Source organism: Triturus cristatus, chromosome 12 (assembly GCF_964204655.1).
Source record: "Triturus cristatus chromosome 12, aTriCri1.1, whole genome shotgun sequence".
NCBI classification, from domain to species: Eukaryota; Metazoa; Chordata; class Amphibia; order Caudata; family Salamandridae; genus Triturus; species Triturus cristatus.
Window position 1 is genome coordinate 110,307,852 of NC_140595.1, and position 109,542 is coordinate 110,417,393.

Consider the following 109,542-nt stretch of genomic DNA (forward strand, 5'->3'; position numbering starts at 1 on the left):
CCACCAATGAGCGTTGTGAAGAAATTGCCACCTTCTTCACTAATAAAGTCTCGAAAATTGATCAATCCTTCATCCAAACCTCTAACCCTCCTTCCCTCTTAACCTGCCGCCCCACTATAACCACCCCTGATCATTTAGAAAGAGTTCTTACCAAGGACAATCAGGTCTGCCTCCAGCTAAAAAACAATGCGCATTGGTCCGACTTTGAGCTAATGTCAGAAAATGAGGTTTTCAGTATAATTTCTAACCTAAAACCTTCCTCCCACACTATGGACCCCATCCCATCCACAATCATAAAATAACTTAACCACACCATTTCCCCTTTCTGGACAAAAATCATCAATGCCTCTCTCACCTCAGGCTGTGTCCCAGACTCCCTTCAACTTGGACAAATCACGCCCATTCTCAAAAAACCAGGGGCAGACCCTAATGATCTCAACAACCTCAGACCTATCTCCAACCTCCCATTCCTTGCAAAAACATTGGAGAAATGCGTTCTCCACCAACTCAACAAACACATTGATGAGTTCAACCTCCTCGACACCTTTCAATCAGGATTCAGGAAAGGCTGTAGCACGGAAACAGCTATGCTCAACGTCTCTGACGATATTCACAAGCCTTTAGATGAAGGTGATGCCTGCCTACTCATCCTTATTGACCTATCTGCGGCATTCGACACAGTAAATCATCCAGCGCTTCTGGAGACCTTGTCAAAGCGCTCCAGCATCAATGGCACAGTACTAAAATGGTTCACCTCCTTCCTTCAACACCGCTCGCAACAAATTAAAATCAACTCCTGTCTCTCGAAGCCAACAAAAGTCACACTTGGGGTCCCACAAGGCTCGATCCTCTCCCCGGCACACTTCAATCTTTTCATGGAGCCCCTCACAATCATCTTGAAAAAAGCTGGAGTGAATTACCACCTTTACGCTGATGACACCCAAATCTATTTCAAAATCAAGTCTCCCGGCGACATCCAACTCCTCAATGCCACTCTAACCGAGATCCAAACTTGGTTCAACGCTAACCACTTAAAGCTCAACCCAGATAAAACAGAACTAATTCTATTCTCTCCAAAAAGCAACCATCGTCCAATCCCAGAGTGGCTCAAGAATCTGGTCACCCTAAACTGCCCCATCGTCCTATCCGACTCAGTTAAGTCTCTAGGCATCACCCTTGACAAGAACTTATCTTTGGAGGCCCACATTAAAAACTGCAAAAAGTGCTCTTTTCTCTCTAAAACAGCTCAAGAAATTGAAACCTTTTCTTCCCCATGATGACCTCAAGACTGTTGTCCAATCCATAGTTCTCTCTAAAATCGACTACGGGAACGCCATCCTAACAGGGACTCCAAAAGCTCACCTATCCCCTCTAAGGGCAGTGTTGAACATGGCCGCTCGACTCGTATCTGGAGTAAAAAGATTTGATCACATCACTCCAGCGCTCAACTGCCTTAACTGGCTTCCCATGGAAGGGAGGTGTATTTACAAACTGGCCTGCATCACACACAAAACCCTTCACTCTCCGGCCCCTAACTACCTGAACAACAAACTGGTAAGAGCAGGTCAATCCAGAATGCTGAGAAGCTACAACTCACTCCTTCTTATTCCTCCGAAATTGAAAAAGAAAACCGCACAATACCGATCGTTCTTTGGCAACGCTCCCAGGATGTGGAACGCTCTCCCTAGAGTCCTCAGATGCAACCCCTCCTTCTCCTGTTTCAAAAGGGACCTGCAAATCCATCTCCTTAACAAATACTTTCCTGACCAACGTCAACTAACCTAGACTTCAATATCCAAGTTTACTCCTCTCGCTTGACATTCAAGGATAGTTGGTGACCGGACTGTGTTAACCACCTTATCTTCCATGCTGTATTTTTTTCTATCCCAGGTTTTGCTTCCTTACTACCTGCCTACTATGTAATGCAATTTCAGTCTGTTTTTCTTTACAGTATGTATGTAAAGCGCTCTGATACCTACGGGTCAAGCTAGCGCTATATAAAACATTTAAAATAAAAAATAAAAAAACAGTAAATCCACCTCCAATTGACTGCCCCTTAAATGCCAGTGCTCGCCCCCAGGAATTTCATTCTGCCAAAATGAATACCCTAATCCAAGGATGTCCTTGGCAGCTGTTTTTCCCCAGGATGCCTACAATATGCCATTTATAGGCACTATGATACCAGGGCCACCATAACACATGGAAAGGAACCTCTAATGCAAGGCTGTCTATAATATACCAATGATGTTAGGTTTATGCCAGCAAGGCCCACACTATTCACACGAGGGCTTACATTATGCAAGGGTCACTCATGCCAGGAATGGGCATCACCGTGCCTCTCAGAGACCGCCGGTGTACGCCATGGGATAACGTGGATGGGCATATATATCAGGGAAGAGACAGCCATCCACCAAACAGGACACAGTCTGCCAAGGATTTGAGTGTGACTTAGACACAGCACAAAGTAGGCCCATGCTTGCACCTACACACATGAATAGCAATATTTACACAGATGTACCCAAATGCATGCGTACACGCAGACTCAAAATTCATTTACCGGTTTCCTCTGCTTCTTTCATAAAGCTCCATTACAAAATAATGGGGTAACCCCAATAATCGGCATAAGACCTGGGAACAATGCGAAATAAAAAAATTGGTCCGTGATTGAATTTTGGAAAATCAAGTTACAATTTATCATATGTCTGTCGCCATATCAGTCAACCACTAGTAATCAATACAATTTGGAATGCAACTATATATCCTGGAGGGGCGCTAGAGGGCGCGCACGCAGTATGGCCGCACTCGAGTGAGGCTCCTGCTGCCTGGCCTAAATATCCTACAATTATCCTCTGTAACCGATCGCCTGCCGGACCGCGACCAGAGGTACAGGTAGAGGCTGTCCCCCCGCGGCTCCGATCGAAGTTTGGGAGCCGCGAGACTCTCGGGGACTGAGAAAGAGGCACCGCAAGTTTCGCCGGGACAAAGGCTGCTGCGTGGTGGTGGTGGTGGCGGCGGCCGGGATCCAGCACTACGCGATCCCGGTGCTGACCGCGAGGCGGGTAGGCCCCGGCCTGTCCCTTGCAGTCGCGGCGATCTCTGGAGCTGGGAGCTAGGAGGCGGCCTGTAAGAAGGAGGCGACGAAGGACGGAGGGGCTCCGGACTAGTCCTGGGTCCTGTGCTTGATGGTCTGACTGTGCTGAGGGCCGGAGGGGTCTCCCTGAGTGGCGTGGGGGGTGAGTCGCCCCCCCCCCCCATCCTGGATTGACCGCGCTGATTGGGGTGGAATTGGATGGTATCCCCCCCCCCCTCCCCCGACGCTGTACCTGTGCTTTGGCTGCTTCGCCGCCGGAGGTGCATCAGACCCCTCGCTGCCTACGAGTCTGGGCCCCCTGGCAGGTTGGTGGCCCTTCCTGCTGGACAACGCTGCGTCAGCGCCCTGGGACCTGGTGGAGGTGGAGTTGGGCCGCGACTTCGGCGGGACTGGTGGCTGAAGCAAGATGCGTTGCGGCGCCCTGGTGCTGCACTGACCAGGACTCCGCCGCTGCTGGGGCCCCCCTGGGGATTGCTCCTGAACACCCCCCACGCAGCTCCTTGCTTCTGTTGGGGGAGCCCCCTGCTGTTAGCCTGCTGTAATTCCTGGCGTGGGGGTGAATCGTCGTGGGACTGCCTCCTTTTTGAGTGTTGGCGGCCGAGGTCCGCATCGGAGCGCTGACCGGTTCTGCCCCTGTGAGGGTGTGGACAGACAAGAAGCTCCCTTCCTGGATTGCTCCTGCGCTGCTGGGTGGGTCCGTCGCCTGCTTCGGTGCCGACGGGGGCTGAACTGCCCGTTGTGAGCCCCGGTTCCTGACTTGCCTGAGACGGGGGCGACCTTGGCTCTTCTGGGTTGTGGGGCGGCCCCCTACCACGAGCCCACGATGGGCAAGCATGATAATAAACAGTCGAAGCTGTCCTTTACTGCCCCGGTTGTAAAGGCTGGGCTGCGGAGTGCGCAAGATGCTGGTGGCGCACAGGCCCCCCCGGTGCCCGTCGTGGACACGGCCTCACCGCCAATGGATATGCAACAGATGATGCGGGAGATGAGGCAGGGCTTCGCCACTGTTGTGGATAAGGTGGACCGTCTCTCTTCGCGTATGGATGCGTTCGCACAGAAAATCGATGCCCATGAAGAGCGTCTCACGGAGGCCGAGCGGCGGATCTCGGGGAACGAGGATGCGACTGCTTCCCACTCCACGCAGTTAACGAAAATGGACAGTGTCCTGCGGATTATAGCTGCAAAGAATGAGGAGTTAGAGGCCCGCAGCCGGCGTAATAATATTCGCGTAGTAGGTGTGCCAGAGTCCACCAATACAGGGCGCATGGAGGAATACGTGGAAAGGATTCTCATCGCCTCCATTGGCTCGGAAGCCTTCTCTAAACAGTTTATCGTGGAGAGGGCGCACCGCTCACTCGGACCACGACCGCGTCCGCGTGCCCCACCTAGGCCCATCATCGCGCGACTCCTAAACTACCGCGACCGAGATGCTGCGCTGCGGGCTGCGCGTTTGAACCAGAACCTATCATGCGAAGGTGTCAGCTTTACCGTCTTCCCAGACTTCACGCCTGTTGTTCAGGAACAGCGTCGTAAATTCGTTGAAGTTAAGAAAAAGTTGCGAGCTCTCCAAATTGACTATGCGTTGCTTTATCCGGCGAAGCTGCGGGTCACCCATCAAGCGAAACAGCATTTCTTCATGAACCCGCAACAGGTGGAGGACTTTTTGAAATCCCTGCGGAGAGTGCGACACGAACGGCCTGACGAGGAGGATGTGGCCCAAGAGAACGAACATTGACTGCTAGCCTGTGGGTCACCGGGATCATTCCCTTACATCAATGGGCGGCTCCTCTGTGTTTTCCCTGGTTGCCCGCCGCTACAGGCCCTCTTGATGGGCGGCGTCAAGACTGAGCGAGCTGCCCTGGTCGTGTGCTGGTCGGGGATCGGTAATGTATGCCAGGCACCACCCTTCTCCCTCCCTCTGTGACTATGGTGGGATATGGGCAGTAATGGGTGGATCTGTGTGCCCTTTGGATGACCCCCGTAGGGTGTACCCCATTGACTTCAATGACTGAGTTGCTCCTGTTGAGCCTTTTGATGGTACTGACGGGTGGGGGGGGGGGGTAGACATTTCTGGCGAGTTGGGGTTGCTTCAGTGGGTGGGGGGTGGGGTGAGGGGACTCGGGGCTTTGTGGAATTCCTTAACCCTGGAGCGTTGTGGGACTGGTTTCTGGGCGATAGGGTGGGGTCCCAGTTCGAGGCTCTGTGGGATTAGGGGCTTCGCTTCTCCCCATGGCTCGGTACTAAAGCTTGGGGCGGGGGTTATGCTGGTGCAGGCAGCCTGGGTGGGTGGGAGTCCGGGGATATTTCTTAATGGTGTTGTTCTGTTTGGTACAGCTGTGTTCAGGATGTTGTCATTCATGAAAATGTCTCAAGCTCTTGCTGGGCGGTTGCGGAAATGCCCCCCGGCGGGACGGGGAGTGTGCACACTTGTTGTAGGTGGATATTGCCCTGGCCTGGCCGTTGTTGTAGACTGTGAAATGATGGTGGTTCGTCGAGCGGTGTGTAGAGTGGATGGCGCGCGCGGCGGAGGTGGGTTGACTGAGAGAGGCCCCTTTACCGTTGCATTGCCTGCCTGTTCTGTGCTGACCTGGCTATGGGGGACGCTGATTTAAATGTACTCACGTGGAATGTCAGAGGCCTGGGGGACCCTAGAAAACGTAGACACATCCTGTCCTACTTAGATCGCCACGCCATACACATTGCGTTTCTTCAGGAGACCCACTTCCGGGCGCGGGCGGCCCCTACCTTTGCTAATAGATGGGCGAAGTACTCTGCCTTCTCTTCTTACTCCTCATACTCTCGAGGTGTAGTCATATTAGTTAAAAGGAATGTCCCCTTCGTTCTAGCGGGTACGAAAAGCGATGCCCAGGGCCGATACTGCCTGATGTGGGGTAGACTAGGACACAGAATGGTTACTTTGGCCTGCTGCTACGGTCCCAACGTGGATGACCCTGCCTCCTTCATTGACCTCGGTGCGGATATAATCGGTGTGGGTACGCAGCACCTCATATGGGGGGGAGATTTCAATGTCACGCTTGCCCCGACGTTGGACAGGTCTCACCCAGCCTCGCATCATTATACGCGGGCCCGGGAGGCACGTCTGGAAATCATGGCGGAGCACAGGCTGATTGACGCATGGAGGCACCTCCATGCGGATGGCCATGAGGGTACTCACTTCACGGCGCAGGCGCGTTCCTGGGCCAGGCTCGATTATGTCCTCCTGACCCCACACTTTCATACGGCACTGGTTGGAGCGAGACACCTTCCGAGAACCTTCTCGGACCACGCGCCGGTACGGGTCACATTGAGGGCGGCAGAGCTCGGCCCCCCTCTGGCGGCCTGGCGGCTGCAGCCCACGATGCTCCTTGACACCCTTTTTCAAGAGGAGCTACGGGAGGAATGCTTGGCTTTCTTTAAGCGTAACAAGGACTCAGTGCAGGACGTTGAGACCATTTGGGATGCTTTCAAAGTGACCCTGCGGGGTCTGTGCATTGCCAAGGGGTCAGGGGTCCTGAAGAGTATTATGGCGCGCCTGCGCACCTTGGAGGCTGATCTTAAGACGCTGGAGACGTCGCTGGCGGGCGGCCCTGATGATGCCACGTTGGCGAGTATTCGGGAAAAAATCTCGGAGTATACTGCGGAGGCCGGCCGGGAGGCAAACTTTCGAGGCAAGTACTGGGTTGCCCGGAGTTACGGTGAGGGGGAGAGGCCAGGGAAAGCCTTGGCTGCGACAATGAGGCTAGCACGACCGCCTAATACGATCATGGAGATTGTCGGGGCGGACGGCGCACGTTACAGTGATACCGCACATATCCTCAACGCGTTTGTGGCCCACTATAGTGTGCTGTATGCGTCAACTAGGGTTGGAGAGCTCCAACTACATGATTACCTCGAAGATGTGTCCCTGGGATGGCTTGGCGACACGCAAAGGGAGTTTCTGAGCTCCCCCTTTGAGCTGGACGAGGTGAGGGAGGCCATTATGCAGATGAGGTCGGGCAAGACTGCCGGACTAGACGGGATACCCATTGAATTTTACAAAACTTATATTGACTTTATGGCCCCGGTATTGAGAGAAGTCTACGAGGATGCGTTGGAGGTGGGTCATCTCCCCCCTTGATGCGCATGGCCCTCATCACATCGCTCCTCAAACCGGGGAAGGAGGCCAGTGACTGCGACTCCTACCGGCCTCTCTCCCTCCTTAATTGTGATGTGAAAATTTTAGCCAAGCTCATCGCCAATCGCATCAATCTGTTACTCCCCAACTTGATACTGCCCGACCAGGCCGGTTTTGTGCCAGGTAGGGCTACGTCCCATAATCTGCGTACCTTCTTCTCAATCCTTCACTCTGTACATGACGATTTGCCCATGGCCGCCGTGTTCCTAGACGCCACGAAAGCCTTTGACTCCCTCGAATGGGATTATCTGTTCCAAGTCCTTGGGCGCATGGGATTCCCGACCGTATTCATCTCGTGGATTAAGTTATTGTATACCGCCCCTATGGCCAAAGTGTTAGTGAATGGTAGGATGTCTCCTGCCTTCCCTATTACCAGGGGCACCAGACAGGGTTGCCCCCTTTCGCCCCTGCTATTTGCTTTGGCCATGGAGCCTCTGGCGGCCAAACTGCGGCAACATCATCGCGACAAAGCGTTGAGATGCTTCCAGAGGCAGATACTAATATCCATGTATGCCGATGATATCACCCTCTACGTGCGGGACCCGAAAGAAAATCTTAACCCGATCCTCAGGGAATTCGTTCGGTTTGGCATGATTTCCGGTATCCAGATCAACTGGAGCAAGTCTTGTTTATTTCCCCTGACGGCCTCCACTGGGCGATTCGTGCCTGATTTCCCCCTTACCTGGTGTGAGGGGGACTTTAAATACCTGGGCATCCGTGTTGAAAAAAACAGAGACGAACTCATGCGGGCTAACTATGGGACGGCACTGTCCCGCATTACGGATTCCATCACTCGGTGGATTACTTTACCTCTTTCAATGGCTGGCAGGTCCTCATTGATTAAGATGGTAATCTTGCCGCAGCTGCTGTACCTTTTTTTGAATATTCCCTTTTATCCTGGTGCCTTTTTCTTTCGACAACTCCGCTCGGAGCTTATCAGATTAGTCTGGGGCGGTAGGGCACCTCGACTCCAGTGGGACATCCTGATCAAGCCATTTGATCAGGGAGGTTTCGGCATTCCCAACTTTGAGCTCTATTATCAGGCAGCCCAGGCGCACTATGCCTACTTTTGGATGCGGCAGCCTCGATATATGCCGCAGCTAGCGGCTGAACACTGGCTGGCACACCCTATTCCCATAGAAGGCGCGTTGTACATCCCAGTGACAGGCAGAGATAAGACGCCCACAACATTGATCAGTACGGTGACCGCGTGGACTAGACTGGCTGCCACCCTAGGCCTGGACATGGTGTACGCACCGCTCCTGCCTCTGGTTTACCACCCAAGCATGCCCCTGTTGCAGGAGACAGGCTTCCGGAAATTACTTCACGCTATCCACGTGAAGACGTGGGGTGACCTGTACCACAACGGCACATTCCGGTCCATGGAGCATATGTATGCCAACATCCAGCCTACTCCCCTCGATGTTTTTCTATACCTCCGCCTTCGGCAGGGGCTGAGGGCTCTCATGCCCTGCTTCCCCCAGGAGCCCCCGCATCTGGCTCCGCTGCATCGTATACTGAGTGATGACTCTCCAGCTAAGCTCGTCTCTAAAATATACCGATTGGTCCACTCCTCCACACAGGCGCCACAGTTGGCGGCCAGGGAGAAATGGGACCATGAGCTGCAGGCCCCGTTGACAGATAAACAGTGGCAATTCTGCTTGATGCAGACTGGCCGCGTCTCCTCTAGTAGCCGCCTTAGGATTATACATTACAAATACCTTCATAGGCTCTATTACACGCCGGCCAGACTTCACAGATATCAGCTTCGTGAGGATGATAGATGCGACAGATGCCGGGCTCCAGGTGCGGACTTTCTTCACCTGGCGTGGACGTGCGATGCAGTTCACCGCTATTGGTGCCAGGTGTTTGAGGCGCTCTCAAAGATGATCAACACAGTATTGTTGCCCTCCCCTCTCCTGGCCCTGTTGGGTTACGTAGAGCCTATACAAGCGGCGCACCGCAAATTCATCGCGCTTGCCTTTCTGCTGGCGAAGAGGAGAGTGGCGTGTCGCTGGGGCAGAGGCAGAGCCCCAAAATTCAAGGACTGGGTGCGAGATCTTGTTTACTGTCAAGATCAGATCCGTACGTACTCTGAGCTTATGCCGCCTACGGCGCGGCCCGCTGATATATGGGCCCCTCTACAATGTTATCTACTTGCTGGAACGACGTCCCCGGATGGCTGTCAGGCTGCTGAGTGAACTTGTGCTAGGGTACTATATAGCCTGGAGGGTAGCTGCCCGAGGTTGTTTCCGGAGTGGGCTGGTACTGGTTGCTCTTGGGGTGTGGGTCTCCATTCGGCCTGGCGTGGGAGTGTGTGAATGGGGGGAGTATGGAATGAGAGATCCTCCTCCCCCCCCCCCCCCAGAGGGGTCGGTCCCCCCCTGCAAAGGCCTCTTTGGGTCCGATTTATAGATACTGCTTTACACTGGGTTTGTGTTGCTGTCCAGGTCTCCCCTGCAGGGACTGTGTTATTTATGCCTCCGTCCAGCCTTCTATGTATCGCCTATGTTGATATATATACGAAATGTCGCTCCTTGAAATACAGCTGTATGTTCTTTTTTATTTTTTTTATTTTTGTCTTAAAATTTCAAAATAAAATTTGGGAAAAGAAATTGAAAAAAAAAAAAAAAACTATATATCCTGGAAGCGGAAAAGGAATAGTTCAAGACATACAATGAATATGAAACAAAAGATGCGCCAAACACTTTTAGTTCAGTATATTCATTTTATATACATAAGTTTACTCAAAGTTGATTGAAAACGTAAATTATTTGTCATTAAGATAATTGAAGGGTTTCTTAAGAAGGGGGTGGAGGAGGGGTGTGCTCGTGATGGATAAGGAGAAGTGGAAGTCACTAAGTTCAGAATTTACACACTTTTCAATATTTTGATAACGAACTGGTAAAGAGACCAGTACAAAGCGGCCCGTCCTAAGTAAATTATTTACAACATTTTTTATAGTTTTTTGTAGGTGCATAAATGCATCATCAGACAGTAGGGATGAAACGCAGTACAGGCCCTGGGTGGATGGGGAGCGTCGACGTTTCGACCCGACTAGTGCGTAGAGGGTGACTTAAACCTCCGCTTGCGAGTCTTCTTCAGGACGAAAGGGAGTAACCTAGTCCTGGTGCCAGGCAGGCATCCCAGGATGTCAATAATAATTGACAGTCAGGGGGTGTTTCCAGGTCAGTTAGATCCCCTGGAGTGAGGTGAATTACGCTGTCGAGGACCAAGCCTTTTGAAGTCCTCACCGGTATTAAAAATGGTCAGTTTATTATCCAAAGGATTCCACCCTGCACAGAACAGTGACCTCCCTGCATAGAACAGTGACCACCCTGCACCGATCAGTCACCATGACCACCCTGCACTGATCATTCACCACCCCACACAGGACAGTGACCACCCTGCACAGAACAGTGACCTCCCTGCACAGAACAGTGACCACCCTGCACAGAACAGTGACCTCCCTGAACAGAACAGTGACCACGCTGCGCAGAACAGTGACCTCCCCGCACAGAACAGTGACCACCCAGCACAGAACAGTGACCACCCTGCACAGAACAGTGATATTTCTGCACAGAACAGTGACCACCCTTCACAGAACAGTGACCACCCTGCACTACCCTGCACATAACAGTGACCTCTCTGTACAGAACAGTGACCACCCTGCACAGATCAGTCACCACCCTGCACAGAACAGCGACCACCCTGCACAGAACAGTGACCTCCCTCCACAAAGCAGTGATCACCCTGCACAGAACAGTAATGTCCCTGCACAGGACAGCGACCACCCTGCACAGAACAGTGACCTCCCTCCACAAAGCAGTGATCACCCTGCACAGAACAGTAATGTCCCTGCACAGGACAGCGACCACCCTGCACAGAACAGTGACCATCCTACCCAGAACAGTGACCACCCTGCACAGAACAGTGACCACCCTGCACAGAACAGTGACCACTACTAATCATAGTGGCACCCCACCAGATCTGACTCAAACCATACCTGTCCCTACAAGAGGCTGTCTTTTTACAATCACTCTCGGTGCCCTGAAGTATCTAAAGTTAAAGTGTGGCGCTTTACAAAACCCAGAAATATGTATACAGATAAATGCTATGCACGGCATGTGCTTTCTTAATAGGCTGGTGCTATACAAAGCCTGCATAACTACAAACACCAGACTTAGAGCACCACAGTGGAGTTTAACTGTTCTTACTTGCTGGAGTAAATGTCCCCCTTCAATAATTGTAGGAAAAAATCTGGCAGTATGGAACATGGAATACGTGTAGGTCGGCTCCCTTTCGGCATGCACCTGGATGTTTTAAAACCCACAAATCTCTTCTGATCAGGGCTGGACTGGCTGCAGCAGTAACTGGGTATTTCCCCGGTAAGCTGGAGGGGTGGGGACCGGTTTTGTGGCCGTGGGTGCCAGTTTTGGTGCAATATCGGCCCCCTGTAACAAAAGCCTCTTACTAGCACCCCCCCTCCCCGCTCCCAGGGCCGGTCGAGCAGCAATCTGCCAGGGCTGGTTGCTGTTCCCAGTACAGCCCTGCCGCTGATGTCCTGAGCGTGCACCAGAGCCCGGAAGCGTGCAGAGGGAACCTCTGGCAGAGTCAGTGATCTGTTTAGGCACGAGCGTCGAGCCGGGACTCTGGGAGATTGTAAAGTGCTTGAGAGCCCTGCACTAGTGTTCTGGTGCTTCTGCTTTCTCCAGTTCTCCAAGCAGGGCCCGGGTGATGTTCCCGATCCACCTCCCCTAACCAGTTCCGACACTGCTCTTATGCTGGTCCCCAGCATGGGAGCAGCGCTGGGATTGTTTGGATCTCACCGCTAATGCTGGTACTAGGGGCCTGTGCTGTCTATCCACCCGGCTGTATAACAGCTCGGACTCGAGAAGTTTAAACTGCGCATGCCAGGCTGGCCGATGCAAGACATCGAGCCAAAGTGACATGCGCAGTTAACTGGTGTAGCCAGGCGCACTCCTTCATGCTCCCAGTCTGCAACGCAGCAATGGCCCCGCCCAACAATGCCCTGACACTCCGCTCCGGCGGCTGGCAGAGCAGAAAACATAATGGTAATAAAATCACTTTATTGCAATGTTATTAGTCAATTTTGATGTGCCCACTGGGGGGGGGGACACTCCTCTGCTCAAATGAAGAAGCTGCCCTTGCCTAGTTCTCATTTTTTCAAAAGCCCACGATACCCAAAGCCAGTAATCGTGCCATGGTTTACAATGTTTTTTCACTGTGTACCAAAAATGCATCACTTAACAAAAAAAAATATATTGAAAAGATATTTGGGGTTAATGAAAACTTGAAATGAAATATATTTTTATTTCATTTATTCAGGAATCTGAGTTTAGGCTTAGGGGGCATTTGTACCATCTGAAATTCAGATTACCTATACCACCAGGTGATTTGTGATTTTGTGGATGCTGACTTATGATAGGAAGTCCAACACAGATACATTCAAAAGATAAAAGCCAATGTCCCACCATCCTGCCCTCCCACACCTCTATTACTTAAATGGTAGCTGAATCATATACTGCCCAGAACATGAAAGGTGCAGAATGCAGCATTGGAAAGCACAAGAAAGAAGCCTGGAGTTAGGTTGATTTTTGGCATGTGGGCAGCTGCAGTATTTGGGCCTGGTTAAGCTCCCGCCTAAATGATTGCGGTCTGTATCTATACTGCCTAGGGTGGAAACCTGTGGCCAAAACATAGGTAGCCTGTACCGGCATTTCGCTTCCAGTTGCTTTCCTAATTTTGCAAATGAACAGCATCCAGTTCATCACCTTGGGCACCCCAAACGTATAGAAAACATATACATGTGTGATGCTTCCCTGCTCAGGATCAATGAAGCAAAGCTGCGGGTCAAGTCTCTGAAGGGGTATGTTCCTGTGTGAGGAAGTGTGAAGGAAAGTAATATGTGTTGTGAAAAGAAATGAACAAAGTTCATGTTCAGAATAATCTCCTGGCTAGCCTGTCATGGTGGGGAAGGTCTAGCACCTAAGGATGAGTACCTTAGGATGTTAAAAAAAATCTAGCTGACGTGTTTTCTCACAGGCCACGGGTGATGCATGTGATCAAAAATACAAGTAGCCAAAACCAGCATTCCATTTGCTTTCCAAATTTCCAAAATGCTCTGCACCCAGTTTATTGCCCGTGGACTCTCTGTAACAATGCGTGGTACCCAGTGGCAGCCGACACCATGAAGTGGTAAGGTGGTGGGGGGGGGGGCGCGTTGGAGCCCGAAGGGGGTGTTAATAATAACAACCACAAAAAACACCTACCTGTAGCTGGCTGCAACCTTCCACGTCGCACCTCGAACCTTCCTGGTCCCAGCAGGTACTGGGGCAGCATTAGGCTCCCTGTGCAATCCCCGCGTTGCTCTCATGCTATGAGAGCAGCGTGGGGATTGGCCTGAGCAGGCTGAAAAGACACTCCACTCAGACCAGGGAGTCTGTGCCGTCTCTCCAGTCTGGCTGTTCAATGCAACGGGCCGGGGAAACCTAAGTGTGCACGCGTGTTAGGCCGGCCTGAGACGGCCGGCGAAACACACATGCACACTTAGAAGTGCACATAGCACTCCTCCTCCCCCCTCCCATGCCCCGTCCCTGCGCCTCTCTGCACATGCTGGCTCAGAGCTTGCAAATGAAAAATAAAACTATTATAGATAATCATTTTATTTTCACCTGCTGGCTGTGAGCCAGTGGGGCAATGCTCCCCCGGCATTGCGGGGGAGCTGCCCCTGGTGGTACCCCCACACTTAGGATACCAAAAGGAGCTGTTTCTCTCTGGATCTCCCCTCCCTTCTCTCTATTTTACCTACTGCATATAGGCATGTGCCAATTAGCAGGATCGAAAAATAAAAGTATCATTCTTTGGAGAAATTTAGCACAAATATGTCATCTCTATTTCCCTTCTCCTCATCACCCTCCACCGAATAGTCCTTCCTCTTTCCTTATCGTCTGTCAAACAGACCTTCCTCACTTCCTCTTTTGCAAGACTGGTTTCAAGACTGGTGTCTTTTCACCTTCTTACTGGGTGTTTCGTAGATCTTCTCAGTCGCTGGTAAGAGTCTGTCATGTAGGCTGGAAGATTTCTTCCACTGACATTGGAGGGCTTGCAACAGATTCTGGACAGCACATCAAATTGTGTGTGGCATCTATCTTCATTTCATTTTATTGCTTTATTCGAGGTAAAAAACTCATAAAAGCATGAAACATTTATAACATATTTACAATCTCTTATAAAATCTTTAAAATAATAAAGCATCATGACATCAATAATATTAAAATTCATCAATAGAAACTAAAAATCATGTGGCATCTATCAGTTTTGCATCTTAATCAATCAATCAATCAATCAATCAGTGCTTGTTAAGCATGGCTACTCACCCGTGAGGTTTTCAAGGCGCTGGGGGGTTGGGGGGGGGGGGTCGGTCAGGGGGATTGCAGGTCCGACTGGGCACAGGGGTTCATTCGAAGACACGCTATCCATCCTCCACAGGTTCCACTGCCTTGGTTGAGGATTCTAACTGGGGAATGTATGATAAATTTTAAATAGGTACTGTTTGTTCTGATTGCTTGAATGAAGGACACACATTCACATGTGTTATATTACTTTTAGAGATGCATTAAACAAGTTGCCAAGGATGCCCAGCGATATTGTATACGACAAGGGGTTGCATTGAGGATGTTACATAGAATTTGAAACTAGAAGTTCTACCACACTATGGGTCTACAGGAAATCTACACATTAGGTAATGCATTTACAAAAAGCATATGCGGGATACACCAATCCTGAGAGCTAAAAGTGGGTATATGAGAAGGGCACGGTCAAAAAGTGTCCGTCCAAGCCCTTTGCAAAAACTGGACTCACCGATACCCGGTCATGTGAAATTAAAACATTTGCAACTTGACTACGAGTGCTTCACTATTGTTGTGAACCTGGGTATTCTTTTTTTGGGATGCAATAAATATCGCCAAATATGAGTTTCCCTGCGAAAATGAGCATAACATTCAGATTTTGGTACTTTCCACACCAGTATCCAAGTGTCTCGCTTTTTCCTGGTCCTTTTTCACCCACTACTTTTGTACAGGTTTCATTTTATCAATAAACAATGACACCTGTGAAAACGGGGCTTGCAAGGGCATTAGAATTCAATGAGACACTTGTAATCAAATCCTTGGATATAACAATACCCTATGTGAAGTGGCGGCTCCTCCGCTAAGCCGGACGTGCGACGCCCCCCTACTATTGCAGCAGTGAAAAAAAGAAAAAGGACATTATAATAACAAGATGTTATTATCATTTTCTTTTTCTTTCTGGAGTCGGGCGGGGCTGGCTCCCTGACGCCAGAGCAGGGGAGGAGTGGTTTGCACTCCTCTAAGTGCGCATGACAGTTTGGCCAGCCCTCTAGGGCCGGTCAAACTGTCATGCGCACTTGGCATGTTCCCCATTGGGCAGTGTTGCACAGCCCTGTGGAGAACATGCCCAACCTCCCCAGGCACTGCCTGAGCATCCAAACAGGATGCTCAGGCCAATCACGAGCTTCTCCTGCAGCGAGCGTCGTGATTGGCTGGGAGAGCCCAGAAGCCTGAGTACTCCTGGTGCTTCCAGCAGAGTAGGAGAGGTGTGCGGCGGTGGGAGAGACGTGTGGCAAAGAAGGCACGTTTTTTTTTTGTTTAATCCCCACGCCCAACCACCCCCGTTCTGAGCGAGCCGCCACTGCCTATGTGGTGTTTTGTCAAATTCAATGCTGTGTCAAGGAGTCCTAGAAAGATGGTTATTGTAGACTGGTATAAGAGCCAGAAAGTGAAAACATGGCAGGACAGCGAATGGAGTCAGGGGTGCACTCACCAAGGAGTAAAATGGGATATTAAGGTGCAGGATACAACACTACTGCATTGTGAAGGAGCAGAGTACTGCGCGGCAGCTTTTCTCTTTCAGGGTGCCAGGGTCTATTTCTGACTGACTAGTAAAGTGTGGGCCTGAAATTAAGTTAGAAACGATGCTGATTATGCGCTGGTAGAGGGCGAGGAGGAGAAAACAGCTGTCTGAGTTGAATAAGCAGATGGTGCAAGTAGCTTGTAGCTGGTACCACATGCATCGAGGTGCACTCGTTCGCGACCCACAAAACGACTAATATAAAGAAAACCCCAGCCCCATGCCCCTTCCCCGGCTAAGCACCTCAGACACAACTGTGCCCCACACTCAACCACACAAATGCCCTTTGTTTCCTGCCCTCAGCAGTCTTTGCATACAGGCACCAAGAGAATGACAATGCAGTGTGGGGACACACAACTATGTATGTCGAATTCTTGTCACTCCCTCTAAGGGCTCACCCTTTACCCACTTTCATGGTATTAATAAGCACTGACAAAGCCAGCAGCTCTTTTGCTATGGGTTTTTTAAAACATTTTTGTGGGAGCTGCCAGGCCCTTACTAATACTAATGTAAAACAAGTACAAAATATTTTTTTTGTCTCAAAAAGCATGCATTGTCATAATTAACCCTGCGCGGATAGGAACAGAATGCAACACTCACTGAATTTAGCGAATGGCTGAATTGGGCTGGCCCATTGCTCTATGCTATATGTTGTAGTGGGCTGAAGAAAATATTGTGAATGACACAACTCCAGATCAATGGATGAAAAAGGCTGGCTGAAAGCACCTTTAAGTATCAATATTATATATATTTTCACTACCCCAGACCAACAAAGTAGGCAATAAAAGTAGAAAATAAATTGCCATCTAACTGGGCATCCGGAGTACAAGCATAATAAATAACCAGTACTTAAAGTCAATATAAAAAATTAAATACATTTAAAAAGTCCACTTTGAGCTTGCTTTGCAACTGAAGAGAAAGGAACTATTTTAGGTAGATGTGAGCTATGTGCACAGGCTTGATGCAGTCACTCAGAGTAAAGGGGGCTGATGGGTAGAACGGGGGGACTCATTGCTCCAAGTAGTATGTTGTCGTGGGGAGAGGCAAAATGTGAATGACAATTAACAGACCAATGGATGAAGCCTGCAGGCCAAATGTCTCTCTTTCTGTAGGTTTTATATGTGGTTTAAAAAAAATGATTTCCTGATAAGATAAGGAAAACTGTCTCATAGGCAAGATCTACCCCCCCCCCCCAAAAAAAAAGCTGGCTGATGACCCACCACATTCCTTGCTGAGCCTCTTAATTTGCTGACGTTGCAGCACCTCTCGCTGTCAGGAACGGCCCGCGCAGGTAAGAGTGGTGAGGCTGGGCTGGGGGATCCGACAGACGACCATGAGGGAAATTAAATAAATAATTAATTTTCCTTCGTCTATCGAAATTCCCCCCCCCCCGCACCACTGCCCTGCCGCTCTTACCTGCATCGACCTCTGCTTCTCGCTGTCACCCCTTCTGTTCACAATATAGTGCCTGTCAATCTGATAATGGCTAAGCCCTGTGGGTCAGGACCCCGAGCAGGGCTTCACTTGTACAGCTGGAAGTGCCGGGTCCCACAGGTTTGGTCAGAAGCCCGCAGCCTCCTCTTCGAAAATCTGGGGTGCTGAATACCAAGGCTGAGTAGTCTTTATTCCACCTCGTCTCTTTTGACCACCCTTCCCTGCCCTGACTATGGCAGGTTCCTTTTCATTCCAGCTTTCCCCTTTGTCACCATTGTTTCATCTTTCTCTTCATCCTCTTTCTTTCCTTATTTTGTGTTCAGCAGCGGCCCGTGCAGGTGAAAGCGGTGAGGCGGTGGGTCCAGGTGATTATTTCGACAGACGACACAGTTTCAACACTAATCCTTTATGGGTTCCGGAGCGGCGTGCTATTTGCCAGAAAAGCGCTTCAACACCCATCAGGGGTAATAAGTGCTATATGAATGCAAACCTTTCTTCCCCTTCTATCCCTCCGCTATCCTTCTCACTCCAAATAACTGTCTAATATCCACCACTCAAATTGCTCGTCAGGGGTAGTAAGCGCTATATAAATGCAATTACAATACAATACAATACAGAGGAATAATTAATTATTTATTTAATTTCCCCTCGTGGTCGTCTGTCAAATTCCCTCCCCCCCCTAAAAAATAAGCCCTACTGCTCTTACCTGCTCGGGCCGCTCCTGCACATTCTGGCTCTCGGCCAAAGTCTGATGTGGAAAACTAAGTGCCTGCTTCAAAAATGAGTGCTGGTGCCCACCACCTGAAACCATCGGCTCAAATTAAGCGCTGAATTCGGACTTCAACTACAGACAGCCAGGGGCAGTAGTGACTACTCTGGCCTGGGTTTTGCTTCCCTGGGACTCCGTGGTCGTGAGGATCAGGTAGGACCAGAGGGTAAACAACGCCCTAACAACCATGTTAAATGCGGCTGCCCTGGCGCCCGCAGGGTGCCCTAGAAGGGCGGGCCTCTAGTGCCAGCAAGGCACCAGCCCACCCCCCTTCTTCTAAGTATGGAGACCCCTTGGGGAGGAGTCCCCCTACTCTGACAGCCAGGGGCTGCGGTGCACAGGGCGCGTCATTTCCAGGGCGCGAGGAACGGGGGGTATATAGGCCCCCCCACCCTCTGTCCTTCCTCTTTTGCGCCCTAGACACGCCGTCTCCCACCCTACCGCTTACCCGGCGTGGAAGCAGCGGGGAGGCATAGAATGTTGTAATGTTGTTCTTTTTCATTGCAGGCGGAGTTACAGGGCGATCTGGAAGCAAATGGGTACCGAAGGGTACCTCTGTGCGGCACCATAGGGGGTGCCAGAGCCCAGGAGCCTCATGGGAGGTTCCTGGAAAACCGTGTCGGCGCCCCGTTAGTCCTTCGGGCGGTTGTGGGCCTGAACAACCGGGGGCTTGCCTTGCTACGCTCCGCCCTGAAAGGGGCGTGAGTAATAAGGGACTGTGATCCGGGAAGAGGATCACCGAAGGGGCAGCACAGATGGGGTTCGCCCCAGTACTGCTTGGCTCATCAGGCAGGCAGGCGGCCCAGATGGGTGCCAGCCCTTGGATCGCCAGTAAGATAACCCACCATATTCCATAACGGTGTATGTAATAAACCTGCAGCAGTTTTTTACCCAAACAAAATTTGTGTGGTGTGTTTTATTTATGCGTAGACCATGCGTGCTATTGTGGGGGGGGGGAGGGGGGGGGGAGTGTTGCCTCCTGCTGGTGCTATTTCTGTAAACAAGAGGTTTGTGAAGGGGCTGCCTGTGGTACAACGGGGCAACCCGGCGATATCTTAGTGAGTGTCAAAGAGCACGGCATGTCACGTGTTCTGCCTCCTGGCATTGGAATCCATGTCAGGACCCCCATGCCTAGTGATCAAGTGTTGAAGATTTTCAGGGATTGTCCCGGTTTTTACCATCTATCCCGGTTAATTGCAGTCAATTTAGCATGTATCACAGTTTTTGTAGAGGGCTAAATCAAGTGAACACAACGGGGGCACGTTCCCATGTATTCCGGCGCAGAATTAGTTAACAGCCACTAGCAGAAAGTAATTACGTTACTATGTGTAAAAAATTGCAATTAATTCCTCATAGTGCCTCACTGGCTGAATTTTCTATGTTGGTGAACGCTGTCAATCATTTATTTCTTGGTCCCTTGGTCTTGTCAAAATGTTAGTCCTACTTCTATGTTTGTGCAAAGTTCTGGTTTTGGGTTTTAAAATCTGGTCACCCTACTCATAACTTATTCACCTCTTGTGTGTCATTTAGGTAACGACTTTATGGCTGTGAGGTACAAACTTTATTGCATAGTGAGGTGAATGTATTTTGAGGTCACCCTTAGCGTCGGTGTTTTGCGCGGCGTCGCCCTCTCTGAGGTAAAATGCCGTGACGCAGATTCAGAGGGAGCTCTCATCATCCTGCTCTTAAATCGCTCTTCACTGCGAGATCCCGTTGCATCGTACCTCACGCCTCCTGTAAATGGTTTATTTAAAGGGCGTGAGGAGAGCGGGGGCTGAAAGATGAGCCCTCACTGAAACAAAAGCTCAACAAGAATAAAATGGCGGCGCGCCAAGGCCCCACAGCCACAAGCACCCCAGCAATCCGGGACATTGCTTTTTATAACCAGCTGCCAGTTGTCCCCCGAGAGCCCAAATATGGCACTGTCACTGAAAGTGGCAGTTGGCGTCCTCCATTGCCAGAGAGTGAACAATGGATGGGTGGGGGCCCAGAGAGGGGGGGGGGGGCTGGACTGGCCCACAATGGGCAGGTGCACCAGGTCAGCTGATGAGGGGGTATAAGTGACCGGCTGCCAAGGGATCCGATCGAGGCTGAAGGCTGAGCGAGCGCTATCTGCTGTTCTCTCCAGCCCAGGAGGAGGGTAGGGCTGACGCCTCCACAGGGATCCTGCCACAGCGCGCAGCGACAACCCACGCAGGGCCTGGTCATTGTCCCCACCAGTGAGCGATCCAATCCGCAAGCACCTTGCAGTGACTCGTGAGCCAAGCACCCAGCTAACCCAGCAACCCTCCAGCCCAGCGACCTTACCACCGAGCGCCAACCCAAGACCCAACCATGGAGGCCATCAAGAAGAAGATGCAGATGTTGAAGCTGGACAAGGAGAACGCGCTGGACCGGGCTGAGCAGGCCGAGGCGGAGCAGAAGGGCGTGGAGGAGAAGAGCAAGCAGGTGGGAAGCGGGGAGGAGGCAAGGACAGGCTGTGTGTGAGGGGACCAAGAAAGGCCAACCGAGAACAGGAACAGAAAGGGGCAAGGGAGGCCGGATTTAAGGAGAGACCATGGAATCTAGGTGTGAGAGGGCAAGGGAGACCACACACAAGTGTAAGACAAATGCAAAAAGAACAGATGATGGACGGAATGTTAAATTAATCAAACATTCACCCCCCAGTCACAGATCTGGGTTAAATCCATCGTTTTTTTGCATGCCATTCCAGTTTAGACCTGGCCAGCTGCAAATCAGTCTTGACCCTGTGCCTCATGGGAACAGTCTAGCCCGAGCTGCCAGGCCAGGTCCTCTCTGGACCAGAAACAAGTTTCCTGGGACCCGTTTCGGGGTAACACCCCTCATCAGCCAGGCTAGCTTGAATCTGGTGGCTATATGGGGGTACATTAGAGGTTAGCAGAGGCTGAAGGTCATTGAAGGTCGTACATGAGATGGTGGGCTTAGTGAGGGATCACAGGATGCCAGAAACAAGGAGCAAGGAATAAGTAGCAGAGGCAGGCAAGAGAACGAGGGAGGCCAGAGGGAGGCAGGCATAAGAGGTAAGAGGACAGGGGGAGGGAAGGCAAGAGGTGAGTAGAGGGCAAGGAGAGGCCAGGCTTGAAAGACCAAGAGTCCAAGGGTGTGGGAGATGAAGAGAAGTAATGTGAGGCAGAAGCTAAGAGGCAAGAGAACAAGACAAGGATTAAGTAATGGGAAAGGGAGAGACACGAGGGTGGAAAATCTGAAGAACAAGTCACATGTCATTACTGAGTAAAGAGATTAGGGGGTGTGAGAAGAGGGTAACCTAATGGGAGGCAAGGGCGGGGGTGCTAGAGGTGACGTCTGGGAGACGAAGGGCACGACGGGAGAAGAGGGTAAGAAAGGATGGGGTTGAAGGAAGGTAACTGATGTGGCAAGCCTCAGGAGGAGAAGAAAGTCCCAGGTGGGGACCCAGGGCGCGTGCTGCGAGGTGAGGATGTGGTGGTAAGAGGCAATGAGAGGGGGGCAAGGGCTGAGGTGAAGGAGGGGCGGAGAGGGGCAGGACTCGAGGGGCAAACAGAGTACTGAAGTCGGGACCGAGAAGAAAAGAGGTGAGGCCAGGACGGAAAGGGACAGAGGGGCAAAGATGTCAGGTAAGGAAGGGAGGGAGAGTGGCAGGGACTGAGGGGACAAGATGTCAAGTGATGAAGGGACGGGAGGGGGGGAGAAAGGGCCGGAGACTAGGTCAGGAGTGACGGAGAATGTCAAAGAACAAGCGGGGGAGAGGAAAGGTGAGGTGAGGAATGAATGGAGAGAGACGGGGCCCAAACGGGCAAGGAGTGACTTGTGGAAAGGACACAGAGAGGAACGACAGAGTGTGCAAGAGATGAAGAAAGGTCAGCGGGGGCAGGGCTCGAGGTGAGAAGGGACGAGGAAAGCCTAAAAGGGTGCATGGCATGAAGGGGCAAGAGATACAAGGGCACGAGAGGAAGACGCAATGCCAAACGGAAGGCAGGTAGTGTGAGCAACGAGGAGAGAAGGAAGGGTTAAGGGTACGTGCCCTCGCCCTCTGGATCCCTCTTGCACAGACAGCTGAGTCTAATTACCCTAATGTGGGATTTCATTTCGTGGGCTTGTTGGGAAACCTGATGGATCAGAGCAAATCCTCTTATTAGAGCTGCGCGCGTGCCTTGGCGGCACCCTGTGGTAAGGCGTGGAAGGCCGCGCTGACCTTGATGGGGTGTGCTTCCCAGAGGGCATTAGACACCATTCATCTTTCACAATGTACAGCCTAGGCCTTGGGGAGGGCACCTTGAACAGCAAAGCCATCCTTTTACCCACAACATGAAGCTCAAATCTTAGCGGACAGAGTCATCCCTCAGAAAGTACAAAAGAATGAAAGACAGCCAAGCTATCAGTCGGAGTATTCAACACAGATGATAAACAGCGTAGATGTACATCAGGTTGTGCAACATTTGCACAAACCAGCAGCACTAATTCTCCCACATTTACTCCAGCCTTAGCCCAAGGAGTGGTAGCAGTACCTCAAAATCTACACACCGGATATTGGGCCATTGCAGCTATACATCTGAACATCAGCGGAGATGCACCTCAGAACATAAAATGAAGGCCTCAGATAACAGAGTTACTGCTTGAATAGGAAATTCGGGGTTATCAAAGCTGAGTTACCCCTCAATTCAAAACATCATAAAGCATGCACCTTGGACAGATGAGATCTTCATCATAACATAAAATCCTGGCTCGGGATAACAGAGCCATCGCTCACAGATTAAAACTAAGACCGTAGCACAATTTTTCAGAACTGATGATGGAACTAACCTCCCAAGCTTTAGGCAGGTGAGCAATCCACCAGAGCGTATAACGCGACACCAGACACCACAGGTAACCCTCAATGTGAAAAAAGCAACACTTTACAGCAGGGCTATCTCTAAGAACATACAAACCAAGCTTGAGACACCGAATGGATTGGAAAGGTAACATAGATTATACAGAGTCACACCTCAGTGAGCCCATCTGTCAGGTGGCACCTCAGAGATCGGAGACGGAGGAGCCGACAGACAGGGCGGAGTACGAAACATTGCAAGGGTGTCACCCGAGAGCTGGCCATCAGGTGTTGTGGCCCTGTGAGCACCGCCTGGGTCCTATCAGAGAACAGATAATGGAGTACATGTCTTCAGACCTCTCCCACTCCCAGATAGGAACCTTAGAAAGGCCTTATCAGAGACCAGTTCTTGAACTATATACCCCAGGACCCCACCGGGGTTCCATCGGAGAGAAGGTCATGAAGTGCGAGCTATTGGAACCCCCCACGCCCCAAATAGGTACTATCGGTGAGCAGATCATGTAGCCCAGACCATCTTAACTTTACTTTCTACTGAGAGGCCCTTAATTTATGTCATGTTATTTTATTGAAGGGATGATTCTAAATTGTCAGGAATTTTCAAAGTGACATATTTCTTGCTCTGATGGTTTTCTGCCACCGTATGTTTTTCACCTTCAGATTTTTGCCGCTTGGATTTTCATTTTTCTTTGGTTTTTTTTTGCTGGTTGGATGTTTTCATTCACCTCTCTTTTATTTACTGTAGTGTTGCTCTTTTTTGCCTGTGTATCTTGCTGTTGGGAGGCGTCCTTTTCTTTTTCTATTAAACTGGTGGGGTTCCCCCTTTTCTCTGGTATTTTGCAGAAGGGGGGTGTTCCTTTATCCTGGTATTTTGCTATTTGAAATTCTTTGGCCTTCTGATAATTTGCTGATAGTATAACCTCTTTTGCTTTGGTATTTTGTCGGTGAGGTTTTCTCCTTCAATTGCTCTGTTTTGTTTGAGATAGACCTGCAGCACAAGACCTATGGATAGTAGGTGCTTTACAAATGGCATGATTGAATACTATCCTAAGTTCCTTTAGATATTTGGTGGTAGCTTGTTCGACATTTTCTGATATTTTACAGGTGGAATAAATACCTCCTGTTTTTTCTGTGGACGATATTTTTGTTGTTGATATCCTAACGCACATCCTGTTGCTTTGTATATTTTGTTGTAAGAATCATCTTCTTACCACTTTCTGTTTTGTCAGATGTCCTATTCATTCTGTATATCTTGCTAGTGCCATGTCTATTTTTCTTTGGTATTTTGTTAGTGAGGTGGTCTCCTTTTTACTCTGTCTTTTACTAGTGGACTGGCCTCCTTTCCCATTGGTATATTGTTAGTAGGGTGATTGTATTAGCAGAGTACTTTGTCTTTGTTTCCTCGCGGTGTATTGCTTGTTAGGTGTTCTCCTTTCTCTTTTGTCTTTTCATGGTGGAGGGTCTTCCTTACCTGTGGAATTTGCTGGTGAGATGTCCTCCTGCACTCTGGTATTTTGCTAGGGGCTTTCCACAACAAACCACTCTGTTGTGTCTCTGTTTTTTGATGGTTAACTGTTGTTGTTATCTTTTTCCTCAGGTAATTTACTGGTTGGATGTTCTCACTGTCCTACGTTTTCTTGATGTGATGTCCTTCAAACTCCACCTATGCTATTTTGCTAGTACCATGTGCTTATTTGACCTGGTATTGTCCTGCTGGGATGTTCTCATTTCCTATTGTATTATGCTGGTGACATATGCACAAAGTACTTTTCAGGTGGTATGTCCTTCCATCCTCTGGAATATTGCTGATGGAATGTGCTCCTTTTCTCTTTGAATTGATATTAGTGTTTCTTCCTTTCTTCGGTATTTTGCTGGTCGGATGCCCTCTCTGATCTTAGTGTTTTTCAGGTGAGAGGACCTCCCCTCATCTTTGCATTTTGCTATTGGTGTGGCTCTTCTACTGTCTCTATGTTGTTGTTGTAAGCCTTTCATTCATCTGGCAAACTGCTGGTGAGATGTCTTTTATCCCTCTGATTGTTCTGCAGTGGTATGTCGCCCTTCCACTGCCTCTCTTTCGTCTGTTTTTTTTCTTAAAGTATATACCCAGTTTCAACTGTATTTTTCTTCTAGTTGAGCTGCATTCTTTCTATTTGCAGTTTTTTTCTGGTAAGAGGTTTTTTTGTCCACTCTGTATTTGCTGGAGGAAAGTCTTACTTTCCTTTGAGCATTTCTCTGGTACGCTGTAATCCTTCCTTCTGATATTTTAATGTGCCATCCTCTTTCCTAGGACTACTTTAGTGGTTAGAAGTCACCCCTATCTTTCCTAGGACTACTTTAGTGTTTAGAAGTCACCCCTATATTTCCTAGGACTACTTTAGTGGTTAGAAGTCTCCCCTATCTTTCCTAGGACTACTTTAGTGTTTAGAAGTCACCCCTATCCTCTGGTGCTTTGCACATACAATATCCTCATTTCCTGTTGGGCACTTTGATTGAGGGGCTTCCTTATTTTCTCCGCTGTTTTCCAGGTGGAATCTATTCCTGCCTGTAGTATTTTGCTGCTGGTCATCTTTCCATGTTATTTGCTGCCCCCATCTTCACCCTCTTCTCTGTCACTTGTGTTTGCAGCTGGAGGATGAGTTGGCGTCTATGCAGAAGAAGTTGAAGGGGACGGAGGATGAGCTGGACAAGTATTCGGAGGCTCTGAAGGATGCCCAGGAGAAGCTGGAGGTGGCAGAGAAGAAGGCAGCTGATGTACGTACTCTGCGTAAGCTCACATCCAGACTTCCCTCACCAAGAAACACCACCATGCATGCTCATTGTGATGGTGTCCATCGACGGGCGGACCCTGCTCATAGCCATGTGCTTTCAGGCTGAATCTGTATCAGTCATTCCACTCCCTCAAACCTGTCTACCTTGAGCCGAGTCACAATAATGTGCAAACATTCCACCTAGCAGTAGCAGGCTCCTCCCATTTCACTCATGGCAGAGCACATTCATCATGTCCACCACAGTGTGCAAACATATCTCCCTCTGAAAACCGTGTACATTCATCTCACTCACCACAGTGTGCACACATTTCTCCTTCTGAAAGCCATCTACATTCACCCTCCTCACTGAAGCATGTACACATTCCTTATCCGCCCATCAGGGTGTATGCATCTTACTCACAGTCATGTACAAACATTTGTAATGTTCACACATGTTTATTTGTCCTACGTAAAGGACTGTGCACACACTTTTTCTACTCAAAGGAGTGTGCATTCATCCTACTCAGAGTAGTTAGCAGACTTCCTTCCCCCTCACAACAGTGTACATTCATCTCACTCACCTCACAGTGTGCACACATTCCTTCTACTCAACGTGTTATAGATTCTTTCAGCTTCAGAGTACAACCATTGCTCCTGCTCATACTCACAGCCCTGCACCCTCCTCCTCCCCACAGCAGTGTACTACAGTTCCTCCTCACAACAATGTACCCCATCCTGCTAACTGCACTGTCTACACACCACTCCTACTCACAGCCCTGCACCCTCCTCCTCCCCACAGCAGTGTACTACAGTTCCTCCTCACAACAATGTACCTCCATCCTGCTAACTGCACTGTCTACACACCACTCCTACTCAAAGCAATGTACAGTCCTCCTACTGAGGTCTGTGGTCATCCTACGCTCAGGTGTGAGCATTCCCTCAACCCCCAGCAGTGCGCCAACCTCCCTCCTTCTCAGAGGAGTTTGCTGGCACCCTGCTCACAGCAGAGTTCAGTCACCCCCTCAAAGAAGCGGGCGTCCACTTTCTCCTCTCCACAGCAGTGTACAAACATTCCTCCTACTCACCGCAGTCTACATTCATCGCGCCCACTGGACATGGCCACATTCCTCCCACTCAAAGCTGCTTGTGTCAGCAGAAGAGCACCACTTACAGATTCCAGTTCCCTTGCACCTGGTTTCCACTCCTTTGTTTCTCTCGCCTTTTCCATTGCATTTTTATCACCTTACCAAGTACATCTAAGAATCAATTAACGACTACAGATTAACCTTTCTACAGTGGCGCTTCAAGCATTTCTAAAGATTAGTGCTATGCAACCAATGTATCTGCCCTTCCTATGTTTGTCCCCCTTCTCTCCTATTAATAACAATGATTGTCAAAGCCAATAGGTGCGGAATTGGCGGCCAACATTTAGCTTTGCCAATATTTATATGTCGTAAAACTGCTCAAGTGGACAACTTTATATGTATAAGTGCGCACGAGCGAGAACAGATCGCGTCACTCAAAGAGAGCTAGGCCAAAGGCTGAGGTGAGTTGACCCTGTGACCCCTGCTGTATGCTGTGCTGGGCGGAACACAAAATGTGAACAACAGACTGATCTAAAACTGGATGATGAGAGCTGACTGAAATCCGTTGTAAGTATGTATATTATATATATTTAATTAAAATCTAATACCCATATCTAAAAATAACGACCTGGCAGGATTGGCTGAAGATCTTATCCTCAGGGAACAGACAGATATAGGCGGCCTACAACTTAATGTCATGGGGACATTCTCTTATTGTCATGGCTAAATTAAAATGATAGCATCGTGGAACCGTGATACCGCTACGGCTGTAGCGATGATAACACCATGGAACCCTGTGGAAACTGCTATGACCAGTGACATCCGTGTTTATATACTATGGTGAATCAAGCTGCATTATCTGGGGACCTGCTGCTGGTGGGTTGGTCTTAGAGCCTCATTAGACCCAGATACAGATTATAGACCTGTGAAACCTACAGATACTGCTATGGCCAGGCCAACCGTTTTGCTTTACGGAGCCCACATACATTGTTGTGCTTCAATAAATAAATAAATAAATAAAGACCACAGCACCATGGAACCATACAAAAGTATATAATGCTTTGGGTAGCGAGCACACAGACCTGTGCAACAGCTAGATACACTTGTCGCTTGGAAGAGATTTGAGCCCAGTGGGAGCAGAAGACACTGCTAAATCTAGTTATAGACTGTACTGGAATAGGTATTACCATGCATAGAGATGCAGCCCCCTGACAGTGCTATGCATAAAATGACTTTGTAGTTCTGCGGATCAGGTAGATGCTCCTATAGCTAGATCCAGACTGGAACAGATAGTGACAGGAACTTAACAAGCATTTGCAATGCAATAGGTCTCGCATTTATGCGAGTTTGAGCTATTGGCATTGTAAATTACAATGCATTTTATTTATGTTTTGGTTTTTAAAACATAAATAAAAGGCATTGTCATTTACAATGCTAATAGCTTTAACTCTCACAAAATCAAGACCTATTGCATTGCAAATGCTTGTTGAAATACTGTGTGTATGTATGCTGGTGTGACTGTTAGTGCGAATGTGTAGTGGGGTTATGTGGAAGTGGCAAGCTTGCAAGTCTTGGGGGACTGACGATACCATCAGTCCTGGCTTTATCACTATCACTTTCCAAAGTGATCTGTTTAAAATTGCTTCTAATACATTATATTACACAAAAAAAGCTAACGTCTGATATTTACTTTATTTCCTGGCAATAGCCGTTTTGTTCTAATCGTTTAAAAAGGGTCACTTCTTCTGTTACAAAAAATGCATTCAAAGTCACATAACCACAACAAAACATGGAAATGTAACACATACTCAAACGGAAATCCTGGTAGCTATAGAAATGGTTCTTTAATGTCATCGTTTAGGAAGACTAGAGGCCATTCGGAGACACCCAGGCGGCCTTTAACATACGAAGAGCGAGTGTCACCCAGGGTGAGACCCAGCATCTCTCTTCTCCAATCCCTCCTACAGCTGCGGCACAGTGAAGGGGTAGTGCGTGCGAGCCGCCGCCTGTCGGTGACCTGTGCCAGGCCAGAGGAGACCCGCGCAGCAGCGAGGATGCCCGGGAGTGGGAGGTGAGCTTTCTCTGGCCGCGGGAAGCGTGCAACCTTGTAAGACGCCCATTGCTGTTTCTGACTAGCTAGTGGTCGTTACTTCTAGGATCAGTGTGGTTGTTACTTCTAGGATCAGTGTGCAGGAAACAGAAAGCCCGCGGGAAGCGCGCACCCTTGTAAGATGCCATTGCTCTATCTGACTAGCTAGTGGTCATTACTTCTAGGATCAGTGTGGTCGTTACTTCTAGGATTAGTGTGCAGGAAACGGAAAGCACCGGCTAAGCCGTGCATAGGCTTGCGAAAGCCACATGCGCGCGTTGTGCCTCACAGAATGCCAGAAACGCTGAGAGCAAAATAGATGGCCGTGCGGAGCAGGAGTCAGGGAGGGACAGGAGATGTGCACGCGTACACATGACCCGTACGCATGCACATCTCCTGTCCGTACGCATGCACCTCTCCTGACTCCCTTCGCAAGAAGAACCGACGACAATAGATCTCGCCAAGGCGAGCAGCGCATGCACTGCGTCGCTAGGCGAGACCTAAAAAGGGAGTATATCTTTTGGAACCCACATTGACACACCACAATATTTATGCATGTGCCCCTTTTGGCTTTACCAAATCCATGTATAACAGAGGTACAACTTTATAGATTTAACCATGTATCCTTATCCTCTTCAACCACTGTATTTTCAGTAGCATTGTCTTAATCAGAGGTTATCATACCTCTGGTTCCTTTCAAGCACCCCTAAAAAGGCCTGCTACTTCCTGCACACTGGGGATTTCAGAGTTTTTGCACAACATCCTTTTGTGCATGGCAACACATACAACACACAGGATCTCAGTGTCGATTGGGTTCTTAAAATAATAGAGAAATCTGCGCTCACGGATTTACTACTTCACATGGGTATGCATCTCCGACTTTAGGAATCCACAAAAGTTCCCAATAGTGCCCCTAGAAACCCCAAATAGTCCTAAAGTCTGTTTGTGAATTCCTTTTCAGCATGCGTGAATATACATATTTATATAGGCATATGCAAAGGTGACTAAGGTAGTGCAAATGCACTTGCAAACCTTTTGTATTTATTTTCTTCCACACAGACAATATTGTTCCCCAATGCAAAATGCCTTTCCCTAAACACCTACTAATTTGGGAGGAGCTCCATTCTCACAGGAAAGCACATTTACATTTATTGTAGAGAGAACTAAATCTCTGATTCTTTCTAAGAGGTGGAATAGGTAAAAAGAAAATGCTTGAGGACACTCACATTTTTGTCATCACCATCCATAAACATCCAGAGCATTTCCATCCATCAACCCCTCACTCACACTCTTAAGTAAATAACTCACAGAAAATCTTTGAGTGAGTGAATCTTCTAGGAGTTTAAGAAAACAGCTTTTGCGAATTGAAAAAGAGGTTTTACACTTGTAAAAAGGCTATTTGCCCGTGTGACCTAAATCGGCCATGAGTATCTTCCCTTGCTATGCCTCCGCTTCTCCACTTCGCTCTTTAATCTGTAAAGGAAACACCTCTACATTATACACCTAAACCCACATCCTATTGTATAGTAAAGCTCGCAGACTTGCAGACAGCATGCATTCTCTTGGTCGCAAACAGCTGCCCTTCCATACATTTCTCTCAAGAGTCACCATCTTCACTGTCACCATAATCCAGAGCCAGATGTACTAAGCATTATAACAGTCGCAAATGCTCCAATTTGGCGTTTGCGACCCTTAAAATGCTTTTTTTCTATGTTTTAATTTCATGTTAGGAGTCAGAAAAAAAATTCAGACTCCTAAAATGGGATTACAAATGGATAAAGATTTGTTATCTAGAAGGGGAGAGTTGAATGCGTGGATTTCTTCCAAATTCTAAATAAGTATTATATGTATCAATGTTTTCCAACCAAAATCGAGTAGGAAAAACATTGATTGACATTTTACTGACACCTCAAGCAGACAGTTGTCCAAGGGTTCACTGCATTGTTTAAACAACATTTAAAAAAAAAGAAAATATATATATTTATAATATAGGCCAGTTTTTAATAAGGACAATGGGCTTCTTTTAAAAAACGTGCTTTATTTAAAAGCAATCACATATATGATGGTCTGCTGGCCGCAGCCAGCCACCGTCCCTGTGATGGCCTCCAATCATAGTGAGTCGCAATTCGTGAGCTACCTCACTAATGTTCATGAGATAGATCAAACTGCAATCCACTACAATTCTATTTTTTTGCGAACCAACTGCAATTGGGAATTTTAAAAACCAACCTATTATTACAAAAGGCTGATTCTTAAAATTCTTTACTGGTCTCAAAAATACTTGTCGCAAATTGTGACCAGCATTTTGCAGCTAGTAAATTGTATATCTGGCCCCTAGTTCTTTGGGCAAGAACTAGGCTGTCTTTTCATAATCTGAATTTGTTTCCGCCATTTCTGACAGAGAGTGGGAATATGATGAAGGAAAGAGACTAATAAACAATGCATATATATGTTTTTAGCAGGGATAAGGACATCCACACACCGGGACGGTCATAGGTGCTGTTTGCTGTGCAGCACCTTCAATTTCTGGGCGGCACAACAGTTTTAGGACGCAGTAACTGTTCAAGCTGAGCCCTCTGAGGATTGACCTCCCCACCCCAAAGCACTGAGCCCAAAACGCAGAGATATGTTGCGTCATTGTCTCCTCTGTGTACATGGGGCTTTCATGCAGGGCCGGACTGGCCATAGTGGGCACCGGATGTTTCCCCAGTGGGCTGCCAGGGTGGGGTCCGTTTTAGTTACCAGGGGCCGGTTTTATCGGCCCTCTGTAACAAAAGCAGCTGCAGTGTTTTCTACACACACCCCCTACCAACCCCCCCACCCCCCTCACCCCCGCGGATGGTCCTACTCAATTGCCAGGGACGGTTTGCGTTCCCAGTCTGGCCCTGCTTCCAAGATGGTGGCAGGAGAGGCCTGATGCTGTGTGTGTTTGATCTTCATAACTGCAGCACTTGGACCCAATGTAGCACAGACCACTAATACAGCACAGAAGGAGCGTCAAAATGAAGTAACTAATCATCGAAACCGGCACCGGAGAGTGTTACTCAAGCAACTGCCAAGCTTGGGGTGATTCTGGGACCAAGGTTAAGGAGAAGAGAGTAGGGGCAGCAGCATTAGTACAAGGCTGGTGACATCGCTCCCCTCTCCCACCAGCCGCGTGATCGCAGTCTTTGCACTGAGTACCAGGGAGAATGCGAAGAGACGTGTGGCTAAGACAGGGCATGAGGTGGGTCAGATTGGGTGGAGAGGGACCACTCGAGAGGTGGTGATGCCAGGGGCGTAACACAGGCCACCGCAGCCCCCGCGGTGTGGCGGGGCCCCAGAGCTGCAGGGGCCCCCTCAGCACCGTACTCAGGCCTGAGAGCTCCATATTAAATACGGAGTGGAGGCCCTTTCATGTACATTGAAGGGGGGCCCCCTCAACTTTCGTTACGCCAGTGGGTGATGCAGGAGATAAAATCAGAGCAGGGGGAGCGCAAACACGTTGACAAGTGTGTTGTCACCCCACCGACTCACCGGGTTTGAATGCCAAGACCTTGGCATAAGATGTTCCAGCTTCTTCGGTCAGGGTTCTGGATGCCCTCTGCACCCCAGTTAAAAAAGGGATGCTCACACGATGATCCACAGATTCAGTAATGAAGTGATAATAGGGGTAGAGGAGGGATTACAGTCTACCCCACATGGATTTCACAGGTTGGCTGGCAAAGGTCCTGCAGCCACACCGTTGGAAGAAGGTACACTTTTGGTCGAACTGACAAATTCTGGTGCCTGCTCCATTTCTTCGCTCTTAACCTCTGAGTAGGTTAAAGGCTGCATGAAATTTTCATGTCAAGGAAAGTCAGTTCTTTCTTGCTCTGAAGGCAGGGCTGAACTTGCCGTAGCGGGCACCGGACGTTTCCCCGGTGGGCCGCCAGGGTGGAGGCTGTTTTTGTACCCCTGGGGAGCCGATTTTATTACCGGAAGCTGTAATTGCAGCATTGCTCCAATATCGGCCCCCTGTAACAAAAGCAGCTGCAGTGTTGCAGTGTTTTCCACACGCACCCACCCTCCTCCCAGCGGCCGATCCGACTCAATTTCCTAGGGCCGGTTTGCGTTCCCAATCCGGCCTCCTGGCTGAGAGGCAACCGTGATCAGGGTACCTGGCCTGGAACCTGACTCCCCAACATCCAAGTCTTCGGATGTGCCCATTCGAGGTGGCAACTGGGAATAGTGACAGCGTTTCTATTATTATTTGACAGAAAAGAATGGGAACCATGCACCCATCATCCATTGTGTAAACTGTGTCTCTCAGCAGCCGTATGGATGAGGTTACTCTGAAAGGCTTCCTGGCAACAGGACAGGTGGCTGGAGGCCTTAAAGTGCATATTTCACGTTCCAAGCTCAGCGCCCGCAGATATTGTTTAACACAACAGCAGATTGGACGTCCTTCACAACACCCTTGCAAAATCTCGGGATTTGATCAGCTAATCATTTTATGAGCCTACATCCATAACAATCACGAATCTGATGTGGCTTAGAGGCATGCTACCCTTGATGACTGTGTAACTACAGGGGCACACTTCCCCGCACTCCTGAGAGGCTGAGTGGTAACCCGAAATCGGGTACCACGGCCCTGCCCAACCTAGGAGTAATTCAAATTTATATACTCTTCTCATGCGATTGACTGTGTTTGCATGTGTTTTCTGACAGTGACAGTGTGTTGACACCGGGACAAACATCCCATACACGTCCTGATGAAAGCCTGGGACCTTGTAGGCCATAGATAGGGGCTGAAACATGTTGACGGCTAAGTGAGGGTCTTAGGACCATAATATCCTAATGATCCCTCTAAAACTTTTTTAACCTATACCCATCGTGATTGCACATAGAGGGATACCTTTGATCAAAGTGAGTTATTTTTATCTTTAAAGTACCCAACCTGGCTTTTAGGGGCTGGGGTGGACCCGATGATGAAGCATGCCACTATAGAGAGGGTGAGGGTCATATATAAAGAAAATAATTATTTTCTTTATCTCTTTGTTCTTTCTGCCTAAAAAAACAGAATCTAATGCCTTTTAGTGGTGGTGGAATACCTTGTTATGTTTAGGATATGAATTCATAAACATGAGCTACAAATATTGATCTAATCAAACAGGAATTAGCCTCTGGATGGTGCCTTTAATCTATGTAAACCCGCTCTACTGGGGAGTCTCTTACCTCACAAGCTTTATATGTTCCAGAGCTGGAACGCATAGTGCGGCCAACCTGTGACTCAAGAACAAGCTCCGAGTGCTTGTGATTCCTTCGCTGGTGGGACTGGACAACAATACTGCCAGTGGTTGTATGCCAAAATATTATACACAAAAATATTATGTGACAAACATTTTGTCCTAAACATCTTTTTAAAAGTTATTGTCCTATTGGGTGTAGATTTTCTATTATGAATTATTATGGGACAATAAATATTTAGGACACAATATTTATGTCAAGTGGAAATTCAGACTGCAATATCATGGTACCACACCCATTTCCGTTCTCCATCTTTTTCACCAATTGAAAAATAATCTCCCTACTATTCTGATCTGGGATAATGCAGTCATTGCAGGATAATGCAGTCATTGCAGGATAATGCAGTCATTGCAGGATAATGCAGTCATTGCAGGATAATGCTGTCATTGCAGGATAAGGCAGTAATTGCAGGATAATGCAGTCATTGCAGGATAATGCAGTCATTGCAGGATAATGCAGTCATTACAGGATAATGCAGTCATTGCAGGATAATGCAGTCATTGCAGGATAATGCAGTCATTGCAGGATAATGCAGTCATTACAGGATAATGCAGTCATTGCAGGATAATGCAGTCATTGCAGGAGAATGCAGTATTTGCAGGATAATGCAGTCATTGCAGGATAATGCAGTCATTGCAGGATAATGCAGTAATTGCAGGATAATGCAGTCATTGCAGGATAATGCAGTCATTGCAGGATAATGCAGTAATTGCAGGATAATGCAGTCATTGCAGGATAATGCAGTCATTGCAGGATAATGCAGTCATTGCAGGATAATGCAGTCATTACAGGATAATGCAGTCATTGCAGGATAATGCAGTCATTGCAGGATAATGCAGTCATTGCAGGATAATGCAGTCATTGCAGGATATTGCAGTCATTACAGGATAATGCAGTAATTGCAGGATAATGCAGTCATTGCAGGATAATGCAGTCATTGCAGGATAATGCAGTTATTGCAGGATAATGCAGATAATGCAGTCATTGCAGGATAATGCAGTCATTGCAGGATAATGCAGTCATTGCAGGATAATGCAGTCATTGCAGGATAATGCAGTCATTGCAGGATAATGCAGTCATTGCAGGATAATGCAGTCATTGCAGGATAATGCAGTCATTGCAGGATAATGCAGTAATTGCAGGATAATGCAGTCATTGCAGGATAATGCAGTATTTGCAGGATAATGCAGTCATTGCAGGATAATGCAGTCATTGCAGGATAATGCAGTTATTACAGGATAATGCAGTCATTGCAGGATAATGCAGTCATTACAGGATAATGCAGTCATTGCAGGATAATGCAGTCATTGCAGGATAATACAGTATTTGCAGGATAATGCAGTCATTGCAGGATAATGCAGTCATTGCAGGATAATGCAGTCATTGCAGGATAATGCAGTTATTGCAGGATAATGCAGATAATGCAGTCATTGCAGGATAATGCAGTAATTGCAGGATAATGCAGTCATTGCAGGATAATGCAGTCATTGCAGGATAATGCAGTCATTGCAGGATAATGCAGTAATTGCAGGATAATGCAGTCATTGCAGGATAATGCAGTCATTACAGGATAATGCAGTCATTGCAGGATAATGCAGTCATTGCAGGATAATGCAGTATTTGCAGGATAATGCAGTCATTGCAGGATAATGCAGTCATTGCAGGATAATGCAGTCATTACAGGATAATGCAGTCATTGCAGGATAATGCAGTCATTACAGGATAATGCAGTCATTGCAGGATAATGCAGTCATTGCAGGATAATGCAGTAATTGCAGGATAATGCAGTCATTGCAGGATAATGCAGTCATTGCAGGATAATGCAGTATTTGCAGGACAATGCAGTCATTGCAGGATAATGCAGTCATTGCAGGATAATGCAGTCATTGCAGGATAATGCAGTAATTGCAGGATAATGCAGTCATTGCAGGATAATGCAGTCATTGCAGGATAATGCAGTAATTGCAGGATAATGCAGTCATTGCAGGATAATGCAGTAATTGCAGGGTAAGGCAGTAATTGCAGGATAATGCAGTCATTGCAGGATAATGCAGTCATTACAGGATAATGCAGTCATTGCAGGATAATGCAGTCATTGCAGGATAATGCAGTCATTGCAGGATAATGCAGTAATTGCAGGATAATGCAGTAATTGCAGGGTAAGGCAGTAATTGCAGGATAATGCAGTCATTGCAGGATAATGCAGTCATTACAGGATAATGCAGTCATTGCAGGATAATGCAGTAATTGCAGGGTAAGGCAGTAATTGCAGGATAATGCAGTCATTGCAGGATAATGCAGTCATTACAGGATAATGCAGTCATTGCAGGATAATGCAGTCATTACAGGATAATGCAGTCATTGCAGGATAATGCAGTAATTGCAGGATAATGCAGTAATTGCAGGATAATGCAGTCATTGCAGGATAATGCAGTCATTGCAGGATAATGCAGTAATTGCAGGATAATGCAGAAATTCCAGGATAATGCAGTAATTGCAGGATAATGCAGTAAATGCAGGATAATGCAGTAATTGCAGGATAATGCAGTCATTGCAGGATAATGCAGTTATTGCAGGATAATGCAGTCATTGCAGGATAATGCAGTCATTGCAGGATAATGCAGTCATTGCAGGATAATGCAGTCATTGCAGGATAATGCAGTAATTGCAGGATAATGCAGTCATTACAGGATAATGCAGTCATTGCAGGATAATGCAGTCATTGCAGGATAATGCAGTCATTGCAGGATAATGCAGTCATTGCAGGATAATGCAGTCATTGCAGGATAATGCAGTCATTACAGGATAATGCAGTCATTGCAGGATAATGCAGTCATTGCAGGATAATGCAGTCATTGCAGGATAATGCAGTCATTGCAGGATAATGCAGTCATTGCAGGATAATGCAGTAATTGCAGGATAATGCAGTCATTACAGGATAATGCAGTCATTGCAGTATAATGCAGTCATTGCAGGATAATGCAGTAATTGCAGGATAATGCAGTCATTGCAGGATAGTGCAGTCATTGCAGGATAATGCAGTCATTACAGGATAATGCAGTCATTGCAGGATAATGCAGTCATTGCAGTGATGCAGCCATTCTGGTACGAATGTACATTTGCTACTCACATATACATGCATCCTCACATTCCATCTCTTGAATTCAAAATTAGCAATATAACGTTCTAAACACATAAATTGTTGCTTCATCATATCTACTTGTGGCAAAGACTGAGACTTGTAATTTCACACCTTCCTTATCAAAGACGCTGCTTACCATGTCCTACAACATATAGTGCACGACAAACCAGCAAACCAATCCCTTTTATCTCTACAAATACCTACGGGGTTTGTCGTATGAACCTCATTGATTCCAAGCACCAAATTACTTTCAGCTCATTCTTCTTCAACCTTTACCAGATAGTAAACTACACTGGATGCACCTTTTCCAAAGTCGTGTCATCACCCAGAGTAAGACTCCTTTTTAGCACATTTCATACGTACAAGTTTTGTGTAAAACTTGTGTGCGCATTGCAGTCGAGACACAGTAAGAACTGAGCACCTTAAACCTAGAAACATTGAGTACAATGTTTGCCCGAACTCAACCGTTTACTATTTATTGTTTACCACTATTTATTGAACAAGCAAATATTCTTGGCTGTGGCACTCTTCGCCCCTGTCTGTAGGAAAGTTAACCAAAATTGTGTCAACGTGCCTTTCATGATTGCTACAAGCCAAAAAATGTTATGTCTTTTTTTTATAAAAATAATACCAAATATTCATGAATTGGGACTTTTTGATTAAATATACTATAGTATAATTTTATATAATAAAGTATAATTTAATATAATATAGTATAATATAATATATTATAATATAATATATTATAATATAATATAGTATAATTTAATATAAAATAATATAGTAAAATGTAATATAATATAGTATAATTTAATATAATATGATATAATATCATCTCAATAACTGCTTGTTTCTATATAACACTTCATACAAGACTTAAAAGTGTCTTGAATAACAGATGTTACTTTTACCCAATTTATGGTTCTCAATATACTAACTTGAAAAGATGGAAGCCGAGTCTGCCTTTGCCGGGATTCAGACTTGTGACCGTCATATCACCACATGGGCCAGCAGTGAGCGTTCCTCTCACCAATCTATAGTCAGCTATACAACTTCCCCCATTAGCATTATGAACATTTTGCCATGTGTTGGAGGGGATGACAAGCAGCCAAACGCGGTTCCCACAGTCTTTCATGACCTATGAGTGAAGGGACTTCCATACAGGGGATAGAACATGTGATGGTTGTAACACTTCCAGTATTCCCAAGTCTCTCCAGTGAAGCCCAAACTAATACATTTGCCAGATGTGACAAACTGATAGGGTGGGTTTATTGAAGGGGAGGGTTTGAATACTGAAATGCACACTGTACTGACTGATACCCAATTCCCCATTTCTTAGTTAGCGCCAGGATGCCCGCTGGGTTACAGTGCGCTTTATAAATGAAAATACATACATACATACAGTTCACTCTCAGGGTCAGACTTGTAATTGGCTGGATTTTTCCGCCCACCGGAGTTACCGGCAGTCCCAGTATTGGTACCTCCAAAGATGGGGAAATACCAGCCCATTTCCTGGGCCTCTCACAATGAGGGTTACAATGTCCAGGTTTTTCACATCTGCATGTAAAGATCTTGAGTGTATTCGTCAGACTGGAGACCAAATGCACAAGCGGTTGGTGAGACTTATTATGGCTATTACCTAATCTCCTTTCCTTTTCTCTCCTTGGTCAATGTCAGCAGAGAGAGGCTAGTTCACAAAATTGTTAATCAGAACCTATGGGTTCACTACCTCCCATAGGTACAGATTTATGACTTGTTGTATTCTCTAGAGTTTTGCACAGCACACTAGCAAACCTTCGCTAGGTGCAGCTTGCCAGGAGTAATTTTAGAAAAGTTCAGAAAATTCCATTCACATTTTTATTTTTACATGAGGGAAAAAAGTATGATGTGGAAATGCACTTGCAAACTTCTTTTTACTTCTTCACTGGGAAAATATTTAGCCTCATCGAGAGGCTAGTTACCCTATTCCTGCACCGGTTTTTGGAGGTGTTTTAGTTCCCTACCAGCCCTGAAAGGGGATTAATTCCAGACCTTGTTAGGAGTAAATTTCTGACTGTTTCCAAGATGTCAAGGCACAGAGATGAATTTGTGAATCGAGCCAATAATATTTAACTTTTTCAGGCACACCTCAAGCTCATTTAAATCCTCACCTGCCACATCAGCATCATTCAAATCAGGAATATTTTCAATAATCTAATCCTACACAATGCGGAGGAAAGGTAGATGCTGCCCAATTCCTGGTTGAAAGAGGGGAGACATAGTTCAGTTAAAGCTGTAGTTGTTCAATAGAGACGCTATATAATGGGCATGTGTGTGCGGACACGCAAGTAGTCTCAGTGCTGTCCGAGCGCTCTAGTTATTTTTCAATATTTTTAATTGCACTGTGCCTAAAGTTCTTTTTCTGCTATCCTCATATTAGTGCCTGAGGAGGTAGTTTCATAGATTTGTTCCTGGCTCTGAGTGTTCTACCACTAATTCTGTATAGGGGCATTGCATAAAAATACATAGATATAGTCTTATAGGGAGACTCCATAGTATTCTTTGTAAATTGTGTAAGCTGCTTTTGGGGTGAATTGGACTACCTTGATTACAGCGCCTTGACGCCTTCGGGAATTTGTCGTGCTCTATAAATCTTGGTCAAATCACATCAAACCAAATGTAAATCAAAGGGCTTAATCCTTTCAATATAATATAGTCCTTAGACCCTCGCCGGATAAGCGGGGCGGAAATCTCCCCTTCACCAGCCCCATTTTAACACAAACTACCATACACTTAGTAGAAGGAAAGTTGGCAGTTTACCACGCTGCATTTCAAAAACGGATCTCACACATTCCCTCGTATCACCCAAAATTGTTAGTTTGGGGTGTCAGAGGAGCACAGGTCTGCACCCCTGCTCTTCTAATACCTGAAATACGGTTTGCAGTACCCTAGATAAAAAGCATTGCCATTTATTTATATAGCGCGTTGTACTTTAATGCAGGTTTCTACGTGTTTCAGGTGTCCACAGTAGTTATTACCCACTAAAGTTGGGACATAGTTTATCGACCTCTGAAGGATGAAAGGCTGACTGAATCCTGGCCAAGGTTCGAACCAAGGATTAGGGGGACTTTTTAACGCTTGCCTGCTGCCCCATACAGCAGGGTTACCCTTCTGATTTGTATGCATTAGTTCTGATATTCTGCTGAATAGCTGGGAAGTGGGGGAGTGCTGTAAATTAGTGGGTGACTTATGAAACAATTGTTCCAAATTGTGTACATTGAGTGTGGATTTTTCATACTGGAATGAGAAATCTTTTACATTTCACACTTTTACAGTTGCACAACATTTCACATATTTACACTTTTGAGGCTCTATGAGATTATGGGGCATATGTATCAACATCTCCATTTGCGATTCTCAAATAGCGATTTTTAAAGAATCGCTATTTGAGATTTGCAAAACGGGATGTATTTAAAAAATCGCAAAACTTTTGCGATTTCTTAAAATTCCTTAATTGCGATTAGCAAATTGCGAAATCGCAATTAAGGAATACCTTCCCATTCATTTCTATGGGCCAGGAGACCCATAGGAATGAATGGGAAGTAATTCTCAAATAGCGATTCGCAATTTGCTAATCGCAATTTGAGAATAATTTCAAAGGTGCAAGGGTGTCATGATGACACCCTGATGCACCCCTGAAATGAGCATGTGTGTGCATATGGCGCACATACATGCCCTAAGGGCATGTATGTGCGCCACGTGGCACTTTGTAAAATTCCAAAAAGTGCATTTTTAACAGAAATCGCAAATTACCACCAACTCGAAGTTGGAGGTAATTTGCGATTTCTTAAGGATAATTCGCAATGCTTTGGTGCGTGTTACATATCATTTAAGAAATCGCAATTTGCGATTTCTTAAATGTTTACGCAAAATTAAGAAATCGCTAAATTAGCGATTCCTTAAATTTGCGATGAGAATTTGCCTCATACATCCCGTTTTGCGAATTTTTAATCGCAAACGCTGTTTTTTGCGAATCGCAGCGTTTGCGATTAAAAATTCGGTTGATACATATGCCCCTATGTGAATTGCAGAGAATAACACGTTGTCAGTGAAGTGCAGGAGCCAGGATTGGAGACCAGGTACCCGGTCCAAACGTTGGCAGCTCAGCCACTAGGCCACATCTTTTCCTAAGTTTTCCAGGATTACTCCTTGAATGCTGTGACTGTGCTATCTGGACTTTCCTTTAATAATGCAGGAAGAACAGGGATAAAGCAACACAAGACACCAGCTACCATCTTCAGATGCCCCATATATGGAATTAAATGCTCACCTTGTCGGGTGCCTTCATTTCTACCACCAAATACTGCTTCCATAGTGCGCTTAGAAGAACACACGCTGAAAGACAACCATTTCTTCATCCTGTGTCCATGGTTCAGGTGAGCGCCTTCAACCAGGCCTTCTCTAGGGCATCTTTCTGTGATCGTCCCACCGACTGTTGTGGTGGAGCTGCACAGACCTTCCTCTGAGCAATCCACCAGCTGAAATACCTACACTATAGAGATGTCGTGGCAGAGGTAATTCTGCCAGTGGATTCTTAGCTTGTAGAGAATCCGCCATCAGAAGATGTATTACTTCTGCTGCCTATTGGTTAGTTTTACACTACACAAATACCACATCTCTGTGCACTTCATTCACAACTGCAGGATTTTCCATTACTACTGAAATCTAAATCAGAGTGGTTGTTTTTCTGCCGCGCCCCTAGTTTGCACACGGGAAGTGCCTAACTTCAGCAACCTGGGTGTCACAGTTTGCTGCAGTTACTCATTGGGCCGCAAGCGCGAATGCCCATTGTGAATCGACCCCGCAGAGTCTACCAAGCCCATAGGTAAGTTAAGGAGTCAGCAGTGACAGCTCACTCCCTTGTAGGTAAGAGAAAAGTTAGCCTGCCTGTGGTTCTCCCTTTTGGGACCACAAGACAGGGCCGTCTGGCCAAATGCAGGGATGGAGGACTGCTGTCCATTGCAGCCTGTATCACTGCATTTACAGCCAATCAAAGAGCACCGCAAATTGTGATCTGCCGAATTTATCATTCACATATTATAAATAAATAAATGTGTAGATTTACATAGCACGGCTTATCATCCGTGAGGGTTTCCAGGCGCTGTCCATGGGTACGGGGAGATTGGCTGATTTGCCCAAAATCACAGGATATTGAGCCTATGATGAGACTCAAACCCGGATCTCCAGCTTTCGAATAGGCAGCTCTGGCCGCTGCGCCACATCCTCTCTCCTTCATATAATCATTAGGCAGGTCATTTTGCGACCAACCACCCACATGAATGTTACAATTTGTGATGTGATCCATTGGTACATAGGTCACATCGCAGATTGCATTCCCACTAGGGAAAGCAAGCTTTATTTACAATTATGTAATCCCTGTACAATTGGCAGTCTCTTATAACCGGCGCTTGCAATGCATCTAGTCGCCAATTAGAAAGAAATGATGCCAGAACTCGACTATTATAAGTTAGTTCGATCGAACTCTGATGTCACAATGCCTAATGTCAGAGCCAGCAGCTGAGCTGAGATGGCAGGTCCAAGTCACGGAGCATAACTGAAGCAACTGTTTAAAGCAACGAAAACAGAATGTTGCTTTTCTTTCATCTGCTCTATTTTGATAGCTGATAATGACAAGCAGACAGGATCGGTTTATTTGTATGCACTCCTTGGATAGGATTAATTTGTATTGGTCTGGTTCTAATATCTGTTTGCAACAAATATCTGAAAGATTGTTTATGTGTTTTACGTGGTTTGTGGGAAAGGTAATGATGTGAACAAGTATTATGTTGGATAAAGTACCCACTGACGTACATGATAAGGATACTGCAAGTCACCTCGGAGTTCCATAACCTTTAAAGGGACTCTTCGGCCTCGTTCCTCTATAAGGTTATGGAACTAGTCGTGACTTTCAATATCCTTATAATGTATGGCAGGGGATACTTTATCCTTTATGTCGCTAACGCTGCAATTCTTACCATTCACCCAGGACATCATCTGAAATCAGCTCTCCAAAAGATTTGGTCGGTCTCTGTAAAGGGTGAATGTATAGTACACAGTTTGGGTCCTCTTCTGGGGGAGGGGAGACTTTACCATGATACATGGGCACCACCTGGGCTGGACTGGCCGTAGTGGGCATCTGGCCTTTTCCCGGTGGGCTGGAAGAGTGGGGGAGCGGGGGGGGGGGCCGGTATTGCAGCAGTGCTGCAATATTGGGCCCCTGTAACAAAAACAGCAGCAGTGCTCCTCACTAGCACCCCGCAGCAGGCCGGTCCAAAAGAATTACCAGGGCTGGCTTTTGTTCTCAGTTCGGCCCTGGGCACCACAGGGCAATAAAGCAGAGATGCTGACTGGCTTACAAGGCGAATGTCCAGGACTGACAACAAGATGCCTTTTAATGCTGCACCTTTAGTCGGAGGCTCATGCACACGCCCTCTTTCCAGCGTGGCACAGCAGGCCTCCCTCTTTCTACAGTCAGGCATGAGTCACATATGCTATTCTGTATCTCACCACAAAACCACTTCCCCTCTCGAAACACACCACGTAGCAAGCACACTGCTGCCGAATTGGTCCTTAAAAACCAGGGGAAGGAGCTCCTCCAGTGAACGTGATCTTGGGGAACCTGCTTTGACGCTTACCGTGACAGGTCACGTCTCCCCAGTCAGGGGCGTAGCTATCGATAGTGCAGCAAGTGGAGTGACACCAGAACCCAGATGTGTGGTGAGCCTTCTGGGACAGAATTAAGGTTGCATTGAATTAAGGTTGTATTGCACTGCTGGACTGTGGCAAGGGAGGCTCATTTCCCTTGTTTGCGTGAGGGCCCTTTGCACCCTTGCCACACCACTGCCATCAATTAGATTAATCAGACGGCTCCATGTCACTGGGACACAACTTTGCCAGTTGTGGACCATCTATTTACAAATCCTTATGTTCAGGTGTTTTTGTTCAATTTGATTCATTAAACTGAAAAAAAGACTACATTTACCACAATGCAATGACTTGATAAATTCAAGCCAAGCACTGGAAACAATTTGTCTATGGGACAGAGTCTACTGTTTGTGGGGTGTGCAGATTTCACAATAGCCCACAAGCGTGTTTAGTCATATTTGATTCGAACTGACTGATACACAAGTACCTCACTTACAATGGACATGTAATGTCCTGGATAAATGGTAAAAATGACTATGGCATTGGATATATATAGATAAAGCCACCAGCCCTACTTCCCAACGGCAGCGATCTCAAGCCCCCATCCGTGTGTGAGAAGCCCATACAGTCAAGTTTGTTCCTCTGACCTCTGGATTGGGCAATCATGATATTATTACAGGACTATAAATCTCAGGGTGCAAAGCAAAAACATGGCCAAGATGAGCTACTTACAAATAGAACTGAGAACAGCGCTCTGAAGCGAATAACGGGCCTGATGTATTATTCCCATTTACAAACCAAGGATTCGCAATTTGCACCACACAGACTGGTTTGAGAAAGGGAATGCACTAATAGGTCATATCAGAAATGATACATTTGCTGGGGTTGCAAAAAGGCTTACCAAATGCATATTAATTAAGTAGGTAACAATTTGCTATGGTCTGTGATTGCGTGTAAATGCAGGGATGCGGGCTGCAAAGGACAGCAGACCCCCATCTCTGCTCCGCATTCCCAAACTGGACTTTTTTTGAAAGCAGCCCTTGTTCATTAAAGGGGCCGGTGCTGCCTTACTGCTTTAAAAATACAAAGTTTCCCTTTGAGGCCACTCTCAGTATAGCCAAAGGGGAAGGTGAGCAACGAAGAGGTGTTGACATCTGATCAAAAGTACGAGAACACAGTTGTGGTCACAAACCATTGATACCTCTCTGAGCACAGAGGTTGTGGAATGGTGATTTCACGCCCCTTCCCGGAAAGCTCTATAATGATTTGGTGAAAACGTCAAAGTCCAGAGACAGTAATGGCTCTGAAGTCGCAAATACAAATTAACAAAGAAAGACATTCTCCCCACTAATGCCAAGTAATTTAGAAAACAGATCATAAAAGTTGAGAATTGATCCAAGGTGCTCCGAATTATCAAATGCTGCACTGTTACCATTGAGAAACCAAGCACCCCTAGCTCAGCACCACTGCATCTAATATTGGCAACTTATTCTACCACAAGATTACACACATTAACAAAGGAATCAACTTAGAACACAACCCAGCCTATTGCTGGAAATTTCAAAAAGAAGCATTACGAAGTGATCCTCTTTCAAAAACACCTGACACCCGATACATAGTTTGGTTTATTACTTAGAACAAATACTCTTTTTGAATGCAGAGAACCCAATCCCAGTATTCTAATAAAACACTGCACTGAAGGCATCGTCCTAATAAACCTGAAAACAATTAACTCAGCCCATGAAGATAGAATTGTTCTACCTGCACTTACATTTGGTGAAATAACCTAGAAGTAGGCGAGCTAACAACTTAATAGGGACAGCCGAGCCTGGACTGAGCCAAGGGTCTGGCTCGGGTCTTAGAGCTGGTTCACGAGCCGAACCCTGAAAATGTTTGCTATGTAAACCATATAAGATACATCACGTAAAATATGATACGCCTTTATTGTGAACCATTAGTGAACTAAGAGGCAAGACATTTGTCATGTTAACACTGTACATGGCCCTGATTATTATAGACCACAATTACAGTCTACTAAATTAAACACAATAGGTTTTGAACAACTGCTATTCAGAACTCACATATTTAAAAGTACTTTATTATGCAATAATGAAGCAAAAGGAGTTTTGTTGAAATAAACTATTTGCCTAAGATCATACAATTTAAGTGGTCAGCTGTGATTTATCTTGGTTTTCTGGTGTAGCTTTGTATAAATCAGCCACTTAATATGTATCTAATTGTATTTTTTTTATGTAAACAATTTGTTTTGCCCTCTTTGTGCATTTTCTGCAGTTTTTATATTGCGCATAATTGACCTGAGGATATTGGAGCACTTTACCTGGGCACTGATTACATTACACAAAGTCACATTCATTTGTTAAAGGCATGGGGAGATTACGTGATTTGCCCAGAATCACAGGATGCTGAGCCAACGCCGAAACCCAAACGTGGTTCCCTAGTTCCAAAGTCAGCAACACTGGCTGTAATGCCACATCCTGTGTAGAGGTGGGGTGTCAAGCAGAAGCCACTTGAAAGCTTGATTCGTTATTGGCTCGAGGTTCCAACAGGACCTCGAGCTGAGCTTGAGCCAGGCTCCAGGCTTGAGCTTTCAGCGGCTCGCCCATCTCTACAATCACCCCATTACTCAAGAAAATGAACCTATAGCTGGTTTAGATTTTAGAATTTAATGTCTGTGTCCAAAATCACCTTTCTCACCAAAGTAACAATAATCACTGTGAAAGTGCTCTTGATGCAACGCCAATTGCACATGTCCAACAATTGCCTTTTGAAGACCTTACAATCAGAATTCTGGCCCAAATGCCGAATGGAAACTGTGACTCTCCAAATTTTGAGTGACATTCTTCACGTAGTGTACAATGTTGACATTTGCCATTTGGTTCTACTGGATATGTCAGCAGCATTTGACATCATTGACAAGAAAACACTGCCCTCCGTGTCTTCCAATTCAGTAGCAATTAAGGGACAGGTTCTAAACTGGCTTACTTCTTTCCTCTATTGCGATCCCAGTTCAACAAGTTATCGTAATCATGGTAAACGATTGTTCATGCCTATTGTTCTGTCGTGGCTATCACCATTGAAAACTATTTCTGTTCTTGTAAAATGTTCCTAGATGCAGCTAAAGCCACATTATATAAATAGATTGATACATTTGTAAAAAAATAAATTGTTCTCCACAACTCTTGGCCTCAAAAGATCTTCCATCTGTACACCTGAAAGAACCTGGCAACTCACAAAAAACGGATTTCCCTAATTCAACTAAGAAATCAAAAGCAAAGGGTACAAATTAGCTATTCTTCCCACAGAGGGCTATTTCTTTAACTTCCTAACAAAATTGGCTAAACACAGTTCTGTTTACCTTACTGCTCATGTGTGATGCTTAGCTTAATGTTCTAATAATGTTACTCTCAAACTCTATCCTAAATCTGTCTTGTTGAATACCCCTCTTGTGCTCTTGCCTATGTCCTGCTGATTCAGTTCTGGTTTCTTGTTCATCACATTACAATGGACTAACTTACCATGACACCTTTCTATGTTTATCACGCCCTGATCTTCTCGCTCTGTATGACTTTGTGACATATTAAATGCTCACTCCGAGCTCTCTATTAAATTTCGATTGCATGCCTTAACTGACCTGCATCTGAAAATGCTCACATTAGTGCATTTAGCCAATACATTGATGCCCTTCTCTAGCCCACCTTGCCATTGTTAATGTTTAATTCTAAATATGTTTTATAATGAGGATTTTTCATAGGTTGGAGAGAAACCACTTTCTATGAATACCTATACTTATTTACATATGACGTGGATAGGTGTTAATCTATGCTTAAGTAGTAGTTATACAATTCTCCGTTATGTTATATTTCTAGCTTCATGTACATCTTTGTTGACATGTTGAGCCCTACTCTGAAAATATTTACTCTGTATGTTCATGTTACAATTCCAAGTGTTGCAGTCAATGCTTCTTTTACGTCCTACGGCACTCTGAAACCCGTGGGGTACAGTCCATGCTGTAGAACAATTAGATAAAAAAATATATACCTTGCGTTCACTTGGAGTGCAATAATAATGATGGCACTGGAACACCAGTTTTAAATGAGACTACATTGACAGGCTACTTTCCAGAAACCATTGACTACTTCAGGACCTCCAAAAAAGGCCTCACATGTGAAACAGGGATTAATTTGGGGATCACAGCGTGGGACAGGGAATGAGGTCTGTTAAATGTGCTCAAATGCAAAATATGCATGAATGTTGTGAAGAGCAGGATCACTAAAAGTTTCGTCACCAAACTTCGCCCCCTCTACATCACAGTTAGATTTTGTATAGACAACATAATATTTTAAACAATCTGCACAGAATTCATGGGGATGACCTAAACCCTATTGATGGTGTTTGGGTGATGATACAAAAAGTTACTAGGGTTGCCATTTGACCTGCATTTTACCGGCATTTCTGCTATTTTAAGCTATGGGCAGTGCAATCTCTATAAAAATCTGCCAAACTATGGTTTACCCTTTTAACAGATAAAACTGCAACTAGAAGCAGAAATTACTACGTGGGTATTTGAGAAATTTCAATTTAGAAACAAAATGAATGTAATTTCCTCATTAAGCTGCACAGCAGTAAAGTTTTAAGCGGGCAAAGTTAAATTAAGCTATATATTGTAAAATAATGAGCCTCCTGCCTTAATCGGAAGTGTTGGCTTGTATGCAAGAAATGGCAGGACTAATAAGTTTCACGCACAATAGAGCATAATTTCTCGAAAGGATAAAGGGTGAAGTATATCAAATGGACAATTCTACTTCAAACCCGGAGTGTCACTTTTTCACAATGTGCCCTGAGAGCTGCGAACCTCAAAGCAAACTGCACAAGGTATTTGGCCAGTAGAGGGCGCGTGCTTTTGTAGTCCTCCTTTTCGGTCTATTTTCAAAGGCAACGTCTGACAAGGAGACACCATTTTGAGACTATTGATTGGTAGAACGCGTGGGCCGTATTCAACACGAGGCTTGAAACGCATACTGGAATGTACGTACTCGCAGAAGAAAGACTTCTTAGCCTAGGTTTGCCCAGCTCAATAGACATTACGACTAAAGTGAGTCTAGTTGACAACGGAGGACGTTGTAGTCTTTCCTTCTGGCGTGTTAGGGCGTTGTTGGGTCTGACCTCACTTCCGGTCGTAACAGGGCGGTGCAGGCCGGAAGCAGGGAGCGGGAGAGCGAGAGGGAAGCGGTGCTCTAGAGAGAGAGAGAGAGAGAGAGAGGGTGAGGCCGAGGCCGGGCGGAGAAAAAGCGGGACAGAGCTCGAGGACTTGGCCATGGCGGGAGTAACCAGTATCGAGGCGGTAAAGCGCAAAATCCAAGTGCTGCAGCAGCAAGCCGATGAGGCAGAGGAGAGGGCCGAACGACTGCAGCGGGAGACCGAGGAGGAGCGACGGGCCCGCGAACAGGTGAGACCCGGGGGATTGAACATGGCACTGCAAGGGAAGCGGGGAAGTCGAGTAGGAGTTGTCAAAGCGCTGCCAGGTAAAAGTCGGTGGGAATGACAAGGGCGACCCGAGAGGGAGCACAATATGAACTGATTTGGGGGCTGATGGAGGTTGGAGCTGCGGGTACAGGGCAAGAGAGACAGGGGTGTGGCTGCATGCAGATGGAACTAGGGAACGGTGACGAGATTTACAAATCTTGGGGGCCAGGATTGCATGCGAGAGTCAGTGGATTAATTTAACTGCGTGAATGAAGGGAATCGAAAAGATCGAAGGCGGGCTGTCACGGTACAGGCAGGCGACAGATGTGGAGTGGCCGTGTCACATTCGAGAGGGAACGCAGGCATTAGGTGGGGTGTGCCCGACTAACCGGAAATTAGTTGAACCCAGCGGACCGGACCGTGGGAAAAGAGATTTTAAAATCCTGAAGAACTGCATATGATGATAGATGCAACCACGAAGAGGTGCGATTTTATCTGTGCAGTATTAATTTGTCATGGTTAAGGAGAGGGAGGGGTCATGCTTTCACAGGGCCTTTGGAAAGAGGTGACCTGTGAGGATCTGGCATCTAGGTGGGGAAGCAGAGTAGATATGTTAAGACCCGGCAGTGCTAGGGCGCGGCCAGGCTGGTGAGACACGAGTCTCTGCCCTTCCTGTCTAAGCTTCCGCTACCTCCCGCGTTACTGCAGAGGTCTGAGCTCGACCAGAGCGTAAAGGGAGGAAGGAGCATGGTTATACATCGTAACCTCCGTGGGTGGCATCATAACTGCACATGGAGCCACGTTAAGGGTGGCGATGGGTTGCAGCATACCAGCCGGATTCGTGGAAGGTGGTGTCCGGTACATTTGGATGGGTTTTACGGTTACCATTCATTGCTGCAAGCACCATGTAAACGGCCTTTGCCGCACTCCAGGCTGCAGCAGCATTATTGGGATTACGTGCCACAGGCGTTTGTCATGTGGAAAACTATGCTGGTTAACCGGCGCAGCAGCCTCCCTAATGGAGGCAGTCACCAGCAGACGATGTTAGTAACCACTGCGCAGCAGAGTGGCATGTCTGTCAGTGTTGGATGTATGGGTTGTTGCAGTCTAGTACAACAGTAAGCAGCCGATGTGTATTATACTGGTGTAAGGCAGGAAGGGGTGTGGCAGTGGAAGAAGGCTGCACAAAGCGTGGGGTGGTCTGAAGACTGGTGCATTGGGTGTAATAGCTGGTACTTCGTGTGAAGTGACTGTTTCCTTGTACGACAGCCAGCCAAACGACTGACCTACAGCATACTTGGATAGAGATCCGGTGTATAGCCGAAGAAGCAGCTAAGGAGAGGGCTTTTACCCCTCGCAGTAGGGTACCAGACTCAACAGGTGCTTAGGGTGTGTGATTCATTGTGCGTTCCTTCGAATCTGCTGGGATTTATTTGAACGTTTATTAAAGAGCTTGTTGGTGGTGGCAATTAAGGGACAGCATTGGAATCTGTTAGAACAGCTGGAGAGTAAAGTTGTATTTTATGAATGGATAACAGGATGGACGATCATATTTCCACTGAGGGTCGAGTCAGTGACCCGTGGACGTCTGTTATAAGCGTATATTGTTTGTTTCATCGTATTTTGGGTGGAGCCATAACGGAAACACCTTTGATTTCGAACCCTGTGGTCAAAGATCAGCCAGATAACATTTAAAAGAAAAGGAACTGAAACTTTCCTCAAACGTTTGACGTGAGACATGTCTCAGCATCTATTAGGGTATTGCTGGTGTCGCTGTAAGGAGCCTCATTAAACTTTCTGAACTTCCAGCATGTGCAGATGTTGCCAGCCACTGCCCCGTTTTTTAAAATATTGATTCACTGGTCTATATTGCAAAGGTCGTGCTCTGAAAAAATTAAGTATGTCTTGATAATCGTCAGAGGATTCAATGGTTTGAAGGAGTAACGATTCGTGGCCACTGAAAGGAACGTTGAGTCCAGCCCCCGGCCACATAAACTGCAGTTATAAGCAAAAGTAAGGCTTCTTTCTACCTGGACATGCCAATTTGATTGTAGTTTAGCCGGAAGCCTTTTCTATGGACAAGTAGGTAACTAGATAGACTTCGGGTTAACTAGAGACTAGTCTGACCCCTGTGAGCCACAGTGTTGTTAAACATGTACTAAAATACACGCCTTGAAGCTAGGACGTGGTGTGTATTACATTGTTTATTGCAGCACCTTCTGTGTCCCATTCGCTCATAAAGATGACCTGCCTGGTCATTACCGACATGTAAAGAAAGCCCTTTTGGCTGGTTATCAATAGTGGCACAGAAAGGTGAGTTATGTCTCGCCAAATGTTACATATAAGCAGGGGGTGTCTTGCGAGTCATGCCGATGTAACCAGTTTTAGAGGAAACGCACATAACATGGTGGGGGCAGAATTAATGAAAGAATGCACTTGTATTATAGTGGGAACGTTTGGGAAAAGGTGCGCATCTTTATTAAAGTCGCTGGGTTGTGGAACCGGAGCTTTTATATATTTGATCAGACTTAAGCGCAGAGAGCAAGACAGTGGACTGAAAATGGAGAGGGTGCAAGAGAAAGGAACACGGCGTCAGAGAAAGTGTGGGCGGAAAAAGAAGCTGCAAGGGTGATCTTACACTTCCGTCGCTAAGATGTTGGACGAGAGAGGAACGAATTAGAATGAAGATTGCACATATTTGGTATTCGACAGCGCCCTAGAAAAACAATGCCTCGCCCCATTTTCTTTCGTTCTTATTAACCACGGAGAAGGCGAGCATATGGAGATAACTGGCTCCATGCCCCTCCGACAGAGTTGAATGAAGCCAGGCCAGGGCTGCTGTCATGGTATTCATGGGTACAAGATAAATTACCGTAGTACCCCTGGCAGAAGCTTAAAAAGAAATTGTGGGCGCGCTTCTGAGTCAGTGAGTGTTTTAGTGGCTAGTAAGCTACTATATTCCTTCCTGTACGGTCAATCTATCTGCTTCGAGACGTGCACATAATAACCCTTTCTCCCCATCAGTCCTTTGTCGACTTATTACAGCTAATCTGCTTTTAATTGAGTTTTACGAGGCTTATGCAGCACGATTAAAAAGAAATGAATACCAGCGTTCCCTTCCAACCCACATGCCGCCTGCCCCGGCCGCTCGACTCCGCTTACTCTACTAGGACACTGTTGCTTGTTTTCTACGAGACAAAGTAGCGGGGCGTTGTGTCGTATAAGAGCCTTCCACTTAGTCGCTGAGAGCTACATAGTACAGAGGGAGGACAGCCCGGGGTTTATCTGTGGCCTCTGGACCAGCATCCGGTGGGTGGTGACCCATAGCAGTGGCGTAGCTGGCCGCATCAGCTGTGTAAATGCGGCAATGCATGTCTAATTGAATCAATAAGGTAAACGGAGTAGGTTTGAGCTTTTGAAGAGCTCTTTATAAATTTGCACAAGGCTTAGGGGCCCCAGTGCACTAATTGAGGGGGCCTTGATATAACAAAGGAGCACTTGCCGCCCCCCCCCCCTTCTGTCTTCCTGACGTCATGAAGTAAGACCGTAGATACGTTCAGATCAAATAAACCGTGGGGCCAATCTTTGAATAGCCTCGTGTGGGGCCGGGCAGACATCACGTTAGGATGCGTAGTTTTCATTCCCTATGATTTCCTGTGTTCATGCAACCGCCATTAATCTATTTCGTATGGTGAATTGTTAATGTATTGAAATTGGACGTGGTCAGAACATGGATATATTATAGATTGACTGGTAGTAACATCGTTTCAGGTGTTTTTTCCATCTTCAGTGTTGTCTTGGGGTTTCTATGTTATGTCGGATGCATGAGTGACAGTGGTGGATGCCACTGAGGGATACATATATTGTTTTTGGCTAGCCTATCGAAGGGCCATGATTATCATTAATGTATAGATTAAGAATATAAAGGTTGTTGAAGTCTGGTTGATGGTGAAGGATCCTTTCAGTTGAGTCTGGACAGTTCGTTTTATGCTGCAGTCGGCTGCTCCATGACCTACTGGGTCCTTGCTCCATGGGGTCGCTGTTAGTTGTTGGCACGGTAAAATCTTCGGGCATTTCCTGAAGTGTATCTGTACTCTTGTGGGTGGTTTCAGAGCCCTGATGGGGCTCCGTAATCCAGAGTATTAGCTCCATGTCTTGTCGTTTGTACTATTAGCAGATGATTTGAGTTGGCTGATTGAAAATTCCTAGTTGTAATGTTCAGTAAGGTTTGCTTTTTCATATGTGCTAGGCCACTGATTCAGCAAACCTTATTGTGCTCGTTGGTTTGTCTTCTCCTGTGATGTGTTGTACAAGTCTTATGATGTCATTTTTTCTCTCAATGCGAAGGAAAGCATTGTCGCCTAGTTCTGCACATGTATTTATCCTTTGCGAATTTTTTGGGGGGGCACATTTTTATAAATTGCAATACAATAGTGTGAACACAGATCATGTCACACAAGTTGGTCCATTTTGATGCAGAAGTAGCTTTTTGTCGAATGATGTTAGTTGGAGGTACTTCTGAACTGCTGTCAAACTTTAAAGCAAAATTAAAGTTGGTATCATCAGATTGGTTCGTGGGAAAGAAGTGCAAACGCATCAAACAGAATATAGTTTGCACGATGAGCAGCCTCAACAGAATTTAGACAACGCTCCAACCTTCCCACTAAAACTTACTTTTGGAGTTCTTAATGTTGGTGAATTCAATAAAATATTTAACAATTTGTGTTTGTTCGACTATAGTTTCCGTATTTTTGTGTATTCTGTGATTCAAATCATCAAGATTGCTTGGACCGAAGTCCCCGGATTCTAATGATTCAGTGGGGGTCCCTGGATTCTAGTAATGAATAAGGGGGTCCACAGAAGTCAAAAAGTCAAGAACCACTTGCTTAGAGCGTTACAAGACCTCCCATCCCATTCAACCCCCGCTCTAATGAATACCTTGGTGAGTATAATCATACCATCCATCCCACTCACAATTTGGTTGAGGGAACACAATCTTTTAGTAGAGAGTCTGTGTTAAGTGTTTCACAACCACAAACTCGTGTCAGCTCAAAGTACCAACAGGCCAAATGAGTATTATGTGCAATATAAATATCCAGTACCATGGCATATTCACTACTAATCCTTTTGGGTTCCGGAGTAGTGTGGTACTCACCGGAAAAGCGCTTTGACGCCTTGCATGAGCTAGTAAGCGCTATATAAATGCAATTGCAATACAATATAGAATTACAGTGAGAAAACTATGTTTTTCACCTTGGGGATGTAAGCGACATCAAGTAGATAACTAGTGCACAAACTGAGTTGTATATGGCATTACTTGAAACGGAGGTGAAAAAATATCTGTTATTCACATGGGGTGTTAAATCCTGTCCTCCACTTTGGGTTTTAAGACTGTCGGGGGTCTTGCTTTGACATGACTGAGAGTGATACTTAGGTGGGTGAGATTTTTTTTATATGTGTGTGTGTGTATATATGTATATATATATAATATATATATATATATATATATATATAATATTTTTCCCTGTTGTCTTTAACTTCCATTTCAGTAATTGACTTTAGGCATGGTATATTTGAAATTGCCTCACAGTTGCTTGTTGGCCCAGGCCCGGTCAGGGATTTCAGTTATTTCCTGCGTCAATTGTTTGGGGAATAACTTGTTGAGACTGCATGTTGATGGCAATTGTAGTCCTAAGAAAATGACTTATTCTACAAAACAGGGCAGGTTTTTCTTGTGTGGCTTATGGACGTTACTGTCTTTGCTGATTAATATTTTATTTGAACTCCTTTGTTCAAGATCCAAAGACGCAATTCATCTGTTTTGCTGTAAAGCCAACTAGTGGACTGTGCAGTGAAGAAAATACCTGATTTGCTTTTCGTGAATAATGCATGCATTAGATACTTAAATGTGAAAAAGTGTGATGATTGAATGTGCTTTTCGGGGATTGAGTACCTTTTGCAATCCAGTGGAAGCACTACCTAGGAGGCATAAGATACAGCCAATAACATGAAGGTGAGAGTTGATAAACTTCTCAAGGATGATCTGAGATGTGATTAACAATGCCTCAAACCAGTGGCCCTAAGGAAATCGGTGTAGACCAGCGGTTTACAGGGGCCTGGTCTAAAGTCCATTCATCGCGTTTTTAACACAAAGGGTTGACTTTGCCATAGCAAAAAGGGGCATAGTGTTATGTAAGAATAAGAATCAAGGGGTTGTCCAAATAAAAAAAGTCCCAAGTTGAAAAAGTGAAGGTTAGAAGGAAGGCCGCTGCTCACTTATGCCTATAAGCTAACAAATAAAAACGAATTTCAAATTTAGATCTGAGCGGAAATAAATCCTAGATTTAGAAGGAAAAAAATGGTGTTTCGGCACTATTAACATAGATTTAATCTTCCACAAACCTTGCGCACAACCAAGAATGTCTTTATGTATACACAAATCTAGGACATCTGCTTTAAGTCTTGGGAGCAGTGTGAGGTTCCACGGTGTTGAGCCCTGGCCCTGTTTGCAATCTTCCAAGAATGTATTTAGTCGTCCCATGGGAAGTTCACAAGTTCTGGGTAGGAGTGTACCTTGTAATAGTGTATGCATTAAGCCTAGTCTTTAAGAGGTAGCTAACCAAGCTAAATCTTGGGGTATGGTTTCAGTCTGAAGGCAGTGTTTCTTCATACATGATGTTTTTGAGTGATGTATCTTCCACCAAAAGCGCCAAGAAGTAGAGCAGCTCTGAGGTTACTAGTGGCAAAAACCTCAAGATCCGGTCACTGTTGTATTTTCGCGTAGTATAAAACTAGGGAGGTTTTTTGTTGGTGGGTGTTTTTTTTTGGGGGGGGGTGAAGTTGGGTGTGACAAGATTCCTTTAGAATTTTAGGAACATGTCTCATATGCTATGGGGCTTTCATCCAATTCTCTTCATCCAGTGGTCCGTTCACTTTTCTCCCGCCCACTGCATCATAGAACATAGGACTGTAGGCACGGCCATTGGCTAAGCAAAGCCCGTTGACAAACACATCTACACATATAGTAGTACCCTTAAGTGCCAGTGACTGCTATGATGTGTACTTTTTCAGGCAAAAAATCCTCCTCTCCCCACCTCCACTAATAAAGATGCGCACAAGCCATGCCAAGTAGACAAAGTGAAAGGTTGGCAGCAAATTATTAGACCTTTTGGCCTTGCCAGTGCTTGTGTATACTTATCTTGGCTCTAATGTGAGCAAGCATTGAATTTCAGTTTCCTCTTATTTGAAGCATTGCGAGCCGAGAGATTGACACCAAGCTCTGTACATAGTTAGTGTTTGCCCGGCTTATTGCTGGACATATTGTTCCTTATTCCCACGGGCCCGGTATATTTGCAGCTCCTCTTTCCTGAACATCTGGTTATTCTTGAATTTCCTCTTCACTTGCCATTGGGTGAATTTCCCTTGCATGTGGGATTCCACAAATTTCAGTGAGGGGTCACGAAGTCTGCTGCCCCTCCCTCAGTTGAACTGCCCGGGAGTGAGTCCCTATGAACACGCAGAAGCTGTTCCTGGGCAGTGAGAGGCGAATTCCAGAGCCCCTTCTCCGCAGTCGCCCCCTGGTGTAACGTTGACGGAATGTGCTGGGGGCGTGCGCGCACCCGCGCCGTCCCAACCCGCAGACCGGAAGGGCTCGTTTGTGGTCACACTCCAAGCCCTGGAAACGCCTGGCCTCAGACAAGCTGCTGCTCAGGTTCCGTCTGTCCTCGGTGGAGATGAGCCCGCTGTAGGCAAAGAATAACGCAATATTCTGCTATGATGACTTGAGGTGGTAGTAGCGAAATGAGTCTTTCAGTGCCCACCACAGGCACGTCACTGAAGGCTGTGGGTGGTACTATGTGTAGTGTTTTACGAATCTCACCTACCTTGGAGAGGCGTGGCCTATCCGGGGGTTGCTACACCCCCCCCTCTGAATATCCTTGACTTGTGCCCTGGCCGCTCCCTGGTGGGCCTCGAGACGTTCCTTTGGTGTCTGGATTGTCTTCATTGCTTCTGCGTGGTGACCCTCGACCCTGTACTGCGGTATCTGGGGCTGGTCTTGGCTTAACCACCCGCAGCTTCTAGGGCTCCCCATAGACCCCGCAGCGAGGTGTGTGGTGCCTTTGCCACACCTTCCGTGATAGTTAATCCTGGGGCTTCTCTTTCAGCTCTCCTCGGTGGACCACCCTGACCCCCCCCCCCCCCCCCCCTTCCCAATTGGTGTGGTAGTATTAACGATAGGATCAATTCCTCCCACAATTCTGCTTTACCAAAGCTACACACTTCAAGCAGCGAGTGGTGCCATCGCCAAACCTGGCTTAACACGCCACAAGTCTGTCCCCTCCTACAACTCATACGCACATCCGTCAATTAATCACAACCATCCTAAAGCGCGTCATATCTTGCAAAGGTTGGGAAAGCGCTATATGGACGAAAAGGTAATGGAGCAAAAATCTTGCGTAGGCTGAAACTAATTTTACTTTAACGTTAACCTATACAACGATAAACAAAACAGACATTTAACAATACTCGAACTATAGAAGGCTAAAAAGAACCACACACGGACAATCGATAACATCTCAGAACTTGTCGAAAAGGGCACTAGGAGTAAAAGTGCTACAGTGTGTTACAAACGGCAGAAGGCGCTACACGCATCCTGAAAATCTAACCATAGCGCAAGGCTGTCTTACACAAGCCTTCTGTGTTTACCTGCAGTGAGGCATGTATGTTTGTTTGGTCCTATACTTAAGGGAGGTCTGACATGCCCAGGATAAACACAGAGAAAAATCGGCGTACTCTCTCCTCCACACAGTGCTGCTGTTCACTCTGTCCCGATTGTTCTACTGTGATCGGTGGCCAAAATTCTGGAGCAGCGCTGTACTTCCTGCAGCGAGTATAGCGTTCAGAACTTTCCAGCGGATACTGGCTCCCGGCATGGATGTGTAACTGAAGTGGCCGGCATGCTGTTTCTGGCTCGGGAAGCACGGAGGATTCCACCCACGCTGCACGTCCTAAAACAAACAGGCCTGTGTCTTACTGGGGGAGGGAGGGCAGGCAGGCACCCTCCCCGGCCCTTGGTGTAAGAGGGAAAGACTGCCCCTTGCCTCATGTAGGGCCGAAGAACTAGAAGGCATCAAAGAGACGTCTGTGGTGCGAGGGCCGCGGATTTAGGTGCAACTAATTGAAATGTGAAAGTGCCATTCCAGTAACCGCGCCAGGAGAAACTGTTGGCAGACTAGATAAGAGCTTTTAGGTGAAGTTTTGCAAGCGGGCACGCCTCACCCTTCCAGTTTGCCCGCGGCATTCCCTCGTGATTACATCATTGTACCACAGCAGTCCAAACTTGGAGGCGGTTGCCATGGGGATGGTTACACCATGCCACCGACTGTCGCCTGTCCTGTGGCATTCGTTGTCATGGGCACAGTGGGTTGTTGAAGGAATTTTGGCGCCAAGGCAGCCATTGTGCTCAAGATGTTCTGCACAAGGAGTATTGGCGTTAACGTGACCACCCGGGCCGAACTGCAAACCAGAATCCGCCCAGGAAAAACTGTTGCTACCAGTCCACGAGCGTGCGGGCATTAAGCGGTGGCAGGCGCCCTGCTCTGAAGACCGCCTCACAGTTTGCAGCCTCCCGGGAGCTGCCAGCCAGTATGGCAGTATTGCTAGGCCTGGTCCAAAGTGGATGAAACTTGTAACACGTCGCTGTTATTTATGTAGGATCCCAGAGGGGTCGTACTCCCAACAGACATGTTGCGGCCCGGTAGATACCATTGTTGGAGCCCCATTACTTCCTGTGGTCGTTTCCTTAAGGATGCCCAGAGGAAGTTGCCACCCTGGAGCCATTTCCTGAGGGCAGAGGTCTTCAAACTGGGGGCGGCCCCCCTGGGTGGGGTGGGCTTAAGTGGTATCTGAGTGGGCGCCAGTCTTTGGCCAAGAGAAGCTTCGTGTTTTGTGTTAAAAGCATGAGCGGCAGTAGGCCACCTTGTAACGGGCCGTCACTAACCACTTTTGTCATTTATTTCCTGACTGGGAGTATGTGTCAAAATGGGTAACAGAGCATAACTGCAATGTTTATATATGTTCAGACATATTTGAACATTGCCAGTTTACCAGAATAACCGCTAAAACATTGGGGGGGGGGGGGGCAGCAGCATTAAGAAGTTTGAAGACCACTGCCTTGGAGACACTAGAGGAAGAGCCGACGCTTGTTGTTTCCTTGGGGTCACCTGTGGATTCTCTCGAGCAGCGCATGCTCTCTTACAACCCAGCAGCGGTTGCCCCGTTGCCTTGCTGGCCCACAGTTACAAGTTAGTCTAGAGACGCACGTGCTTCTGGGTTGTCAATGATAAACTGAGTGACAGGAGAGTGTTGGGTGCACTCTCACACCCCTTGCGCCTTTGTTAACATTAACGTTCTGCGTTTTGTAATAGGCAGCGTTCTGGGACGGCGCTACAAGTATGTGGCAAAGTCGCTGCAGTGGTGTCACAACCCACAGCTCTGCCAGAGCGACAGGAGGAGTTCTGCCAACTGATCAAGTCAATGTTTTATAAAGTACCTCAAGGTTAGCTATGGAAAAGGAGTTTTACCGACGTAATGTGTCCCTATTAGCAAATATTGGTAGTTTTCTTTTCAATGAAGCATTGAATTTCACCCCTTGGGCATCTCGGAAGAATCGCTTTTGTTTTACCATTGAAAGCCCGCGCTGAACAAGCATTGGCACACCTGCAATGTCTTTAATGTAGTTTTTTATTTTGCGAACATACAATAAACACTAACGCAAAGTAAACTATGCCATCATCTAACAGTGACGTATACGTATTTGCCCCCAAAAAGGAAGTACTAAAAAAATGCAGAAATTAAAAACCTGATCTAAAACCATTAATCGAGCCACCGTCACTGGTCCTAAAGTCGATACTTTTAGGCGGATGCGAACAAGGAAGTCACTCGAGTGAATACTGTCAAGGGCTGAGGAAGCTAGGGTTTATGATGTAGTGAGCGGAAGTATAATGTGAATGAACTCCGCAGGTCAATGAATGAAGATGCCAGGCTGAAATGTATCCGTGTAGTGTGTATGTATATAATATTATATTGTGATTTTTGAAAAACGGGAGGATTGTGGGATAGCCGCACCTAAATGCACCCGCCTTTAAGAGACTTTGGAGCAGTCGTGGGCTGGGCGAAGTTCATTCCTTTGCACTAATTGCCTCCATCCTGCATATATTCATGTGCAGGCCTGTCTGAGAGTTTCCTAACTCCGGGTGGCGTCACAGTTTGTTTTTCTCAGCAGAGATAACATTCTTTTGTCTGTTGCAGCTTAATCTGTGGAATTTAGCTTTTGCCCGTGAAGTGTCCAGTCACAGCATTCTGATACAGAAGAGAGGGAAAAGGGTCCCTGTAAAACTGATTAGCAAGCAGACCCCTGGTTTAGATTAAGAACATAGTAATAGCTTTACCAGCTTTTGTAGTTGTCGTCTGCTTCAACAGTAATGGCAGCCGAGGACAAATCCATGCATGGTACATGATGGAATACCAGCCGGCAAGCTAAAAGAGTTTATTCTTAACAGGTACATTTAGGTTGTGTGTATCCATCCCCCTGCTCTGCATCGCTAGTCAACGTTGCCCGTCACGATTGACTTTCATGTGGTTGTATTTTTGTTTTTCAAATTAAGAACCATTGATTACCTCTAATGCAGTATTCACCGCAGTCAGCCAAACCTAGCTCGTAAAACAAACCATGTGTACTAACACAGCGGTGAGACGATAAATAGACATTCTACAGCAGCAAACCACCCCCAGGCCATAGGCAAAACAAAATACTAATGACATCATACCAGATAGTCAAACTGACAATGCATGATAGTTTAAAACCATAAAACTCAACCATAAATGTACACGGGGAGCTGAAGTTGACTGACTGCAGAAATCACTCCATCCTCCATGAAACCGCACGAGAGAAGAGTAGGTCTCATGACAACGTATTCAGAATACGACAGCAATTCAGCTGAGGAAGAACCCGTGCAGTACACCTGTGTGCCTTGCTGCTGTCTCCTCTTTGTCTAAGGAGGAGTGGTGTGCGGCTGAAAATGTTGCACTTCCCAAGGTATTCAATTTGAAGTATTTTGGGTCAGTTTGATTTCTCCTACCTACTGTGTGTGTTATTTTCATCGTACAGACACCCAGCTCTCCGAATGCCAGCAATAATTCAGACTATAGAACACTTTCCGTTGGTTACATGTGGCATACATTCACAACTAGTCGGTTTTTGTCAGTGGTTTATATCTCTTACTTATACGTTTTTTTTGTTGTTAGTAATTTTGTAGCAGGCTCTGGAGATTCATCTGGCGGTTTCTTACCTGTTAATACTGTTTATGTACTTGTTGTCTATGGAGATGATTGCCTCCCTCGGGCTATTTGTGTTGTAAATCATGTTGGCATACTTGCAATGCTTATTTTCTCTGGTGACTTAGGCATCCTGTTGAGTATTTGCCTGCACACTGCCAGTCTACAGTTTTCCTAAGTTTACTTCATGCATTACATGTATGAATATACAAAAGTTAAAAAGCATTGGCATTGTTTTAAAGGAATGTTGTATGGTAATGCGAAGCATTACAAGTAGACAGCATAGGGATGGATATGTTTGCATGGACCCAAAGAACTGCCGAAGAATATTGGTGTACGTGAAAAAGCCAGATGAAATTTGCACTCTGTAGCCAGGTCTAACAATTCATGTAGGTCAACGACTGCCCTCCTCTAAGGTTTGCTGCTGCCAATTATCTAGTTATCTAAAGCACTTTTAAAGCATTACAATGTCATGGCTGTGCCCCTGAAAGTACACACCAATGCAGGTAGATAAATGAAATGATCACCGCTGTTTGAAGGGCAATCACTTTCTGTGGCAGCACACCGCTTCTGCCCAATCAAAACATGTACTCCTGGCTCCCAACATGTGGGTGGAGCCAAAGCCTCTCTAAGTGATGCTCACATAATTGTCTGGCAACAGCTGTGCTGTCAAACCCGATCATAAAAGGAACAGATTGCAGTTTTTTTGGTCTTATTCTTTTGAAACCATTGCATGTAGGAGCATACAAGATGTGTTATAGCCCATGAGTTTAAAATCTTAAAGTTCGGACCTTGGGCAGCAGGACCCATTAGACCAGGTCATACATGTTTTTTTCACAAATTGAGAAGATTTTAACACCGCATATGTTCAAGCTGGTGGTGTTTGCTTTTAGGGGTTCAGTCATGAATTTTCTCTACTTCCAGTCTGTTTGGGCGTCGCATGTACTTTGATATAGAAAAATCCATCCCTCTTTTGTTATTTCATTGAATTGTAACTTCTCCTTCACAGGCTGAGGCAGAGGTGGCTTCCTTGAACCGTCGCATCCAGTTGGTGGAGGAGGAATTGGATCGAGCTCAGGAACGCCTAGCGACTGCTCTTCAGAAGCTCGAGGAAGCAGAGAAAGTTGCTGACGAGAGTGAAAGGTATGCATGCATTTTTTTTTTTTTCCCCAGGTGCAATCGGTGACCGAGGCTTCCTTTGGGATGGTTCGCTAATTGAAATGTGAGTTGTGTTCTCTGTCGCTACGGTAATGTTTTTTTGGTGTATAAAAAATACAAAATTTCTCAAACCATGTAGCTTGGACAAGGGCAACCCGATTAAACACATTAAAAATATATATATATATAAATGTATATTTGTCCCGAAGTGTGTGAGCAGCTATAAAGCTTTATTCAAAGTGCATGCTTCCTTTTTTTCCAGCTCTCCCTAGATGCATGATTCTTTGTATAGAACTCTTTGCAGACTCATCTAATTGTAGATAATTTGAAAAGCAGTGGTTATGGGTTACGAAATTGCTAAAAGGTGTTGGTTGGAAACCTGTGAAATTAGTTCAGTAGAAAGAATTGACCTTATCTTGAATTTGTGAGGAGAGTGAATCTTGTTTTTAGTTCAAAAACTAGAACCATATATCCTTCTTCCTACATCATGCATTTGAGCAAGTTAAGTGAGTATTTGTTGCTCAGGTCTTTCATTCTTCTTCCAAATTTAAATCGCAGCAAACGTTTATACGGGTGGTTCTCTAACCATCACTTACCTATAGCACCCAACAAGGGTGATCACATCACAGCTGCATTCCTGTGCTTGTTCTGTCATTAGCTGTTGTCCAGGGTACCAAGAAAGTGTTTCCAAAACGAAGTTGAAGGGGTGGGAGTTTCTTTGGCACTAGGTTTCCCATCTGTTCTGAACTGTTGGAAATCTTAACCTGCAAGCGTCGGTGTCCAGCGTTGCAGCCTTCAAAAATGTTGTGGGCTACCATGGTAGGTTAAGTGACTATCCCAGTAATCCAAAGACCAGTATAACGTTTGAACTGGTACATTTTACAATACGTCCGTTAGAATAGCCCTCAATCCACCACTTCCCTGCATTCATCCTTGTTATGGACATCATGAAATCTAGAAGGAAGGGACCTTTAATCCAGGTTTCGCTTCCCAAATCTTTATTCAGAAGAGATGTTCATCCATAAAATTAACATAAATTTGATAAAACATTTCATACAGTTAAAATAATATTCAAAGAGCATAGGTATGATCCAGCTTTCGTTAACAGTCCACTATTACGTAATTCAGATTTTGTCTTAATTCACGCAATAATCCAATGAGAAATTTTTGATTTCGGGTTTTCAAAATGGTTTATACTATTTCCATTAACCAGTGTGTTTAGATTTTCTTGTCCTGCAGCTTTAGTACAGCTCATAAATTGCAATACAGTAGAAACCAGGCCATTTTTTGTTTTGTTATGAGATGAAACCACATGCAGAAACAAAGCACTGCTGTGACAAACTTTTCAACCACTAAAATACCTTAGTCTAGTTTTGATGATGCGTGAGGTTTAGGTATAGGTGAAGGTGGTGAATGAAGCTTGGGCGCATCCAGTGCATTTTCATATGGAAGCACGGTCCCTTCCCAGGCGTTGGCCTCCTGACACCTCGGGGATTGATGTCTGTCCTGTTTTCATCTCTAGCGTTTTTATGAGTTCCCCCATGAATTGGGGCTTTTTGTCCTGCGCTCCCTTTGTGCAGTTTATTACTTTCAAGACCAACCAACACTTTTGTTGTCTGAAATCTGGCACAGCAACCCAGGGTGCGCCACAGATTAGTATTCAGGCCGTATCCCTTGGGGTTCTCTGGTGGTTAGCTGCAGTCTTCTCACTTCTTTACATCTTAAAGACTGCTCGTGAGGCGGTAAGCAGAAGTGCATGGCTGTGTGTGATTGGCAGTAGTTTGACCCACCTACAAATGATTTGTATTGTAGGCTGTGCTGATGGAGTGATCTGGAGCACTTTTGATAGATCAGACCGTGGAAGCTCTACTCTGTTCGGATTTTAGGGCGAAGTGTAATCCCACTGCATTTGATCAATTAGCTATTGCAACTTCATTCCTTCACTTGGTGGATGACTTGCAAGAGTGGGCAGTTCTTGGGATTCTACGCTGTATTTTTCTATTCTGCAGGTTGCGGTTTGTCGTCTGCTGTGATTCAGTATCTGGGAATTGGTTTGGTTTAGTTTATGGGGCTCAAAAACCTACCAAATGACTCCGTCATGCCGTGATTTTTTTTCTCTTTTCAAAGTAACCTCTCTGTTCACTTGTGTTCCTTTCCCACACAGAGGGATGAAAGTCATTGAGAATCGCGCTCTGAAGGATGAAGAGAAGATGGAACTGCAGGAGATCCAATTAAAGGAAGCTAAGCACATTGCTGAAGAGGCAGACCGGAAGTACGAGGAAGTGAGTCACTGAGGCCAGGAAAGGCTTCCTTTCATGACCTTGATAACCGTCAGTCGTGCTCTCCAGACTTGTCAGTGTGTGACTTACCTTGTTGCCTGTGTCTGCTTTACACTCATAAAGTTGTGTTCAGGAGTTATGACTGTTCTGTCTGGTTATGTGCAGTCTGATGCTGCACTCCACAGATGTTTTTATTTACCATTTGTAAAGTGCCTGGTTACACCCAACGGTGTGTCCCCGCGCTAGGATTAAGCTCCCTGAAAGAGAGCGCGCGAAGGAGAACTATACCTAGGCTAAAGAGAGCAAGAGCACTGAAAAAGGTACCTAGATGTACCCTATGTTAAGGGTAAAACAGTCCAGTTTTTGTCCCTTGCGAAAGGACCTTACAATAGGTTAATCTCTCATATCCCGCTTCTGGGGAATACACTGAGCAGCTACCTGGAATTAAAGTGCAGTTGATTATTCTCCTTGAAACTGTTACTTTGTTTGTGCACATTGTATTTGGTGCCTGGCTTTTCCAGTTCCATGTTTTTTAATCTCTATGCATTTATTCTAATTTATATTTCTAACCTTTTGGCATGTAAACACTAATCTTTAAAAAGGTAACTTCGGTTTAAGCACCTCATGAGGGTACAGATAATGCAGCGGGTGCCATTCCTCTTTACCTCCTATTACTGTTCATTGTCTGTCTTTTAGATTGTTAGCAGTTTCACACAGCTCGCTCGACTTCTCATTGCAAGTCTCCAGCTTGTGCTATTCGCTCACATGCCTCTTAATGTCTTAGCATTTTCATTTGTTTTCTGACACCTCCCTGACTAATGAACTAGGGTCTCACTTCTCCCAATATCTGGTCCATTCATGTTTTTATCTTCTTGTTCTCCTTTCTCGTATGTTTTTGTGACTTTTTTTTTATGCACTCACTTTCAGACCACGCTTTTACTGCGGTCTCTCCTAGAACGTACTCTTATTGTTTTATTTTTGGTAGGTTGCTCGTAAATTGGTCATAATTGAAGGGGATCTTGAACGCACAGAGGAGCGAGCTGAGATCTCAGAGTCGTGAGTATTGCATCCCCTTGCCCCCTTTGCACGCCACCAGTTCTGCATAGAATCTAATAAAAATCATACCTCAACTATGGGGTGCAGGGCCTGAAATCGAAGTGGGAGGGGAGTTTTTAGTCTAACTTAAGCTTTGTTCATATCCACAATTAGACCTATTTATTGCCTCTGTTAGGTTGACGGTGCTCACCAAGAGACAGAAGGAACTGATTTGTCCCCCATTTAGGAATTTTTCCAGTAATGTAGGTAGAGAGTCCTGTTGGCCTTTGCAGATTGGGACTTTTTCAGTGCGCATGGCATGGTTTACAGCGTGCAAAGGTTCCTAGTTTAGAGAGGGAGCGGTGATCTCGCTTGCTGTGAAGCTTGAAGATAGTGCACCTCCACTTTGTGTGCGCCTTGCTTCTTCTGTTTGATCGTTAAGTGGAGTCTGGAACCTTTTTAACCCCTTGCATGCCCGCCCCTTTCCCCGCCCTTGCATTAGCGGGCGGAGTTCATGACGAGCTGGACTCGTCATGGGCACAGCGCCACCGCAGCCCATGACGAGTCCAGCTCGTCATGGGCACTGAAGGGGTTAAAGCATGGGTTTGTATTGCTCTCTCAAATTCTTTACCATAATATCTCGGATCATTCTACATTCACTGTACTAATGAGTAATGTGTATCCCCAGAAGACTAATGGTACCCTAATCTCTTTTAGAGTGAGAAATCCTATACTTACAAAATGAACTGTTTGCTAGCAAAGATAAAACCAAAGGCAAACGCTGCAAAAAGAGAACTTGAAACTAAAACGTGGCTCCCTGGTTGGTGATAAATATTGGAGTGCAGACATTAGGAAAAAGTAGTCGAAAAATTATGAACTTGTTCCAGCATGCCTATATTGAGGTCCTTTGAATATTTGTTTTAATTTTGTTTTGGTTTTTTTTTTAGTCCAAGCTAAGCCCAGCATCTCTCCAGTCCCTAGACTACTTCATTTAGGCTTCTTTCCAGCTGCCTGTCTGAGTGCGTGGATTGAGTTTCCCCTTAACCACATGTGAGCACCATGACTTTTCTCTTGGTGTCCAGAAAGTATATCCCCTCTGGACCTGGTGATATCAGAAAAATATCTCGTTTAATGGCCTGAAACCAGTGTCTTGGCGATGGTGCATCTGGCAAAATGCAGTCTGTGTGTCGTGACTGACACCCAGGAATTCTCCTAAGCTGCGCCATTGATGAAGACACGAGTTTGACACAAGTTTTTTTACGGCTGGGAAATTACTTTTTATTTCTGGATGGGTATAATGGCCGTTCTCACCTGATATGCTCTTCAGGCTTGTGCTTGACTTGTCATGGCCATTCATTCTCCTTTCCATTTCTATTCCTAAATGTTTTGGAAAAATGGATCTGTCCTCAATAGAACCCGATTCGGTGGCGTGGCTACACGAGTCTCACACTGGAAAGACTGGCTGATAATGTCCAAACTGCAGTTTGACCAGTGTAACCGTGGTCAGTTTTAACACCACACCAAGAAAGAAGAGAGAAGTCTAGAATTGCTCGTTGAGTTATTTGCTAGTTTCCTTTGTGGTCAGGAGTACTGGTGTTCCCCTTTGTGTGGTCCATAGAGTGCACATCATAAACCTTGCTCAAACACGATGGAAGAGGAACTGTATTGTGTATTGCTAGCCTGATACTTTCACTCGAAGTCTTGGCTTGCGCTTTAAAACTATTTTATTGCATGCTGGTGACATGAAGCTCTGAATGAGGTTTCGTCTGCATGGGGCAGAACACAAACTTAATAGGAACTAACAAAGTTAACCATCGGCTTGTTCTGTTTATTCAAGTTTTTCTCCTTAATATGTTAGACATTGGCTCGGGAAGGTTGTAGTCCATTGCAATAGTATACTTGTTACAGCTATAAACTAGTTAGAAAACTTTCTCCTGTTTGCATGATGGGTATCCTTGTTTGTCATTGTTACACACACTATAGAATCAGGTGGAAGATTTAGCAGTTGGTTTGGTTTTCTCTTGCCTTCGAGATTATCAATCCCATTAACTACACCTTAGGATGTATGGATCCCAGCCACTCTGTAGCGCACTCTTCCATATGGATTCCAGGCCTTGCACCACCAGTATCCGTGCATGCGTTTGGTATTGCTTCCTGCCCAGACATGCATGTCATGACCACGATTCTTCTTTTGTTTTCCTTCTCCCTATCTGCACTGCTTGTTGTCCGCCTGCCTTCCCTCCCTCCCATGTGCCTCTCCTCTCCTTTCCTGCCCTGGTGCCACCCTGCCGATCATCACTAACAGCCGTGCCCGTCAGCAGGAGGAGCAGATCAGGCTGTTGGACCAGAGCTTGAAGTGCCTCAATGCTTCCGATGAAAAGGTACTAACCATTTGCCCACTGCCAGCGCGGTGGGGTACAACAATGAGGATTGGCTGCCCTCTCCCAGCTCCTTCCCACCCTTGCTCCTTCTCTACCTGTCCTTCTTTCGCTCATTAATCCTACTTTCCTTCTCATTTCATTTTTGATTATTGACTGCTTGGCTGTTGATTCCTTGATGAAGTTATAATCCCCTAGGCCAAGGTGCTGGTCCCACTCCCACAAAAGTGTCACCAAAGCGGGGTGTGACGTGCAAACCAAACACAATATTTATTGGACCCTGTAATTTCCAGATGATCAGCTGCAGAATCGCACACGCAGAACAAGACTCCTATTATGTTCCTGGTTTTTGAGCATAGGATTCTTGGTTCAGTCACCCATGCCTTGGTGAGATGTTTGATGCTTTTGCCTTGCCTCACTCTTAGTGTCGGGATGGTATAATGTGTGATTCTGGGGCTGAGATCTCCTTAATCTAATCAAGAATTTAATCTGAAGATTACACACCCCCCTCAGCACACTTCCAACTGGGTGCATAATTACATTTGATATGAAGGACTTTCTTGTTAACTATACATTTCTATTTATTGATGATTGACCTACTGTCTGGACTTCTTTTCTGCTCCCCTTTTTCTTTCTATCTTATTACCACCTTCTGCTCCCTTTCTTAATGTCCTTCCCTTCCTACCCATCTCTCCCCTGCCTACATGGCTGTGCCCTCCAGTAAATGTGCTGAGCTGGAGGAGGAGCTGAAGAATGTTACCAACAACCTCAAATCTCTGGAGGCCCAGGCAGAAAAGGTAGGTCCACCAACCGGCCAGTGCACATCCTTTCCCCATCTGGCATGTTGTGCACACAAACTGCACCAAACCGAGCATCTGTAAAGATGTGATGCTGCTTTCAGAACTGTTGCAGTTTAGTTCATGTATTGTTGGTGTTGGGAAACTGTTTCAATTGATCCTGAGGAGGAGGAGGGGGGCAGTTCTTACGATATCCTGGGTTGCTTTGACACCAATAATACCATTGAATGCCGTGGGAGTGTTTTTGTCCCCTCCCATCAATAAATGCCCTTGAGCATGAGTGGAATTGCCTGTGATTCACCTGGTTGGCATGTTCATTATTTTTTGTCACAGTGCGGTATTTACATCAGTGAAGTACTGGCTGGAGCTTACTAAAGTCCCTGTGTGCCCCAGACAATTTGTGAGTCATAACGTGGGAATCGCCCCGTTTTGAAACATTTTAACGCCGGGCAAGGACTTTTGAAGAACTGCTCCATTCAACGTGTTGGCTGCTAGTTGGACATGGGGGGGTGTGTTTTTTTTTTTTTTTTTTTTGCTTGGTTCTAATATTGAAATATCGTGTTAATAGGAGTACTAAGTGTGCCTTGTCTTTCTAACTGAGAAGCTCACAACCATCTTTGAAAGATGGAACTAAAATTGCTCGCCCAAGGATGTGTATGATCGTTCACCTCTTCAAGTAGTATTTTCAGGTTGCATGAAAAATGTTGTTTGGGAGAGCAGGTGGTCGATCCAGGAAGGAGTCCCAGTAGAAGCTATCGTTTTGCCCTCTATTTGGCGGTTATGTATATTCTTGTTTCGAGCCCAGTAAAAGAAGGCTGAGAATTCGGTGAGGAAGAATCAATTCTTGTAGGTACCAGCAAGCGTACTCCAGTGAGCCTGATAGGCAATGGAGATTGAGGGGGACGAGTTAATGCTTTTTCAATGCATGTGGGATAAGATCTTTTTGCTCCTAGTGAAATATCCAGACACCTCTTTGAAACATTTTTTTTCTTAGTTTATACTGACCTATTTTTGTAGGAAGCCTGTGTCCGTGGTGAATTAACGTTATGTCTGATTTGTTTAAAGGCAAATCTTTGACAAAGTTCCTGCTAAAATGGACTTTCTCACTCCCATGACTGTGAAATGATTTAAGCCTTCTTCCTCTCTGGGCCAGCTGCAGGACATTTTCATTGGAAGGGGAGGCCTTCGGGGCAGCTGCTTGAAAGCTTTTGCACCATAGAGGTTGTCTTTTAGAGTGAGATCTGTTACTTTTTCTTTAGCCTCCTGTCTGTTGCTTACTTCCACCCTGAGGCTGCACCACAGCACTGTAGAAGGAACAACATAGGAAAGGAGGGAAACAAACTACGAAAATGGCGCGAGAGCAAAAGGTTGCGATCATGTTATGATTTACTGTAATTTCTGCTGAATGCTTGTGTACTATGTTCCACTTTGATGAGGTTTTGCTGATTCATTTCTTTGGCTGTTTTTTTTGTAAGTATATCTCTGGTTGTGACCGGTGTATTGATTTATACTCTGTGGTTCTTCAGTTCGTTACTTTTGATTGTTCCTTAGGTGGGCAATTGTTAGACTGTTACCTTTTGGTGTTTTTTCCGGTGATGCATCTTCTAAATAATCAGTGTTAATTCCTTGAGTAGGTAATTGTGGAAAACTTACGTTGTTCCAAGGCTAATTTGTAGCCATCCCCTTTTATTAAGTAGTTGGAAGGCCGTAGCTCTGGCCTTTGGGCAGGTGGGGAGAGATTTATTCTAAATCTGTTTTGAATTTTGGATATGCAGTTGAGGCTTAATTACCCATCATGGTTGATACTCTAAGCCCCCGTGTTGACTTATAGTATGTCTGATGGATTTATGGAACTTGTAGAGCATGAAATTATAATTTTCCCCTTGGATATGTTGACAAATTAGATCATTTGAGCAGGTTTCATTCATGACCTAAATTCCCTCTATTGATACTTGTTTGATAGGACCGTGGTGATTGGTGTTTGTGGATATTGAGTTGTTTGGGGGCGAGGGGATGGTTCTTGAACCTGTAGCTCTAGATTACATGAAATCGAGAATTGTGAGGTGGAAGGAGTTGCCTATAGGTATTTGTACTTTTTGGTGATTCTAACTGGCTTTTTGCTCGTTGAGTTTCTTCGGGTATTGTTTGTGCATATGTGTTTGTGTGGAATTATTGGTGACTTTTGGTTTCTTATTTGGTTTGCGTTGCATGTTTTGTTTCTTTGTGACTTGGTTGCTACTGTGTTGCGTGGTAGTTTTGGTGTGGTTGTTTTCAGTGATTGCTATCCTGATGGTTATTTTCCCCATTGTTGAGGGTGGTTGTTTTTCTTTTATTTTCCATAATGGCTTTTGTTTTTGGGATCTGTGTGTGGTCTGACTTTTTTTCTTTGTGCATGCTTGCTTGTTCATTAAATTTTTGTGATACCGATTTCCATTTGTTTTATTTTCCAGCTGTTCATTGTTGGGTGGGTGCTGTTAACGATTTCAAACAGCTTTAGGTACTGATAATAGGTTTGTTATGCGTTGGAAGGGAATGTTTTTTTTTCCTAATTTTTCCTTACTCCTAATTTCTTTTTGACCCTCAGTACTCCCAGAAGGAGGATAAATATGAGGAAGAAATCAAGATCCTGACAGATAAGCTGAAGGAGGTAAGTGTCTGATGTTTTGCAATAGTTTCTATTCTCTATGTCCAAATATACTCCCCATCTGTGGGTCTCCTTCAGGTTTGTGATTGCAAGTTGCACTATAAACTATCACACAGTACCAAATCGTCATCGCACTAGCCCTGCCCATAACACTGTCTATTATCCTGCATAGTAATATATATCATTACCCATGAAAACAAACCGTACCCCATGCAGCGTAAAACAGTTATAGAGCTGACTAAGCTATGAAATAGAAAATGCCCTATTACCACACCATATATTGACCTCAAAACCTCACACCTTCCAAAACTATGCAAAACTGATAAACTACCTACAAGACACAGCTGCCGCCAACACCTTTCAACCTATCTGGCTGGGCAGTATATCTCATGCAAACTTTTTACCAAACAAACCACGCCATGTTAGTCCATTCTTGTTACGTTTCCTTGCATCTCCTGACTCAGTAGAACATAATCTCCAATGTACCATAATTTTTCATTCTGTAACACGACTTAACTCAAAACATCAAAAGCACGCTCATTTGGTCAGACTACCCAACACTCTCCCATACCTGTCCAACACAATACCATACCCCACCTTACCACCCACCAGCACATCAAACTACACCAAGATACTGCACAGAGCACACCATAGATGATAAAAACTGAGACTCTTCGGCTACTCCGCGCAAAAAGTCACATCATGACACATTGAAATATAATCTTTTAACCATCCTCCTCCCAGCGCAGTACGCAGTCTGCAGCCCCATTGCTGTTGTATATCAATGATCCAGACCAAATCCAGAGATGCTATTCACTGCTCAAGAAAGGACAGTAAAGTAAAACTGCGGCCTGTAATATGAAGCGGCAATTGATTAGGTACATATGAAGTTTAGTTATTGCTGTTGCCTGTATATGGCGACCTGAGGGCTACAAAATTTAGTAAGGCTTTCCCTCGACACTAGACAATACTGTATTTGCCACTTCTTGTGTCTGACAGCCAGCCAAGGCCGACCACTTGGAGATGGAGGATTAGTATGGTGGTGAAATCATATGGGAGGCCAAGGCACTTGCCAAGTTCATGTAGCTCAATGTAGACGACCTTTATATGAATTACAGTGACGGCTGCACCAACAAGCCAATAGCGGAGCCATTGGCATAACAGAAGTCTCATCCTAGCATAACCACACTCGTGTTGGTAAGTCGTAAGACCAATATTCCCTTGACCAGAAGTCCGCAGTCTGAGGGCTAGAAGAGGGGAAAACGCACCTACAAATGGAACTCAATGAATAAAAGTACTGGTCTAGACTAATGAGGGAGGAAATCCTGTCTAGTAGCAAAATTGCCAAGTGTAGAACTGCAACGTTCTAATCCAACATTTCCTACTTTAACAAACTGTCTGGTCCTAGATTTTCTCTTCTCGATTCTGAATTCCTCGATACCTATATATACAGAACCAAAGTGCAACACCCATGTTAGCATATCAAATAACTTGTAGTTTTTGTGATTCTGGTATTGCTTGTTCTGCGTTAGGGGCCACTGACTAATTTTGCCTCGTGACTTTTATTTTTTTTTATTTCCTTGTCTCACCACTGACTCGTTTTGCCTCCTGTTATTGTTTAATTTTATTTTTCCTTCTCCCAAAGGCCGAGACCCGAGCTGAATTTGCTGAAAGATCAGTGGCAAAACTAGAGAAGAGCATTGATGACTTAGAAGGTAAAGTACTGAGTATATTACACTGAATCGCTTCTAAATTAAATGATGGGCGCAGTTTACTCCAGACAAGCTGTCTGGCCACAGGGTGCAGTTTCGGACTGGGGAAACCTCTTCCTGGAATTGTTATCACGCAGAAGAAGCGAACAGCGGAAGACAGATTGTGTAGGGAATTTAAACAGGGGCTCCTAGAAAATGTTACTATCTTCAAGCGGGTGGAATTCCAGGACGAGCAGGCCTTGTTCTTGATTGTTTCTTGAAGAGTGTGAACTGGGAAAAAGCTTTGCAAATAGTCACTGCGAATTCTAAGCAAATTGTGACCTGGTAGGTAGCTAAGAAGCTGCCATTTACCAAGTGCAGATTGGCAGCAGCACCCACCAGTAACAGCGATAGGGGGAAGGGCAGTTTGGTCATGGAATCCATAAGTGATCTCACAACTATACACTCTGAGGTGACCGGTGGAGGACAGATGTGTGTTCACTGTGTTCGGAGAGCTAGTTGGAGGGATCAGAGACCTTATTGCTAAAGTATCTTATTCAAGGTGGCTGTCCTGTAGGAGGTTCATCACAAATACGTGTTTTGCAGGCAGTGGCTACCAGAGTGCAAATGGTGTATTATTTCAAGTGAAAATGGCATTTAGTCCATCCCTTCCCACCCCAATTCAAAACAGTTATTATCTGGGAGCCTTCCTCCTTTCTGTATAGCGTGGGAATGTAGGAGTATACAAAGATAGTACAACCTTTTCTTTCACTAAAGAAACTGGATCAGCTGTTGCCAGGCTGACAGTGGGGAACTCTGCTGTCAGAATCTTGCCTACTTGTTGTAAGTCTGCCTAGGTGCACCCAGAGTCAGGGATTCAGGCCCTCCATTGGGGAATCACTTTCTGAAGACTGTCTGAGGTCCTAGAACTGTGTGTGTACAGCAAGCTTCAGTTTGACTGCTGCCGATGTCTGTGCATGCATCTGTGGTCACCTGAGCCTCGGTGCCAGCCATGCCCTGCGCCCTACGATATCATGGGTCAAAGTGTGTGCAGGGTTGCTAAGAAGGGTGGAGCTTGTGTGTCTAGGGCAGCCTCCTTGTCTTGGCAAGGCATCTTGTGGCGTTTCCAAACACTACCTGTGTGCGAGCCGTCCCCGCCCAGGCGAGGGAGGCACATATCGCCACCTGTGTTTGCTCCAGATTATGCCCCATTGTCGCTGAGCACGACCCGGGAGTGTGGGCCCCTGGCTGCAGCCGGGTTACTGGTGCTGCACAGCGTTGCCTTACCATTTGAGCAGTGGAGGAGAGATGGCATGGGGATGCTCTGTAAGATGTGCCTCTCTGCTGGATCTCTTTACTGATGACCACTATCCGTGCTTGCTTCCTTGTCCCCCCTCACCGTGCTACCCGCCTTCTGTCCTGCACGCTGCTTTCTACGCTGGGACCATGTGTTAATGCTGTTCACTTCTCTGCAATCCACGCTGCTAACTACAATCTGATCTCCATTACCGGTTTGCCTCCCCCTCTCTCCCCTGCTGCCTTTCTACACCTAAACTATGGCGCCCCATGCTAATCCTTTTGGACCATGCTTGTTGTTCTGTGCTTCCTTCCATCTGATCTCTTGTGCTGCCTGTCCTCTGGCCTCTTATGATCTCTGTGCAATCTAAAACATCCTGCTTTCTCTCCTCTTTACTGTTCCTCCTGAACTGATCCCTCTTAATCCTTTCGCATGTTGCTTGCTCTGTGCCTACAATGGATTCTACCTGTGCTGTGACTGTGCTTTGCTTTCCTCTGCCCCTTTTGCGGTTATTGGATCCTGCTGTCTGCTCTTCCCACCTAATGCCTGCTTGGGCTCCTTGCAATGCCTTTTTTTCTTCTTTCAGATGAACTTTATGCCCAGAAACTGAAATACAAAGCGATAAGCGAGGAGCTGGACCATGCCCTGAATGACATGACTTCCATGTAAACATGCATGGCGTGTGTTTCTCTTAGACTGATAATTTGGGGAGGGGGAGAGGTTTGGTGTAAACTTGCTGTGGTGTGTGCTTATAAATGGTAGCCCTGCTGCTGTGGTTTGTTGGCGTCCACAGGCCTGAATAATCATCCATTCTTTAATCTAGGTGAGCTGTGAGTAGGGCAGTGCAGTCTAAGCCCTAGTTGGCCCATAAAGCGATACTCTTGTTCTAGCTGTTTGCCTCTTGTCACATGCGACATTAGGTTACTGAAGACTATTTTTTTAATGGAAATCTGCTGAGATGCATGATAGTTGGATATCCTTCTGCATGGCTTAGTGCGTGGAGAAATATATCAGATTTTTTAGAATTTTTTTTCTGTACATGTCTCTTTTAAACCTTTTCTTCTACGTCTTCTCTAGTTTGAGTAACAACATTTGGGTGCACGGTGGGCTTCAGAGTTCTGAGTTTTGGCATTTGAGACAGTCTAAATTGGTGAATGTGCATGCACATTAACCCTCTTGATGTGAACATCTCGCTAACCTGCCAGACTATGGTCTGCTCTCCAAGTTAGTTTTTCTTGCTCTCTATTTTTTTTTATGCAGATAAACTCTGGGATTTCAAGCCTGATCTGAAACATCTGAAGTTACGCTACCGTTGTCCTCGGTCTCTCTCTCTCTCTCTCTCTCTCCCTCTCCCTCTCCCTCTCCCTCTCCCTCTCCCTCTCCCTCTCCCTCTCCCTCTCCCTCTCCCTCTCCCTCTCCCTCTCCCTCTCCCTCTCCCTCTCCCTCTCCCTCTCCCTCTCCCTCTCCCTCTCCCTCTCCCTCTCCCTCTCCCTCTCCCTCTCCCTCTCCCTCTCCCTCTCCCTCTCCCTCTCCCTCTCCCTCTCCCTCTCCTCTCTCTCTCTCTCTCTCTCTCTCTCTCTCTCTCTCTCTCTCTCTCTCTCTCTCTCTCTCTCTCTCTCTCTCTCTCTCTCTCTCTCTCTCTCTCTCTCTCTCTCTCTCTCTCTCTCTCTCTCTCTCTCTCTCTCTCTCTCTCTCTCTCTCTCTCTCTCTCTCTCTCTCTCTCTCCCCCTCTCCCTCCCTCTCCCTCCCTCTCCCTGGAAACGTATATATATATTTTTTTTTTTTTAGAAAGAATAAAGCAAACTATCTTATTAATACTCCAAGCAACTGGAAACTACCAGTTTCGTGCATTTTATTTCTATTTAGTATTTTGTCTCCTTGTTTGCATCAGACAGTCTGTTGCTTCATTAAGTGGTTCTCTGAACTTTCTCTGTATCCCTCTATGTGGAGTGCTTCTTGGTCTTTTCTTTCTCTTGAAGTTCATTTTAGTATTTTATTTCCCATCTCCGCATAATGCTGCACCAGTACAGGGTCGCTGCTCTGTATCCCTCTCCAAACTCTGTTACTTTTCGCACCGGCCACTTTGCCGTACTAAACAAGCCTTGATAGATCTGCAGGCCTTATGGGTGAACATAACAAAGAAATTGATTCTTTGGCAGTGGTCTGTTGGGAGGGTATTTCTAAGGATGGGCGTAGGAAAAACGTATAAAAGCTTGGTGTTGTGCTTGTGTGCTGTACTGATTTTCTTTGCTAGACTGGTCTCAGTATTGCTTTATTCGATGCTCTGAAACAAGTTAAAATAGGATTGACTACTTGTATGCTATCTTGAGGTGCTCCAGTTGTTTTCTTGAATGCCCTACAGCAGTGGTTCCCAAACGTTTTCGACCAGAGGCTCCCATGACCCACTGGCCATCGCCCATGGCTCGCCACTGTTACTTTTTTGGGAGGGTGGGGGGGGATGTAAGCCCGGCCTCGGGAGTACTTGCATTTTTCTCCCTGAAAATAATTGGGATGAAGCTGATCAAGGTATTCTAATCATATACGCTGGGTGTTTCGTATTACTAAGGCGACGCCTCTAATAAAATATTCCTATTTACACTTCTGTGCCCATGCCTTTTTTAGAGTACCCTCTCAAACTTTTTTTATTCCACTTACAGTGCTAGATAGCACCCCTATGCATGTAGGCCCCATTGCCAAGTGTTTCTGCGCTTGAATATTGGCATGCACTTCCATTTCTACCCAGGTCATACTGCCAACACACCTGCCTCAGCAGTGACTCATGATTTTTTAAACCACATACAGCTTTATTTTTGCTGTCTCCTCCCTAAAATTGCCTCCAAATCAATGCAATCCAAATAAATTCCTCCGCGTTTTAAAAAAAAATGTCCCTCTTTCTTGCTTCCAACTGTTATTATGCCGTATATGGTGTTTACTTCCCTGTGCTCAAGGAGAGAGCAGGCCTGTCTGGAAATGCGTGTGTAGTGAAAGAAATGTGTACTGGAAGTACCTATAGTCCAAGTGTCAATATTTAATAATACTTAATGTGTTCAATAGACAGGACAACTGCACTTTCCTGATAACTTGCATTGGTGTAAAATGCATTTGGAAAAAAAGTAAACTAATAACTAGTCTAACTAAATAAATCGGGCATCTGCAGCTTACTTTGGGAGTGTTGGAACGCGGGGATCCAGTGAAATATAGAGGTCATCTCCCTTGACATCAATTATGCACTACGATTACAGCTTTAGGCATGTTACTTGCAAATCATCAACATCATGCGTTTAAGTCAAATTAGTTTAACTGAAGCCAATAGACCTGTCACCATGAAATGCATTAAAGTGCTAGGTGCACAGCTCCCCTGGCTAGGTTTGACGGCTCCCCAGGGAGCCACGGTTCAGTTTGGGAACCACTGCCCTACAGGCAGAGCAGACTTGCGAGGGTTGGCTCTGTAATTGTCGCACATCAGGGCCGCCTTATGTCGGGAACAGAGAAACTGGCGCTCAGTTGGTGAAGTACACATTTTTGTCAGCCTATAAAATTAAAGTGTAAGCCCATGGTATCGATTTATCCTAGTAACTAAAACACTGCACTTTTTTCTCTTATTTTCACTCGTTCAGTATGTGTACTGTTTTCAGTTTAATCTGGCTCACTTTACTCGAGAGAGAAGTAGATACATTTAAATTGTGTATCTCCATTTAAAATATGGAGCCCTATCAAATGCCTTCGGAGTTGGCAGTTAAAGTGCTGTATAGATTATTCAGCTTATAAAAACAGAAATCAGAACTACATTAAGTGATCATTAGAATGATTTCACAACTGCAAATGTTTCACTTTCTGATCTTCTCTAACTATTTGAATCTGAATTGAGCAAACTCCGAGGTGTGAGTGATAAAGGTGCACTGTCTATGCAAGTTAAACAGCAATGCGCCTACAGCGTTCAGCCGATGGCGACATGATAATTGTAAGTCATGCTGAATGATCGGCTGCACTGGTCTAAGTCCGGGGAGTTGCTTTGGCGTGACTGTCTGAAAACATCCTTTCAACTTTAAGGCTATTGGCTTGTGGTTATATTTGTTTCTTTTATTGTTTTTGACTTCTTACAGCACTAATGTGCCCATTTCTTGTGACATTAGAAGAAATTCTAAGTAGAAATGATGGAATACTCCGTTTCCGGTCATTTAATAGAAGCACAGATGGGGCTGATCCATGATTAAGTGATGGAAGGTTTCTGGGATGCGCCCTCTTTATTAGCTTGCTGACTAGTATTATACAGGGAGTCAAAGTAGAGAAACAACTATTTCCAGTGTTTAATAATTTCATAGCCCATTGATTTTATATGCTTCCTGACCAGACCTAAGGTGTTAAACTTCGTTGACAGTGAAAGAATTAGCCAAATCGTCAGCAAAGTTCTCAGATCAAATGAGCATCACTGTGAATTCCAACCACGCATCTCTGAAGCCATACATACCGGGTTTATCTTGTAAATGCGCCAGATGATCGTCCTGCCGCAATGCAGTACTAATAACCATTGCATACTATATGAAGGACCGCTAACAACAATTGATTTTGTCCTGACAAGGCACTATCCTGTCTTAGTCGTGCCTTGGTGATAGACTCGTAACACATGTGCAGGCTTTCAGTACAATGGAAGGGCTGCCCCCACTGTACCCTAGCCAGGAATGTTGCCTACCAGGTTAGTGGCAACCTTTCTTTAAAGGGTTGAACTGGTCCTATCCCTTACCAAACTAATTTTTTGCCCCAAAGCTGAAGTACTTGTCCCAGAATTCCTCACTGCTTCCATGGTGAAAAGATAGCTTTTACTTTTGATCTCGCCCAATATTTCTGCCCTATAAATCATTCGCCCTATGAGTGTCACCTCGGGCTATTAGTCCGTACAGTGGGCAATCCTAGTCTTCGGTCTTCCTGCTCTGTATGATTCTATTCTTGAGCGAGTTTGATGAACGCGCCAGGCAAGTGTGAATGTTCTGGGTTTGTTTGGCCCTTGATTGAGGCCAGTGGTTTGCTGTAGCCACTGGGTCGTGCAGGTGCCCAGAGTGACTTCTCTTCCTGCAGTCTGTAGACCGCTCTCAAAGCACCAGAGGGCAGCCAGTTAAGTTGGAAGTGACAGAGCAGCCAACGTTGTAATGTTATACGCCAGCCTCTTTTAAAAGGTGAAAAACATTATTCCAGATGAGAAATAAATGATTGTTGCAGATTTTGAGAAACTGATTCCACAGTCTTTGAATTTCACTAGGTTTAGATTTACATGAATGCGTTTGTTCATCTCCGAGAGCCCCACTAGCCCCAGACTCCATTGCTTTGACTCCATGCAATGGTGCTAGATCAGTATTAGAGCTTGTACCTTAAACACGATGTATAACTATTTGGTTTCTGTGATTTAAATAGAATTGAAGACAAAGCTTCACTCCACAAGAATGTAGTTCGATAACTTTAGGTCAGCAGCTTGATCTCTCGGAGGATATAAACGCAATAGCTAGAAGCCATGGCAATTACTGGAAATAAGGTGTGATGGATAACTCACTTAAACTGTTTGGGATCCGAATAAGAAAGATTCATAATTTGGTTTCCAGTAAGGGATTGGACACTGTTCCTTTCAAAACTAGTATTGACAAAAGTGCCATGTTAATGTGCTAATGCATGCTGACAGCAATTGCACATGCCTGTGTGTGTTTAATGGCACACTGAAGACCGGCCTGTTCTCTGCCAAAACTCCCTGTTCGAGGCATGTGAGCTGTAGATCACATGCTGTGCATAGCCCGCCATCTAGCGATGGGTCCGGATGTTTGCTCTTTGTGTTTGTTCGGAGAAGTCTTTTCCAGTCACGAGGTAGGTGACTCCTCCTTTCGGTGATAGTGCGCATGGGCATCAAATTCATTTTTTTTTCCCGCCATCGGGTTCGGATGTGAATTGCTGCGCTTCGGTTCAGCAAAGTTTCTTAGGTTCCCTTCGATGCGCAATCCACTACCCTTGACGGTATTGTTTCTTCTCTGCGTATAGTTTCGAACCAAGAATCTTCGATCAGGAAACTCATGGAGGGCTGTTGGGCCTACCCGTGCCGGGCGCGCTAGCAGTCGATGGAACAGACTCATTCAAGCTCTGTCCCGGGTGTCCCGCCAAGTTTCTGCGCAACAACCTGCACAAAGTATGCAATCTGTTTGTTCCCGGAACACGACGAGAGACTGCGACACGAGCCGATTATTTCGATCAAAGAAGACGCTCCGTGACAGTCTGGCTCGACGTCCTGATATGCAACAAGGCGGCTCCATACTTGACCTCTTCTGAGAAGATTCCGACCAAGAACACGCTCAAGGAGCCGAGGAAGAACATGTCTCCGTGTCCGAAGCCGACTCAGACATGGAAGAAGAGGAGCAAGGTACACCGGGTCAGCATACCGGGAGTACAGGAACTCACTTGCACCAACAACCAAAACCTAAATAGGCTCCGGTCCTTCCTCTGACTGCGGGCCAAGGTAGACACCGAGGGAAAGTTTCGAGCACCCCACCCTCGGGCCCGGCGCGGAAACACAAAGAAAAGCCTTCCAGCTTGGGATAGTCGGCCCCCTAGCGGTACCGAGCTAAAATCCTCAGCGCTGAAAACCCACATGGCCATCCTCCATCTTTGTCCGAGCTTAAATCTTCGGTGCAGAAAAGTTCAGAGCCGAAACTCTTGACGCCAAAAACTACAACTAAAGAGAAAAAGACTCCCAACAAAAGATTTCCGGTACAAAAAGAACTGGTTATCAACCCAGATACTGAACATAGTCATGCCAAATTACCTGAAAAAAGGTAATTGGCACATCAGAATGAGCATCATATACCTCTAAAGAATAGTAATATGGGTACAAACCCATCACCACCTGATATTCCACCTCCTTCACCTACTAATCCTCACCTACTTATTACCCCCCCACCCCCTAATTCACCACCATCACCTAACCCACAGGATGAGGGGGATGGAGATGACAACAGGTCACATATGCTGATCCATGGGAGGATTATAATACTGATCCACATACAGACACTGACTCTGATTTGTATCTATCTAGGCCATCACCTCCTGATGACAATATAGGTTATATTGAGCTTCTTAATAGGGCTGCTCACTATAATGGGGTGGAATTACATAAACATTTTTTAGAGGAGAACGACTTAGTTGAGACATTAAATTCCACTCAAACACCCACTTTACCATTGCTTAAGGGGATACTCAAGCATGCAGAGTACTCAAAGACCCAGTCAGGGCAAGAATAAGCACGCCCATGGTTGAGAAATATAAACTAGCACCTACTGACCTTGCTTACATCAAAGGTCAACTGCCTTGACTCTTTGGTGGTCTCTAATGCTTGTAAAAGAGCAAATTCACAAACGGGTGAGGCCCCTCCTCCTGATAGAGTCCAAGTTAATTGATGCCTCTGGTAAAAGGGTAGCTTCTCAGACCGCTAATCACTTGTGCATTGCCAATGCTCAGGCTTTGTTAGCCAGATATGATGGAGCTCATTATGATGAGTTGGAAAAACGTATCCAATATCTGCCTGATGAGCTTAAAGATCAGGCAAATCATCTAATACAAGAAGGAAAACTCATTACCAATACCTCCATCAAATGTGCATTAGATGTAGCAGACACAGGAGCACGTGCAGTAAACACAAGCGTGTTGCTACGCAGACACATGGTTAAGAATATCAGGTTTCAAACCTCAGGTACAGGCCTCTATTCTTAATCAACCTTTTGACAAGGAACACCTATTTGGCCCAGCAGTTGACACCTCACTGGAGAAAATGAAAGGACACTGAGGTTGCAAAGTCCATGGGGGCTTTACAATTACCTGCTAGTAGAGGTTCCTTTTGCCGCTCCTTTTATAGGGGTGGTTCCAAAACTGTTAACACAGAAAATCCCTCCTTCTCTTACAAGGGCAACAATCAATCATCCTCATCAAGAGGATGTTTTAGAAGAGGTTTTAGAGGAAACCATGGTAAGGGAAGAGGCAGAGGCACTCCACACGCACTTCCCCCTGCTAATAACAAACCGTGACTTGCTTCCACTACCCTCCACTCATTTCCACTCCTGTCAGGGGACACGTCTCTCAATTTCTCCCTGTCTGGAACACCATCACCTCAGACAAATGGGTTCTACAGATTATACAATATGGTTACTGCCTGGAACTTAGACTTAGAAAAAAGATTCAATCTCTGTTAGAACAAGTATTGCCATAGCCAATAGGTCTCGCTTTTGGGACCTTATAAGTATTTAGTTAGGCAGCACAATATCCTTGGTGCAACATCATCAACTGTTGCATGGCTAAATACTTATAAGGTCCAAAAGCGAGACCTATTGGCTATGCCAATGCTAGTTTTAAAAGGCAAAAATACCATTGCGGGATGGTGTTGCCAACACAAGGGCTTTTCAAGGATCAAGGGAAATTTGTCATCAATTTTGGACAGGTATATTTGCCATCTCTGTGGCTGTGCTAAAGGGGACTTTACCGTTCGAAATGAGCTATTTATCATGGTTGTAAAAATATAAAAGCTTTTATAACATTTGGAGAAACAGCCAACACAAAGCATGCTGTATAGCGATGGGGGAGGCACATCTGTTAGAATATCCCAGCCAGCTGGCAAGCTGTAGGGATCAGGATTAAAGGAAACCCCATGTTTGTTTACAAGCACAACAAAAAGAAACACCTGCAATGTGAATGGTGTTTATTAATCCAGCTACAGCGGTTATAACAAATGGTCAGACAATGTGTAATAAACATAGAGCGCAGTAAAGCGGGACGCAACAGTGAATAGTGCACAAGACACTCTTAATAAAAAAAAAAAAGGAACAAAAATGGTGCCGAATTCGACAAAACACTAGCTGTAGCAGAGGGCAAGTGAGGTAGCAGGCGGCGGACAGAATGATGCAACGTTCCCTCGGCTGAGGTGAAGCGTGGGGAGGAAACCACTGGTCTGGGAACAAGCTATTTTAGGGAAGGGAAGATGGAACTGCGGTTGAGCGACTGCAGGTGGCTGGAAATCCTATGCAGGCGGCGCATTTTCCCACCCCGTGCTTCCTGGCCGCCGGTGGACATCGTAGATCGAGGTCAGCGCCAGACACGTGAGTCAGCAGCAGCGGTGGCGGCGGCGGGAAACTGCTGACAGAAGAGCGCGCGCTGACAGCCAGCGGCGCCGTGCGCGCCTCAGCCTTGCACAACCAGCCCGGGGAGCATGCTAATGACTGTGCACAAACGCCTCACCTCCACGCGCAGTTCCTGCTTTCCTACTCAAGGGTGAAATGAACGCAGAGCGAATCAAAGATGTATTTTTCCTCGAGGAAAGTCGTGAGAGGGTAGGTGCAGCTGCGCCCGAACCTCAAAGGATGCAGTGTAGCTTTTGCTGAAGTGGTTTCATCTGGGTTTCCTTCCCTAAGACCGTAGGAATTCGTTCTTCTCTTGATCCAATTTAATGTGTAGTCACACTCAAAAGCAGTTCCTGTTTTTTCAGAGGGGACTTTTCTCGCGCAACCAACACAATAAATAGACAAGGCAGAGCAACGCGGTCCCGAAAGTGAAAGAGGACCGTGCTGCAGCCGATCTCTTGTGTTTATGGGGCCATAGGTTTGAAACACATGGCCCCATAAAGATAAGAAAAGCCTCTACTAAAAATGTAAAGCAACCGAGCCAGTCCAACTGGGACGGCTCTAAAAGAGAACTGTACGTCACTAGACGCTCTTTTCCAATGGCTGGCCACCGTTTAGCATAAACGGTGACGCCAGCCAATGGAAAAGAGGGGCGTGGCTTAAAGCCCACTAGAGAAATCTACCCTAACTCATTAAATCTCGCCAGCAAGACTGCGCATGTCTGCGCAGTCTACGCCAGGCGAGACCTAAAAAGGAGCAATAGAGCCAGTCCCATTAGAACATCAAGGAACTGGAGTATACTCCCTATACTTCTTAATTCCCATGAAGGACGGATCTCTCAGGCCTATACTAGACCTCCGAGAACTCAATCTATACATACAATCAGACCACTTTCACATGGTCAATCTACAACAAGGACGCCTATTTCCATATCCCAATACATCCTGCTCATCGCAAATACCCTAGGTTCGTGGTAACAGGACAGCATTATCAGTTGAAGGTGCTCCCATTTGAAGTAACAGCCATACCCAGAGTTTTCACCAAGTGCTTAGCAGTAGTCGCACCTCACCTTCGAAGACAACACATTCACGTCTTCCCATATCTGGACGACTGGCTCATAAAAGCCAGCTCGCAAAAAAGCTGTCTCCGTCACACTCACAAAACAGTGCGGTTGCTCCATGAGCTTGGATTCACAGTAAACCTGTCCGAGTCTCATCCACAGCCATCCAACACACAGGTGTATCTGGGAACCACAATAGTTATACCAAAGGCTTTGGCCTACCCCATTCCGGCCAGAATCCGCAACATGCAGGCTTAAATGTGCTAGTTTCAGCCTCATCACTCATTAACAGCTCGAGTGTTCATGCAGTTATTAGGGATGATGGCATCTTGCATGCTAATAGTCCCTTAGCAAGACTTCACATGCATCCCCTTCAAGAGTGTTTAGCACGTCAGTGGAACCAGGCTCAGGGTCGGTTATCGGTTCTAGTGTTGGTGGACGGCCGCACCCATCGCTCTCTGCAGTGGTGGAATATACAAAACCTTTCAAAAGGGCAGCCGTTCCTCGACCTGGTTCCACAGATAATTACTGGCTGGGGAGCTCATCTTCAAACTCGTACCATTCAGGGCATATGGACCCCTCAACAAAAACAATTCCACATAATTTACCTGGAATTGTTGGCAATCTTCCTAGCATTAAAATCTTTTCAAACTTCACCTTGTAAGCAAAGCTGTCCTAGTCCGTACAGACAACATGACAGCAATGTATTCTATACAAAATGGGGGGGGCACACACTCCAGCTTGCACACCTAGCTCAAAGCATATGGAGATGGGCCATTCCTCAAAACATGCATCTCCTTGCAGAGCACCTCCCAGGAGTACACTATCAAATTGCGGATCTTCTCAGTCGCCAAAAACAGCATATCCACGAATGGGAACTTACTTCATCCTCAAGTTCTGCTTCCATTCTTTCAAATGTGGGGACACCCAGAAATAGACCTGTTCGCCACACACCAAACCTCGAAATGGCCAAACTTCGCATCCAGGTATCCACACCCATTGTCCAAAGGCAATGCGCTATGGATGAACTGGCCAGGCAAATTTGCTTACGCTTTTCCACCTCTCCCACTCATTCTGCTAGTGGTTCGGAAACTAACAGCATTCCCTCACAATGATCCTAGTTGCTCCAACATGGGCCCGACAGCCATGGTTCCCAACCCTCCTGGAACTATCAGTAGTTTCTCATCAAAAGCTACGCCTCTCACCCAAGCTTCTCACTCAGAACCATGGAAAGATAACGCATCCAGATCCCAATCAACTCAGCCTTGTGATCTGGCACCTGAAGTCTTAGAGTTTGGCTACCTTAATCTACCACCAGACTACATGAACATCAGTAAGGAGGCTAGATGCCCTACCACTGGAAAAGATTTGTAATTTACTGTACAAATAACTAAATCAACCGACTAGATGCTTCTATTCAACACATCTGTTACCTTTTGCATCTGCAACAATGTAACCTAGCGTATACATCCATTAGACTACATCTTGCGGCAATAGCAGCCTATCTCCAAAACAGACAACATTTGTCTTTGTTTAGAGTACCAGCTATCAAGGCATTTATGGAAGGACTTAAAAGAATAATTCCACCCTCTCCAGTATGGAACCTAAATGGTACTTACCAGGCTCATGGGTCTCCCATTTGAACCTATGCATAAATGTGAATTACAATTTCTCACATGGAAAGTAGCTTTCCTAGTTGCGATCACCTCTCTCAGAAGAGTCCGTGAACTCCAGGCATTAACCATACAAGAACCATTTCTCCAAATCCATCATAACAAAGTGGTTCTTGGGTCTAACCCAAAATTTCTACCTAAAGTCGTCTCTGCTTTCCACCTTAACCAGTCTGAAGAGCTCCCCGTGTTTTTCCCTCTACCAGACTCCGTAGCAGAACGGGCTCTTCACACACTAGACGTAAAAAGAGCAATACTTTACTACATTGAAAGAACAAAATCCTTCCGAAAGACTACACCACTTTTTGTGGCTTTCTCCCCACCTCATAAAGGCAATCCTATCTCAAAAACGGGGATTGCAAGGTGGATTGTTAAATGCATTCAAGTTATGCTATACAAAAAACAAACGCACCTTAACCATTCCCCCTAGGGCTCACTCCACACGTAAACTAGGGGCATCTATGGCATTCTTAGGGAATATTCCCCTAAATGACATTTGCAAAGCAGCAACTTGGTCTACACCTCACACGTTTACCAAACACTATTGTGTAGACGTGCAAGCAAAACAAGCCCGTGTTGGCTAGGCTGTATTAAGAATACTTTTTCAAACCACTGCAACAGATACAGGTAGCCACCGCTAAGGGGGTAACTGCTGTATAATCTATGCACAAGTATATGGTATACAACTCGTATACCTCGAACAGAAAATGCTACTTACTAGTATGCATCTGTTCTTGGCATGTAGAGCTGTAGATTCGTATACGCCCACCCGCCTCCCCGGATACCTCTATCTGTTCCATTACTAGCTTACTTAGATACTACACATGGACATCCTTTTCTATTTCTTACTAACTCCATCACGACCCTCCATGGCAAAACAATCTGGAGATGGAGTCGATGCCCATGCGCACTATTGTCCTAAGGAGGAGTCGCCTACCTCGTGACTGCAAAAGACTTCTTCCAAGACCAAAACAAAGTGCAAACATCCGAGCCCAACACCAGATGGCAATCTATACGAATCTACAACTCTACATGCCAAGAACAGATGCATACTGGTAAGTAGCATTTTCTTTTAAGTACAACAAAATGTGCAGAACAAGTTTTGCATCGGGCTTTGTATAGTGTGTTTCTGCATTCGGAGTCTCCCTCTGGGCGCCCAAGATGGGAGTCTTGAGGAGGGAAGCGTCTGGTGTAACTGGCAGGAGAAGCACAATGGGGCAAAAAGACCCAAGTGTTGTGTCTCACGCCGTGCAACCAATCCAGGGCTGCTCAGCTTGTAATGCTTCTTTACAAAGTATGACTTAAGTCTATGAATGTTCTTTGTGTTTGCTGGTTGAGGGTGACACTGGTGTTGTCGAAGGAAGCCTTTGCAACCATCTTGGAAATGTGTTGGTGTAGAGACTAGCTCATTCGAACACCTTGGAGTCCTATAATTTGTCACCCGGTCAGGGCTTCAGTGGTTCTTGTCTACCATATCTCTACCTAAGGAGGAAGCCCATATCCAAATGGAGATAGTGGTATTCTTTGGCTTCCCTTAGACTTGAGTGCAGCATTGTTCACCTTATGACACCACAGCCCCCCACTGAAATATCTCACAAACTTATCCGTGCTGATTTTTTGTCTTGCTTAGTAGTGGTGGCTTGCGAATTGTGCCCCAGATCGATTTGAAAGGCATACTTGTACACATTGCAACTAGGTTCGTTTTCATCTTATATTTTTTAATTTTATTGTACAGTTTTATATAGCGTGAACTTGACCTGAATCTGGAATCAGAGCGCTTAACATAGCATCAGTTGCATTACATGAGAACACATACATTTTTGCTAGGTGCTGGGAGATTAAGTGATTTGCCCAGAATCGCAGGGTGTTCAGCTTCATTGCCGAGACTAGAACCCGGTTCCCCAGATTCGAGGTCGATCGTCCTAGTTGTTGGGCCAACTCCTCTCTCCACTCCTCTTTTAATGCTCGGTTATGGTGATTTGTACTCCATGGAAAAGTCCCTATGGATTGCAGTGCAACAGAAGATGCGTTTCTCTACCCTGCATGCACTACTGACTACAGGGCATACAATCCTACAGCAGCAACGTGCCGCACACAGACTCATTCAGGGCAGATAGTGTGTACCGCAGGACGTTCCAGAGTGCGAAGTGGAATCTTTTTTGTACTGCAACGACTATTGAGGAAGGGTGTACCCTAAATGTTATGTGGAGCGAGTACTGAGAAGTTACGATGCTGTTAAATGGCAGGCAGTTTTGTATGATGTAACTTGGAAATGTTACTCAGTCACTGGTAATTCACATGTGCTGTTAATTCACAGATATTCACAAAATGCAGGACCCAGTCTGCATTAAAAAGTCGTTGCATTACGAGTAAGTGGAACTCATTGACTCTGATATAAGAGATTGCAGCATCCACTTATGGGGATTTCTGTGCTGTAAAGCAGACAAACTAAAAAAGCTTGTTTATTAACATGCTTGTAATCCAAGGAACAGTTACTCATCTGCATGGAATGACAAGATAATGAAGTCGTCCTAACTGCCAAGGAGATTTAAAGACCTGGGTTGTGTTCAAATTTACAACCGCCTTTAATCTTCCCTAAGACTGGTTATAAACGGTGACCTGTTAATAGTAAAACAATAAATAGATAACATTTAAATCTTTTTGCGGTTTGCAATATGGCAATGTACATCTTCTCTCAAGGTGATTTCCTGAAAAAGTCCACACTTGGCGCTGTGCAGTTACTGTGGAGCCTTTCCAGTTCTCTTGAGTGGAATGCAGCACACCCTGCTTGACTCTGCAAGGGGGTTTGTTTTGTCGAGGCTCGATGCGTGCAGTAATGTACACAATTTGGAGACCACCAGTGTAGGCAGAGACGATGGTAGATGGTTATGTAACACGTGAGATGTGATGGAGAAATAAAACAATTTCAGGTTTCTTGGAGTCGAAGGAGACCCTCTCACAGTTTCCTCTTGTTTTTTAAGGTATTTTCTGGGTAATCTGAGTCTTGCACATGCGTTGTGGACCGGACAGTGGCGTTTGTATGATTTCAGGGGACACGTTGGAAAAAATGCACAGCCCTCCCATCCAGTCCAGGTCTCTAATTAAAAAACACATCTCCTAGTACACTTCAAAGTGAACTTTATGCTCACAACAGCACTCGCCACCAGGACACGCCAAGCACTATCTTATAAACCAGCATTTGCAATGCAGTAGGTCTCGCATTTACGAGAGTTTGCGCTATTGGCATTGTAAATGACAATGCCTTTTATTTGTGTTTTTAAAACAGATGAATAAAAGGGATTGTCATTTACAATACTAATGGCTTAAACTCTCCCAAATACGAGACCTATTGTATTGCAAATGCGTTTGTGCTCTAAAAATGAAGTGTTAGGAGAGAGCGTGTCCTGCCTGCAACAGCATGCAGGACAAAACAATTTGAGAAAATAACGCTCGGAGGCTGTAATTAAAGCCTACAGAGTTACGAAACACGTACCTGGGTGTGCTGCCACAAGAGGTTATAAAATGAGACAAGGCAGTACTAAGGAGGGATTACTAAGCCTATTGACCAATGAACAGCCACAGTTTACAGTGGGCAATGACCCAAGCCAATGAAAAATATGGGCGGAGAGTGAGCGGAGCTTCGAGTCCCTAGCTGAATACAGCATGTCTTGTAGAGCAGTGCATGCGCTGCCCAGGCTCGACCCAAGGAGCACATTAGGACAGACAGATCTCCTAAATCTACTTCCATCACAGCATCCAGAAGCAGACCCTTCCATATGGTGTCTTAAACATACCCTTTTTCTGGGTAAACATAGTTCACAAGGAAGTTGATACAACAACGCATGCCATTACAACACTGTCATTACAACGACCGCGTTGTTACATTGCATACCATTACAACGCAAGTAGTTACGACTTGCTGTAAGGGCAGAAGGTTACTGGAGTTGCAATAGTAAATTATACTATTCCAAAATATAGCCCCCCCCCCCCCCCACAGCAAGTTGTTGTAATGACTTGCATTGTAATGGTATGTGTTGTAACAATGAGTTTGTTGTAATGACAGAGTTGTAATGGCATGCGTTGTAAACGTGTGCGTTGTAATGTGTTCTATTACTTTTTCTGTATTGTGGGCATGTGTGCACATCCTAGACGTGCAGGTGATTTTTTTACAGCCCTCTCATCTCACCCAGTAAATGCCAAAAACCTTAATTCACAATTCATTGAAGTGGAGACCTTTCCTGACCAGGCGAACATACCGATTCACGCTACTGCCAGTACATCTTCACAAGCCGACTTACAGTCAGGTTTGCAGTGGAGATACTCTGAACCGGATGGAATGAATTACTTGTGCACATTTGTTAAACTGAAACATTCAGAATTCTATGGTTATTATCTATGTTGTGGTGGTTGCCATTTTCTTTTTTCGAGGGGCACGTTGATTTTTGCATATCCAAGCACCTTTACAGCAAGTTTCCTTTTCAAGGCAGCTGAACCTCCAGCCTCTGGAATGTTTGAAGTGTTTCAGGAGTTACTCACTTGTGGCGTCCTCTTTAAAGTTCCTACATATGGCCCTAGTTACTAAGCTTCCCATGTATCTGTATGATGTTGTTAAGCCACCCCACAGCACTGGCTGCCATCAGTTGTCTTACAGTGGTGCTGGGCTATCTGCATGCGTAGCATCCCTGAAGAAGCGTAAATGATTTGATGCCAATCTCCCATCATTTACTAAAAACATTCCCTCACAACTCGAAGTTGTCACGTTCCCCGAGCGAAGGGAGCATGGGCGTTCATGCTATGGACAGCTCTTCTTCACAAGCAGAAAAGGTCTCTGGCGCATCATGGAGAGCTCTTCACAAGCTGCATCGAGCTCGCGTCTGAGATGGGAAAGTCGGAGCAGTTGTCACCCCAACCACCAAGTGCTGTAGTGCCATATTTGGGACAGATGAAGCCTGCCAACAGAAGCTTTACTTGGGTCCAAATCCTCACCGATTCCAGGCTAAGGAACCTCTGGGTTTGAATATATTGCTTCCTGAACAGATCAGTTGCATCTTGGAATTTCTCTGGCCACCTGGATGATTGGAATTTAGAATTCGCCTCCAGCATGGCTGTGGGAAATGTTCAGCTGATGACGTCTTCTGGTCCCAAGGTTGCTCAAATATGCATCTGGCAAGAACGACGAGCTGTTGAGACTGGCAGTGCTGATAAAGGTTGATTGGAGTAAGAACGGGGGCCTGGAGGTATGTGTGGAATGCAAACCGCAGCATAGCAGACTGGCGTGTAGGGACCCTTCGTGCTTTTCCCAAGCTGCGCAGCCATATTTGAATCTACATATGTATTTCAACACCGATTTCTAGCTGTCCCGCCTCAGTGCCTAGGAAACTGCAGATATACAATAACATGCTGAAAAACTAAGCAGGTCCCCACCCCCATGGAATGTGCCAGGGAGGGCGAAAACTGCATTATGTTATGGCTTGAATCTTTTTATGCTTACATTTTACTGGCAGCAGAATCCGTGTGGTGTACGGGTTGAATAAGGTCTACTGGAAAAAAGGGTGCAATTGAGACCTAATTAATTCCTACAATGCAGTAAAGAGTTAAACTTTTTAATCTAAGGTGGCAGTTAATAGGCACAAGCTAAACTGTTGAGTTTTGTACAAGATATGGATCCTGTCCAGGCGCAGGAAGTGCAGAGTCACAGCAGTTCATTCAGATAATGGTGAACAAGGAGCTAAAATAGGAAAAGTAACCGGATGTGTGTACCATGCATGTTCTAAATGAACGTTCCCTGCACTCTTCTGCCATCTAGTTTGCATTTAGATCTCCGCAACAGACTGCTTTAACTGTCCTGTGTCAGACATATGTGGTCTACAATGCATCAAATGGAGAGGGGTTTTAGGGGGGCCCTTGCTCATGATTGGGTGGCTATCTTGTCCATCTCAGTTCCCTGTTGCTTATTCGATAGGTTTTCTCTCCACTCTGTCCCATCAGTGGAGCATAGTTTCTTCACTTCAGTTCTGATTGAAAAGACTGGTATCCTTTCACCACTTACATGAGGGCACTCCTTTTTTTTTTTTAGGTCGCGCCTACTAGACCGTGCAGGCGGCGTCTGTTTTAAGACATTTTGTATGCTTACCGAGAAATTAAACCTATGTGAAATGACTTTGAGCATCCCCATTGATTACTTGTTTGGTTTACGCTCACTCATCTTTCTGCGTATTTGATGGATTGTTCGTCAGTCTTGTGTTTTTCCTTCCTTGGGTCACTTGTCACTTTATGCTGTGTTGGAACTACTTTTTTTCTTTTTATGTGAGCACTCCATGAGAGTGCATGTTTTCCATTTCACTCCCTCGTGAGTCACTTCTCTAAATTTCATTCACCCCTTGCTTTTTAATCCAATTCTGCCACTAGTGTTGCTTCCCCAGAGCACCCTCCCTTGTCCCTTGCTTCTCTCCTGCCTGCACTGCATTGCTCTCTGGACGGTTCTATCATCTCCTCACTGCGCCCTGTCTCTCGCTTGTTGCTTATCCTCCCAACCCCTACCTTGTGTTGCCTCCCCACCCATGCTCTTTCTCTTGCCTCTTGCATTTCTTCCCCCAACCATGCTGTGTTGCTTCCCAATCGTATTCTGCCATGTTGCTTCCCTTGCACAACTCTGTTCCACACCCCATTGTACTGCAATAAAAAAAAATCCTGCCTCCTTTTGTAGCAATGCACATGGCGGTTGTATACTTATGAAACTAATCGACCGCCTTTTTAAAGCTTTTTTTTTTTTTTGTTTCTCTTTAGCCATGCTGCACAGCATGATTACCTTTGGCTAAGTCAGGAGGTCCCAAAGGCAAGATCTACTGACAATGATTGCCAATGCTTTTTTTGGTTTAGTTTCTGCACTCCAAGGAAATTCATTTCTTCCTTCTGCCGTCCACTCACTACCACTTGCCTCGCCCACTCTGCTCTTGCATTGCTGCACTTGTTTCTTCTGACCTTATGTTTCTTTACATAGTTCCCCCACCCCAGTGCTGACTGCCTGTGGGCTTGGCACCTCCACACCCTCCGGACTGCTCGCCTTGTTGCTCTTAACAGTGCTTTTTAAAAATGTTTTTTTTTCCTGGGGGCTTACAGCGGCACGGTGCTACCGCCTCCCAGGCTGCTTATGTATTGTTGCTCACCTGCCAATATATAAATAGGTAACTTAATATAGATTTATATAGTTTATTGTTCTAAAAATGGCTGTCCTTGTTGAAATGGTAAATTACAAAAGTGCAGGTGGTACATCACTACGTAGACTAAGGCATGCGGTGGCCTTTTGGGAAGAGTGGTACATTTGTTTTTATTCCTTCACACATACTGCCGCAGACTCAGTGCTTCAGCACTGGGTCCATGCTTTTACCTTCCTTCGCAGCAATCCTGATGGGAGTGGGAGGCACTGAGTGGTATGTTCTGGACTCTTGCCTTTAGAGGCCTACTACCCAGAAATGAACTGTGATATTTGAAATTGGTGGGGCATAAAGCCTGGTGCACTGCTTTCGGTAAACCCCCTATCATGAGTTTTTCATCGGGGTGGAGGATAAAATCCAGTCGTCAGTTTGAAGAAATAGGGTGAGATATTGTATTTGTCCCCAGATTTGCTTAGAAGCCATCCTCTCTGAAAGAGCACTCATTAGATATTTTAGCTCTTTCATGGCGTGCATAATAAACCTGACCCAACTCTGCAGTGTTGCAGAAGAGCCCACCTTGATCTAATTTGTTATGGCCAACATCATGCATTGTCCCACGCTGTTTCTAGGGGAAAAAAATCAAAAGAAATTGCTGGTGCATGCAATCAAAAATACAATTTCAAATTGCCTGTTATGTCGCAGTTTTACACGTTCAGTTTTTTTTCACTTTTCCAGCGTGTCCTTTCCAAGTATATTCTCAAACAATGACAAAGAATCACACGAAGAGACCAGTAAAAACAATATATATACCTCTTGCAGATTCTGCTGTACAGCCGTTGTAGACCTATTTAACAGGCTTATGCAACTGCTCTGTCTCTCAGGTTACAGAGACCTTGCAGGTTCAGACAGCTGACGGATTACACTAATCTTCCATATTAGGGTTTCAGACACCAGCACTAATGATCGTCGGTTATTTTCTTTAAATATACTTTCGGCAATACAGTCACTTTGTCCCTTAACAACGGCCTGTCAATTTATGAAAATACTCCTAGTTTTCTCATAAATAAGGCTTTAATTTTGGAAAAACAAGTGCCCTCCCCCACCCACATACATCTGTCCTGACATGCCACCTTTTGGTATTTAACAAATAGTAAATGTGCTTCTTTTTATCAAGTACTTGCATGCACTTCTGCCCATGCATCCCCATCTCATGCCTTTGGTAGAATGACCAGCTTTTGCAAAGCCAATAGATCTGGGTTAAATGTGCGTATACTGAGTGAGGCCCTTAGAGGGAAAATAGCAGGGTCTTTAGTTTAAACGGTCCCGCATGCCGTTCAATGCATCCACTGGTGTGGATGTGGAAGGACACGCTCGTATAGCAACCATTAGGTAAGAGATCAGTACTCCACTAATCTGAGCAAAGACGCGATTCACAAAGTCTCAAGCCAGTGGCTGAAAGAGTCGGGTTGGAGAAAATCGGTGGTTGCAAGGGCCGGACCCAGCGCCCACTCTATTTTGTTAGCGGTTGGTCTCTTTGACGGCTGTGCTGTCAAGACCAAGACATATAAATCGGACAATGAGGCAAGGCTAGCCTTTTGCCAGAAGTCGAACCAATCGTACCATGGCTGCGCCAGTATGCCAAAAAGTGCCATTTCTGTGCCAGGGCCATCATTTTGTTAATAGTGGGTGCCATTATGCTATGAATGAGCCAGTGTTGCCATATATACACCAAGGGCAGTGATTTGCTCATCGGGAGGGCGCTGTTGCTCAAACAGCTAATCTTATTCGCTGCAGATTGTGCATAAACCCATGAAGCACAAGATATTCTCTCAATTGTTACTTTAAAGACCATTCTTTGCACTTGCACGTAATAAATTTGTAATTTGTTTAATCAAATATACTACTGACCTCTCCAGTAACACACACACCATAGTTCGAGACACACCTTCAGTTAGTCTCTCGCTCGTTAGAACAACCTTATGCCGTCACGCAGAAGCCATAGGTGACAAACCAATTAACTAATTGGGTCTGTCACCACATATCACTCGAAAGCCACTGCAATAAAAGCAGTATAAATGTACCACACCCTCAGCTGCATAATGTGGCATCATAATGACCTATTGGAATTGATAGATCTGTATATGTAGGATGTACTTCAATCTGGCTGGGCTGCGGACAGTAAACACCCACTCCAAAGGAAAAATGTAAAATCTTTCAACATGGATCAAAACGCAAAAGGGCAGTATAAAAAGATCAAATCCATTTCATCTTCACCCTAGCCCACGCAAACCACTTCTAAACAAACTGTATTAAGATCTCACAACAAGCTACCAACAGAATTGATTGGCATTCACAGGTCACATAAAGGAGAGCCCAAACAGAAAATGTGATTTGATGCTGTAAGAATGGTTGTAAATGCAAAAAGAACAAGTGATGGACAGAATGCAGAACAATGTCATACAGTCACCCAGGTACAGAAATCTGGGACTAAATCCATCTTTTTGTTGCTCCCCATGCCATTCCAGTTTGAACCCAGCCGTATGCAAATCAGTCTTGACCATGTGCTTCATGGGAACAGTCCAGCCCAAACTGCCAAGCCAGGTCCTCCCTGGACTGGAAACAAACATCCTAGGACTGGTTTCGGGGTTTCACCCCTCATCAGCCAGGATAGCTTGACTCCAGTGGCATAGAGAGCGCGGGAACCACGTCTGAGTATACCCGCCCTACTCGGGGTGGTAAATGCGCTACACTAATATAACAAAACATAAGACCTCACTTGCTGGTCCTTCAAAAAGTAACGTGTGGTGAGGCATCTAGAAGAAGACTATCTGAAAAGGTGAGTGGCACACCATCAAACCAAATGGACTAGACCTGCTGCAGCAGGGGTGGGGGAGGGGGAATCTGGCATTTAGGAGCCTAAAGGAACACGAATAGAGGAAAGCACAGGTCCCAGTAGGGTACTGCCCGGAAGGATTAGGCAATCATAACCAAGCTGCACAATACTGCTAGCCCTATATATAATAATAGAGCAGCCCTCTTATAACATGCAGGTTCAAGAACTACACAAGGGGTAGTAGCAACTTCCACTGTCCCTCCGTCACAAACATCCACCAATCAAGAGAAAAGGCAGAAGCGACAAGCACGTTTAGTAATGGGTCCGGTGAGACCCCAGCGAAAGGTGTACACTTCCACAGCCGACTCTGGCTTAGCAAAGGGTCTGAAGACCTTCATCTTCCAGACACGCCCATCCCCACACAACACACAGAAGCACCCAGCACGGATCCCATCTGCAGGGGAGAACACTGCACTTATCATAACTGGGATTGGCACTAACGGAGAGGTCAGAGGTTTGCTAGGTGGGTGCACTATGAAGCCATGGATGGCTAGAAAAAAATGCAAAGATCTGCCCCCAGTATTCTAGGGCCAAGCACCCGCACACTTGTGATGCCCACACATTCAAGTCTGTTTCCTACTGCTGCCTGCTCCAGTCCTGTCCAGCTCCTTCTTCACCGGGCTCTCTCGGGCTCCAGTGCCCCACATGGCTTCTATTCAGGTGCACAGTGTGATTGAGTCAAAATCGCACTTGAGTGTGACTTTAGCCTTGCAGTGTTTCTGGACAGGAGTCAAATGGAGAGCCCGAAGTCTAAATTACAGGCCACCGTCCTCTCGGATACCACACTGCCCATCAGGGCTCTAAATACAGAAGCTGAACTGCCTACGTGGCCTTTGGCGAAGCACTCTCGATTTGTATTCTTCCCTCCTAAGCGGGATTGGTGAGCTGCACAATTGCTGAGACGAAAAGGAGGGCTACTGCCTGAACACACCCTGCAGAGAGTCGCCCTGGGCGCTATCCATGTACGTTGGTTCATTGTTGGAGGGGCTTGACTGTACCTTTCCGCCTCCCATTTGAGATCATGGTAAATAGTGCTGTGTAGGTGTGCACTCCAGTTGTACACTTTCATGATGCTGTAAGCATGCACATTCGTTGTGAAAGTGGACACTCTAGCCTCTATGCACCCTTGTTGTCCCTTTGTTGGTCCGGTTACTTCAGCAGGTTATGCTACTTGAGATGTGCGAGAGGAGGCATGCAGCCTGCCTGCGACACAGGTGCTGCAGCAGGTGTGTTGGCAATGCAAGGGTCTCAGTCTCCTCTTTTCTTTTCCCAAAAAAAGATCCAGGCGGGTGACCTCCCTTTCTGCTCCTTCAGTGTGGTAGAGGACTAGAATGAGGGCCCGTGATAAGAGGGTTTTGCAGCATGGAATCGCTTCTAGATGCACAGGCGTTGCACAATTCCGCCATCTAGTGGTTGGGTCCGGGATAGAGCGGGTTTCCTCTTGCCCTTTCCCCTTCATTGGAGACTTGACTGGTTGGGCTAACTCTCGCTACTTTACTAACTCCTTTCTCTCTTCTCTCTCTCTCCTTTTCCCTTGTCTTCCCTTTTCTGCTCCTCACCCTCCGGCTGCTGCAGAGAAACTCTACAGCCAGCGTGAGAGAAAGCGCCTCCTCTCTGGCAAGCTGAAGCTAACGCTGCAGGATCTCACTGACTGCTAACACTACTAGGAATGGCCGTCGTTTATGCGTGCATGTGCCCTCCTCCTCGGCAGCATGTTTTGCACAGTTACGGCACGGGCAGTTAGTTGCTCTGTCCTCTTCCAGGCTTCAACAAGCCAGACGGAGATCCTCTCCACTGTCACCTTGAACTGGTGAAACCTCGTTGGACTTGCCCCTCCCCATCCAGGGAAGGCTGCCTGCTGCCCCAATGCTCGTCGATGAGTCCACCTTTAACCAGTTCCATTTCCTCCCCACGCTTCCCATTTCCACCTTCAAAACCAGTTCTATCGCTTTATTTCTTTCCTCTCGTTTCAAGAATGCTACATTTGATTTTCTTGTTAGCTGCGTTCATTTAATCTGTTCTCCATAACCACACTTTATATTAAACGAGGCTTTTATCATTTGCTAAACTTGTAGTATGGGCGCTAGTGTAGTGCCATTGAAATGCTGATGGCAGGTATCCAAGTGATGGAAGTGGACACCTAGGATCATGTGACCGTCAGTTACACCTAAGTTCTCTTGACCCCAACTCTTCATCATGCATCTTCTGCTCCAGCCTCACGTTGACTCCTCCCATGCGGGTTGAGTGCTCAGTAGCTCCGCTGCCCCTGGTCATGTGACCCAGGTATGGACACCTCTCAGAATAGTGTTTTTTCCCCTTGTATGCTGGTGCATCATTCTATGACCACATTGTGTTTTTTTTTCTCTCTCTCAGAAGGCTTAATTGTGAAGACAGGCTAGATGGTGTAGCTTGTTACTGAATGTAAGACTGGTTTGTCTTGTCACAGAAAAGATTGTTTTCCCTATTAAGAGACATCACTTCTTTAACATGAACTGAACCTGGAACGAGTGAGGCTGCCAGTCCACCCCCATATTACCTCTGGCTGCATCTCCTTACACTGAACCTGCACGCACGACCATGTTCCTCCTTTCAACCAACCACACTGAAGCTACATTCACTCGTTTGAAGCGCAATAGATGGTTAAAAAAAATAGGGCTGTTTCTCCAACAAGAGGTACCTATCTGATGCCACCTGCTTCCCACATTCTGCATTGTCTGTGAATTCAGCTGTCCGATTAATCCAGCTACTCCAGCTCGTGCTAAAATGAAGGTTTTCATGCTGATGGGTTACTACCCTATGGTATTAATCTCCCCCCCCCCCCCCCCCCCACCCCAGCTTTAACAAACTCCCCAGAGCAGGAACATTGGAAAATGTAGGCAAGGCCCAATGGCCTGTAAAGGAAATGGCCTTTTCTGCACAAATGTTCATTAATTTTGCTGAAAACCATGGTTTCACCTAGAAAACCACATTTGACTGTTGGATTCGTCAGTCTGGTGGGAGTCCTCGATATGTTTTGTCCATATAAAAAAGGTTAGTCACTGTGCTTCCTGTCCCTTCTGTCTACTCCACTCTTGCCTCCACCCAGTAACTTTCAGATGAGTTTTGCTGAAACATGGTTACTCTGTTCTACCCTCTCTGCCATAATCCACTGGCAAGCATGATCGGAAAAAGTTTATAAAACCTTTGCGATTGAACCCCTAGAGGCAGATGTATTGCTCCCCCTTTCACCTGTGGATCACCCGCTTCCACAATTGGTCACTTTTTCCTACCCATTGGAATGAATGCAGAAATTATGTTCTTTTTTGCTATCCTATGGAGCCAGGCAATTCTCTGATTTTGGTCACTACTTTCAATCTATAAAGGGAAGATTAAAGGAAAAGTTGTGTAAATGCATACCGGCTTGGTACTGGGCCTTCATACTGGGTGGTGTGTATGGTTTCTCTAATTTTTATGATTGAAGCTATAAAAAACAGATGCATTCTGTGTAAACTTAAAACCGCAGTCATTCGAGTAGTCATTCGGCTGCAATATCCCTATGATTTTAGAGATGTAGACCATGACTTCAGTGATCGCTTTTGCTCATTAGTCAAACTTGGCAACTGCATAGCGAATGTAAGGTGATTCTCCCTTAGTCCCGCGCGGGTCACAGCCGCGGCAGATGGACTAAGTTGTATTTCTCTTCCTGTAGCTCCATCCTGCTTATGACATTAGCTTTCAACTGTCAAGATTTTGACTGTTTCTGTATTTAATTGGCTCTATTAAATACCACTGAGAAGTGGGGTGATATAGGACATATTGTGTCCGGTTAAAAGTACTACGTTGTACCATGTCACTTAAATAGGAAAACTTTAAAAATATTTATTTATACGGTATTCTTAAAAGCATCCACGAACGAATAGTGTCTGGATCCTTCTTGGAATTGTCTTCTGATAAGCAAGGCAGGGATATAGTTAAGAGAGCATTATTAACGAACAAATGAAAGATTTAAGAGTAACACGCACAGCAAGGAGTAGACAAAAATAAATTACTGTAAAACAGGTCTAGAAAAGACTCCTATCTGTCAGACTTGGTTTCAACCCGAGTTGTATGCTCTACAAGCATTTTGTAAGTTGAAAACACATTTTAAGGATTTGCCTAAAAAGCTTAAGCAGACATGTAACTCGCCTTAAAGTAATAGCACCTTACAGTCAATAAAGGAACTTGTTTAAAATAGGGTATTGCAGCTGGCTTGCTGTTAGACTTTAAACCAAAGTCTTATCAGTTATTGCAAGTTGACTGATTTTGACTTAAGTTCATTTAATCACCATTCAAAACCAGCATGTTTTCCTTCTCATGTGTTAGGTAATTGCATGTAGCCAGTTCTCCAATTTCTAACTAGGGCATTTCCAACTAAAAGGATTTTTAGAGCCGTTTATGCGCATTAATTAGAAAGTCATTTAGACTGTTATGATCACCTACTACTGGCAGTGTCAGCTGACCACAGCTATACTCGCATCTTCTGTGCAAAGACTGGACGTCAAAATGGCAAGCATGCATCCCAATTCAGTCCACTGTGTGTTTTTGTTTTTTGTGTTTGTTATTGTTTTTTTGCAATATTGTCATGCCAAATCCCAGCTTTACACACACTGAGGTATCCCAGCGTAAAAGTTGAAAGGCTAGGATCTCTTATTAGCAATTCCGAACCTGGTCAAATGTAGCTTCAGGATGGCTTGGTTAACCCTATTGAAGGTTGCAGAGTAGTTCAGGAATCGGCAGTACGATGCCCTCCCAGACTTAAATCATCCTCCGGCTGATATTAAGGGCCGTGAAGTGATCCATGGATATGGCATTTGGGGAGATCTCTATAAGTGATGCACAGGGAAGGGAAACTTTCAAACATAGAGTGCACTTATTCCCTAAGGCCTGTCCTAATAGTTGTGAAAGAAGGGTGAGCAGGGATTAGGAGTACCGAGATCACTGTTATTTTTCTTTCTTTGAATCCTAATCCTGAAAATAGGGCTTCTCAAAGTTTAAATTCTGCTGCCAGAAAAAGGGGAACAAGGAGGGACAATGAAGTTCGGCCTAACTAGTCATACCTGCAACATTTGAGACTTTTTTTTTTTTTGCACTGGCTCAAAAATAAAAAAAAGTGTGGTGTGATATACAGACATGCAATTTATATGTAAATCCCAGGACAGTAGTTGACAAACATGCCCTTTGTGCGTTGATTATGCCTCTGAACTGATCTGCATTTTTATTTTTTTGCTCACCCTTTTAGTTGCTTTTTATCTCCCTCTACTTTTTTTTTTCGTTTACTCTCAATCTCATCAAAAGTCTTTATCGGAAGTACCTAATGATTCCTCTCTTCCTTCGAAGCAGGTTTACTTCGTTTCCATGTAATGTTTGTAGCCTACACAATGACACTTAAAGACTGCTTGGCCTATCTCAGATTTAAGACTGACCAGGACGACTGTCTAAAGGTAGCATGGGTCCCTTTTCTATTCATGCATCTTAAATCATCCATAACCAATCTTATCCACTCTAAAATGTGATTAGGCAAATAATGGCATTGCCTCCAAAGCAGTGCTGGCTTATCAGTAGGTGTCTTCAGACTGTTTGCAATGGTGTGATATTTAATTCTGTTTAGGTCTGTAACCCAAGATAGTTTTATGGATTTTTTTTTTTTAGGGTGGTGGGACATGGATATTTCTGATTCTGGTGCACAAGCTGTGGCAGTGAACCACTGTGAAATAGAATGGAGGGTCTAAGTTAAGTGTTTGAGTAGCGGCTTTGTGATGCGCACGCCTTGTATGTTGCAGCACAATGTGGTTCTACGGCTAAGTTGGAGTGATTGTCCTTTGTAACTGCGTGTGAGATTTCAGCACAGGTTGAGGCGGGGAGGCTTGAGGTGGTGTGAATGTATATTCTTTGGAAGGAGCTGCAGCACAGGTAGAATGGTTACGGATAGATTGTTGTGAGTGGCGTCTACATCTTCTCTTGTAGTGCAGGCTGTCCTAGTTAGTTCTGCAGATCAGCCCAAGTGGAACATCTGTTTTTAGGCGATGTACGATCGAACTGTACTGTCTGAACCCGATGCTCAAGTGAATGCTTCTTGTGTATTCAGGCTCCATGTCCTCTTTGCCTTCTCACCAATGTTGTAGCACATGTTTGTTTTGTGGTTCCATGAGTGAATGGTTAATATATGTTGGGTTCTTGGCTGTGTAAGTGTTTTCTATGATGCTATTGAACTGGTGAGTGCTTATTATGACGGTGTGTGTAGGTCCACAGCTTTATCAACACAGTTACTGTTTATTTGAGCTTGGAGTTCAGATAAAAAGCGCTGCATGTCTAGTGGAGGTGCAGTGGTAGTTGAGCCGTTATGATTCTTCCATATATGGCTGTGGTACAGGTTGTAGAGACACCGACTTTGGGTTTGTAGAGTAGTGCTTTGTTTCTTCTAGTACATGGTTGGCAGTAGCAGAGACTGATTTGCTTTGTTTAGAGCTATGTCAGTCAATGTTGCAGCTCAGTGGAATACTTTTGAAAGGCTTTAGTCAGTTCTTGGGCACGGTGGTGAGAAGCTTTTGCCTATGGCTCGATCCAGGGCTCTTGGTTTTTCGTGCCTTGGTGATGGGTGTCGTGTTTCTGCATTGCCATGGTAGTTGTATGATTTGACTGATATGGTTGTTTGCAACAGGATCTCTGCCTCTCTCCCAATTGTAGTTTTTCTTGAATGTCTCTAGAGGTTGCATGGTTTAATTGGTGGAGCTGCTGCTTTAGTTCACAGTTACAGCTTTAGCTTTTAAATTCTCCTAATTGTTGCATGTTAACTAAACTTTGTTCTTCACTTTTTGCAATGCTACGATGTCTCCACGTCTTAAAGATGTGGTGGTTGGAAAATATGTAGAGGGATGGAAGAGATAGGTGAATCTTTGCAAATGGAATGATCGTTGCAAAATGCTATTATCTACAAAGAAGAACATGGTGTTCCAAGTTGTCAACTATAGACTGAGTGGGCAGGAAACAACCGAACGAAACAGAGTATGAGATTAGGAAGAAGCAGGAGAGTGGAGAATCTAGAAATCAAGGTTATGGATAGTGTCCTGGCTGTGGTTAACCAATTGCGAGGCTGTCCAATGGTTAGTTTGGGTTTGGGATTTTGCTCAAGTTCCAAGCCTGATTACGGGTAATTTGTCTGTACAGCTTTGGGAGTCTCTCGGTGGCATTTGTTCTGTGAGTAGTAGCTGCTTGACGAGGGTGGTTTTCTGGAGCATTCTCTTAGGCTTTGAGAAGTACACTGCTAGGTTAGTTTGTTGGGTACTGTGCCCTGGGGTTGTTGGGTGGTCTACAGTTCTCGAACACTGCTTATGAATGCATGTTACCCTCTGGTCTGTTCAGATCTGATTGCATGCTAGCTCTGTCTTTTGTTCTCTCGCACCTGATCACTGTTACTGTGTGCTACATGTCTGGCAGCTTCTCCAACAATAAAGGATTATCTGAAACCGCTTGTGAGCTCGTTATTTGTGTTCAGTATAAAAGATAGGAATGATCTGCAGGTGTTATAAGAAAGTGTGGGATCAGCATCTGTCACCTGCTTTGCAAGTCACGTAAGCTAAGTTTTTCTGCAAAGCTTAAATGATGAGTAATGTTTAGTCTACCAGTCTCAGCCACAACCAACGTTTCTGCAGATCCCCCGCTATTTCATGCCTTTCTTTACAATGTGAAGTTTCAGACACAGGGTTTTGATATTTCATTACATTTCACTGCATTTTCAAAGATTGCGTTTCCCAATAATAGAACCTGTAAATTGCTACATAATTCGTTTTAACCAAAACCAATTCTAATTTCAAAGATTACTTTAAAAAACACAATTCAGCAGTGGATAATGACGTTTCTGCTTTGGTGTGGAATGTTGCAGACCATTCACCAGGACATGTAGGGGACCTTTTCAGTATCTTCAAATGTTCTTTTGAATCTCAAAGTGGACCCTGACACAACTTATATCGTGAGTGGTTTATCACAAACTGTTCAAAACTGGCTTGTGCTGGGAATCCCCCTTTAATTTGTTATGATTATACACTTTATAATGCGATTAACACATGTTGTAGTTTATATGACAAAGCTGCTCTGAGCGCTTCGATTGGTTCTAGGCATTGATGGTAGATAAGGTTGGGAAAGTTCTTCAAACACTAAGGCATCCCCTCTACTTGATCTTGGCAGAAGGGTAGGATAAGGACCACATGGGTGTCCAAACAGGACAGAGCCTCAGGTTTGGGGCAGTAATGGTCATGGGGTGAAATCCTTGCATGGAGCAACATGGACAAGGGAGTTGCGGATTGATTTAATCTCAGTCTTGGGCGTGTTCGCTTTTTTGTCGCGAAGGGAGCTGGATGCTGCATGTGACCTAGGAGACCTTTTCAACAGCAGTGAGTAGCTGTAGCATCATCCACACCATTGATATTCTTTCAAACTGAAGGACTATTGTGGGACAACAGTTTCTCCAGTTGTGTGCAGCAGCACATGGCTTCCTCCCATTATGGTGAAGCATTATTTGTTTAAATGGATTTCTTAAACCCAGTTCCATGCCTGACTTATTTGCCTTAGAAGCCACCCTCTGGCCCGCCAAGTGTTACAATAGCTCCTGCTCATCCTTCTTTCAACACTGCTTTAATGCCTTTTCAGTTGTACTATTTGCTAAAATCTAAAAGAAGCATGGAGGAAATAAGTGGCCCTCTTGTGTGTGGGAGGTGTATACATTAGTGTATAATATAAGGCACAGGTTTTTAACCTGTGGTCCAGGGACCCCAGTGGGGCCAGAGGCGCCTACCCAGTGGGTCCGAGACAGCTGAGAAAATTAAATATTACCAGATTATTAGAGTGTATATAAATAAAGAAGCAAAACGTAACATTGTAAAACATTTGGTGACTGAAGAGATTTAAAAATTAAGTTGGTATCCTCATTGTTTTGTACGAGCAGTGAAAGTGCATGAAACAGAATATATTATGGGCGATGGGTGGCCTCGGTTGAATTTTGAAAACTCCAAACTTCCCATTAAAATGATTTTGGAATAATTTTTTTTTAATTAATATTTGTGTGCAATAAAATATTTCATTTGTGTATTTGTTCGATGAATGCTTTTTTCCCTGTGTTTTTGTGTATTGTTATGCAATCCAAAACATCTAAATTGCTAACGCCAGGGTCCCCAGCTTCCAGTAATGACTGGGGGGTCCCCTGATTCCAGTAATGAAGTGAGGGTTTCACATAAGTCAAAAGCTTAAGAATCCTTGATGAAAGGCGGTCCTACACTGAAGAGCTTTGGTGAGAACCAACACCTACCCTCTTTTTCTCGACTTCTGTTGATGAGAGAAGGGCTACAGTCCTTCTCCTGTGCCTTGTCAAGCCTTTGTGATTGAATAACATGCTTCCTTGCCTGCATCAAAGGGCTCTGTGAATGCATTGCCTTACTACCAGTATACAGTGTGGGCCTCTCATTGCTACTTGTGATACAACGGTGCATCATAGACCACAAATGTGGTCAGGCCAGCAGGTTAGTAAAGACTAGGCTCCATGTATATATATTTTTTTCGTAACAGATTTTGTCAGCAGCCACAGTGGGCCTGGCGAGGCCAGGGAAACAAACACAAGATACATGCACATGAATAAGATTTTGACTTTTTTTGATAGCTATCTAGCAATGGAAAAGCAACCATGTTATACCATATTGCCCCAACAGGGAGCCGTAGTGTCATGTTAATGCCACATCACATATCTGGTCAAACCACAGTGATCTGGGCTCCACGTATATTTAATGCATGCAATGGAGCACACACGGAACCTGCAGTGGGAGACCCATTAGGACGCTGTTGCATTTTCAGTTAGAAGTCCGACTTATTGGCTTTGCCAGTCACCAGGGGCACCTAATTGTATTTCAGCAGCAGGCATGTGACAGGACCTGCTGAATTTGATAATCTCCCCCCCTGGCTGACCTTGCTATGGATGCCAAAGGGCCATTCCACTATTGGGGGAAACACCCTTTGGCTTCCCTAGCAATTTGAGTGTTTTGTTGTAAATATGAACCTGTGTGTCAAGCAGCGAAGAATAACCAAGGACTGCTTTTTTCTATTCCATGCATTTTGCGAGGTTAAGACTTCAATGTGGCAAAATGTGTTGATCGACTGTTCTATCCAGATTTAATAATTCCCAGAATACTAGTCTCTGAGAATCTTTTTTCACTTTTGAGCCACACCAAATCTTCTACTCTCCTGCAATCATTAGAACAGTTGGCTTTTGTGTTGACTGTGGCAGAATGTCACCCGACATCCAAACACGTGCGAGAAGGGCTCGAGGCCTGTCTGTCAAGTCTGTTAATTTCTGTGACTGGGAGGATGACGTGAGAACACTACGCACGCACCTGTAGAATATGGTCTCTGCCTGATGACGTTATTTACTAACCCTTGTGTTCTTGCCTCCCTTAGATAAGCTGAGAGCCACCAAAGAGGAGAACGGCAAGATGCAGCGGATGCTGGATGACACCTTGCACGAGCTGCATAGCTTATAAAGGGACAGCCCGCCCGTCGCCACGCCCTAGGGAGCCGCCCAGTCCAACTCTCCTTCCACCCAATGGTTTCAAAGTTGCCTTTTTACGTTGCCAAAACTCGCTGCCTGTCAATTCTTACTTTTTCCTGCCACAAGGTCGGAGGATGCAGAGTTGGGCATGGGAAATCTTCGGGGTCATCTCTAAGGAAATAAGAAGAACAGACGTGAATGAAACACAATATTTTAAAAGCATGTATGCCGTTGACATTCTGTCATTATTTGTGAAAAAATAATGTAAACCTTGCAAGCGCCGGCTGCCGGCCTAGGAACTGCGTGTTTGACACAAACCCTGTTCACACTGCCCCTTGGGAAACCTGGGTCACTAGAAAACATTGCCCCCTCTTTGCGCTATTACAGCTATATCTGGGTGACGTATCTTTCATGGGTGTATTTGCCAATAATTAAAATATATAAACCTTTATTTGTTAATTTAGTTGGGGGGCGGGGGGGGTGGTTAAATGACAATAACACCTACTAGGCTACCAAAACCTGCCAAAATGCTTCACTTTTTATTGAGCACGTATTTCCATTGTATGCACCTTGTGTGGCTAACTCGTTTGCAAGTAAAGGGGGAAATTCTCCTATGAAAACAAAGTGAATCATGCAGTACTTCTCGGCGACCATGATGTAGCTAGCTAAGTCCAAGAAGCACAAATTCTCCCCTCTGCTCTAATTTCGCACTTTTATTGGTAGAGATTGTTGTTACTGATTCTATAAGGCCAGTCTTCTCGTAGGACACTTTTTTTTTTCTTTGCATTGCAGCATGTTGGCATATTAAGTGGCAAGTGCTGCTTTACTACCCATCCCTCTCTTGACCCTCTATTGCCATCCACAAGTCACATTTGCATCCATGTCAACTGGCCGGTGTGTCATGATTTTCCAGTTGTCCTTACTAGTATTTTGCATTTGGAGCAGTGTTCTACATTCATTTTTTTTTTCCTCTTTTTTTTTGTTTTGTTTAAGGATCAGTCTGAAAACACCCTATGGCTGATCCTTCTCAGAAATGCACATCGCTGCCAAGGTTTATGGGTTGGGTCATTACAACAAAAAAAATCCCCTTTTTGTGCGAGGTGAAAGTGTTGATAAACAATTGGGCTTGCATGCCCATCAGCTAGGTTCTTCTTGCCTGGAGGTATTTTTGTGGCAAGAACTGAAACAATGTGATTTGAATCGAAATCTAATTAGGTATTTTTGATACTAAACTGGAATATGAACAATTTTGTCTTTATTTTTTTTATTTGCCTCTGAAATAAAGGACTGTTTACTCCAGGCTGTTTTTAAAACATTCCATTGGGCTTTGAATTACTTAAACAAATATATGAATAAAGCTGCTATTCATAAAATGATTTACTGCCCAATTTGTGAGTATGGAGAGTGATTCTTGGTTGCTGTATTGGTAGGTTGAGTAATATATTTTCTCTTTGATTAATCACTCAAAAATCTACCCGAATTTGAAGGCACAAAATGCAGCCTTAAACACAAAAAAGCCTTAAACACCAAAAGCTAGATGAAAAGGCAGGGGCAATATCCAAAGAAAAACTTGACCATGCAAGAGGGAGCCTGAAGGATGAACTGGGCTGGGAGCATGAAGGCAAATGGTTTAGGATCTTGTATGTCAAAAACACCGGGGGAAATGTACATTACCTTAAGTCATATTCACAGTACTTAACGTGGGTTGAGGTGGTGGTCAGAGCAT

At 45.5% G+C, this 109,542-nt stretch overlaps 1 protein-coding gene across 11 annotated transcripts; it reads left to right on the top strand.

The window, feature by feature from the left end:
• Nucleotides 1–20,502: 20,502 nt before the first annotated feature.
• Nucleotides 20,503–109,192, top strand: TPM3 (tropomyosin 3). Of its 11 annotated transcripts, XM_085638350.1 has the most exons (10): nucleotides 20,503–20,868; nucleotides 25,868–25,993; nucleotides 63,087–63,220; nucleotides 65,400–65,517; nucleotides 66,500–66,570; nucleotides 69,649–69,724; nucleotides 72,309–72,371; nucleotides 74,014–74,083; nucleotides 75,943–76,021; nucleotides 76,617–76,756. In XM_085638350.1, the coding sequence occupies exons 1-10, from the start codon at nucleotides 20,755–20,757 to the stop codon at nucleotides 76,618–76,620; spliced, it is 855 nt and encodes a 284-aa protein (XP_085494476.1). In that variant the 5' UTR covers nucleotides 20,503–20,754; the 3' UTR covers nucleotides 76,621–76,756. The 11 variants fall into 11 exon arrangements, with proteins under 11 accessions (XP_085494476.1, XP_085494477.1, XP_085494475.1 ...); XM_085638351.1 differs by lacking the exon at nucleotides 76,617–76,756 and having other exon boundaries at nucleotides 75,943–76,025; XM_085638349.1 differs by lacking the exons at nucleotides 69,649–69,724; nucleotides 75,943–76,021; nucleotides 76,617–76,756 and adding exons at nucleotides 68,855–68,930; nucleotides 107,726–109,192 and having other exon boundaries at nucleotides 20,507–20,868.
• The last annotated feature ends 350 nt before the right edge of the window (nucleotides 109,193–109,542 follow it).

Bases quoted from the DNA above. Each gene is read 5' to 3' on its own strand.
- TPM3 (XM_085638350.1), top strand. From the start codon at position 20,755: ATGGAGGCCATCAAGAAGAAGATGCAGATGTTGAAGCTGGACAAGGAG. The intron at 20,869-25,867 runs GTGGGAAGCGGG...TTGTGTTTGCAG, and splicing joins TGGAGGAGAAGAGCAAGCAG to CTGGAGGATGAGTTGGCGTC. The intron at 74,084-75,942 runs GTAAAGTACTGA...TTCTTCTTTCAG, and splicing joins GAGCATTGATGACTTAGAAG to ATGAACTTTATGCCCAGAAA.